The sequence below is a fragment of the Alosa sapidissima genome, chromosome 6 (assembly GCF_018492685.1).
Source record: "Alosa sapidissima isolate fAloSap1 chromosome 6, fAloSap1.pri, whole genome shotgun sequence".
Lineage (NCBI taxonomy): Eukaryota > Metazoa > Chordata > Actinopteri > Clupeiformes > Clupeidae > Alosa > Alosa sapidissima.
Window position 1 is genome coordinate 5,843,494 of NC_055962.1, and position 121,926 is coordinate 5,965,419.

A 121,926-nucleotide genomic window follows, 5' to 3' on the forward strand; every position below is an offset into this window, starting at 1 on the left:
TGAAAAATACGGTGCTCTTCCTTTCGCCGGTTTCACTCATGGTTTCGACTCTCAATAGATGATGCCTTTATAAGTTCGCCGTGAACGCGCACAACTCTAGGTTATCTAACACAGGGTTGATTTAACTAACTGGTAACCGGTGTTTTGGAACTGACAGCTCGGGTTTAGTCGCCACAGGTTCAGACAACCCAGAGGTTAAGTTTTATCTCAGTGTTTGTTAAACCTCCTTTCTGGAATACCCCTCTGATGTTACAGTTAAAAGAACAAAAGTTGAAATCCAAGAATTACACCAATATATTTCAAATTATAACTGAAACAAATGATTAAACAACAGATTTTCAATTTAATTGTTTTAAATGAATTTAGAAATATATCTAAAAACTTTTATATACACTTGCACCAAAAATATTATTGATTTTCAATGCTTTCTGAAAAATGCACTTCACATTGTTTCCTTCAGTAAACTTTGTACGAAACAGAAAATATTAAGAACAAGATCCATCAAATGTTTATCATCTTAACAGGTGTCTAGTATGCCTAAGACATGTAGGTATGACATATTATAGCAACTTAAAAGTTTCTGTTGTTTCCATTTCCCAAAACACATCCAGGACTATTTCTCACCTTTAAAGCCCTCCATGACCTTCCCCCATCCCTCTGTGACCTTCTGATTCCTTACACTCAATCCCGCTCGTCCAGTGTCATTCTCTCCCTCAACCCCTCTGTAATTGCCCCTCCTTCCCTTTCTTTAAAGCTCATCAAGACCTTTCAGTTTCATTAACACTTATCCTCCTCCACAACTGCAAAGACTTACCACATTTTATTACCCTCCACTCTTGTTTTGCTTTGACTCTGTAAAGCGACCTTGAGTTTGAGAAAGGCGCTATATAAAAATAAAACCTATTATTATTATTATTATTATTATTATTATTATTATGACACACTCAACTCCCAAAACCAAACTTTCCCCTCAAAACCATTCAACCTTGCTGAAAAAAAAGAATGTCTTCAGACACAACACACAAGCCCTCAGCCCTCAACAGACAACATAGTCACTGGTGAGATGAATCTAAAACACTACTGCAAAAACCTGTGACAGCAATGTTACTTATGTTTTTCCCCACAACAACCTCTTTACCTCATGAACACAATATAAAGGACATGACAAATGTAAACATTTTTATATTTCATAATTCCTCACTTCAGTGTAAAAACTGAAATTTAATAAAAATGCACCTCAGTACTGTAAATGTACTGTAAAAATATGTAACTGATACTTAAAGAATGTGCAAAATTTAGTAGAACAAAATTCGCGAGGTGTTTTGTTGTGTGGAAACCTTCCGTAAGACTGACACAAGGATATGTTTAGTCAAAACCACGAGAAAGGAAGTCTTCAGACTCTCCGTTGTCGTAGAACAGGTACTTGATGAGTCGTCCAGGCAGAGGAAGGCTGGTCATTCTCCTCAGTCTCTGCCATCCCACCAGCTGGCGGGTCCTCAGTCGGCACAGATGCATCAGGCAAAAGGATGGCTCTGAATGTTTCAAGGACATTTGTGAGCTCATTGGATATTTAAGTATTTGTGAAGATTGAGCTTAGGCTGTACATATCAAATATGGAGTAACACCTGGCCCTGTATCACGTTATTATACTTTGAATACATCAAACCATTAAGTAAATACCTGATTACATAAAAAGCAAGTATATTTATGTGGTTCAAAGTTAAGCATAAATTAATCTACAATGGATAAACAGTCAAATAAAAGCTATTTGAAAAGTAAACAGTGAAATTGTTCTCACTTGATTTTTCTATGATGTATACCCAGTCCTGGTTGTGCTCAAGAAGTTCTGTGATTCTAGAACACAGTTTCACAGGACCAGTGTAATCAAGGAGACGGTCAAGTATAGGTCCTGCCCAATAGGTGTAAAGGGGATCCACTATAATCTCACAGAACTGTACAGAAAGGATAAAAGATAAGTTAGGAAGAACAAATATCTACTTATTCGCAAATACAATAAACTGTGAGCGTTATAATGAGCTGTAGCCAGTGCAATACATTTTATCATAACCTGTGTTGCTTCGCTATGAGGATCCAAGTCCAGTTCATCCGTAGCCTGCCTTCTTTTGACTGGAGGATGTGTGTTGTTTCCATAAATACATGAGAAACAGGCGTTGGCATCACATCCATTCTCCAGCAGGAACTTGAACATCAGCGTGTGCTTCATACAAAAGAGCAAAGCCCCAGGAAAGGTAGTGGGGTGTGTTGGCACGCAGGCATTCACATTGGCACCATACTCCACCAGCAAAGACACCATCTCTGTATTTCCCTGTCTCACGGCTACCAAAAGAGGGTTGAAAACATCCAGATTGGGGTCAGCGCCTGCCTCCAGCAGCATGGAGGCTGTGTCTATGTTGCTGTTGCGTATAGTGAAGTGGAGGGCTGAGCAGCACCGATCGTCATAAATCTGGGAGTGGTCAGTCTTCAGCACAGTGTTGACATCAAAGCCCGCATCGATGAGAATCTCCAAGATATCCTCTCGGTCATGTTCTGCTGCAAGGTGGAGCGGGCTGATGGCACTCTGTTTCAACATCCTTCTGTCCGTGTGTGGAATCAGTAAAGACACAACTCTGCCCAAAGACAAATATGAAAGTTAAACACATGCAAAACTATACTGTATTGCATCAAATCATTAACCGTTAAGATTTGATTGCACTGAAATATGAACTGCATTGGTGCTGGATTCCGGAAAGTTTTGATTGTCTGAGGATTAAATTTGAGAAAGTCATATTGACTTCAAAACTACTAACCTAGCATGTCCATTCTTTGAAGCAATGTGAAGAGCGGTCAGTCCTGCTTTAGTTCTTGTGTTCACATCTACTCCTTTAGACAGAAGCAGCTTCACCACCTCCTCATGGCCATTCTTGGATGCTTCATACAAAGGTGTTGCTCCATCTTTAGCTTCACAGTTAATATAGGCTCCTTAGAAATGTTAATTAGAGAAGTTGTCAGTACAGTATTTGACTTGGCTATGTAAGTAATAGCTCAACCAATTCAGCATTAACAGCATGTGTTCCTGTTTGACCAGTGCAATCAAAAATACTGATGAAACTAACCATATGTAGCGAGGAGCGTTATTACTTCTGTGCTTCCTACTTGGGCAGCCATGAATAGTGGTTCAACGCCATAAGTGCTCCTGGCTCTTATGTTTGCTCTAGCTCTCACTAGAAGGTTGCATATGTCAAGATTTTTGTTTCGCACTGCTTCATGTAATGGTGTCACTCCCTCAATGCTGGCTTGTGAGACCTTGGCTCCAAACATCAGGAGAAGCTCCACTATTTCCTCAGTTGGTTTTTCACAAGCTGGAAAGGATAGATTTGTTGAGATAGATACATACAAATCTATTAAATTAAATTAGATTTATTATTAAATCTGTATTAGGGATACCTCTGTACAAAGGTGTTTCTCCTAAATCGTTGGCTATATTGGGATCTGCTCCTGCCTCAAGAAGACACTGGACACATAACAGATGTTTATTTACCACAGCCAGATGCAGAGGGGTGTGGCGGTTGTTGGTATACTTGTTGATTAGTTCAGGAAAGGCTTTAGTTGGTATGGATATAATAAAAATAGAGTTAGGATAAAATATTGCATTACAGACATTACAAGATAACATATTTAGACATTGTATGTTATGCTCTCATTCACACAAACAGTATTCCAGAAACTGAAAATTGGTTGCATGTGGTCTCAAGTCTCACTTTTGTACCGTTTATTAGCACTCTTAAACATTCCATAGAACCACATTGTGCAGCCTCATGTATATGTAGCCAGCCATCCTTGCTTGGTGCACTCGTAATGTGAGAAGGCTGTTTCCGCAATATTTCAAGAAGTACTGGGGCATCATTCCTGTTGATGGCTGCGTTTACGGTAGGTATGTCCCTGGAAGACCAAACGTAAAAACCAGTAAATTTAACTAAATAAAATCTTGGAAATAAGATGTATGGAGAGATAGTGGGGTCAACATGACAATTGTCTGTCCGAGGACTTTGTTTACATTTTTTATGTGTATAATTTGGATATACCATTTCCTCATTGTGTAAATCAAGACTTAGTTTCTCGGAGCATGTACTGTAGCTTCAATCACAGTTATGTCGCTGTATACCATAGTCAGATGATCCGACCTTATCTCACACAATATTCTACAGAACTACTTCTGCAGGCCATGGTTCTAGGTTATTTTTATGCAATGTTAGCTGACCTACCTGCATGTGTAGTGAGATCATGCCAGATGACTGAAAATGCAATGATGTGTTTGGTCTTTAATCAGCCAAAGAGAACATATGTAAATACTATTACTCTTCATTGACTTCCTATAGCAGCCAGAATTCAACTCAAATCCCTCACTTTGGTTTATAGAACACTAAGTGGATCTGCACATTCTTATATTAAAGGAGAATTCCGGTGTGATATTGACCTAAAGTGTATTGAAACATGATACCGAGTGTGAACGTATGTCTCATAGCCCATCTCGGCTTGTCCCCTGCACTCCAAAATCTGGCGCTAGTTAGCCGATGCTACCAACAGCTTTTTCAATAGTGTAAGATGGCTGCAAACGCTAAACTTCATGAAGATACTGTCTGTATAAATCGTCTTGTAAGTAAACTACCAGTGCTTTTTCAAAGTTCTCAATGTCTCGTTTTAAATGTCAGGGCCCTCGGAAGTCTACCAATGAAGTGTGGAGATACATTGAGGCTCGTAAATGGGTGTAAAACAGTGATTTATTTGCATGGCTAGCCCAATGCCGAAGCACCACTATTGAAAAAGCTGTTGGTAGCATCGGCTAACTAGCGCCAGATTTTGGAGTGCAGGGGACAAGCCGAGATGGGCTATGAGACATACGTTCACACTCGGTATCATGTTTCAATACACTTTAGGTCAATATCACACCGGAATTCTCCTTTAATATATGGTCCAGCCTAATTGCCCTCACAACCACTGCAATCCTCTGATGTTGCATTATTGACCTTCCATCAACACTATAATCACAGTCAAGACTCTACATTCGTGCTTCCTCGTTGGTTTATGAATGTTCTGGCCATAGTTTTGGAATTTTCAGGAAACATTTAAAGGCTCATCTGTTTACTTTGTATCTAATTCATCAGTTCTCCTAACAAAGTCATGGTGAATATATGAAGAGTTCAGATGCAAAAGCCTCTAAAACCACCTCCATCAAAAATGAGATAACAATGGTGAGTGAATGCTCTCCACACATACGTTAATCTAATAGTTTTGCTTCAAAACCCGCTAAATACCACTCTCTTTCTGGTCTGAAATATTGCCTTGATTTCTTTTTTGATTTTGAGAGTCAGACAGATTTAGAAGGTCTTGTATCTGAACTCTTCATATGTTTATGTTCTTTATGAAGACTTCTTATTATCAGCATCATCATAATCATTTTAAACATAGGCTATTTTACTGTAATTTTAACTACTGCTGTACAAATGTGTCAACTAAGAAACAACCATAAACATAAATATGCAATTTTATTTAAATAATGGAAATTGTGCATGTGACCTTACTCTATACGTGTCACTGTTACTTCCAGTCCTGAACCAATTCCTTTTGTCCAAGAGAGCGCTCTCATTTCATCCTCTTCATTGCAGACAAGGAAACTTCTCTCATTTCGGCCTTCACTATTAAAAACAACAAAAGCAACAGAAATAGCAGAGGTGCTAAGAACATGAATGAATTCAGCTGTTCAATTATCTGTAGTGAGCATGTTACAAAGATTATGAGGAAATATATTTCATTTTCTCTGCTTATTAACAAAGTATCTTCATACAGTGAAGCCACAATGCTATAATTTCTTATGGCTATTGTAAATTCTTTATTGGTGAATCCATGGAAGAAAAGTTAGTTTTGCATATGGAACTGGTGTGAATCTGAATGTTACCTGGGGAGACTGACAGCCTGCAATGAGTTGGCAAAGGGAGGGATGTTTTGAGCAGGCAAAGCTGCTTGTGTCCGAAGCCTGTAACTGTCTTGCAACTGTCGAAACGCTGGCACGACTTCCTCAGAGGACACCGATTGACTTGCTGCAGGATGTGAATAGGATGACCTCTGTGTTGCAAGTTGTGAAAAGGCTGAGGAAGCACTGCAGATATCACTCAGGCTGCGTTCAATGGCCAGCTGGACCAGGTCATCATCAGACATGTTATTGTAGATGCTGTAGTCCTCCATGGCCTGGTAATCTCTAGTGCACACTGCCATGGAGCCACTAGTAGCAGCCATGATGAACATGATGAAAAAAAGGACTGTTATATTCAATTGTCTGTCCAATATTGAATATATTGTATTCAATACACACATGTATTGTTATTTATTCTCAGTAAGTCCCCTTCGGCAGGGGACTTTTGAACATTCTAACAGAAGATTTCATTCCACAACAATAGTCTTTTTTCCATCAAACAGATAATTGGCTTAAAAAACAATGCACATCAAAAAGTTAGTGCGACACGTGACGGAAAAGGACTTATATTGCTGTAATGTCGGTTTTGTCATGCTAAGTTAATTCGCTCGCCAGAGGTGGATTAACGATTTTTAATTCAACATTAATGTGATGAAAAGGATTGGAGCAATATGAGTTACTGTGACGTCTGCTCAGAGTGTTAATAAAGTTAGCGTGAAAATCTGAATTTTTTGTCGCGCATACCAAGACGTTCACCTACCATTCGCTACCTTTGATACATTTGCTAGAAGTGTTCCATTCAATATGATGATGGAAAACGCAGTCAAAAAATGCACATTAACAGGGGCATTTTGACATAATTTTAATACGCTAGAATCAGTCTGTTGAATGGAAAACCATTTTGGGGCTTCTAATATCGTTCAAAATGACATTAAATTATCAATTAATTTTGTGTATGTAAATGAGTGTGTGTTTGTTTATATATGTGTGTGTGTGTGTGTGTATGTGTGTGTGTGTTTGCTTGTGAGTGTGTATGTGCGGGTAATAGGGTACAAATGGAAAGCAGCATAAGTCCCGAAAGGGCGAACAGGACTGCCAGTTTATGTGTGTGCGTACCTGTTTGTGTGTGTGTGTTTATGTGCATGTGTGTGCATGTATCTTTATGTGTGTGTTTGCATGTGTTTATGAGTGTGTGTCTGTGCGTGTGTAGTGTACAGTCACTAAATGTATACAGTATATTCATTTATTGTATGGCCCCCCATGAGCAGAATTCCACAAAACTTGGTGGTACTATACCTCAAATGAGCAGATATGGGATGGGTTGACATGGCCCCTTGCATGACATATGAAACCTACCGGTATAGATTAAAAAATATAGTTTGTTGACTCCTAATACACACTCTGAATATGTGACTTATAGTGACAGACTAGTTACATTTTAAGACAATGTATTGGAAGGCTATAGTTTCTATTTTGATCTATACTATATGTCATTATCCTTAAAGGAAAACTCTTTATTATCCTTATATATTAGTTATGTATTATTGTCTAACAAGGGTTCCCTAAAGTGTAACTGCAAACACTATTCTGGACCAAGGTCAACATTTCTCATGGTTAAAGAAACTTGACCTAGCTAAGGTGAAGTCTGTGATATTTATAGGAGACAACTGTCCTTATGCTTGCGTCAGCAATAATATTTCACTTGTAGGAATGTAATACCACCACCATTGAGCAGATAGCCTGATTGGTGTCAAATATGTAATTTTGAGCACTTCACAAAATATAATATCAAGGATACAGTATATCAACAAATATGGTAAGGAGGGTTACACATAAAATTACTTTTTCTTTTGAGAACAGTGATATATTGGCAGAAAAAGTGATAAAAAAGAATAAAAAAGTGATAGCCACAAGAAGCACATCATCCCCTTAGTATTCCGTTTGGATTGGATAGATTTTGTTGTTAATTTGTTGCAATATGTTTGTATTTCAGTTACTCCAACTAATCAGAAAGAGTAAATCTAGGTGCAGATTTTAAAACATATTATTAAATTAAATTAAATTAAATTAAATAAAAAAAAGGATTTAAAGTTTTTAGTGCTACTGCAGTTCAAATGTATTTTCAGTATGATGGGCTAGTTGCAAATAAGCTCAAATATTAAATTAAATATGGTCTTGATTAAAATATGCACTATAGCTCACACACAACACCACCACCACCAACAACAACAATGTTGTTGTTTTGCTATGCATTAAAAGATGAGAAGAAATTTAAAATCTTGCCCCAATCATGTAACACCTTCTGTTTGGGGTGCAGTGAAGGGGACATTTCACCTGTTTGATGTTGTGGGTCTGAGGGCTTTGTCTGAATGATCTGAGACATAGAAAAAAGTTAAATAAAAATGAGTTCTAACAGAGAAGGTTGGTTTCCTTTAATAAATGGACTGACACTGAATATCAGATTATCAAAGCAGAATTCAGTTCATAGAAACATACAGTTAAATACATTAAGGATATAGTGAGCAATAATTCAGTATTCATAGAGAAATATAAGACTTCAATAAGGGTTATCATAATTCATATCCATTTTCAATGGTGTTCATTTCACTGCAGTTATTCCACAAAGCTCTGAATTTGTCCTGTTCAACTTTGATAAAGTTGTTTCAAGTATTACAGTCATGCAGGACAATTCAGTGGTAAAGCAATAACATTGTGCAAAGCTTAACTTCAATCACTTCCAAAAAGTATATGAAAGTGAACAGCTAAAATGTTAACTTACATAAGATGAAACTTTCTCCCTTTGTAATAGTTGTTTTCTGTGTTAAGTCTGGCTGTCTAATGACTCTGTGTCCCTCAAACCTATAAGGATGCCCACGCTCATTTGTTGTTATGCTGACAGTTGAGGGCATTTGGCCTATATTCAAGGAGACTAACTTGGCATCAAGATTGGAATTCTTACAGCAGAAAGCATTGCTAGGCAGATATAAGGCAATTGATAACTGCAGTGATTGGGGAAATTTTTACATCAAAAAAAGGACAAAAAGTAGGAAGGGAGTATACATTAATGTTAAATTAACATGTGGTGGTGTTGTGTTAACCCAAGTAAGAGATGTATCAACTACACCTGGGTTTATTTTTATCCAAGGAAGAATTGAGTCCATTAAAAGATCCACCCTCACCCAGTAAAGATAATGGGGGAAAAACACTCATGTTAGCTCAAGGCAAGAGATGTGGATCCTTATATCTCCCATGTTCTATTTGACTAGGTAAACAGTTGCATGTTGAAAAGTGGTAGCTACTGTATGACTAAACATCCGTATCACTAAAGCCACAAAACAGTAAGCCAAGAAGGAAACAATCTATATACTCACAAACATACTGTAGATTCATACAAGATGAGGATCAAGTAATCTTTGAGGGGCACAGGATGGTGAATACTGCCTCTAGGGGGAACCAGCCTCCACACATTGAGCACTTATCCTCTGCTGGAGATAAGCAAAGAGGGTGGTGATATAATTAGTAACACAACCAAACAAACAAACAAATAGACAAGGCATACAAATGTGCATTGCTTACCCACATCAGATGAAAAGAACTGTCCCACTGATGATAAAGCAGACCCTGAAAGACTATTTCAGTTACACCTAGGAAAATAATGTCACGTTGCTTGTGCTACTGGTTGGGGACGTTCCACAGTGGTCAACTGACCACCAAGCCAAATAAATATAATACAAAATTACACAGGATACAACAATGCACCGTTGGCTGCAGACAAAGGGCCAAGCCAAAGTCTGGCCAAGTGTGCCAAGAACTTGAAGCAAGAGGCTCATTCAAAGCGATTATTATCCCAGCTGTTGTGACTGATCAACAGCTCATCTCTTAAAGTTGCAGTCAGTGTAGATAGATAGATAGATAGATAGATAGATAGATAGATAGATACTTTATTGATTCCCAGGGGAAATTCAATTTATGTATGATTCTTACTGTACACATGCTATTTGTGTGCAGCTGTGTGTTTGTGTGGCTGTGCAGTCCAAAAAAATAAACACCTATGGTGGTCATACACACTTCTAGCTGGGACTGAACCATACCCTATTCCAGCCTCAGAGAATTACTGAGGTATTCACAAACATTCTATCACCAAAGTGTATGTAGCCAACTTGTTTACTTACAGGTATACAGTATTTCTGGGCAGTATTTATAATAATAAAAATAATAATAATACATTTTATTTAAAACGCCTTTCAGGACATCCAAGGTCGCTTCACAGATAAAACAAATAGAAGGAAAAAATTATCAAAAAAGTAGAAAAAATATTTTAAAAAAAATATATATAGCCCATTTAGCCATATCATAGTCCATAGGCTAGTAATGTAATTGTAAATTGACGCCTAGAAGCATGGTTTAAAAGGCCAGACTAGATCTTCCCAGTGTTGCATGCTATCCCACAGTAAAAATTCTTGTCTTGAAAATGTCAACATAACAGTAATACCCAATTGGCGTAAAGCAACACCATGCAAGTTTTTTACCTTAATATATCCTAATATAATAAAATAGTAGCCTTGCAATTTGGCTGTTGGCAGCCTGGTGATATCTTGTGGGAATTGTGAAACATTACCTGGTCAGTAGATATGGCTCTTTGGAGATTGTCTTCGCCTGTTGCTAATAATTCCGCTTCAAAATGCACATGTACCATGTCCAGGGGGGAACGGCTCAAGCCGTGTAAAGTGTTTACAAGGGCAAGGCAAAAGATAAGTACTCTGCGACTCACTCTGCGACAACATTGGATGCCTTTAAGACAGTGTTATGTCTGTCTGACAGTTTTACGACAGCCAGCTTTCGGACTGTCGAATGACGTACATCCAGTTTTGTATTTGTTTTACGTTAGTGAAATAAATGAATGGTTATGGTGGACATGTGTCTCTCTGATGCTGTCTGAAAACACACATAACATTGGCGACGAGGATGGAGCTTTCAATCCCACCACCTACACAGTTCCTCGCACTACCGGGCAAGCCTTCAGTATCGTGGGTTCATTGGCTGGAGTCATTTGAGACGTACCTCGCAGCTCTCGGACTAGAGGAAGCTAACGATGGGCGACGGAGATCGCTCCTCATCCACTGCCTAGGCACCAAGGGACAACACATATTCAGGACATTGGGTCAAGCGAAGTAGTACAAGGACGCTACTACATTGCTTAAGGCACACTTCGCAGGATTGTTTTCCGACAGCGCAAACAAACCGCAGGTGAGTCGATCCAGCACTATGTAGCCGACCTCCGTGGCTTAGCCTCCTCTGTAAATTCGGGACAATGGCCACTGAGTTATCCACAAAACTATCTTCCCGCGCTTCCACACAGCCCGTCTTAACTCAACAGGTCGAGGAGCCTGAGCGCCCACCTAGCCCAACATCGTCTGAGGGAGACGCAGGGATACTCTACGCAGACCGCACACGTGGCGAGCGGCGCCGCGGCTGTGGTGATTGTGGTTCTTCCTCGCACTCCACCAAAGGCCACAAGTGCCCCGCCAGAGGACAGGTGAGTCAACGCTGTGGGAGGAGCAACCATTTTGCCAGGGTTTGCCGCTCTGCACCAGCCACAGCGGGACCGCGGGCTGGTCCACGACACGGGAAAGGTACCACTACAAGCCCCACTCATCTGCCCATGTACCGTTCAAGACGTGCACTGTGGAGTTGGATGGAGTCTGTGTACCGCTGCTGTTGGATACTGGGGCAACATATATCACTTCTCAACTGGCCCACAGTCAAGCGTTTCCTGCCTCACATAACTTTACAGACGCCATCTGCAGTGCTACACGGGTACGGTAATGCAAAAATCTCCCTATTGGCTCCCTGAACTGTGCAGTGCGTCATGGGAGCAAATGCGTCCCGACCTTCACCTTCCAGGTGGCGCAGCACGGTGCTAAACTCATGGGGCTGGACCTCATCACCAGCCTGGGTTTCACATTCCTGGACAGCGGCGGGGCGCCAGTCCTGCAGGTCAGCTCAGCGTGGGAACAGCGATGGCCACAGCTCTTTTCAGGCCTGGGCTGCCTCTCAGCCTTCACGCATCAACCCCTCCTGCACATGGACACGCACCCAGTCATACAGCCCCTTCGACGCATTCCCCTGGCATTGCGCGACCATGTCAAAGCGGAGCTGACAAAGTTGTTAGAAGCAGGCATCATCGAACCAGTCGACGCCTCACCATGGATCTCGAATCTGGTGATTGCCAAAAAGAAAACAGGCGGCTTGCGAGTGTGTATGGACCTGAGGGCGGTAAACAAGGCTGTGGTACCAGATAAATACCCGCTGCCCACTGCAGAAAAACTGACCTCACAGTTTTATGGCTCCAAGACATTTTCTAAGCTTGATCTCCGCCAGGGCTACCTGCAGGTTCCCCTGCACCCAGATCATCGTAATCTCACTGCATTTGTCACGCATGCAGGTGTCTTCCGCTACACCAGGATGCCTTTTGGCCTTTGCTCCACCACTAGCTGTTTTCAAAAGCTAATGTCTACTATCTTTGCTGGCATTCCTGGAGTGGTCGTTTTTCTCGATGACATAGTAGTGCATGGACCAACACCTGCTATCCACGACCAATGCCTGACACAGGTACTGGACACTTTGGCCTCTCATAACCTCACACTGAATGGGGAGAAATGCATCTTCTCTGCATCTGAGGTGGAGTTTGTGGGGTTTCGCCTGACCCCAGAAGCCATCCAACGGCTGCCCATGCCATCCAGTCCTGCCCACCTCGCCTCCTTTCTGGCCATGACTGCGTATTATCTGCGCTTCCTACCCCAGTATTCTGCCACTAAGCCTCTGACACATGTCTGCTGTGTGTACTTCCAAGCCTCGTTCCCTTGCTTCCACCACCAGCTCAGCATACTGTACTTTAACTTCTTCCTTTCAATTGACTGAGTTTCTGTAGACTGGGAAAAACCTCATAAATGGCTCCAACAATTAATTTAATTCAGCTAGTATCCGTGACCCTCAGCTGTCTCCAGCTGATTTTCCTCTTCTCAACATCACACCTGTTCATCCATTGCCCTTGTTTTACTGGAGACACCTCCAGTCATCATCTGGCTTTTTCTTCTTGCTCACAGACAAAGCAGGTTCACATCTCCCCCCTCTCCTGTGCTGTAGCATTACCCCTGTACTGTATGTATGTGAAACAAGAATTACACTCCTTCCCTGTTTTCACCATTGGAGCAGTGTTTTTGACGACTGGATCCTTAGACTGCGATAGTCATTTCCAGACTGGTCTTAGCAAATTTGAAGTCCTCCAACAAGCTGGTCATTGGTTACCACAACATCATGGCACCCCAAACCATTTTCTAACTGCTTTATTGGCAATTCTATCAAATTTCTCCATCTCTGAGATTGCAATTTCATATACAAAGGCCACCTACATGTAGTGTGTGGCAAAAGCCCAAACTGTAAGCACCACATGCTCAACTTCAGTTTACCAGGCAAGAAGGTTCTTTCAATGGTAATGCTAGCCTCGACAAGTCCTTGGTCACTCAAAGTGGAATTGTACCACTTGCGTAAGCTCACTACTGTCTTTTCCACAATTTATTTTACAGCAGTTTTCCCTTTCTAACAGATGCACTTCTGCATTATCTAGGTTTCACCTTCATCCTTGCCCATTCAGCTTGGTTAATGAGTACACGGTATAAATGCTGTCAGCGTTGCCATGTCTTCCATGTAGGCTTGATTGGGAGGTAACCGGGTTCCTTCCTGCAGTATCTTGCCTCCAACTAGTAGTGGTAATTGGGAGGGTTGGAAAAATTCCAGGCAGGCTGGAGGTGTTTTGTGGCCGGGATGATTATTGTGAGTTTATTGTTTTCTTTGCTGTGCCCTCCAGCAGCCTGGACTACTGTGCGGCTTCAGCCACTGTAACTCCTCACAGCCCTGGAAATTACTATAATGACCTGACATGTAGGCTACAGAGCTGGATTGCCCTATTCCTCCATAGGGGTGTAGCACAAGATCCTGGGCCCTATGCATAATGTAACGTAACTAATCTCAATTGTAGTTTAAATTGACAGATTGAATTGTCTCTGGGGTGCCAGGCAGTATTTGCTGCCAATTCAAGGTTAGCCACATTTACAGTGAAACTATCACATAAATAAAAAAACAAAGAAGTTTTATACATTTCAAATCATATATTGTGATATTTTAAATCAAACAAAAATATTCATACACAACTTAAAACGTAACTCTAGCCAAAATTCAACCTAGTGAATCTCAAACGCTCAAAAGTTTCAAGCTTACGGTCAAATGTGACTGATTGACTAGTGGTTAGGGCCCGTATTCACAAAGCATTTAATCTTACCACCAGGAGTACTCCTAAATCACCCTAAAAGATTTTAGGTAAGGGGTTTTCTCTTAAATATTATTCACAAAGCCTTTCAGACCTTTCCCCGGTTGAAACCAGACCCTTCTCAGTCGTAACTGAAAGTGGGTCTGGGGAATGTTCGTTCACAGCCCATTTCCAAAGGGCGTTCCCAAACGGACGCCGATCAAAATGCCTCGGACGCAATAGGAGAGGCCAAAAACCAATCAAGAGCAACGAAAGAGATTGAGTGACGTAAACACACAATTTACAACACTGTCTGGTTGTAGGGAGAAGCAGGAAGAATTAACCACTTTTTAATTAAAAGTAGGCTAATTTACAAGACATCGTGTCACACTGAAAGCTAATATTTTGTCACAAGCAATTTACATCTACCCTCTGTCAAACACAATTGCATTTTCAGCTCTGAACAAAACCGTTCACGTTCAAACGAGCATTTTGTTTAATTTGTCCTTTCTGGCTGACCGGAATATAATAAAGCAGGAAGGGGGGACGAGAGACTGAAACGTTCAAAGCCGGAATTGTTTCAAGGCGAACACTGAAGTGTAGCATTCGAGTACACCAATTCAAAAGTAGCCTATGTGTTTTCTGTCGGCTACGTGTCCAGCTACTGTAGGCCTATAAATGAACAGAAAATCAAATCGTTTTCAGTAACCACTGTTGCAGATATCACATAGGTATCCCTTACATGTTTGTACAATGTTGCATATTCCAACATAAGGAAGCAGTTGCGAAATGTCTAACTCCCTGTCTTAAACCAACGTGATAGCCGCTTCAAACAAGCGGCAGCAGCCATCGTTGATGTTTTTTTTTTTTTAACTCCGGCTTCTTCAACAGGGTGCTCTATCGTCATAGTGTAAAATCCACCTCAAGGGTTCTGATCGGTGCCTAGATCTAGGAAAATTGGAAATGGGCTAGAATGGGTTCTTGGCCAGACGGACTTTCAGAGCGAATCTAAACTAAGAGTGAGTCTTCGTTGCTATGATTGACGTCACTCATGCACAAGCTTCATTGAAGTGACCAAGTAAATAGCCTAGTATTAATCTGTATGCAGACACGTAGCCTACATTCACAAAGAGAAGAAACAAAAATATAATTTATGCTACAATAAGGCGTTACATCTAGTTTACATGCAATTATGGTTTTGGTTGTTGGTGGCGTTATTGCATCTCTTAGTTACAATGCACAATTATTCCCAGATCTCTGCTCAGTTGAGTGCTCCTGTAACTGCATATTTCAAAACATTGTGACGTGAAAAGTGGCTTAGGATTGTGAATTTATGAATAGGTCTTAGTGAGTTAGGGGTCCTCTCAAGTTATTTTAAGCTGTCCCAGACTTAGCTGCTACTTTTAGGGTTAAAATGCTTTGTGAATTACTCTTAGTCAAAAACTTAGCAGTCCTAAAGTTACGAGTGACATGCCCATTATTATGACCGCCGCTATAGCGAAGCGGTCATATAATGATTGTCAAAGTTTTTTTTTTTTTCCCCTCATCTACTTCCTGAATTTTTGGTCAACGATACCCGGGACACCGAAACACCGGGGCACATGAAATTTGGTGAGTATGTAGCCCCACTAGACTTTTACATTTTTATGGTATGTTGGTCTCAAGGGCCCACATCAACCTAGCCCATAATCACTCATTTGTGATACAAGGAAGTTTATTGTCACATGCATATAGTTATTGGAAGTGGGGGGGGGGGGGGGGTAAAAAGTGCAGTAGAAGAGGGGTTTAGTAGATTAAGTGGCAAGGGCTGCATAAAAAAAAAGGTGAGGGAGGATTGGGATTGGGTGGGGGGCACCAACAAGGAGCACCCAAGAGCATCAGGGGCAAGGAAAAACTCCCTTACCAAGGAAGAAACCTTGGGCAGATCCACGGCTCAAGGGGCTAACCCAACTGCCAGGGGTCTTGGTGTGTGTGTTGGGGGGATGACAGGGGAGATGGGATAGTGTGCTGTGTATGTGGGGAGAGGGCAGTGTGCAATATGTGTGTTGGAGAAGCTTCCTCATGAGACAATGTGCTGTGTATTGGGGGGGGGGGGGGGGGGGGCAGTGTGCTGTAAGTATGTTGGGGATGTGTGTTGGAGAAGCTTCCTGATGAAATAATGTGCTGTGTATGTAGGGGGGGGGGGGGCAGGGACTTACTATTGCAAGCAGAGTACTGTATGTAATGTATGTGAGTGATGACAGTGAAGATGTGTGTGTGGGCGGGAGGGGAGTGGAGCAGTGACTGTGTGTGTGTGTGTGTGTGTGTGTGTAGTGTGTAGGTGGGTAGGTGGGGGCAGTGTGCTGTAAGTATGTAGAGGATGTGTGTTGGAGAAGATCCTGAAGACAATGTGCTGTGTATGTGGGGGGGGGGGGGGGGCAGTGTGCAGCAAGTACGTAGAGGAGGCTTACTGTAGCAAGCAGTGTGCTGTATGTATGTGAAGTGATGACAGTGATGATGTAAGTGTGTGTGTTGGGGGGGGGGGGGGGGTCAGGGACTTACTATTGCAAGCAGAGTACTGTATGTAATGTATGTGAGTGATGACAGTGAAGATGTGTGTGTGGGCGGGAGTGGAGCAGTGACTGTGTGTGTGTGTGTGTGTAGTGTGTGTGTGTGTGGGTAGGTGGGGGCAGTGTGCTGTAAGTATGTAGAGGATGTGTGTTGGAGAAGATCCTGAAGACAATGTGCTGTGTATGTGGGGGGTGGGGGGGGCAGTGTGCAGCAAGTATGTAGAGGAGTGCTGTATGTATGTGAAGTGATGACAGTGATGATGTAAGTGTGTGTGTTGGGGATGGGGGTGGGGTGGGGGGTGGGGGGGCAGAAAGGCTAGGCAATCAAGGACATGGGTAGATGGAGGAGAAATCAAAAATAATAAATAAAAAGTGTGCAAAAGTTGGAGAAAGTCAGATATGTGTGTGTGTGTGTGTGTGTGTGTGTATGTGTGTGTTTTGACGTGTGATGAAATAAGAAAATAAATAAAAGGTCTGTAGCATAGGGAGAGGGATGTAAAAGTGCTAAACGTCTTGTAGGTGTGTGTGGGTGTGTGTGTGTGTGTGTGGGGGGGGGGGGGGGTCATGAGTGCTGAGGAGTGAATGAGTGCAAAGTCAGTATAGTGTGAGTTCAGAGTTGGGAAATGTTTGAGAGTGCTGAGGAGTGAATGTGTGCAAAGTCAGTATAGTGTGAGTTCAGAGTTCGGATGGCCTGGGGATAAAAACTTCTCCTGAGTCTCTCAGTTCTGGCTTTGTGACTACATAGGCGTCTTCTTGATTTCAGCGGTAGGAATAATCCATTGTTAGGATGAGAAGAGTCCTTCAGAATCTTTTGGGCTCTTAGGAGTACTCTTCTGGAATAGATATCTTGTAGAGCAGGGAGTTGAGTTCTTATAATACGTTCAGCTGAGCGCACTACTCTCTGCAGAGTACTACAATCTCTAACTGTGGAGTTCCCATACCAGGTGATGATGCTACCAGTTAGAACACTCTCAACCGCTGAAGTGTAGAAGGCCTTCATGATGGATGTAGAAACTTTGAATTTCCTTAGCTGACGAAGGAAGTAGAGTCGTTGTCTGGACTTCTTCAGAACATATTGAGTGTTAACAGTCCATGTTAAGTCTTCAGTAATGTGGACACCAAGGTATTTAAAACTTGTGACTCTCTCTACAGGTTGCCCGCTGATCATTAGTGGGGTGTAACTGTAGTTCTGCTGCTGCCTTCTGTAATCCACTACCATTTCCTTGGTTTTATTGATATTCAGTGTCAAGCTGTTAGATTGACACCACTGTGCCACCTCATCAACCTGATCCAAGTAGAACTGTTCATTGTTGTTACTAATCAGGCCCAAGATCACTGTGTCATCTGCAAACTTGATGATGGAGGTATGACTACTGTTGGCTTTGCAGTCATGTGTGTAGATGTTGTACAGCAGTGGACTCAAAACACAGCCTTGGGGAGCACCAGTGCTGATGGTTAATGAGTCAGATGTCAGACCCCCCACTCTAACCACTTGTGAACGGTTGGTGAGGAAGTCAAATATCCAGTGACACAGGGTGGTGTTCAGTCCTAAGGCCTTCATCTTTGTGACCAAGGTGAGAGGTACTATCGTGTTGAATGCTGAACTAAAGTCAATGAACAGCATCCTCACATAATTCCCATTCCCCTCCTCCAGGTGAGTTAAGGTGGTGTGCATGAGGTTTGAGATGGCATCCTCTGTAGACCTGTTGGCTCTGTAAGCAAATTGGAGGGGGTCGAAGGAGGCAGGGAGGGATGAGCAGATAATGTTTTTCACAAGCTTCTCAAAACACTTCATCACTGTAGACGTCAGGGCTACTGGGCGGTAGTCATTCAGACATGATGGACTTTTGTTTTTCGGTACTGGAACAATAACAGACTGCTTGAGGCAAGTAGGAACTGTCTCTTGAGCCAATGATGTGTTAAAGATATAAGTGAACACAGGAGCTAACTGAGCAGCGCAGGATTTCAAAACCCTGTTAGAAATTCCATCCGGTCCAGTAGCTTTTCTACAATTTACCCTCCTAAAGGCATTGCTCACATCGACCTCAGAGACACAGAAAGGTGCATCCTCATTTGCTTCACATGCTGCAGCTAGTCCAATATAGTCTGTGTTTTTCATGTCAAAGCGAGCATAAAAAGCATTAAGTTCATCAGGGAGGGCTTGCACCTGATTTGCACCTCCCCGGTAAAAAATGAAAATGCAATATCATTCTGCTTTATTCGCCCCTCTCTTCAGTTAAGATGTTCAGAACTGCACCAAATTTTATGTGTATGATTAACCTGGCATTCTCTGGGGGTATGCCAAGTTTCCTAGAATTTCATCCATGAGGGGGTCTAAAAAAATGTAAGTTATGTGTACATTTAGTGACTGTACACTCATTGGCCTGTAGTTGGTGGTGCACACATATACACACGCACACACACACACAGCCACGCACATACTATCGGTATCGGCAATTAGAACGGCCGATACATAATTACAAATTCAGTAGGATTAAAGGAAAACCAAATATTCATCTTCATCATCATGGCTGCATTTCCAGTATTGGCGATGCGTAGTCGTTTGTCCACCAGATGGCGCATTGTTGCAGTTAGATGTAATTTTGTTGGAAGTTAATCTAAAGTGGGTTGGAAAAACAATGGACGCTTCCTACAAGGACTGTAGTTTACCGCAGAGAACGTATAATAAGGATAGGACGATTTTCACATAAAATGTAATTCCCATTTCTTCTTGAAGCCGAAATAAATCTGAGAATGTTTATCGGACATGCTTGGTTTTTACTGCAGGTATGTTAATCTTATAATATCAATAGCTATAGGACCTAGGTAGCATACAATAATGTTACCGTTAGCATTGGTTGAGTGATGGAGGCCAATTTGATTGCATTTGTAGTAAACTATGCGGTTATACCAAGCAAATTGATAGCAGCACTAATTGTATCTTTCGACTGTCATCTCATTTGCTTATGACCATAACCTACTAACAGGCCCAGCCGGCACACGACCAACCTTCAACGTTGAAATATAGGGGAAATAACGTCAGTTTTTGCGTCAATGTTGAAACAATGTTGAAGCAATGTTTAATGCTAAATGATTGTAAAAGGGTATGTAGACAAACATTGAAACAACGTTGGTTGTAAAAAGGTTAAGAAAATCAATGTTGAATTATAGGTGAAATAATGTCAGTTGTTGTGTCAATGTTGAAACACTGTTTTAATGCTAATTGTAAAATGTTGACAAATGGTTGTAAAATAAGAAATCAAGGAAATCAGCACCAATGTTGAAATAATGTTGCGATATCAACGTTGATTCAATTTGCAAATCCAACACATAATTCAACGTTGATTCACCCGTTATAATGTTTTTTTTTAAAACGTTTATCACGTTTATTTACCGTTGAATCAATGTTGAAATGCCAGCAGGGGGAGCTAAGTGATTAGCCACAACACGTTCGCTACGTGATGTTTTTTTAATGGAAAATATATAGGCTACCTGAAAGATAACCTGTCTATGATGCATCCTAAACACCGGGCTGGGACATTTCTGCTCAAAGTCTCAAAAAGCATCTGAGTCAACGTTCATTCCCAAACACCCATATAGGCTACTTCAATCCACTATTTTCAAAGGTGATTCAAGTAAGGAAGAGCATGGCCCAAAGTAAAGTAGGCCTAACTAGGACTGAAACTACATAAATTTGTCAAAGTGAATAATTTGTGTCAACTCGCCGCAATGTAGATTTATTAACGCACCCGTGATGATCTACATCTCCATTTAAACCAAATGTTTTAGAGCGCACGTTGAGAGATGTATCCAAGGCAGGGCTGTACCTACACATATTTGTTGCACGTGCTACAAAAATCATTCTTTGCGATGGATGATTTAGTACCAACGTTACACCGGTCCGATACAGTTTTGCCTATGGCTACTGTGAGACTGAGATGCTTTTTGTTTGTTCGAAGTGCGTGTTTAGGGTGTGAGAGGGGAGTCGATGTGCTTTGATTCCAGCTTGGTAGTTGTAGTCTATGCGATTAAAAAACATGTGTGTGTGAAGTATCCAAACAATGATAACGCTTTCATTATGGCTGCTTTAGCCACAGACCTTGAGCTACTGTATAGTGGGTTGGGTTCCATTTAGAAGTGTCCACTTCCAACCATGTTGGGCTACAGACAGGAGCAGGTAAGGCTTGTCCTAGAGCTGAGGGAATCATCAGACCCATCTGTTCAGAACACTGTGGTAGAGAATACAGTCCACTTCCTATCCGACACTTGGTCACACCCGACGTGAAGTAAAAAGAAAAAGACAAACAAAAAAATTAACAGATAAGAATATTTAAAGGTCTCTTATGGCTAGGCTACATGCCACTATATAAAGAAGACCTGACCGCCGGACTGAGACCAGCCCCTTACCGTGTGTTACAAAACATCAAACTCCTGCATAGAGAAAAGCCGGCATTTAAATGACCAATTGACTAATTACTTCCGCCGACACCGGCAATGTCTAAACACCCAAAACGGGCACACCGCCCCAACCTGGCGGACATCTAAAGCAAACATCATAACATCAAAAAGACCATAGCACACCCCCAAAAACACATGATCAAATATTAAGCATTAAACATTCCTCGCGCGCAAAGGAATGTACCCAACACATTGAACACGCCCAAATCATAATTCATGAAATTAACATAACATACATCATTAATTAAATAATAATCAAAGAATCATAGTGTGATGTGCTGCTGTTTCCCCAGTCGGAACAGGTCGCAAGTGGAGGGCAGAACTAGCAGTCGACCAGGCTATCAGCAGGCTGAAACACCAAGAGATTGTTGGCAGGACACAGTCAGGGAGAACTGGCCTGGGGTGGGGAACTGCTCCAAAGATGTGGTCCAAAGTCACAAGGAAGGAGAGGAAAGCGCTAATGATTTCCGAGGTGGTCAGGATAGAGGAGGAGAACTATTACACACCAAGATGGCGGTGCGTGCACACGCAGCGACCTCTCTCTGTCCCAACCGTACGGTGTTTTGTTCGTTTAAAAAGTGTTTGTCCGAAAGTTTTACGTGTTCGTCTCGTCATACTACGTTATACTACAAGTACAGCAGGCAGTTTCTACTTGACATCTGCAAAAGCAAGTTTTGCAGCGTTCTGGACTTTGCAACAGAGAGACGCTAAAGGAACTCGGACTACTCCGGCCTGCAACAACACCGGACTCGCCTGCTACTCCTCCCCCGGAAAGAAAGCGTTGGAAGCGGTGTGCGCTGAAGCAGAAGAGGGGCAAGCCCAACCAGCCCAACTCGCCCAGCCATACCATCTGTAGGAGCCATAAATGTTTTCTTTATATTTTGCTTTATGGGTATTGGTTTACTTTGATTTGTGTTTTTGTTTATTGGTTATTATGGGACATGGGTGTGGTGCTGAAGTCTTAATTAGTCCTACCTGACACCTGCGCTGGAGTTCAGTTTGGCGTGGGGTGAGCACAGGGGAAGGCTATTCTTTTGTGTACCGCACTTCGCACATCGCATGGACTCATTGAAAGGCCTTGTATCTGAACGTTTTGCTCTGCCTTGCATACGAAAGACTATTGGAGTCTAAAAGGACTATTGGAGTCTGGATTGAGATGGAGAGCAATAAACTGAAGAAACGGGAGCAAGTGTGTGGACATTGGATTAATTAGTGCGTGTAAGACAAGTTGATTTCCCCCTGCTTAGCCCACCGCGGCTTCTGAACAAGTTAGTTAGTTGGATCTGGTAGCCGCAATACCATCCATTCTCCTGGCAAATGTACGATCACTGGACAACAAAATGGATTACATATGACTGCTGAGATCAACGAACCAGACAGTGAGTAACTGCTGTGTGCTCGTCTTCACTGAGACTTGGTTAAATGAGAACATTCCGGACTCTGCTGTACAACTGGAGCAGCTAGCATGCTGTCGAGCAGACAGGGCCATTGTAAAGGGAGGAAAATCACGAGGAGGAGGAATCTGTGTGTACATCCGTGACGAATGGTGCCGGGACACTGTAGTAGTATGCAAATACTGCTCATCACTGGCGGAGTTTATGATCATAAAGTGCCGTCCTTTTTACCTGCCAAGGGAAATTACTGTGATTCTGCTAGTCGCAGTATACATCCCGCCTACCAACAATAACAGCGATAGGAACGCGGCTCTTAGTGAACTGTACCAGGCTGTCAGTGAACAACAGATGGCACACCCAGACGGTTTCACCATCTTCGCTGGAGATTTTAACCATGCTGATCTTAAAACTGTACTTCCAAAGCTACACCAGCATGTTGATTTTCCAACAAGAGGAGATAACATCCTGGACCTGGTCTACACTACACACAAAGGAGCATACAAAGCCACCCCCCTCCCCCACATTGGACTTTCTGACCATATCACTGTTATGCTAATGCCCGCATACAGACAGTAAAAGCAAACAAACCGGTTCGTAAGCAGGTAAAAGTGTGGCCTGAGGGAGCCTCCGATGCTCTTCAAGACTGCTTTGACACAACAGACTGGGAAAAGCAGGCAGCCACTTACAACAACCAGACAGACATAGAGGAGTATACAGACACTGTAACCTCTTACATCACCAAGTGCATCGATGATGTGACCCACACAAAAGACATCATCACTCGGGCTAACTGGAAGCCATGGCTGACAGGGGATGTCCTCAGGCTGCTGAGGGCCAGAGACAAAGCCTACAGAGCTGGGGATGAAGCTGGTATGAGAACAGCGAGAGCCAACCTGTCCCATGGCATCAAGGAAGCAAAAAAGGAATACACTCACAAGATAACCACCCACTTAAAAGACAGCAGGAATGCATAAAGCCTATGGCAGGGCATTCAGGCCCTCACGGACTACAAGCCCGCACCACAGAGCTGTGAGAGCAACATCCCTCTGCTCAACAATCTGAACCGCTTCTTTGCTCGCTTTGAAGCACAAAACAGCACTTGCCCACAGAAGACCCCTCCCCCTCTACACGAGCAGCCCCTGTGCCTCTCTGCCGACAGCGTGAAGAGGACACTTGCTGCTATCAACACCCGTAAGGCAGCAGGCCCAGACAACGGCTTGAGCGGCTTGTCATGTCACACATCAAATCCATTCTCCCCCCCACCCTGGACCCCTTCCAGTTTGCATACCGAGCCAAATGGTCCACAGAGGATGCAATCTGCTCTGCCCTCCACCCAGCCCTCATCCACCTGGAAAAAAGAGATTGCTGTTTATAGACTTCAGTTCTGCATTCAACACCATAATACCACAACAACTCATCGGCAAACTTGACAAACTGGGACTCAGTACCTACCTCTGCAACTGGCTACTGGACTTCCTCTGTCAGAGGCCTCAAGTAGTATGTGTTGGCAACAACATCTCAAGCAGCATCACACTGAGCACGGGGGCCCCCCAAGGCTGCGTGCTCAGTCCGCTGCTCTTCACCCTGCTGACGCATGACTGCACTGCAACCTACAGCAACAATCACATAGTGAAATTTGCTGATGACACAACTCTGGTGGGTCTCATCATCAAGGGTGACGAGACTCAATACAGGTTGGAGGTCGACCTTCTGACCACGTGGTGCAGGGACAACAACCTCCTGCTGAATGTCAGCAAGACCAAGGAGATTGTTGTTGACTTCCGGAGAGGTCACACCCAACACCTGCCACTGACCATCGACGGTGCTGTGGTGGAGAGAGTGAGCAGCACCAAATTCCTGGGGGTGCACATCAGTGAAGACCTCTCCTGGACCACCAACACTGCATCACTGGCGAAGAAAGTTCCGCGCCGCCTCTACTTCCTGCGGAAACTCAGGCGAGCAAGTGCTCCACCAGCCATCGTGACCACATTCTACCGAGGCACCATTGAGAGCATCCTCTCCAGCTGTATCACTGTGTGGGGCGGAAGCTGCACTGAATACAACAGGAAAGCCCTGCAGCGCATAGTGAACACAGTTGGAAGGATTATTGGTGCTTTACTCCCCTCCCTGAAGGACATTTACACCACCCACCTCACCTGCAAGGCGACCAAAATTGTGAGTGATGCAAGTCACCCTGCTCACAATTTGTTTGATCTACTGCCCTCTGGGAAGAGGTACAGAAGCCTGCACTCCCGCACCACCAGACTCACCAACAGCTTCATACACCAGGCTGTTAGGATGCTGAACTCTCTCCCCCCTCCACCCTCAGCTACATAACATCCTGGACTTTGGACCCACAATGGCTGCCTTGCACTACTTGCACTACTCCACTTGTACACTTGCACACTTTGCAACTTGTTGTTGTTGTCCTGTTGTCCTGAAAACACAACACTTCTGCTGCTCTTACATAACTTGCACCACTATGCCACTTGCTTACTTAGGTCAAACAGAACTACCTCAGCCATTTATTGGCCTGACTTTTGCACTATTATATTGACTGTCTATGCACAATTTCAACCCAATTTTGCTGCTCTTATTTCTTCATCGTATGTGCCTTCTTATTTACTCATTTATTGTTTACTTGAATGTTATGTTTGTCTGTGGACTTAATTGGTAAAATATGTCTTGTCTTCACCGTGGGATAGTGAGAAACGTAATTTCGATCTCTTTGTATGTCTGGGCATGTGAAGAAATTGACAATAAAGCAGACTTTGACTTTGACTTTTTGACTTATTAGATCAAAGCCCTTAGCCAGTGCCAGCAAGGATGCTAGACAACCTGGGAAGGAGTAATAAGCAGGACCATAAGTTGGGCCGACATGTGGAAGATCCCCCTCATAAGATTCACCTACAACACCCTCATCCTCATAAGGTTCACCTACAACACCCTTCCAAGCCCCAGCAACCTCTGTCTGTGGTATGGCTCAGAGGAGAGTTGCCAACTCTGCAATGCCCCAAATCCGAGCCTGCAGCACATCCTGTCAAGCTGCAAAACAGCACTGACCCAGGGTCGGTACAGGCGGAGATCTTGGTGGTAGACAGGGCGGAAATAGCCAGGGAGTGCCTGTCACAGACATCAAGGTGGCCGATCCATTTTGCCAGAGAGGGAGGATGAGGAGGGGCCCCTAACATCATGCAGCCACAGAGATCAGCCCTGTCAGGCAGTTGTGAGTGGAACCTGAGAGTGGACCTCGATCGGCAGCTCAGGTTTCCAGAGATCACCACAGCCAACCTTTGCCTGGACATCATTCTCTGGTCTGCCACAGCCCGAGCAGTAATCTTGGCAGAGCTCCCTGTACCATGGGAGGGAGGAACGGAGGCGGCCTTTGAGAGGAAAAAAGATCGGTACCTTGACCTCACAGCTGAATGCAGAAAGGCTGGGTGGTCAGCTGTCAGCTGCTGTACCTAGGAGTCGGCTGTAGGGGGTTTGTGGGAACATCCACCCAGTGCTTCCTGAAGAACATGGGAGTCACAGGCCCCAAACTCAGAAAAGCTCTGAAAGACCTGGCCGAGGAGGCTGAGCATGGAAGCTTCTGGCTTTGGTTAAGAAGGATGGACCAGCCGTGGGGAAAGCAAGGGCCCTAGGGTCAGCGGCAGGAGGCTCCGTTGCTCCACCACTGTAAGATGGTCTGAGATTAATGGAGCGAAACGTCAATGAAGAGTGGCTCCCGGCTGATGACCCTGCAGCTACCCGCACTGTCGGAGGTGCGGCAAGCAGAAATGCTCAGCAGGCAGTCATTTGCCTGACAATGCCTGTGCTACCACCTTGTGTTGAAGCACAACTGAATGTCCTCAAAATATGCCCAGACTAATGCCAAAGTCCTCTCAGAGACCTGAAAGTGCATGCCTTCCACAACGAGGCACAGACCCAAAAGTGTATTCACATTAGATCTCAGCGCAAATTTTGCTCTCCTTTCCATGACGATTGATTCATAGTTCTGTACATGCAGTTGTACATCTGTTTGCTGTGGTCTGTTTTTGTCTGTATTTTTGTGAAGACACAAAACCCACTCATTGTTTTATTTCTTTATTTTTCCACAATTTCTAGCTCAAATTTCCATACATCCAAGGTGGCTATATAACAGGATACAACTGAAATGTATCTCCATGTATTCTCCTTCAGAATGCCTAGTAGATTTAGCATCTTGTTTTTTGACTTTGAGTACTGTATCAACCAGCTGGAATGCATCAAACAGTTGCATGAAAAACTAAAATACAATGTCTTTAATCTATGGATAACTTTTTTAAAGTGATAAAAACTGGACTGAAACTCAATATTTGCATATCTGCAGATATCCAAGAATTTGCCTTGCCCCATGTACACATTATTCTAACAAGCATTATACGATACCTGACAACTGATAATACAAAACATATATCTAATATTTTCAATAAAGAATAGTTCACATAGCTCCCTTTAATTAACTTCTCACACAGAAGAAAAGGAACAATAAGGTGTATCAAATGCAAAAAAAGCACAAAAAAACATAATCTCAACAGGTGTCTAAAATGCTTAAAACATGTAGGTATGGCATCACATAAGCTTTAACACATGTTTCTGTTGATTCTATTCCTAATATCAACATGTATTGTTATTAAAGAATTGCTGTATAAGTATTTAAACAAGAACACATTTAGTCATAACTATAATAAAGGAAGTCTCCAGACTCTCCTCTGTCGTATAACAGGTACTTGATGAGCCGTCCAGGCAGAGGAAGGCTGCTCATTCTCCTCAGTCTCTGACGTCCCACCAACTGATGGATCCTTAGCCGGGACAGATGCATCAGGGAGAAAGGTGGCCCTTAAAGTTTCAAGGACATTTCAAGGTTAGGGTATTGTCCAAAATCCAACAGATTACAGGAGAAATTCAGTATTTGATAAGACAGTGGTTTAGTAGTTAGCTATTGTCGATTGGAACACAGAAGTCAGATCAGTATAGTAAGTAAACAATAGACTAACTAGTTTTCTCCTTAATGTACGCCCACTCCTTGTTGCTGTCCAGAAGTTCAGTGAGTTTAGAGCACAGTTTCACTTGACCCACATAATCGAGGAGGAGGTCAATTATACGCCCTGCCCAGGGAGAGTAAAAGGGATCGGCCAGAGTTTCACAGAACTGTAAAATACAACAGAAAAATCTAGTTGTTTATTAATGTATACATATAGAAAAGGCCACACACAGACTCTACTCACTTACTCACTCACTCACTCACTCACAGACACACACACACACACACAGACACACACACACACACACACACACACACACACACACAGTAACTCCCCACCTGTGCTGCTCTGGGATGTGGAGTCTCATCATCATGCATGTACAGGTTATGTCCTGTTGTGCGTCTACTCTTGAATTGAGGATGTGGGTTGTCTCCATAGATGCAGAAAAAACAGGCCTCAGCATCACAACCATTGTCTAGCAGGAGCTTGAGCATGGATATGTTGTTTATGCAGAAAAGGAGTGCCCCTGGGAAGGTGGTGGGGTGAGTCGGTATGCAGGCGTTCACGTTGGCACCAAACCCTAGCAGCAAACTGACCATACCTCTGTCTCCCCGCCTCACAGCCACCAGAAGAGGATTGAACATATCGAGATTGGGATTGGCGCCAGCTGCCAGCAGCATGGAGGCAGTGTCGTAGTTGTTCTGGCTCACAGTAAAATAGAGTGCCGTGCTTCGGCGGTCCTCATACGATGTTGATTTTTCAGGGGAGAGCAGGGCGTTCACGTCTAATTCAGTGTGGATGAGCATCTCCAATATCTCCTCCTCGTCAAACTCGGCTGCAAGATGGAGCGGACTGATGCCACACCGATAGATACTAGTCAGGTTGGTGTGTGGAATCAGTAAGGACACAACTCTGAACAGAGAGGAAAAAAAACATGTTTACTGAAATCCTGTGATAACTTTTCTAGGTTTAATTATCCTGTCCTGTTAATTAAGTATACCTGCTACTCTTCAAACTTTCCTTCAAATGATGTTGATGTATATTTTTAGATGTGTGTTAATTTAGTAAAAATGAAAGTGTCAAACCTGATGAATTAACAAAAACTTGAAACTACCAACCCAGCATGTCCATTCTTTGCTGCAATGTGAAGGGGGGTCAGTCCTGCTATAGTTCTTTCGTCTGCGTCGGCTTTTTTGGACAGAAGCAGCTTTACCACCTCCTCGTGGCCATTCTTGGACGCTTCATACAATGGTGTTGCTCCATCATTAGCATAACCATTAACACTTGCCCCTTCAGAATACGTAAATAATTTAGTTAATGTGAGAACCAAATTCACATAAGTTTGTAGAAAGTCATGTATTTTATTAAGAAGGGCACTCGGAGAGTGCGGCAACGTGTTTGCGAAAGTGAAACTAAATCTGCCTTGTGACTGATCCACTCCAAATTTAAATGCCTGGACCCATGCTAAACTTTTCCTCGGAAGAAGTACAGACAGGCATCATTCTTTCATCAATAGAACATTACTGATCCTAACTAAGCTCACCATGTCTAATGAGGTATTTCACTACTTCAGGGCACCCTCCTTGGGCAGCTGTAAACAATGGCTCAACACCATAGGAACTTTTAGCATATATCTTTCCCCCAGCGACCTTTAGTAGCCTGCACATGGCCAGGTTTCTGTTTCGTGCAGCCTCATGTAGTGGAGTCAACCCCTTATTAGTGGTCCTACGGGCGTTGGCTCCAGATTGCAGGAGAAGCTCCACCAGCGTGTCATTGTTCAATTCACAAGCTGTAAACACAACATAACAATGGGACGACGATTACATGGAGGAAATAAAAGCGTAATGTCATTATTTTTTCATGTAGAATTGACAACTCATTCTTTAATATCCCTTAAAATGTCATACCTTTGTAGAGAGGTGATTCTCCTGATATGTCAGGTATGTTAGGATCTGCCCCATTTTTAAGAAGCAACTCTACACATTCCACATTTGACTGAGCTACAGCCAGAAACAGAGGTGTTTGGCAGAGTTTGGTTCGCCTGTTGATATTGTCGGAAAAGACTGCAGTTGGGTTGTGGAATTAAAAGCAATATTGTTAGAGATATAATGACTGAAACATATATTGTCCTGAAATCTATATTGTCCAGAATGTGACAACATAATTGTTTAAACTGGGAGAAAGACTATTGTGGGATAAAACATAGTTATTCAGACATACCGTATACGAGCACCCTCAAACATTCGAAAAATCCATAGTATGCAGCCTGATGCAAATGTATGCAGCCTTCTGCGTTTGGTTTAGACAGATCTTCATAGGACACCTTCTTCAATATATATCGCAGCATATGGACGTCATTTTGCCAGATGACTGTGTTTATATCAGGGAAGGCCCTGTAAGACGAAGCAAGAAAATTATTCAAAGATTATTAAAAACACCTTTCAGGCCCTCAACAAATTTGATTACAATAGCTTAGTTATGCAAGAGGATTCTTACTCCTCAGGTTTTTTTGTAATCTCCAAAGCTGTGCTTCTTTTAGTCATCCAGGCCCGCATCCTCTCTTTGTCTCTAGGAATGGAATGGTGACTCTTGTTTCTTGCTTTGGCATTCACTATGTAAAAAAAGGGAGCAAATATTCTATAAATCGAAAGTAAAGATCATCACTGCACACTAGTGTAATATTATGAATAATTTATTTAGTGCGAATGACGCTTTTCGCTGTTAGCTTCAGATTTATTCTCAAAATTCTATGACATTCTATACATGTTTATTGTGCCATAACATTTCTAAATTCAGTTAACCATAATGTTATTCTAATCAGGTCAAAACTTTCTCAAGGTTCTTTTGCAAATATGTCAATCACTCAATAAAAACTTCAGGGCAAATAGACACATTTTTACAGTTGAATGGGTCTTCATGACATTTTGTGCTTTTTGATGTGAAATAATAAATATCAAATTAAATTCAGAACTATCCAGATATTGCCATTAATTCTAGGTAGACTATCATAATGAGCTGCACTATTTCATTGACTTTATTATCTATACAAACAGGTTTTTTGAATGGTCAGTAATTTGTTTTGTTGTTGAAAACTACATTGAATTCAAGATTTGCCAAAAATTAATGTTAAAATAACTTCTATATAGTATCGCAAAAGCATAAATCGCAAAAGGGTGTGTGTCACAGCTTAAGTACTGGTTCAAAATTCCATGTTTAATGTCATTACTGCGCAGGCTCAATCAAGGGCTAATTTGGCCTTCGCAAAGGAGGACGATGATGTTAAAAACAACCTCTAACTATTAACCAGCTCCATTCCACATCTGTTGGCATACTCAGAGGTCTAGAAGATAGGGATTAGTTCGAGTATGTTCTCCTGAGTTCCGATTGCTAGTTAAGCCAAAGTGCTTATAGCTGATTGCTTTCAAAATGTGTCCTCTACAGTGACAGATCTAAACAGAGAGATCTAAAGACAAAAAGAGTTTATGCTTACCAAAGATGGAAGATTCCTTGTGAGGAAATGGCTTATTTCCAAGGAATACAGCTTGAAGCCTTTGCTCTAACACCTAACTCCTTGCTGCAGCTATCTCTCTCATTCAAGCCTGTGAAGACATTCCAGGTTAGCAGACTCATGACTGTATTAATTTTTGCTTTGCTGACTGCCATCTGGCCATCTGTCCTAACCTTCTGAAATGACACACTCGACATGAATATCTCCTCTCACAGCAGGAGACATTTAGGGGATGTTAGTATTTTTTTATTTTAATTTAGAAAGAAAGCTGATCAACAGACAATAATACAATTATAATAAAATAAAATTAAATAATGTTATGTAATAATAAGAATAATGTAATATAATAAAACATATATTTAATAAAATAAAAACTTAGTATCATACCCTGAACATCCGGGCATATTATGTTGAAGTTCTAAAATGTGTTTTACTATACAGTATATATATATGTATATATACATATATATATATATACTGTATAGTAAAAAAAAAAAAAAAATATATATATATATATATATATATATGTAGCGCTCTCTCTCTCTCTCTCTCTATCTCTCTCTCTATCTCACTAGTCACTATAGTGTGTGTGAGAGAAAGACAGGGGGGGGGGGGGGGGTATTCTGAACAGCTGTCCACACACTGTCTCAAGTGCCTGGTAACAGCTCCTGACAACATGGAGACACTAAAAGGCTCTCCAAACTATAAACTTTTCGAAATAGATCCACAGTATGGCTAGATTATGGAGTTGTTCAATGTGTTCTTTATAATGAAGAATTGGTGAAGACCAATGCATGGATGCACTGAAGGAGGCATACTCTTCACATGGGTTTGTGGCCATGGGTTATATACTGTCAAGGTTACAACGTGACTCAGTAAACAAAATGCCTAACACTGTATCAGTTACAGCCGGGCTACACCGGGGGCACAACTAAAGTGCTCCGTTTGCAGAGTGTAAAAATAGTTTTAGAAGACTGGTCAGGTTTTTTTCCTCATGTCTGGTGTAGCTCCGCTAACAGAATGCTTCAGCTGCTTGTGCCCGGCGTAGCCCCGATATTAGTGAGGTGCTTTGAGAGCACAGACAGAACCACGTTCGGGCAAAATGTTTTTTGCCATGGCGGCCATGATAAAATTGGTAGTTTGATCACATCTGGAGCAGTTCTTTTATAGTTGTAAATTACTGAAACAAACAGATTTAAGGGGCCTTCACACCAGGAATGATGACTACAAAAACTGTTGTTTTTGCAATTGGTTTATGATGTGAAAGTCCTTTTAGACACACCCAAGTACGACCAATACAAATCTGAAAATAAAGTTTAAAAATCTTTAAAGAAGCATAATGAAAGAATTTCCCTTTTTGTAAAATTTCAATGTACTGGGCACCAACTCAGTTCTAAGGTTTGGTACCAAATTCGTCTGAAACTGATGAAAAAAGTTAATGCTCCTACACACAACTTTACATAGTACAAAACTACTCCCACAGCCAAAGTGCTTGGGGCACCACAATTTTTCCTTCCTAGGCTGCTAAGTTTTGATGACAATTATTGTAAATTGTAGGTTACACCTTAGTGTATATTAGAGTTTGATTGCAAGAGACTGGACAAGATTCACATTTACGATTTTACTGTTTGTACTGTCATTTGTTGACAGACCATGTTATTGCGATACAGAAAGGAAAAGACAGCACTGCATAGCACACAAAAAAACAGAAAACAAGTAGAAATGTGAACATAGGACAATCTCCTTAAAGAAAACTGTACATGCAGTGCTGTAGGAATTACAGTGCAGTCTTCCTACACCTCCTGACATTATATACTGCTCAAAAAAAATGAAGGGGAACACCTCAATCATACACTGGATCGGTATTCTGACACTGTTTCATCAAAAGAATGAGAAGAAATAAGGGCGATGATGTCATAAAAAAATGACAAGGTATAGTGCTGCAGAGATATCAACCTGAATTAGCAAGCTAAATTACTAGCCACAGCCCAACAGGTGTCATAATACCAGTTTCGGCCATTGGAGGCAGTATGCAGGCAACATAACCGCCAGCCAAACTGCAATACACGTGTCTCGGTTGTTACTCTAGGGTAGACCAACTCACTTTCTGGAGGTATACATGTACTGCCCCCATCTTTTATGGAATGCGGAGTATGAATTGATTTATTGGCAGACATTACACATGGCACCTTTAAAGCGTGAGAATAGCATTAAAGATTGCAAGGTTGCACCAGTAACTAGTTTCTTTCAGACATAGGTGTCTGCATGTTCTGCGGATATCAAGTAGTTGGGCCCCCCTCCCCTATATGCACAACACATTATTTCATCAGGAAGCTTTTCCACACATCCCCAACATACTTGCACACTGCCCACCCCACCCCCCATACACAGCACATTGTCTCATGAGGAAGCTTCTCCAACACGCATATTGCACACTGCCCTCTCCCCACATACACAGCACACTATCCCATCTCCCCTGTCATCCCCCCAACACACACACCAAGACCCCTGGCAGTTGGGTTAGCCCCTTGAGCTGTGGATCTGCCCAAGGTTTCTTCCTTGGTAAGGGAGTTTTTCCTTGCCCCTGTTGCTCTTGGGTGCTCCTTGTTGGTGCCCCCCCCCCCCAATCCCAATCCTCCCCCACCTTTCTTATGCAGCCCTTGCAACTTAATCTACTAAACCCCTCTTCTACTGCACCCCCCCCCATAAATGCACAAATAGGCTGACACCAGACATAATTTCACTGCATTTCTTACATCCAGTAACTATATGCCTTTGACAATAAACTTCCTTGTATCCTTGTATCCTTGTATATCTGAACAACATTTGGAACTCCAAACTTATCCGGATCTTACACTACTCTCCTCCTAGTATCTCATTATGTAAATGAGCTTGTGTCTAAACGAGGCGATGAACATGCGGTGATTCTGTTCATGTGCGTGTTCAACCACGTTCAACCTGTTCAACCATGCGGAGATTCTGTTCATGTGCGTCTGTGTCTTTCACACACAATGTCCGCATGTAAGCATCAAATCTGATTCACGGGGTCGGACATCCGTTTGACAAAGACAATGTCTTCAAACAGCTACTGTGTTGTGTGAATGGATATTGGCCCTTGGGGAACTGCCATGAACCAATGACTGCCTGAGACGTGGACCATTTCTATTGCAACCTTTCCACCTTTATGCCATTGTGCTTTAGTTTAACATGACAATGCCACATTCTATTTGTCAGTGCTCCTGCTATAGGACAATATAGACAGTGATTAGCTGTCCTTTATATTAGTTACTGATTGAGAATGCAATCTCTACTTCAACAACACCATGCATTCTTGATAAAAGCAGTAGTAAGTTACTGTATGCACTTTAGAGTCATGACCACTTTAGTGTCATATAGACGGTTACAACCAGATACTCCCTAACCAGATACTCCCTATGTCAACAGAATTTAAATAATTAAACACTATCAATACTGTCAATGAAGCAGTGCCATATTAACATCAACAATGTAATGTTTTCTGAATGCAATACATAATAAATGAGATTTTGATAGGCTACTTGGGACTGTTTGATTAATTGAACAGCCACAAAAAATGTTTTATTTACATTTAGTTGAGATTTGATGTGGTATCTTTCATTTTTTTTAAAACTATTTAGAACTAACTCTAACTCTTTCTAACTATGTTAGTTTGTGTGTGTTATTTATTACAATGTAATTATACAAGACTATGTGGGTTTGAATGAATAGATTTGTTTGAATTGTTTACCTTCAAGTGGCACTTGAAAGATAAAACATATTATGGCAATGCCAGTGTAGTAGTGACTGCCATGCCCAGTGCATGCACCTCTGTCAACAGACATGTCAGTGGTGGCTTCCGCATGCCCCCCTGAAGTGTAGAAATGACATATCTTCACCCTTTTCTGACATCTGATTAGTGAAGTAACTGACTATACTTAATGAAGATACTGAAAATATTGCATGACTCTATAAAATAATCTAGAATAATCTTACTAAAGATTAACATTTGTTGTTAACAATTTCGATGTATCTGTAGGCATGCAGACAAGCCTAACACAGCCATTATAGTTTTGGGACTTTCACGAAATGTTTAAAGACTCATCTGTTCACCTTGCACTTCATTCTCCTATAGTTATGGTTTGTGTTTTTATGTTTTTTGTTAATTAAACAACACATTATTCCATTGTTTCTGTGTTTAATGCTTAATGAAAGCTTTTCAATTTTATTTGAAACTATTATTTTTAACTAATGTACTTTAAGTAGTTTTGGAGAAAATATCTATCAAATATAAAAATATTAGAGTGTGTTGACCTAGTCAAATGATCTTGCTACTTTGACTTGGTTAGGTTATGTCAACATGCATGTGTAATAACCTTGACACTACACAATGCATAACTTACTGTAACTCAGTCAAAGCCAAATATGACTTGATTAGGTTAAGTTGATTCAGCAAATGTTTTTTACAGCACTGTTAAACTCTTATTGAGGATACCCACTGTGCAAGACGTAAACATAGAATTGCCCATTAACTCTCCAGTCAATTTCTCTGATTAGCTTATGACATCTCATTGGCGCCTTTGCTTTGCTGTCAGAATCTATGGTTACAAAACTATGTATAATTTGCATGCATAGTCAATGGCAGGCATCCTGTCTTGCTCAGATTCTCCAGATACATCAGTAATGGAATTATTCTCACTGATGGATTTAGTATATCAGATAAGGTTTGTGTGATACAGTTGTTGATGACCATGCTAAAACTAATTCAGACTGTAGCTCTGTAGCACTCCATGTGACTGAATTAAAATATTGTACAACAAAGTTAGACTTTGATGATTTGTAGCTTTGGAGAGTTACGTTAACAATCATCTCTGCACTATGAGGGAAACATGAATTTGGATTTAAAGGAAGTTAACGTCTGGATGCATTTCAAATGCCACAAACAAGCTGAGGAGTCCCTCATAAACACGGTTAATGTCAGGATGAACAGCTGAGTCGCCCCTACCCCACCCCAACCTCCACACAAACTCATCCACACCCTCCACACACACACACACACACACACAAACAAACACACACACACACAAACACCAGAGAGCGTGATTCCAGACAGTAACTGATATTTGTCCTGGTTAATCTGCCAACTCAAGTCAAGTAAATAAACTAGGGCAAAGGCTATTCTGGTTATCATTAAAAACTCACGTGGCTCAGTGAGAAAACAGATGTCACCCTCCATGATGCTCATTGAAGTCAATATTGTTATGAAAATAAAAATGATTTGGGGGTTTACTATGAATATTTCTTTCCAGACTTATATGCAGATTTTGCAGTAAAACATTTTGAAATGTGTTTTTATGTAGCTGACATATGGAACATCTTTTTGGACAGATTGGACTACCCATACCATTTTACATTAACGTTTAAAGATTAACATAAAAGGATAAGGGTTCAAACCTGGTAATTTGCTGTTAGTTGCAACTTCCGTTGTCAAGCCATAACAAAATTGAATACTGAAATATTGTATGTAATACATTTGTTTTCAAAAGAAGTAAGTGTGTTTATCAATAAGCATTTGTCTAAATTGCAAAAATCTTGGCTGTGCCTTTTATGTCAGTTTTATGATTGTTGGTGAACTATATGGCATGAAACTGTTGATGTGAAATATTGGAGTAGCAAGCATGACCAATATTACAACTGCAACCTATATAACTACAGACCTCACTTTTTTAATTAAACAAATATAATTGGTGCATTGAAAGTATAGCGAACACTGTATACAAGGTATATGTTACATACTGTATACTAGAAAGCTTTTAGAAAGAAAAATATTCTCCATTGACTTACCTGGCATGTTTTGTATTAATTGAAAAACAGTTGAACAGTTGAAGTAAGTCTGCTCTAGCAACCCCTGACACGACTATGGTGACATGTTTTTGTGAGTAAATTTAATGTGAAGAGTAATGTGTTGCCATTGGCTGAGGGGAAGCTTGAAGGGGTGTGATCCGAGGGAGAAATTAACTGGCACTGTATAACTTTCAGAGACCTCCCAATGCCCATACTGGCATCTCTGAAATTTGGCAACAGTAACGTCTACTAAAGAACGACACCACCCCCCCAAACCCAACCCAGACTGCTCAGGTCATCATCTAAGTGGACTGTGAGCTCCTTCTGGTGGCTCATGACAGATGACAGGCATTTGTTGTTTTGGCAATAGTAAACAAAACTAATTATTAATGTTTATGTTATTTCAAATATGTGGTTTAGTGTCAAACTTGGGTAAGTCTACACACAGAGACACTGTTAAACCTTCTGAAAGAAGTCTATTGGCTTTGTTTTGTTAAGTAAATGAAACTATATAATAGGGCTCTTTTATTGTAGGCTACCACATTTAATGCAGGTTTGTCACTGAAGAATACTTGTTTGACAGCTTTTGCTTTGTGCTGTCTTTCACTAATAAGTTGTTGATAAGGTTACATCAAATTCCAGATGAATTCTTATATGCTATAAATCACAGTTGATGGTGGCCCGATCGAGCAAGCTTGGTGATGAAATCCTGTGTAAAAAGAGCATTGTTGACTCTAAAGACCAGCAGAGGGCAGTCTAGCCTTAACCAGTGCAGAGCCATTACATAAAATATCTATGGCTCTGTCTGTCACTGCCTCAGGAGCAAAACAATGACCATACCATCAAGAGTCTCTGATGATAGCCTGAAAAGGTGGACAAGAGCTTTGGCTTTGATCCTCAAAAAACTGTCAAAATAAACATATTAATGGAATAAATCAGTGGGTGAAAAAAAAAAAACTTCAAGGTAAATGCAGGTAATATTGTGTAAATGTTGTGTACATAATGTCGCCAGAATTGTTTTTGTTGTTGACATCTAGACCTCTGGATTTGTATTATGTTTGCTATTGTCAGCCTACAAATCACAAAACCAGTAGGCCTACTACTGAGCATTTCTTTGTATAAGGTGCGTGTCATGCACTCATCTAATATTCTCATTTTAGAATGCAGAAAGCTGCACTCACAATAATTCCACTCATAAATTCAAGAATTGAGAGCAAATATGTAGATGACTAAATCACTGGTGTGCAGTGCTTAGGGTAGGCTATACCTTAAACTAACTGGATTTAAAAAATAAAATACAAGCAGAAAATGAAGGGGTGAAAATGGTAGGACCTTTAATACAGTACATAAAAGGCCAGCGCCTACAGGTGCACTGCACTCAATTTTAGCGTCAACCACAAATCCCTCTAAAATGCCCAAGGCCTCTGCAATGACAGTTACCAAGGAAACAATCTTATTCTAACTTGAGCCTTTTTGCTGAGTAAATGAGAGAAGAAGCAAAACTACTGCTTATGTCTGTAGCTGAGATCCTATGAATAGTGGAAGAGCAGGCCTACTACATAGCAAGTATACAGTGCACTCTATGTTATGTCAGCCATACGCCTATATTTTAGACAGTTATGGAAAAATCTTTGAACAGGTCTTGTATGAAGGCTTGCGTTTCATAGAAAAAAAGCCTACCCCACATAGGCTATGCTGCATTAAGTTGTAGGCCTATGTTTTCGATGCGTACTTAACAAAAAAGTAACTTCAATGTTTGACGAATTAATTGCTATAGCTATTTGCATGGGTGCAGTATTTTGGACATAAAAAAGCAATAGGCTAGCACTTCACTGAAATACTTAGGCCATGAAACAATGAAGTTGGACTTGAAACAGCATTGTAGCATAGGCTGCTTCAGAAACTGCAGTTACTTTTTTGTAAGAGGTAGACTACAATCAAGGGTAAAAACAGAACGCATAGGCCTAATGTAGCTGACTACACCTTATGATTATCAATGGACCGTATCAGATGGCTCTGGACCGTATGTGCGAGTATATTTTCTGTAGGCCGTACCAAAATGGATAGTAGTCTATTAAAGAGTGCCATCTGCCATGGTATTGAACAATCACTAAAATCATCACTGCAAATAATCAGATTTCCTTCTCAAACAAAACAAATTAGCCTAGGCGACACGAGCGTAATTCCTAGTTTATTTCTGATGACGAACTTGGGGGCGGCATTTCTACTGTAGCATGTCGTCTCCATAGCAACCAGAGGAGTTGCTGCAGTGCGTTTGCGTGGTCTCTTAGTGTGCGTGGATTATATTATTAGAAAAGAGTAGCCTACTTCACGTCGCAGTGGTATTTAAAAAGTCTAGCTGAATATCACGGGATGAAAATATGTTTTGCATCCCTTGTCCATTGTAGACAATCAGTTGATTCCATTCGATAAAGGATGTTATTTCGAGGCACGCAGAGCCCATACCAGGCTAACTCTATCGTTAGTAGCGATAACGACATAACGTTAAACCTACGTGCCAGCTAGTCAAAGCTTATCGTTACAAGTCGCTAACCAGCACTGATGAAAACCTGCAAGGCGGAATTGGCCCAGAGGCGACCAGATAACGTTAGTTTGCTTACTCTTCGGATAACCTTGTAACGCAATAATTTGTTTGCATTTTTGGTTGGATCTCGTCTCTGCTGTGGACTAACGTTACCGCTCCAGCTGAAGATATCATGCTAAATAGTTTCAGGAGACTGTAAAATAACGAATGCATCAGCTTTGAGGAGCTATAAAACTCATTCTGTCGGAACTATTTTTTTTTTTATCTGCGCCGAATTAACCCAAGAAAGTAAGATTAAATTGGTTGGCTCGCTCCAGCCAACTAGTCAAGATCTCAAAGGAGTTTTATCTTTACCATCCAAGATAAGTATTCAAGACGAAGACGAAGAAAGTAATTTGGGGGGTCGGGGATTCCGAGTGTTCTGTGTCGTATCAAGTCACAACCAATCCCTCTTCATTGGAAATACACGACCAGGTTTTGGGAATGTTTGGAGGCGTAGGGAACTCTCTCCATCAGTGCTGCCCGATGAGTTCTGAAGCATCATCGTAGGCTAACCTTCAAGAGACATCTCGTGGGTGGAACAGCATTCTCCCAAATCAAAGGCATCACATCCCTCATTCACAAGTTGGAGTCATGATCACGACAGAGCTTTAACATTTACGAATAGGCTACCATCACTTAAGGGAAAATAACCTAACACAGATGTTCGTCAGCAAAATGACTTTGAATCAGTCCGGTCTGTTTGGACAAATAGATGATCTGCAAGACCTCACATTCATCGAAAGACCAATACGGAGGAGTTTAAAGGTATTTATGAACCAGTGCTTCATGTAGTCTCTGGTGATGCTTTTTTACCAGCTGTTGGTTTAAAGCACAATTGTGTTGATAATTTGACAATTCATCATAACATGTTTAACTGTTCAGACTAACTGAATGGCAAGTCTTAGATTCTGTGTAGGCCTACTGTAATACACTGCTGACGTTATGGTAGGTAGGCAGGATATCCTACTACCTTTACCTTAATTTGATGCGTTGATGTGCATGTGCAATCAGAAGTAAATTGCAGTCTACAGGTTACCAACAGACTCTAACCAATTTTGTAGTGTATTTGTTGGTGATGAAAAATATTGCATCTATGGATTATTTTGTGTTTCTGACGGGATGCGCCATAACGTTACTTTAGGTGCACGAGGTGAGTTGCACCGTGATTTCGCCTATAACCTGTATAGGAGTATGCGCCGGGGGTTGCCCACTTTTCCTGCGTGACGCAGTTTCTGTCAGCTGCAAGCATCACCGGTTCTCCCCCACCCGCTCTCACGCCCCTTCACTGCGGAATGAGGAGGATTTCCACAGAATGTCCAGACCCCCCCCCCCAACACACACACACACACACACAAAAGCACACACACCCTGTCTACCCTCCGTTTTGCGCGTGCACACACACGCACACAGCTACCACTAATCCCACTATCAGTTTTCATTCATACAGTCCACCGGTTCCCTTGCAGCTGTTAACTAAGTGTAACGGATGCCAGCTAGCTTAGCTGTGCTTGTGGAACGTTGGTAAACCTCACTCCCCGACGCTGCATGCGAGCCAGTAGCCTGGGCTATTGGCTCAATTGTTAGCTCGCCTCCCGATCCGAGGTGCTGCTGTTCGCGGGTTCGAGTCCGGGCGTGTGCAGGGCTGAATCGCGCAGGTTCAACACAACGCAGGTTACATAAGCACTGACTTTCTACTGTTAGCCTATGCAAATGTGGTTAGCTCTCATATGTGGTGTCTTCTGCATGCTTTGCATTTCTCCACCAAAGCTTGGCGATCTCCCTGTATAGGTGAGGAAGGGGTTACTCTTAACTTGCTTTGGAGAGGTCCTGATGTATATGCGGGGGATATAGAGCCCACGCAAGAGGAGGTGTTCTGCTCTGCTTCTGTGTTTTTTTCATCCCTCCTCCTCTTATTTTTTCCTTTCATGTGGGGAGGATCCACAGTGAGAAGGTGAGGTGGTGAATAGAGAAGCCCTCAAGTAATAGATAGTGCATGCACCCACCCACACACACCCCCCCCCCTCACACACACACACCCACAGCCCCCAGTCCCCCACGCACACTCCTCCTACGCGAATGGTTTGTCGTGCAGTGCTGCAACCTCCTCTCGTTTGGCTGAGTCATCGCCAAGCCGTGATGGAAGCTTGGCCAATTTACTGACCGCCACACCGGCCCTTAGCCAAGCCCAGCCTCCAGCTAACTGCATGGAGTTGCCTCCCTTTGAGTGTATTGTAGAGCTGTTCACATAACCAAGTCACTGAAAAGATGCTGTGTGAATGAAGCTGTATCAAGTGTGCACACATGTCTCTCTCTCTCTCTCTCTCTCTCTGTGTGTGAGTCTCTGTGTATGTTTGAGAGTGTGTGTGCATTGAATTGATTGGTGCTCTTGAAATGGTTTTTCAAGTTGTCTTCAAAATGAATCTCTCTTTTTATAGACTGCTGAGGAGATTGACAAGCTGACTGTGGATGAAGACTTAAATGACATTGAGCGAGCAGTTTACCTGCTCAGGTAAGCACATGTGGTGATTCAGGGCTGTATTAACTCTTTTTTTCTTTCCACTGGTGCTATAGAAGTAGCACAATCCACAAAATCTCTAGCATCTGTATGTAGTTACAAGCACCTCATCTGTAGGCTACACTCTAGAAAACATTTTAAATTAGGTGTCACTGGTGCTAAGCTCGTAATTCATCCATAGTAGACTGATTGTTTTGTTTTGTAGCATACCCAAGTAAGCAGCAACTACAACATCAACAGAAGAGCAACACTTCTGTTTGAAGATGATTTTCCTTTTTTCTCACTTGCACTCACAGAGAAACGTTTATTCAGCTGAAACCTATTTGTTCCAATGTGTCTTGATGCGCACATGCTGCTGTTGTAGGCTCATTTACTGTGGATGAATGTCCATGATCTTACCTGTCAGAGGATTGTGATTGAATGTGATGGACTATGGAGTTACGTGTCTAAATACGTGTCTAAAATAGATGCCAGCACTGCAAGACTGGCAGGCTGGTTGTCAGTCATATGCTTTAAATGAAGAAACCATCCAGGGCTGTGTATTAACATGTGTTGTTCATAGCACTGGTGCTACAGAAGTTGATTGTTTTGTAACACAATCCACAAAATATCTAGCATCGGTATGTAGTTGCAAACACAGAATCTGTAGGCTACACTTTAGAAAACATTTTAAATTAGGTGTCACCGGTGCTAAACTGGTAAATCATCCATGGCACAGATTGATTTTTTTGTAGCATGTGCTACATATAGGCCTGTGTAGCACTACAGCCCTACCATCCCTGAGCACCTGGACTGTGTGCAATCTTAACCAGGGTGTCCTGTCCTCTTTGCTATGATCTCCCCATAGTCTCAGAGGTCTGGTCATAACACACATTTTGGATTTGATTATGGGGCATGTTTTAACTTATACAGAGGAAAAAATGTCTGCACACAATTGGATAGACCTACAACCAATCAGAGCGACAAAATATCTAAATCCCCTAGGGACTTATTAGTGTTACCGTTACCTTAACTAACAACAATCTAACGTGCTGCAGTAGGCCTACAGTACAGCGGTGGCTGAAATATTCCCAAAACACAAATACAACAAAACAACGGCTGTTATTAAAGGGACACCAGGCAACGTTTTCGTGTTAATTACTCTTCTTCGTAAATCGGTATATGGTTAAATGACTCATTACAGGGCGAATGAAGACTCTCTCGCCCGCCCCTACTGCCTGTAGGAAGAATATCCCGCTTACAAGTTCAGTGTATGCTACCCGCCGACCGAAGCAGGATCAGTTTACATTAGTGGTCCCCAAACTACGGCCCGCCACCTCATTTTGGGTGGCCCCCCAAAACATGTCCGTGGTATATAGCATCTGGCCCGCACGGGAGTACGACATCGTCAAACTATAACCTCCGTAATTTCCCCCATTCATTCTCTATGGCGAGTCTTACTGTAACAGTACACATGTAATACTCTTTTTTGTCCACTGGTGGTTGTTTTGGCGCTGTTTTGCGTTTGCCATCAAAAACGGAATGAAATGTAGGCCTACCTGCAAACAATGTAAGATGCCTATGCTGACTGCATCAGTGCTCAAAGTATTCTAAAAGTAACTTCTATTTAAGTCATATTTTTGGGACTTTTTGGGATAATTATTTCTATTTTTTATTCACTTGTTCAAATGTTCATACAAATTCACAATTCACAAAGTTCTCATCGGGTGAGTGAAAGTGGTCATTTCAGATGTTTTTGCCAGCACTTCATAAAACTCTCATAGTTTGAGAACTTTAAATTATTTGTAGGATATTGCTTGTTCACAACTTGAGCTGTGTAGGCAAAGACACAGAGTTCAGAGTTCACACATTTGGAATAAAATATACTTTTGGGACTCCCTGCTAATACTTTTAGGAGTGCTTAAGTCTTTTTATTAGTATTGTTTCATTTGAGCTACATTTTACACTGATATGGCATGATGGCAATATAAACACAGCTAACAAGGGAATTAGATTGCAGTAGCCTATGATTAAATGTAATGAAATATTCAACTAGGTAGACTGCTGTTATTCACAGTTCTAAGCTATTTATGGTTACTGATATACTCCGAGTCTCTGGCCCTCTCTTAGAGCCAGGCATAGTGAGCTGGCCCTCAGAAGAAAAAGTTTGGGGACCACTGAATTACATCCTCAGAGGCAGGCTACTAAACGCTAGCGATTGTTGCAAACGTGTGTATAATGGCAGAGCCGGCGAAAAAGCAGCGAAAACCCTTGATGGAAGATGCAAAGAAAAGGAAAAGAACTTCAGACCGAGCAAAGGGGGAGTTTCGTAGAGAAAAAGCATCAGGCTTGCCTGGTGTCCCTTTAAAAATAAAAAGTTAGTTTATTCCATACAACAAAGTAGTTGCGGAGGATGTCAATTTGAAAGGCGGTTTCTTCAGCACACACTACCAACATGTGAAGTGCTGTGCCATTATCTTTATATATAAAGCCCGCCCAAATGATTGGCCCAAACACATCTTACCCAGGCACACAGTATAGACTTCTCAATGGAGCAACACCAGACCAAATTTCCTGCAGTCAAATTTTGTGGGCAGGGTAAACTCTGGCTGGCTTCCAGGCTAGGAACAATCAAAAGGATGCTTGGGTCTAAACATGGGTCATGAGAAGGCTTTGTGAAAGCTGAGTAGAAAGTGGCTGATCTGATATAAGAAGAAATCATCAGTGGTGAATGGTGCTTGAAGCAATTTGCCGGTAGAGCTTACGGTGATGATACATAGGACAACTTTTTAAACAATGTTGCCAGGCAATAACATGACTTGTTCCAAATGTTCTTGGACGATAAGTTGTCTGCTGATGATTTAAGTCTGCCTGGCAAGAATTAGTTTGGTAACATGAGTGTGAAACCGCCCAAACAACATAGGTCAATAACACGGCCCATTTCTCAAAAAGTTGCCTGGCTATCATCTTTTTCAGGAGGAGAGTGAGTGAGCATTTAGCCTACTGCAATCCAATACCACAATTTCAGCACATTTTCCTCAGATATGAAACAGTTGTCAGCAAATGCTGATACATTACATTAGTGCATTTGGCCCTGTATGAACCTTATTATCTACCCTAACCCCAAAACAGAAAAAGTTGGGACGTTGTGTAAAATGTGAATAAAAAAAGAATGTAATAATCTGCAAATATCTTAAACTCATATTTAATTGAAAAAAGGACACAGACAACATATCAAATGTTGAAAATGACAAATTTGACTATTTCATGGAAAATATATGTTAATTTTTGAATTTGATACCAGCAACATGTTTCAAAAAAAGCTGGGACGGGGGTAACAAAATGCTGGATAAATGTGTAATGATAAAGAAATTAAAAGGAGGAGTATTTCACAACTAATTGGGGTAACTGGCAACACGATTGGGTATGAAAAAGTGCACCCCAGAGAGACAGGGTCTCTTAGAAGTAAAGATGTAGGGGTATTCATCACTCTATATAAACCTGTGTGCACAAATAATGAAACAATGTAATTTTAATGCTTCTTAACATGAAATTGTGAAGTATTTGGGGAGTTCATTATCAACAGGACATATTTTATTAAAACATTCAGAGAATCCAGAGTAATCTTTGCAAACAAGGAAAAGAGCTGAAAAACAAATTGGATGACCGTGGTCTTTTGGACCCCAGATGGCACTGCATCAACACCAAACCTCTGATGACCATTCTCTATGTGCACAGTTTGATTCTCAATTCAAAAACTGCAGCAAAAATTGTAACAGCCAAAACAGCCAACATTTTATTGAGACATGATACAGAAAATACCACTGTCTTATCTGGGCCTGAGCTTGTTTAAAATGGACTGAGGTAGCAAGGAAAAAGGTCCTGTGGTTACAGTAGACCAATCAAAATTTGCCATTCTTTTTGGAAATCATGGACTCATCTATGCTAAAGAGGAGAGGGTCTATCCAAGTATCCAACCTATCCAACTTGTTTTAGTGCTCAGTTCGAAACCCAATATCTAGCATCTAGTGGAGGAGCATTAGTGCCTACAGCATGGGCATCTTGCACATTTGGCAAAACACAATCAATTCCTGAATGATGTGTATACAGGTTTTGAGCATCATACTGCCACCCAGGCAATGGCATTTCCTGGGAAGACCAGGATTATTTCAGGAAAACAATGCCAAAATTAATTCTGCACATATTTAAACAGTATTTGGGGCAGCCGTGGCCCACTGGTTAGCACTCTGGACTTTGTAACCGGAGGGTTGCCGGCTCGAGCCCCGACCAGTGGGCCGCGGCTGAAGTGCCCTTGAGCAAGGCACCTAACCCCTCACTGCTCCCCGAGCGCCGCCGTTGAAGCAGGCAGCTCACTGCGCCGGGATTAGTGTGTGCTTCACCTCACTGTGTGTTCACTGTGTGCTGTTTGTGTTTCACTAATTCACCGATTGGGTTAAATGCAGAGACCAAATTTCCCTCACGGGATCAAAAAAGTATATATACATACATACATACATACATATATGTATTTCTCCATAGAGGAAGAGTCCAGGTGCTAAAATAGCCTGTCTGTAGTCAAATTAGGTGCATAATGGAATGAAAAACATGACTGAGAATACCCAACTGTTGAGCAACTGAAATCCTATATCAGGGAGTAATGGGACAACATTTCATTCTCAAAACTTTAGCAACGGGTCTCCTCAGTTCCTAAACATTTAATTGCGTTAAATGAAGAGGTGAAGCAGCACAGTGGTAAACATTCCCTGTCCCAACTTTTTTTAAAACATGTTGCTGGCATCAAATTTAAAATCAACATATATTTTCTGTGAAATAGTCCAATTTTCATTTTCAACATTTTATATGTCAATGTCCTTTTTGCTGCTAAATATGGGTTTTCGAGACTTGTATATTATCACATTCTGTTTTTATTTGCATTTTACACAACGTCCCATCTGATTTGGGGTTTGGGGTTGTACCTGATTGCAGATAGTAGTCATATCATACCACTTTTGAAATACGCCTGATCTAGGGATCATATATAGTGTCATCATTTGCTCAGTGGAATAGATCGAGGTTGTAGGCACAGTAAATACCGCAAGACAAGACAGCTGAGGGTAGATCACAGTGCCACAGTGCATTCTCCTCCCTGTTATACCCCAGTCCCACATTTGCCACAAAGCAGAGATCATGTTTTAGTTTGTTTTGATATCCATTGCACATTCGACACTTTGTAGGAAAATTTCCACTCCGGTGCTGGACTGCGAGGTGAATTAGCGTCTCGCTTACTGAAGCGTATCGAGGTCGTGCCACCAGAGCTGTCCGTCCCGTAACAGCTTCTTCCCTTGTCCCGTCATCCGGCAAACCGTTGTATGGCGCCGTGGCCGGGTACCAGCGCTGCGGGTGTCATCGCGACTGTACGCGCCCTCATGCATAATAAAAGGCCAAAGGGTGGCGTTTGATGGATCTGTCCATGCCTGTCCTGCTAAAGTCAGTGGCATCGTGCGGCACCCGGTGAGTGACCCTTTCTTTATCCTGTACTGCGTGGGTACAGGTGGAATGTCAACACAGGCAGAGAGCGAGCGTACAATGGAGGATTTGGCCGGCCATTGAACTTGCATAGGTTAGCTCTGATTACAGTAGGGCAAAGTGGGTTCTCGGGAGGGGTCCGATGAGTTTGATCGGGTATCCAGGGAATCTTTAGTGCTAATGGGCATTTTGTCAAACGTCCAAAATATCACTTGAAAAGTAAAGTTGGACGGGCAATTTTACCGGGCTGGTTTTAGTTTGCAGAGCTAAAGAAAGTAAATAAGAAGTGGACAAGTCATTTATGTTCAAGCAGCCATACCCAGCTTGGGGCTGATGGCTAATAAAACCAGCTCAAAAGCTATACTCAACCCTTGTGTTTACATACAGTCAAGGGCTTGTTCTGCATGATTAAGAGCTTGTAGTAGAGCCCCATATTTCATGGACGGTTAAGTGTATTGACTCAAGTCCTCCTTGGCTGCACAGAGCAGAGGTCTAATGGCACTCGGTGACCACTTTTCCTGTCACTGTCAGATGAAAGATAACCTCTGTAACGGCAATGCAGGTGACCTTTGGTCCAGAAGAAAATGGTTTCATCAGAAGCCTAAAAGAAAAAATGGACAAGTGGATGTTGCTGATCGATCTAGGGGTTTCAGATCTGAATCGGTCCTCTCCTTCCAGGCTGTTAACCCATAAAAGCTGCTCTCCTTCTCTGCGCTAATTATGGGCCAGATTCATTCTGTTCCCCGACTCCCATGGGTAGAAAACTAGTTCCCGAGAACAATGTAATTGCCTCTGTTGGCGATTCACTTCAAATGGTGGGAAGTGAGCTGCCAGGCACTCTGTGAAAGGTTGAGACAAGAGAGGGGGAGTAGAGTAGGCCTGTTATAACACTGAAATCTTTGGGGGGGGGGGGGGACGGGACTCTTTTTGATTCAGCTCCCCACCACACAACAAGGCAGCAATTTGTGATGCGTCCTATTTTAGTGTGCGCTAACACTGGTGCTAGACATCCTACAGAGATTTCAATCAAATGTTCTTTCTGGAATGGAGTTTTGGAAGAATGCATGTTGAACTGAATTTGGTCACTGGAGAAAATAATCTTCATGTCCATTTACCTGAATATGTAGGCTAAGCTCTTGTCTTCATAAATGGGCGTTAGCATATTTGTTGTGTCTGTATATTTGATATAACCAAGGCCTGTTAATTTAGCCTAATCAACAGGTTAATGAAAGACATTATTTTGAGTAGGCTTGTGCAAGATAGTAAGTAGGCTAAAATAATAGCTAGGCTACTTTGTTACCAATGAATATTCCAAGTTATGCTCATTTTCTTGTAACTTAATCTATATGCTGTTTCAGTAGGTTGTTCCAGATCAGTGGCCATCTTATCAGTGGTTTCTCTCTGACCCCATAGAACAGTATCATACAGCAAGCGGGCATGTTTCAGGTGGCTTGGACATGTTTACTCACTCTGCCCGGTTGGACAGAGCATTCATCATGATACCTGTCATGATATGTGTTGGAGTTCAGAGCCATATCAGTCACATAATCTGAGCACAATCTTTACTACACACTTGGGGCAGTGATGTTCAGGCAAGTGTTATGGCTGTTTTTGTCTGGCCATGCAAGTCATGAAGGCTGTTAAGACTATTACTGTTTGTCTACACGGAATAGCCTAGTAAACGCCTCTCAGGAATTCTCACACTTAAGGTGGTAAGAGCTACTAAGTTATCAGGCTTTTCATGATATGGAATAGGTTACTATTCTGACCACGCCCTGTCTTCTCTCTTCAGGGCTTAGTCACATATCCAGAGTCTTGCTCCATACTGTAGCTCATAGAGTTTAGGAGAACAGTAAAGAGTTCAGGAATACAGGCTGTAGTTAGTTAACCTATTGTGTAGGCCTATTGCTAGGTATTATGAATTTTAATGCTTTTTAATGAAACTGATTCTAATCTAATCATTGAACGTCTGCTAAATAGAAACTTGAGAGTTTGTTTGCTGTAGTCTTGTTGTTGTTTTGGTGAATACTCAGAATTGTAAATGCTAAGATGAGTGTGTTGACTCCAACTGATACATGAATAAAATATTAAAGTAGGCTTATCCTAACTTTTTGCATAATGCACAGTACAAGTTGTGTCAGCAGCATCAGAGAGCACAGTGGTTTAAAATACCTTTAATATTTGATTGGATATGGAAACAGTGTAGCCACCACGTCCACTGGCTTAAATGGCCTGTTCATCTCTCCTCACATTCGATAGAAGACTGATATGAAAGCAGAATAGAGCAGTCGGCCATCTGAAGTGTTAGTCGATGTCCAGAGGCAGGTGGTGGTCAGTGGCGCCCACCCAACCTCAGTCATACTGCAGTGCTGTGTCCCACAGACCCTACTCTTCTAGTCTCAGCAGATTAAAAACTTTCTTATCTCATCCCTCCCTCCCCCCCCTCTCTCCCCTCTCTCTTCTTCTTCTCTCTCTCTCTCTCTCTCTCTCTCTCTCTCTCCTAACTCTCCTCACCTGCCCCCTCTCTCTCTGTCCTCTCTCTCTCCTCCTTCTCTCATAACTCTAGTCCCTCTTTCTCTCTCCCCTCTCTCTCTTCTCCTTCTCTCTCCTAACTCTCCTCCCCCCCCTCTCTCTCCTCCTTCTCTCATAACTCTCCTCCCTTCCTCCCTCTCTCTCTCTCTCTCTCTCTCTCCTCCTTCTCTCCTAACTCTCTTCCCTCCCCCTCTCTCTCTCTTTCTCTTTCTCTCTCTCCTAATTATCCTCCCTCTCATCTCTTCTCTCTCCTCTCTCTCCGCTCCTCTCTCTTCTTCTCCACTTCAGGACCCAGTGCTGGCTTAAGAATTAGACTGGAGCTGGCTCAAAAGGAAGCGGTCAAGGTTTTGACTGCCGCCTGTTGTACTGGCAACAGAGAAGTGAGAGAATAGAGTGTGCTGCCGTCTCCCTGAGCGCACGTCAGAACGGGAGCTCAGCGAGTGCGTCACGGTGACAGTGAGTCACACTGGTGACGCAGCGCTCCGCACACCACACACATATTTGTATCGGGGTGTTGTGAACGAGAGACCCAAGGCCCAGGTATGCAAATTCTGTGTCTGAAGGTTTGAGAGAGAGACAGAGTGTATAAGCTGAGACAGAGAGTGAAAAAAGACAGAGATAGTGAGGAGAGACGGTGTGTGTGTGTGTGTGTGTGTGTGTGTGTGTGTGTGTGTGTGTGTGTGTGTGTGTGTGTGTGTGTGTGTGTGGAGAAAGAGAGCTGACGGCTCCACAGTCAAGCCGATGCTGACCCAGACGTGATGGATCTGGCAGGGGGAGTCGAAGACAGAGAGCCAGGAGGGAAGGTAGGCTGAGCTAGAACCAGTTCACCCTGCCAAGGCTGCCGCTGCCAGGGGCTTTGCATCTCAAGTGGCGCAGTGACAAGAGAGAGAGGGAGAGAGCGAGTGAGCAAGAGAGAGAGGGAGAACGAGAGAAGAGAGAGAGAGAGGCCCCTCGCCTGGCGTCATCGCTAACCGCTGGCGTGGCGTTTTGCTTGTTTTGTAACCCCCCGCGTCACTTGCTAAATCACAAAAGCCATCAGGTTTCATCTCGGAGCTGCGTGGAAATGAGGCACAATCAGTCGAGCCAGCCTCAGCTATTCCCCAGCCGGAGTGCACCAGCATGCATCAGCTTGATAGCGTCGCTGCTGACTCAGTCTACTCTGGATGCGTGCCCCGCGAATTTCATTGCCCCCACGCATCATCAGTCTACATGCCCAAAGCTCTCCCTGGCCGTGCGAGAGATTTTGGTGAATGATGATGATGTGACATTATTGTCACACTATTCAAATGATGCTGTCATTTCAGTGTAGCATGGTGTTATTAAGTTAGCCTGTTTTGTTTGACTCCACATTTGTGTTTTGACATCATATTGAGGTTGTGTGAAGCAGATTTAATGTGCCAGTGGTGCATCCATATTATTGTTGCTGATAGTTAGCCTAACCATTTTTTTAATGAGGCAATATATGGAAAGCTCTCAGTCCACTGGAACTGTTTGGATTCAGTTGTAAATGGTTGGTCGATGCTGGAGTTTGTAAGAGGCTTGTTAAACAGGGACAGATTATTTATCATTTATCAACTGAGTGTAGAAACCTGTGTAGATCTGAGCGCAGAAATCACCTTACGACGGGGCTCACATGTGATTCATGAAACTTTCGTATCACTGCAGTTCCAGCATAAGAATAAACTTTTGCTGATAAATGTGGCGGCTGGAAACAAGCGTCATTTAAATATCATGCCCCTATATATGCTCGTTTTAAAGGCCTCAACCCTAGAATTTACGACATGGAGGTGCATTATACTAACCTGACTCTCGCCAGATGAATTTCGTTTCGCCTAGCTCCACTCATCCATCTGGGATCGATCCATTGGAGTGGTGTTTCAGAGGGCTGGGCCTTATCAAAAATCCTTGCATATGATCGGATAAGCCACTTGACGTGCTACTTTAACCACTCACATCGAAGCCAACCCGTGACGCTGAGAACAGTCTCACAATCGCTTCTACGCTACGTCACATCTATGAAACTCCCGCCCTGCATCCTGATTGGCTCTACCATAAAATCTGGTGCCGAAATCACTTTCAACGGAAGCGATCCCAGATGGATGTGAGGGGAGGCGGAGCTAGGCTGAACGAAAATCATCTGGCGAGAGTCAGGTTAGCATTATACGTCCAAAATGTAACATCATACTGTAACATCAACATAAGCTTACATGTCAACATACATTAAGGCAAGTAGGCTAAAATGTGCAGGAAACATCTTAGGTCCAAGATATTCCATGAATTCAACTCTTCAACTTTCCAATCCTCCGCCGATTTACTGCTGCACCGTGCTATGCCGCCTCAAAAACTTGCGTACATGAGTTGAGACTTGACGTGAGATTCGAACGTTGCCACCGCTCCCGTTCAAATTGATAAATGCCATGCTTTGCTTACACCTGTCCCACACCTGTTTTATGTTGTACGCACGTTTCATAAATGAGCGCAATTGTGCCTATACCTGGTTGGAAGGATCCGATCCCAGTCATTTCATTCTTGTAATGCCATGTGTCTATGCACTCAATGAATCTGCATGCAAGACCACCTTTGATGTATCAATTGGGTAACAATTGTAGCAATGGTAACAATTAACAATAGACTAAGTTTACATGAAGCGAACCATAAGTGGCATATTGCCAGTTGGGTTTTATGACTCCAACCTTAGGTTGTCTACCATGTCCTTTGAGTTACCACTCTATTTCTTTAAAGTTTTGGGGGGAGCAAGTTGGCTACAAGAGCAGTACTTTCTTCTTGGAAATCAGAGCTTCACAGGGCGTGCCAAATGATAACTAATTGCAGTGTGGGCTTGGTGAAGGTCCCATTACCAAACTCTCCTGCTGGCACAACAACTCATGTGCCAAGTTCCACTCCCCTGTGCGAGCACCAACCAAACACTCAGCCTTCTCTCCCTCTTCCTTTTCATTTCTCTTCCCCCCCCCACACACACACACTCCACACTGTTCCTCTGGCTCCCCTGGTCTGATATCTCGTGGGAGCTAAAGGCACACCTCAAGGAGGCTGAAGCAGTCTGACAGGAGGATTTCATGCACTAGCATTAGTATAGTAGTAGTAGTACTGTAGTAGTACCGTATTTTCCGGACTATAAGTCGCACTGGAGTATAAGTCGCACCAGTCAAAAAATGTATCATGAAGAGGAAAAAAACATATATATAAATATATGTTGCACCTGAGGACCAGCCAAACCATGAAAAAAAGTGTGACTTATAGTCCGGAAAATATGGTAGTATAGTATACAGTAGTATAGTATATATACACTTTTGATCCCGTGAGGGAAATTTGGTCTCTGCATTTAACCCAAGCCGTGAATTAGTGAAACGCACACAGCACACAGTGAACACACAGTGAGGTGAAGCACACACTAATCCCGCCGCAGTGAGCTGCCTGCTACAACAGCGGCGCTCGGGGAGCAGTGGGGGGTTAGGTGCCTTGCTCAAGGGCACTTCAGCTGTGGCCCACTGGTCGGGGCTGGCAACCCTCCGGTTACAAGTCCAGAGTGCTAACACGGCTGCCCCACGGCAGCATTAGCTTGCACGGCAGCTGTGATAGCAGCTCGAAATAGGCCGAGAGGTCTGAAAGGCTTTGTTTCCTGTTTTAGGAGTGTAGAGTGGCAGCACTATAAAGGAAGCAAAATGGAAGGGATGAGAAAGGAAAGATAGGTAGTTCAAAAGCACCTGGAGACTTGGCATGTAACCCAAGTTGCCTCGTGGATCTGTCATTTGTCAGACAGAACTAATTACCAATTCGCTTGTGAAGTGAGTCTTTTTACTTTCCGGCATCCCTCCAGGAAACGCGGATCCCATCGAGCATTCAGAGGCGGATCAAAGCGTCACCCCCCTCAGGAGTCCGGTTTCGTTATGGCGTCAATCAGCACCTGGTCTTTAATTGATTAAGTCAGCCTCGCCCGTGCAGGTAGCAGCTGCCTAGCGCACACAGGGCCCTCTCACTGAAGCGTTTCGTCAACAGAGCCGTGGCGAAGGTGTGTCTGGCATTATTGTCCATATTCAGCAGGAGCAACTGCCATGACCGCATTACCATCTTTCAGAACTCGCTTGGCAAGCACTGAAGCCTCCTGGTTATTAAATAACTGTCTTCCGACAAAGGCCACGCAAGGACGACCCATCCCTGAAAAAGTAATGAATACCTGTTTAGAGTTCATTATTTAGAGTGACACTGCGGAAGAAAACTGATAGACACAGAGCCACTTCTGGAACAACAGGACGTTTCCCTGAGGTGAAAGGCAGGAAAGAAGTAGTGAAAGTAAAAATATTACCGCAGCTCATATCAGGTTCAGTTGTTTTTGAAGCTGAATATCTGAAGCTCTACTTGCAGTATTTTTTGTGCCGTGTCAGGTTACCTCAAAGTACCCTGTGGTAAGATGATAAGATGATGGCACGATAACCTGATAAGAAAAATGCTCTTTGTGACAACCACTGTATCCTCTTCATGAAACTGACCCATGTCAATTCAAATAAATGCCCTGGGCCTCCAATGGTCTGTAAAATAAGTCCTGCCAAAGTATCTGCTTTTTTGATGTGCTTTTACCTTAGTGATGAATTAACATTTAGCATTAAGTCGATTAACTTTGCCTGACTAATATAGAGTAATGATCCAGGCATTTAGTTGGCTAATACTGTAAACATACGCCTTACTTGGCATTCATTCTTACCCATTTACATGGTTTATCATAGACTGCAAGTAAAGTGTTATGGACAAGCTGCCGCTGGGACAAGTGATTTTTGCATGGTAGTGATGAGATACAGACAAGAAACTGGAGAAAGAGAATCGGAATATTGCACCTGAGGCAGAAATGTAGCCTGTCTCTCAGCAACGCCCGATGGTCAGATTCAGTCTCTACTTCAGGCCATGCATGCAAAGGGAAAAAAAGTAATTCACTTAGCTTGCAATCTGCTGTCCTCTCTCTCTCCATTTTAAGTGCCCTGAGAGCATACGCTCCAGGAGAAGAACTGGCTGTGCCACTAGCAACAGAATAATGTGCTCTCACTTTTACTCTCAATGAGGGGATGTTCTTTCAGAATAGGATGAGGTCCCCGCTTGATGCCAGCAGATTATTTCATAAAGTACCCAACATACCTGCAGCTATTTATTAGGAACAAAATAGTCAATTCTTAGCCAAGACAGACAACAACTCTGCTCCATTCTCTAATGCTATTGATTTGATTTGTTCTAATTAATTTTTTTTTCATCATCATGCATGATGGTGCTGTTTCCCCCCTCTCTTTGTTGGTTCGTCCGGCTCTCATCCTCAGCTCGGGCCAGGACGTCCAGCGGGCGAGTGTGATCGTGAACCTGCCAACGCTGGTGCGGCAGAACCCAGCCGAAACCTTCCGGAGGGTGGTGCCAAAAGTCAGGGTGAGCCAAAAAAACGCCCTCCTACCGTGTCGGCCCTATTCTTCTCTCTCTCTCTCATGCCTCTTATGGAAATGACCGAATCGACTCTACGTGGAAAACCATTGAGGTCATTCTCTACCCATTTCCTATAACCCCAACAGGAAGTGCTCCATGTTGCTGGGGTGGAGATGCAGCTAGCTGCGGCGAGTTCCTTCCTGACTATCCTCCAGGATGACATCGTCCTCATTCAGACTCACACCCACTCAATCTTGCAGATAGTCCTCCTCAACTTGGACCATCGGGAGACAGGTGAGCTCAGGTCAATCTCTCTCATGCATCAGTCCTGGTTTTCTAAAAGCCTTGTGTCCTTTGTAGGTTGGCAACCTTGTAAGACCCTAGAGGCTCCAGGTTGGCTCTGGTAACTGTCCAGCACCTTTCTCCACACTGGTCTCGAGTAATTTCTTTTCTTTTCAGGGAGCTCCTGAGTTAAGACACTGTCTCCACTTGTTCTGTCTCTCCTTTTGTAACAGACATGGCATGTGTTCAGCCATTGGAACTCAGAACCTTCTACTGTTGCTGTTCCAGCTCAGTGCCACACGAAGTGGTTGTCTGGCACTGTGTTGTATTGTCCAGGCATTATTAGCATAGTGCATTACAAGGGCACATGACATTATTCTGCCTTCTCATTTCCATCTGCAGTGGTCAGCAATGCTTGGTTGGAGACTTTGCTCGCATCTATCGACGCTTTACCAAAGGAGACCATTAGGCAAGAGGTGATGGCATCTCTGCTTTTTTGAATTGTGCCAGAACAAGGCAACAACGTTTTTTAAAATATTAACAAAAAATTCTCAGAGTAAAAATGAAATTAAACATTCTGTATTACATCTATTTTTTTCGTTTCGTTGAAAATGGATAACGTTTCACTGCTGGCTGAATGCACAACTTCATTTCACTGTCTGCCGTTTGATTGGACAGATCCTGAGTCCATTGGTGTCGAAAGCTCAGCTGTCCCAATCTGTTCAGGCCCGCCTTGCCAGCTGTCGGATTCTGGGGAAGGTAGCGGGAAAGTTTGACTCCTCCGTGTGAGTTCTCTGGAGCAATCCCTCAACATCACACATCTGAACCAACAATAAATTAGATAGATTGCACTGAAATTAAGCCGTTCAGATGAAAGAATTTATTAAGCTTTTTTACAAAGCCTGCCTGAAGGCATGCAATACATATGCCACAGCTTATTAACATATAGAAATAAACATTACAGAAGGTACGTCCGCCCATATGAACACACACATACTATGTAGTCATCTAAAGCACAACTCACAAGTGTAATGCAATGTGTTTCCTCTTGTGTTTGAGTTTGTAAGATAATGTTGTGTGTTTGCAGAGTGAAGAAGGACCTGCTGCCCCTGGTCCGGTCGCTGTGCCAGGATGTGGAGTATGAGGTGCGCTCCTGCATGTGCCGGCAGCTGGAGGACATCGCCAGGGGAATTGGGTAAACTTTAAAAAAAGATCAGGAAAAGATGCAAAAGAAAAGACCCAGTACAAAATACTTCTGTGAGTGAACTGCCAAACAAAGTTAGGCAGACCAAGAAGACAGGTATAGTTGCTGTTTTGAAGGTGTTGTTTATTAAATAGGATCAGTGCACTGTGGCCAGCAAGTCTTAATTATATTTCATCCCCAGGGAAGTGCTACCTGTTAGTCTTTTAACCAGAATGCTATAGAGAGATTTGTGTACCTACCAGCAGAGATTTGTGTACCATACCAGCAGATGCTCTTTAGTGAGTTATGCCCCAGGTGTGAGTGACTAGCACAGCAGTCTACATCAACCCGCAAACATGCACACACCTCATGAATCACCACTAGCATAGGACAGAGACATTACCACATATGTATACTCTCTCTCTCTCTCTCTCTCTCACACACACACACACACACTCCTATAAACACACAGACTCTCTCTCTCTCTCTCTCTCTCTCTCTCTCTCTCACACACACACACACACACACCAACACACACACACACACACTCCTATAAACACACAGACTCTCTCTCTCTCTCTCTCTCTCTCTCTCTCTGTCTATACCCCACTCCCACCCACACACAGTGTGCTTTCTGATTACTCTATTCTCCCACCTTCACCTGACAGAAATGCCAATAGGAGTGATGGCACCACACTGCGCGCGGCGCATGCTAATACATTCTCCTCAGGTAATGGTGAGGGGAGGAGATGGGAGGCTTGGCAGACTCCATCAGACAGGCTTCTGAAGCTCCAGTCAAAACGGCCTCTGCCTCGCTCGCTCACCAACGGGGGGGAAAAAAACAGAGAAGCCCTTCAGCTTGATGGTCTGCGATTCCCCCTGAGGCCAATGTGTCCGAGCAAAGAGAAAGAGATATTTGTCAGGCTGCACAATTCCCCAGCGGGGGAGATCCAGGCCTGACAAACAAAGTCGTGAAAAGGCCACAGTTACATCTTTCATGGTCAGGTCCAATGGACGGTCACCTCAGCAATAGTTAAGCCTTGTGGCGTCCTAAATAGAAAAAATCTCTGCTTACACTGTTATACTGAAAAAATATTTGCTTACGCTGTTATACTAGGGTTGTGCCGATGGTTGACAGTCCCCCACATGCCAGTCACTAATTCCTGCTGTAACAGGCTAAAACATAAAAAAACCTTTCCCTGAAAATGAAATTTAGCCTACTTTAAAGGCTGTCAACCAAACAGTTATCACGTATTAGTCTACCATCTTGTAAAATAAAAGACTTATTAGTCTACCCTCTTATTTAAATAATTCCTGACTGTGACGTGAATGTGTAGCCTAATTATCTTTTTGTAGCCTACATGTCTCGCAGGCCTATAGCCTACATTGGACGTAATAGGTAGCCTAATGTTTTAGCAGAAAATATAGATTTATTATTGTTAGGCTATGACTAGGACATTCTAGCGCTCAAATATTTTTGCAAGGCTACAGCGAGCGCCAAATGCGTCCTCCTCTGTGTTAAAATAAACCATTTCTTTCGTTAATTATAGGATCAGAAGGTAGCCTATTCGTCTTTCACTGTATGGCTTGTATTTCATGCATTTAGCAAAAGTCCCAGGCAGCAGCTGAGTGGTAATCGGAATTCGTTATTTGTAAAAGTGTTTTTACTTCACCCTCCTATATATAGCCTGGACTGCGCGATCGCAGCCCTTTACTTTCACTTCCCGCCGCCCTCATAGTCAGCATAGACGGTAGCCTGATAATGTGGAATGCTGCATAGTACTAAGATTTTAAATGAGTGACGACGATAGTAGTCTTAAGTAGCTCAGGTTGCACACGCAAGTGTGCAGTTGCACACGCAAGTGTTCAGATTGACTGTCTATCCGTCTTTCACAACAATTTTCTTGGAGCAGATCTTCCACACAACTTCGGTAGCCTGGTCAGTATGTCTCTCTTAGCTGTCCACTTTCATCAGGCCGTATAGCCTATATAATATATTTTTTATTTTTTTATGTAGAACATTATAAATGTATTTCTGTACAGACATAGGCTATAGGCTAATTAATTAGTGTTTACTACACTAAATCCCCCCCCCCCCCCATATCATCGTCCATCACAATGTTTTATTGTACACATCGTCAAATGCCAATTTAGGCGACATCGCCCAACCCTATGTTGTACTCTGAGAAACAGGAGGCCCATGCCGTGCCATTGTCCTTGCTGAATTATTCAAGGCTTCAATCTTGAATCACTTCACATTTCACTTCTCGTGCTTGGGATGTGTGTGTGTGTGTGTGTGTGACAAATAATAACAGCCTCCATGCCTGGGCTCTGGTCGGCAAAGTTGCCACTGCGACTGGCATATTTAACTTGTCCACTACAGATGGAACAAACCTCCCGCTGAGTGAACCATAGTGATCTCAGGAGAGCCGACTGACTTGACTAATGTGCTTCAAGACCACGCAGTTATTTAACAAAAGCCTATGTGTGCAAGAGAGACATACTGTAATGTGTAGGTATGCTTCATTGAGTGTTTGTGCTCTCTGTGCAGATTGATAAGGAACGAAAGATCTTCCATCAACGGCGTATGGATATGATGAATTGGAGGGTATTATGAGTTGTTTGAGAGAGTCAGCAAAGCCATGTCAATGACAGCATATTTGTCCATATGGGTGGGAAAAACATGCCCAGAGTGTGACAGTTGTGTGTCAAGTCTTTCCTCGACATGAGCACAGATCCGAAAGCGAGATCAGAGAGACATGCGAAAAAGAAAATGTTTCTCAGTAAAATAAACCATGGTGTGATGATGTGAGTGCAGTTGAGAAATCATCCACAGTTACACAGAAGTATGGATGGCTTGTCCCGTTCTTTATTTACATACATATGGGATACATCAGTTGGTCCTTCTGAATGTCTTTTCATGAGAAACATTTTTGCAGGTCTTCTGACCCTGGCACAAGCATTCAGCAAGCTATCATCTCTACTGGCATTATTACGAATCCCAAATGAGGAAAGAAATGTAGATGGGCTTTTCGTAGTCTCAAACGTAAATAAATAAGCATATAAAACAAAACACGAAACATACAAAATAAAACACAAGTACAAAATAAAACACAAGTAACAAGTAAGGAAGATGCAAAAGGAATCAAAGTAAATGGGAGTAGGGTGGACGTCTAAAAAAGCATTATACAGTCCATGGTAAAGCGCTCAAGAATCTCCATGGAAAATTGAATCTGGTCATGGTTTGATATCAATATGTGAACACTGCATTGAGAATTTGCAGGACCCTCAAGTGTTTGTTTAGGGTAATTAGTCTGTGGGAAGTCTAATTAAACAATCACTTTGGCTCTCAGAGAATGGAGCCAAACATAGGCATTACCGCATGGAGAAGTGTGTGGGCATGGCTCAGGCTGTGATTCCTAACCTCCATCTTCTCCCACAGGCTGGATCACACGAAAGCCGTGGTTCTACCTGAACTGGTGGAGCTTGCTCGGGACGAGGGCAGCACGGTTCGTCTGGCCGCCTTCGACACCATTATCAACCTCCTGGAGATGTTTGACAGTGGTGAGTGGCCTTTTTTTGTCTTAGCATAAAACAGAATGGCAGGGGATGCACTTCAGTTGTAACCCGCATGAATAACACAAGAGGTCAGAGAATGAGCGAGAACTGTTGACTGTCCGTATCTCTATCTCCATTTCCCCCTCCATGTTAATCACCATTCTGCCTGTGAACATTACTATTTATAAGCCGTCTCACAGAGCACTGCAGCAGCAGCAGCCAGCAGGTTTAATGTTCAGTTCACCTCTGAAAAGCCTTTGATCCTTATACTCTGCTAGCAGCTAGCATTGTCTGGCTTTAGCTTTCTTGTTTCGGGGCTGGTCCGACCTCAGCTCAGTAGGGGGGGTCTAAAGTGTCCTGTGAATGTTTAGTGACTGTGCTGTGAGTGTCTGAAAGCCTGGTGATTTTCTCTGTGTTGTCTGGTCGCTCGTCTCTCACAGCCCTCTCCCCCTCGCCTGTAGATGACCGGACACGCGTCATCTTCCCGCTGGTCAAGACCTTTTGCGAGAAGTGCTTCAAGGCCGACGAAGCCGTCCTGGCCTCACTCTCCTTCCAGTATGGGAAGCTGTGCCATGGGCTCTCAGGTGAGAGGCCAGGGCAGTTCTGCTCCCTTCTGCTATAGACCCTTTCTGTTCCTAGAGAGTTTCCGTTTGAAACGTTCAAAACCAACGCAGATACTTGAAATGAAAGGAAATGAAAATGAATCAGACTTAAGCCTAATGTTCTACAAATGTCGACTCTCAACTTTTCATTGTCCTCAAGTTACCATTAGCTCAGTGTTGCCTGGAATGCACCTGTTTGTTTTTGCAGTTGAAAGGGTCTATATATAATGGCCAAAGTCATCTCCCAGATTGAATGCTTTGGTAATGTGTATGATAGAGTAAAACATTTCCAATATTGCTCCATTGCTACCTATTTAAACATGGGTTCAAGCTCATAGACAGTTTATAGATAGTTCCCAAACGACTTGAGTGTGGCTCCATTAGTAAATTGAAATCCTCATGTACTTTCTACTGTGAAATATCTGTCAATGAGTAACTCTGTTTCAACATTTCTCTGTACTCAGCTTGTTTCACTGAGGAGCAGCACCTATGGTTCCTGGAGTTCTATAAGAAGCTCTGCTTCCTCGGGCTGCAGCATGAGAACGGCCACTGTGAGAGCCAGGCGTACCAGCTAGAGCTGGAGAATAAGTACGCCATGGTGCGTCGAAACTGCGCCTACAACTTTCCAGTGAGTGAAACTAAGACGTCTGTCAATCAATAATCAAGTTGTCAACCACTCTATCTATCTATCTATCTATCTATTTGTCTATCTACTTCTATCACTACTATGAGGACATATACTCAGATATGATACATTCATATATTTTCTTCAGGTGAATTGACCTTAAGTGAAGTATTATGGGGACTATACACTGTACCAGGAATATAAGTATAAGACTGAATCATACTGAGACATTTATTTTCACCTTATGTTCACATGATTGTGGGTCACGCCGTAATTTGTTTTCATTGCAAATATCACACTTGAAATGTGAGCTGTCAGAAAACACGACTGAATGGATGCAAACTGTGATGGAGCGTTGCAGGTTCTGTGACAAAGAGGAAGCACAGAGAAGGAGAGTCTGTCCAACTCAATCTTGATTGTCTGTGGTGAAGTGCTGCTGAACAAACATTCACAGGACAGTGTGAGCATCAGTAGTGCAAGAGTCAGCCAGCAGAGAGCTGTACTGTATGCTGGAGCAACGAATGGGGAGTGCTTGCAAATACTTAATTAATTTAATTTCATTACGTTCTATTTGGTTCCCAATCTACTTCCTCTGCATTAAGATAACATATGGAATGTTAAAACGGAAGCCTTGCGGGGCCAACTATGATGCTGTGATGCTGCGGGGCCAACTATGATGCTCTTGAAAGGGTCTATAGAGCACCAAAACATTCAGAGCAGATCCACGACTCAAGGGCCTGACCCATCTGCCTAGGGTCAGTTACAGAACAGTTAGAGTAGGTCTGTGCATAAGTCAGATGTAGAGAATAGAACATGGTGTTTAAGGCCACCTGATGGGCACACTTTGCACTTCTGCTCTTTTGTATTTATTCATCTTATTGTTATTTATTAGTGGATTTTTAAATAAGTGAATGAATAATGAGTTTTTTTAATAATAATGAATGTTTCTTTTATTGACTGAGTGATCCGCACAAGCATTCCAATGCGCCTGTACACTGTACTTGAGCAAATGGCAAAAAATAAACACTTGACTTGCAAATACTTGCTAATGATAGCTAGCGTGAACGTCTACAAACGCCATGCTTCAGTGCAGCCACCCAACACACTACACCTCTGAACTCCTGGACTGACAATTGCTTTCCTGAATGAATGGTTGATTTGAAGTGAGTTTAGAGGAAGTTCTGCTCCTGCTTTAAGAAGCAGAGCATTAACTGTGTTTGCCTGTGAAGGAGTTAGCTAGTTTTATCTGGCAGCATGAACAAGAGAGTAAGACCTGCATCTACTGTATCTCCTCTCTAGAGCTCCTGTATCTTTGTGTGTCTCTGTGTGTGTGTGTATGTGTGTAAGGGAGGTAGAGAAACAGAAGGTGTATGTGTGTGTGTGTGTGTGTGTGTGTGTGTGTGTGTGTGTTGTCATTGTTATAAATAGAGCAGGGCTCTCAGCACATGCTAATGGATGGAGGGAACACTTTGAGACGAAGGCGGCATACAGCTCCTGCTAATGAGTCTCTCGCCCATGCCAGTACAATGAATTTATCACTTTAAAGAGTGACTGTGCATCTGAGGAATGACATACCTGTTGCTTGACAGACCTCCAGCTTTAGGTTCAACACATCTTATGATGGAACAGTGTATTTAAATCTTAGTTTTATTATTGTTAATTATTACCATTCAAGTCTGCATGCATAGCTTATTTTGGTGTCAATTCAGAAGAGCAAGAATTACAGTCCAGTGATTTGATTGATATGTTAAAATACCTCAGCAGTAGGGATAGTCATTACCATAAAGCATGAAATAAGTTAGCGGAAACCGATCCACTCAAAAGATTATGGAATGCAACTTGAAGAAATATAGGGCCCTATACGATGTTGACCATGTTAGGTGCTACTTCTGTTGCAGGGGTAAGCAATGACTTTTAATGTAGAGACCAATTAATAGCCTATCCTGTGATTGCCCCACAGTAACATCCAGTCACTATGGCAACCACAAGCCAAGCCATGGTTCATTCAGAGTTCTAGGACCAGTTACTGACCAAACATAGGAGTCTATAAAATGTTGCAGGAAGTCAAATAAGTGCTGAAGGAAAAAGGTTTGTCAGCAAGGGGAGACATGCCTTTTTATTTGACATTTTTCAGCACTTAATGTCAAGGAGGCTTCCTGCACTCAGCCACTCTCCTTCTTCATACAAGCCAAAATGCCAGAATTATTTTACACAAGTACAGAAAAGCACAGTTCAAAGTGTAATTAACTCTTTAACTCAAAGCGTAAAAAACTTGAGAAAGTTTCAGTATCTGATTTCCAAACACATTTACCTCACTGCATTACTCATTTTATCATTCTACGTCTGCGTCTCCAACACCTCTCCTTTGTGCTCTCTCTCTCTTTCTCTTCCCAGGCCATGATGCTGTTTGCAGACCCAAACCACTTTCTGTCTGAGCTGTACCGGACCTTCTCCAGCCTGTGTCACGACCCCGAGATCTCAGTGCGGCGGACTGCGGCAGAGGGGTTCCATGAGGTCAGGCCATCTTCGCTTTCTGTGGCAGCGTCCAGTTCGTGCCAGTTTTTGCCTTTATGTTGATAGGATAGTGGAGAGACAGGAAGTGAGTGGGAGACAGAGAGATGGGGTGGGACCAGAAATTGCTCCCCCATATTTCCAACCTGGGGCCACAGTACAGAAACCTCCTAAATTGTAGTTGTCATCTTAATTGTTTGGTAACCATGGTAACTAGGGTCCTAGCTCAATGTTCCTAGGTCTAGTTGGAAAAGTAGAGGAGAAATATATTACCGAAGTATCCAATCCTCCCAAAGTCTTGAAGCGATTCTCATCATTTTTGTTCTTACTGAAAGTTTGGATCTTAAAATTGGGTCAGCTTGAAATATACCTGAGTTTCCTTTTTGCCTACTCACTGTGTTCAGCTCTGTTGAAACAGGATATGAAGGAGTCCTGCCTAGCTTTGAGCAAGACAGTTTTGTATGAGACTGAAAGAACTGTGTTTCTCTTTCTGACTCCTGCCAGGTGGTTAAACTGCTGGGTCCTAATGTCCACTACGTTCACAAGGAGCTGGTGACGTTACTGCAGGATGATTCGTTAGAGGTAAGCCCTTTGTCTTGGGTGAAAGTGGGTTGATGATTATGCCGCTGACTCAAGTTTGTCAGTGAGTTAGTGAGACGGACCAAAGAGAAGCTGCGTGAAAAACACTTGTGTTGATAGGGACTGATATGTTTCTTATATGTGGCCTCTATTCATTCATGTCTGGTATTAAGTATAAGCATAAGTATATATACTCTTTTGACCCCGTGAGGGAAATTTGGTCTCTGCATTTATCCAAATCCGTGAATTAGTGAAACACACTCAGCACACAGTGAAGTGAAGCACACACTAATCCCGACGCAGTGAGCTGTCTGCGACATCAGCAGCGGTGCTCGGGGAGCAGTGAGGGGTTAGGTGCCTTGCTCAAGGGCACTTCAGCCGTGCCTGCTGGTCGGGGTTCGACTTGGAACCCTCCAGTTACAAGTCCGAAGCGCTAACCAGTAGGCCACTGGTTATTATTTTGTGTGTGTGCGTGTGTGTGTGTGTGTGTGTGTGTGTGTGTGTGTGTGTGTCTGTCTGCTGGCCCCGGCAGCTATTTAGTGTCCGTGGTGACACTGATGACACATGAGGAGGGTGAGGGATGTGTTGGCTCGGGCTCTTGCCTGAGATGACTCCCATCTCCCTGCACTCCTAGTCCTTTTCCAAAGGCCTCACTGAGGGGCTAAAGAGATTGCTATTTGTTAGATCAGGGGTGTCAAACTCATTTTGGTTCAGGGGCCACATACAGCCCATCTGATCTCAAGTGGGCCGGTCCATTAAAATAATTACAGTGCATGAAAATTGTAACGTAGGTCTTGAAAAGGACACTTGAGGAATGTATTTTTCACTTTAAACTTTTAAACTAAACTTTATACTTTTAAACTAAACTTTATACTTTTTGAGATATTACCAAAAAACAAGCTTATTTTTCCCCATAGACTTTACATTAGCACTATGACATCACAATGGACTAATTAACTTGATTTGCACCTGTATCAACTTCCAGCTGCTCAACTAGGACCCATCAAAGGGCCAGTTAAACTGATTGCACCTGTATCAACTACTTTCTGCCTAACTAGGCCAACTCTCTGTCTCTCCATTCTCTTCAAACCATTCTCTTCAAACCATTCACTCATCCACCCATTAAACTATCCATCAACATCCATTAAACAATCTGCCTATCAACATCCATTCAACTTTCTGTCTATCAACATCCATTACACTATCTACATTCAACTTTTAAACTATATACTCTGTCTCAGGCTTTAAGCATACAATCTGGCTCTCTTAAGACTACTATTTCCTCTGCCCACAACTGTTTCAAAATAAATGTCCTCACTACAATAATTCACTATTAAATAATTTAACTATTTAAACTACTCAACTATTTAAATGTTCAGCCATTTCAACTGTCAGTTGTTATCAACTATGACTCCTGCCAACTGTTTCCAAATAAAAGTTTGTTTGGCATTTTATGTTAATATACAGTATGTTTATATTTTCATGCACTGGTAATTTCCTCGAAATTACATTTTCTAGTTGCAAAATAACCTTTGTCAACTCCAAATCTTTAGATTTGTTTTTTCAGTAGGCTATGCTTTATCCTTCAGCCTACATTTGTAGCCTACATAATCACTGCTCACAAGGGATCTATATTAGATTATTACACATATTTTTTACAGAGTCATTCAAGTGTATGCCTACGTTTGATAACCTTGTTTGTAGCTTTGTTAGTTTGGCTAGGTTTGCCCAGGTTGTTTTTGTTGCCGTTTTTGGAGCCTGGGCTGTCCACAGAGATTGCGTTTTTTTCAGGACACAGACAGCTATAGTGGTTGGTTAGGTTGGTGATGTTTGCAGTGAGTGACATTAAATGTTTTAGCCTAAAAAAACGTGGCATCACTTAGAGCACCTTTAATTTGGAGTACCCTGGCAAGAGATATTGATAAAACGTGTCTAAGGCCACCGACGCAAATTCTGCTTGTATCGGAATCACATTGCAAGTCAATTATCTCAAGTTGGATGTTAGTGGGCATATCAGAAGCCTTCACTGTAAATGGCGAGTGAAAAAAGGCAAATTCGTTCTCAAGTTCACTGAAAACCTGAAATCTTCGCTCGACCTCCTGCAGCAATTCTGTTATCCTGTCTTTGTATTGATCCAAATCAGCATTATGTCCGGTCGCACGCATAGCTGTGAGACATGGGAAGTGAGAGGTGTCACCGATAGCTGAAAATTCACAACTCCTCACTGGAATGGGTTAGAGATTTACTGTTTTTTTTGACATCCTCATAAATCTATTCTCTACAAAATTGGGGCCGGATTAAACCATCTAACGGGCCGCATCCGGCCTGCGGGCCGTATGTTTGACACCCCTGCCCTGTGTTATAGATGTTATAGATAGATGCCAACCTTGTCTATTAAGTGTGTGTGTGTGTGTGTGTGTGTGTGTGTGTGTGTGTGTGTGTGTGTGTGTGTGTGTGTGCGTGCGTGTGTGTGTGTGTGTGTGTGACAGATCCACCTCTGTGCTTTTCCACAAAGAATGCAAACCATCGATTAAGCCTTTCAGATTGACCTCCGGGGTCTCTGTGTTTAGAGAAAACAACTATCATCATCATCATCATCATCAGAGAGGAATATTAGGTTGTGTGTGTGTGTGTGTGTCTAAAACAGACAATTTCAGAGTCTGTCATTAAACTAGTCGTTGACCAAAGTGGCATGTAGACACTGGAGGAGATGCCATATTCAGACAAATGTGTTCAGTGTGTAGGGTAGAGTATTAATATGTCCAGTAATATTTTTGTGTAATGTATGAACCTTTCTCCCTGGTCTAGGATTACAGTACACCTTAAGATACATTGTAATCTTCGAAAGGATGTGGCATTGCAATCAGTTGTGTGTGTGTGTTTGTGTGCATTAATAAAATCATGCATGTAATCATAGGTCAGAGTGTCATCTCGTAAAGGAGGTGGCATTGCAATCAGTTGGGTGTATGTGTGTGTGTGTGTGTGTGTGTGTGTGTGTGTGTGTGTGTGTGTGTGTGTGTGTGTGTGTGTGTGTGTGTGTGTGTGTGTGTGTTTGTATAGATGTCCCTCTCTGGTCATTAGTGGCAATTACAGCCGAAAATACCACACAGAATCACAAGAGGGGAGGGAAGTGGGGTGGGGGGCTTATGCATTCAAAAATGAGCTTTTTTGGGAGATGTCTTCAGGATTGATTAGAGATTATTGTGTAGGTCTGTACTGTACAGTATGTGTGTGTGTGTGTCTGTGTGTCTGTGTACATGTGTGTGTTGGGAGGTGTGTGGGTGTGTCTGTGTCCATATCCCTCTTTTTTCAAAATGACGTTTTTATGAGTGTGAAGTATTACCAAAAAGGTGCCTCTGTGTTTGTAGTGTATTTGTATAAATGAAGTGTTTGTAGGTGAGGTACCACTTGGGCAGTGTCATTTTTGTTTATGTTAATGTGATTATTCAGTGGTTTTGCAAGTTTCTGTGTATGTGTGTGTGTGTGTGTGTGAGGAAGAGTCTTATGTGTTTGCTAGTTATTATGTGTGTGTGTTGGGTGTGCACATATGTGTGAAAACATAATATTTGTATTATGTGTGTGTGTGTATGGGGGGGGGGGGGGGGTTGTTAAGCTGTGTGGGATGAATGAATACGTTACTGCTGACTCGGTGGTGCTCTCGGTCTCCTTCTCTCTGCGCCTCCCTGGAGATGTGTTAGTCACACTGTGCATGGGCACCGCCATGATAAACCCCCAGCCTGCCTCTTCTCCTCGCCTTGTCTGCAGGGGCTTGGCACACATCCACCTCCGTGCCTCCACAAAGAATGCAAGCCATTGATTTTGCCTTTCAGATTGACCTCCCGAGGTCTCTGTGCTCAGAGGAAGAGCAACTTTACATCATCCTCAGTGGGCGATGTGTGTGTGTGTGTGTGTGTGTATATGTGTCTGTATGTGCCTATATGACATCATATTACCCAACTAATCCAAAAGTGTGTACCAGTACCCGGTGGGTTTAACTAAATACTACTGAGAACATTGTTTGTTTTTACTAAGTGGTTCTGTTGTTTGGCCACTGTTATTTACTTTGTTTAGGATGTAAAATGCATGCCTAGTGTTTATTGTCTCAGTGTCGGTTTGAAGAGAGTAATACTGGTCTTCTACATTGGAAGTTTATGGCAGTTAGTTCAAGTGGCATGCTTGTCTGTGTGTGTGTCCGGCAGGTTCTGGACGCTCTGCTGAACCACCTGCAGGAGACCCTGGAGCTGGCGACGTCGAGAGGAGAGGGAGCGGGGCCCGAGAGCAAGGTAGCTTTGAGGTTAGCTTTTAGCCTAGCGCGGCGCGTGAGTCAGGAGTCAGGCTCCTTTCGGCTCCCTCCTGGGCCTGTAGGATTGGGTCAGGTGTCAGGGTAGCTTCTCAACCTTTAAGATTGATGGTCTGACACGTCCTCAAGCACACCCACTCAGCCACGTTCCCTCAGGTGCAAATGACTCGGGTAACTGTGCAAGGTGTTAGATGAAGTGCAGAATCAGGTATCACAGCTTTTTTCGCTTCACTGATCTACTGAATAACAACCGCAGTTGGGGTTGTTATTCCACTTCGATCATCAAGGTAGACCCTTTTTTCTGGTTGTAGGAAGATCTGTTATGAAACAGAGAAGGAAGTAGCTTTTACGTGGGATCTTTCGCCCTCTGCTGGCAAGGAACATGTATTACCACATCATCTGGTTGTGGGTCTTGTTCCTTCTCTCACTTTCTCTCTATACTTTTTTTAACTCGGTTTGTCCTCGGTTCTAGTGGTGAAGTGACTCAGTGTTTGTGCTAGACTGTCTCTGTCTGATTTGACAGAAATACTCCTAGGCAGACATGAGGGGATGCCAAAGGAGCCAGATGATTACTAGCACTTAGCAGCGTCTCTGTTCTCTCGCTCCACTGTTCCTTTGTCTCTCTTTATGCCAATTTCGTCATGTCTCCTGCTCTGTCTCTCACCTTCTCTCTTTTCTCCCAGTGCATCTCTCCTCCTCCACTCTCTCTTTTGCTCTGTCTCTTTCATTTTCCCTCCCGTCACTCTCTCCTCCTTTGATCTTCATTTTCTGCCTTCTCCCCCCCCCCCCCCTCCTCTCTCTCTCTCTCTTCATCTCTCACTCTCTTATCTTCCTCTTCTCTTTCCTCATTTTACCTTCCCTCCCCACTTCCATCCACCATCTCCTCTCTCTCACTCTATCTCTCTCACTCTTTCACTCTCTCTTCTCTTTCCTCATTTTTCCTCCACTTCCCTCTCCCATCCACCATCCCTTTTCTCTCCCTTTCCCTCGTTCACTGCCCCACTCCTTCACCTGGTCTCATCTGTCATGTCTCTCCCGTCTCAGCTGGTGAACGTGCCTGACCTGGTGCCGGCGCTGGTGGCGGCGGAGCAGAAGGCCGCGTCCTCCCTGCGGTGGCGCGTCCACGAAAGGCTACTGCACTGCTACGCCTGCCTGCCCCGCGTCGTCCCCGCTGACCAGATCTACTTCCGCTTCCTGCAGAGAATGTTTAGCATCATCACCACCAACGTGAGACAGACATTAATAAGATGCGCGCGCGCACACACACACACACACACACACACACACACACACACACACACAAACGGCATACATGTTCATTTACTTCAAACTGTCATACATATAAGCAGTTATATACAACCCTTTCCACATATGGATAGACTACTTGTTTGAGACACATTAACACATTATTACTTGACTATGAGTAAGGTCATATATGTGGGCCAGCATTGCTACAATATCCTGACAATATCTCTTGTATGTCTAGAATGTTCTGCCGGTCCAGAGAGAGGCTGCAAGGACACTGTGTGTGTTTCTTCGCTATAATCGCAAGCAGGAGCAACGGCAAGAGATCCTCACCAAGATCATGCAGGGTACTTTTGAAAGTTTAAGCACTTTTGATGTAACCCCTTAAGCACACACTTTTGAATACTGGTGCATTATTATTTTATGGTCACATGACTCTTCTTTATTCTCTAGAACTTGGCCAGGGTAGAAGCTACTGGAACCGGCTCCGGTATCTCGACCTGTGTGAGATCACTATGGAACTCTTTTCAAAGTCCTACTTCTGCAAGCACTTCCTGATCCAGGCCCTAGAGCTGGTCAGCGACCCTGTGGCCAACGTCAGGTGGGAAAGAGCAAATTTCAACTCCCTGTTGGGGGAAAAAAAGCACCTTTTGTGCAGTAATAGCACTAGAGATGCCCATCTCTATAAAAATATGAATCTCTAGCACTGAGGGCCAGATGTACTAACGCTTTTGCGCCCATTTCAGGCGTATTTGTTTCGCAATGTGCGTGTAAAATCATTGCGAGGTATGTACAAACAGGCTGCAATGATGTAAAAGCGCAAACTGCCTGTCGCGGGAGCTGAAAATGGCTAATTGCGTTATTCGTGTCATGCATATGCATTCATGGGAGGATCCAGGGAAAAGTGGGAGTTTAGCATAAAGAGATGGGAGGGGAAGCGTAAAGAGCGCCTAATTATGTATTCTGCGGTATGTACAAAGACTGCTCCTGAAAGCGCACGACTATTCTTTTTTTTTTAAAGTATATTTTTTGGGCTTTTTATGCCTTTAATCAGATATGACAGTGGAGATTGACAGGAAGTGAGTGGGAGAGAGAGTCGGGGTGGGATCCGGAAAGGACCACAGGGCGGGAATCGAACCCGGATTGCAGGCGTACGGTGCAGGTGCTCCAGCCAGCCACGCCACTGCTGGGGCCGCGCACGCCTATTCTGCGCCTAAATAGTTCAATGTGTCAATAAGACAACTTTTCCTAGACAACAGAATCGCTATTTAGAGCACTAGTTTTGTAAATATTTGTACTATCAAAATCAACCTTAACTTTCGTTGGCCTTTCGAATGTCTTACTTTCACTTTCACGTCATTCACTTAAACTTTCCTACTTGCTAGATTTGACCAATTTTCCTGTAGCTGAGTGTGGCTCTGCTCTGCCCTGCAGGTATAAGCTGTGCCACATGCTGCCCAGGCTGCGCTCCACCATCCGGCTGCCCGCAGACAAGCACCTGCTCCAGCAGCTGGAGTTCTGCGTGCGGAAACTGTTGTGCCGCGAGAAGGACAAGGACGTGGTGGCCACCATACGCAAGGTACGCCACAGTGCGCTTGACAACACAGTCAGCGCTTATTTGTCTAACATGGCGCAAAACTGTGTAAAGTTAGACAGAGTACTACGCACTGCTAGAATGTAGTGTTTAATGTGGGAGGCTAATTTAGTAACATACCGGGAGTTACTCCTCTGCAACCTCCACTGGAAAAACCTCACGCCTGCACATTCCTCAATGATCGAGTGCACTGTGTGTACAGGACCTGTATCCTAAGGTCTGAGGCGGTACCTTGATATACTAAACAAGGTGTATCAATTTATTATAGGGTATTTTGGTGTACTAAACACACTAAAAACATTATTGCCGTAAAAGTAATGAGTCTGGCCTGTACTTTAAAACTTAAGTGAGGTATGGAGTTATTCAGTACAAAGATTATAAGGCGATGAGGTTATGATATGAAAGATGTGGATGGTTTAAGGTTTAATAGGCATTCAGACACCACCCAGGACAGAATTACTTATTTATTGGTGTAAAACATGGCACGGTGTCTTTGTGGTTCATGATGGAGAGACCCTATCTACTCAGAGTAAAAAGCTTTTTTCTTGCTTTTAGATAGTGCTAGAGTTGGACAAGATGGAAATCACTGAACCGGTTAGTATTCTGTATTACATGTGTTTGAGATCCACATGTTGTCTGCGCCCTCCAGCCTTTATACATCTGTAAAGGGATATTATTTATTTAAAAAGCCCACCATATTCTTTTCTAGTATCACAAACGGCACGAAAGAGATCTGCTGGACCAGAAGAAAGAAAAGGAGGAGGCGCTGTTGCTGGAGATGGTATGACAGGCACTTTTTGGATGTTGTCAACAGCAACTGGTTTGGAGAACTGTGGTATAAAGAATAGCATTTTACAATGGTAACATCATGGGGGAGGCTGTGGCGCAAGTGGATTTGGATCCATGAACTCACGGGGACCCGGGCTCAATTACGATTCACAGTCACTTCCTGATCCCAATCCGGTTGTTATGTCGTGATGCAGTAATGTGCCGATAATTGTTTTTCTGAGTCTAACTGGTCCCAGAGACGCTTGTTATATTCCATAGCCAGTAGAAGAAACAGGTTTTTTTTTTTTCGCTATTCAGAGTAGCCTTTAAGAAAAAACTCCTAAAGACCGAGCTCTTCAGTCTTGCAGATCCACCTGACTAGAACTCTTTAAAAACAGCACTCACTGATGTACTTATTCTTATTGTACTCTACCTTTTTTAAATTGTACTAAAATTGTTGAGAGAATTGCTTTAAAAAGCTTAAACTGTTTACCATGTTGTTAGTCGCTTTGGCTAAAAATGCGTCAGCCAAATGTAATGTAATGTAATGTAAGAAAATTGTCATTCTACTACTCAGTTGTTGCCTCAACCTAATCAAATCCCATTTTTTGTGGAAGCCATGACGTCACCCTTGATTATATCATCTGGCTGCACAGCTACACTAATTACTCTGTTAGTTTTTTCAGTTTTTTTTAAAGATGGAGGTGACGGTGAAGGTTTACAGGTTGTGAAAACCGGCTGGCTGCGCTAGTAAATGTTTTTGGACAAAAGAGCTGTTGGGCCTGTGACGTCGGAATTAACAATCAAATCACTTCCTGCCACTCTTTGCTGGGATAATATAGTGTAGTTTTGGCAGCATATTATCAGGCTGAGAGCAGATGCAGGCTAAATAAATTAGTTTGGAACATTGAGAGGCAGTGTGTCCATTCAAATATGTGTGTGCTTTATATGCCCATATTTGACAAATGTTCCATATATTTCCAATTTGCAACATACATCTTGCATGTCTGTATCACCTCTACACAAACAACTCAAAAAGAAAATATAATGACTTGATAGATGCAAGTTGACCTATTATGTTGAGAACACTATGCCTGTATTCAGTGTGTTACGCAACATCTGCTGTGATGAGCTATTCAGAAAAGCTCCTTTTTAAGCATATCTTTCCACTGAATGTCTCACAGACCACACACACACACACATACACACACGGTCGCTGCCGAAGAAACAGATGGTGTGCCTTGTGCAACCTCTTTGGTCTGCTCACATTTTGAATTTTCTCAAGTGTTATTTTTGGAACGGATCCTCTTTTTTTCCCTCCTCACAGGAAATGCTGGAGCGACAGCAGAGTGAAGCCAAGCTGGTGGGCGAGAAGCACATCGAAAAGAAACGTGAGTCCCACCACCACCACCACCTCAGAGCATAGACAAGAGGAGAAGTACTGTAGCTCTCATCTGGCTACTGCATGAAAATGAAATGTCTATTTAACTGTGTTTGACATCATGTCAAGTCCCATTATGTGAGTTGAGCAAGAGTCGTCCCTTTATAACCCAGCCTGTTACTGGATTAAATTGATATGTCCCTTTCAATTCTGCACAACACTATTTCATGTCTTTTAGAGTCCAGTGTAACCGGGTCCAGTGTTCAGTTAGTCCAGTGTAACCGGGTCCAGTGTTCAGTTAGTCCAGTGTAACCGGGTCCAGTGTTCAGTTAGTCCAGTGTAACCGGGTCCAGTGTTCAGTTAGTCCAGTGTAACCGGGTCCAGTGTTCAGTTAGTCCAGTGTAACCGGGTCCAGTGTTCAGTTAGTCCAGTGTAACCAGATTCTGTATTTTATTATACGCTTTGAGGGCAACTGTGAGGGTTTGGTCTAAATCGGTGTGGAAGGAGTTTGCATGCATAGTGGAACACCCTCAACCAATCCAGTGCCTAACGAAGGCGAAGCTTTAACGAGCAGCTCTGGATCAAACTTAAATGGACAGAAGTGAGAGGTGCTTTTGTGAAATAGTGGTGTGGTGTGCGTGAAGAGCTCTAGCTCTGTTACCGTCGACTCTGGCCACTCACAATACAACATCTTCAATGACTCATCTTCAAACATACAGCATACTCTCTTCACAAACTCACACCTGCTCTCCTGAGGCTAGTGGTATGGTAGTTTACAGGTGAGCTGTCGGAGTTGTATATTTATTTGGAGTGCTCTGTTGTTCTGAACCATGTGCCTGATGCCATCTGCAGGAAGAGACAGTAAGACAGGGCTGTCGGGGAGTAAAGGAATGTCAGGGTCCACGTCAGGAGCAACGCTATCCACGTCAGCCGGTGAGGAGTGCTTTCCCATCCCATATTCTTAAACGAATCCTATAGTATTTTAAGCCAAAATCCTGAATATTTATGGGAAACATACTTGCTGTTCCAATACAGACTAGCTTGAGGGTATGACGAGGAAGATTGCAATGATGATTGTGTCTATGGGATTGAATGATTGTGTTCATGATGAAGATGCAGAATGCTGTTGGTAATGATGGTTGTATGTTTCAAGGTAAAGAGATGAGGAAGGCCAAACTAGCCCGGAGTCGTTCCCTCAGTAGTCATCCCACCACCCCCAAGATGTCCAACTCTTCAGACAAAACTCTGTAAGCAATGTGTACTGTAGCCTCTCCATGCATACAGTATGTAGTACAGCTTAAGAACATCCTGCCAAGTCAAATGTGTTTTTTTCAACTGTATGAGTCACATAGTGCACTCTAAGGGTAATTATTCAGCAAATACTTCATGACACACTAAATTGATATAGGCATATATTTAACTAAAGAATTCTTACCAAATCAGCTGAATAGTAATGCTGGGTAATGATGGATATATTGTGCACTCGAATAGCTATTTTTTTGTAATGTACACTGCTGCAATGTGAAATAGCCACATAAAATGTCATCTAGCTCAGTTTATGAGCTCGCTGTGTGTTTTGCATGCCAATGTGTTTTATTTTTTCTCTCAAGCAAAAGCTTTTGGAACCCATGAGAGGGCTCTGGTGTGAAGCGCCAATACACTGAGCCTCCAGAACAGAGATGCATTCAGCTGCTGTTTCACATGCATAACAGGAAAGCAAAGGCTTTCCCATTAGTTAGTTAGTTGGTGAGAGAGAGAGAGCTCATTGTTGTCCTATTTCTCTTCAGAAAAGTGAAAGAGTCTGGAAGTTGTCCTGGCTCTGGGAAGAGCTCCATGCTAGCAGTGAATGGTAAATGTTTTTTTTTCTTTTAATGAAATGTCTGGTGACCTCTGTGCAATGTATGGAATTAAGAATAGATGACTGTCACCCCAGGCAGGATTAGACTTGTTTAGAATATCACTCCTCTTGCAATTGCAAAACCCAATTTCATACAGTTTTCAGGTTAGATTAGTCCTGCTTCTGCAAAAAACATTCCTCTCCTGGCGTGATTTCGGAGTGCACATCTTCAGATGTTAGACTAGATGTCTGAACTAAGCAAATGAAGACCAACGAGATTACTGTAATGACTAGGCTACCAGGTAAATGCCAGGTGACAACAGAGCAAGCCTGCATAGAGGCCTCCGCCGGTCACTCCACCCCATCTCTCTCTCTCTCTCTCTCTCTCTCTCTCTCTCTCTCTCTCTCTCTCTCTCTCTCTCTCTCATTGCCCACAGATGACACGATGCGGCCCCACCACTACAGTGTGGCGTCCTCGTCGTCCTCACTGTCCCCGACCCCATCCACCTCCTCCATGCCCGTCCTCATCCGCAGCAACACGTCCAGCTCTGTGGATCACCGTGGAAACGGGGGCAAGGACACGCAGTCCAGGAAGCTCTCCATGTGCGTAATGTATAGCAGGTTTGATAAGGTTCATATGGAGATCTGCATTTCTTAAAGGTGCCCTGCCACACAAAACCGTTTTTACTTTGTATTTTTGTATGTTAGGTCCATATGTGTTTGTACTATGTTGTGAATGTGAAAATGAACTGCTACCTCCTCTGTCAGCTCTAGCCACTGAAAAGAAATAAGCGGAGAAATCAGGCCAATTGCAAAAGCAAAAGTTTGACGTGGAATTGATTGAGCTCTTTACTATTCATGAGCTCGCCCAGTTGAGACCGTGCCCACAGAATTCGTCTAGCTCTGTGACAGTTTTCGTATGCAAGGATGGCTGAATAACGGGCTTGTGCGCTATGCACGAATAGAACTTCAACAATGCATTTTGCCCAAGAACCCAGAGTTGAGGATCAAATGGCTTCAGTTTATTTTTTGGAACAATACCACAGGCTTTGCAAAAAGGTTGCTGTTGAAACCTGGAGCAGTAGGCTACCATCGCAGCAGTCTACGACCAGTGCCCAATCCGTAAGTAAATTGTTATGGTCAACTCAAGGAAGTATTATACAGGTTTAATGCACTCGCTAGCCTAGCTAGCTAAAATTAGTTGATAACAGCTGTCATGTTATGTACAAAACCGACTAGCTGTTAGCCAATCAGAGACAAGCAGCTTAGCTCATTGAATATTAATAAGAACTGGAGCAAATCGAGCTGAGTCTTCCTGCAGGCTTTCTATACCACGCTAGAATGGCTTGAAACAAGGTAACGAAGGCATTTTTTCCACAGTAAAATGTTACAGAGTCCATGGTACAGTAGAACTTCAGACATTACCAAAGATAATTAATGTGTAGCAAGATGGGTCGTCCTAGTTCATGTCTATGAGGGCAAAGTGGAGTTCAGTCAGAGCTCTGGTTCAGTCCCCGCCTGCACAGGGGCGTGTCACTGACGTATGTCAGACGTTTGAACGCCTCGGTTCCACGCCAGACAGAAGCCGGAGTACAAAACAAACTTGGTGTACACCTTCATTAGTGTTGATTTTCTCCCGACTGGAGGGTCATACTTTCACAACATTCTCCTGAAATGGGGAGGAGGGTTTGGAGATCATGATACCGTGTCCGAAATGTGCATCTATTGTTCAGAAAAATAAGGCTTTGACAAATTCTGGTAAATTCTTGGATTCTGCCATCGACCTCAATGTTAAAAAGGCAGCCCAATCACTACATAAATGGGGGATAGTGCCCCCCCCCCCCCCTCCCTCTCGGGCGGGGCGTGTACTACTGCTACCCTATTTGCATACATTGCCGGGGACAGGAAATGGCCTTTTAGGAAGTATCTTCGAAATCAACCATCTTTGACATTACCACAAAGTAATGAAATACGTGTGGCAGGGCACCTTTAAACAACTTAACACTTTGAATGCCACGCTGTTTTTTGGAAGCTTTGGCCCAAAGTGCCAACAATCTAAATCATTTGAAAGGTGAGACTTTAAGCTAAACAGTGGCTAGTTTTAATCAAAATATTTTTCTAGAAATTGAGATATAGCGTATTTTATGAAATATGAAGTGTTGCCAGTAAAGTTTCCGGGAAGTGACCTAGCGAGACCTGGGGAGACTGCCACCTAGTGATAAACCCACGAAAATAAATGGCCTTGTTTTGACCTGACATGCATGCGTCACTAATTCGACCCAAAGCGGCAACCATGAAAAGCCGAGTTATGATAAAATGTCCAGATAAAATGTCCAGGTCGTGCGTTTTCATGAGTTTTCGATCGTCCTCTATTTCAGTTCTATTCATCATAGAGTTCCCAAAATCGCACATAAGGTGTGTTAGTGTCTATTTTTGTAATAAAAAAAAAAAAAAAAAACTAAACAAGCAATATTGCGTTTCCACGCATGGGACGGCACTCCACGCATGGGAACAAAAACACAATGGCACTCAAAGTGTTAAGTAAAATTGACCGGTGGTGGTCAGATTTACATGCCGTCTGATCGCAGCCCTGCTCAAGGGCACAACAATGGAACCTGGGAATTGAACCCACAACTTTTCAGGCTACTACATGCTAGCCCAGCTCCTTAGCCAGTACACTACCACAATGGTAGTAATACAATGAAATTGCAGTGGCTTTTATGTCGCTATACTAGCCTGAGTATTGTTTATGAGGGGAGTGGAGAGTGGGTATAAAATGCAGCTATCCATTTTATACGATGTGAGATATTGGTGTAAACGGATGTCATTGAGCTACTTGGTAGAGTATTTAGAATGACTTTTGAATGAGAAAAAAGTAGTAGTAGCTACTAAAGTATTAGTTACTAATACTTCCATCTCTGTTTTCTCACAGTCAAAGAAAGTCCAACTCGTTCGGAATGCAGTCCGGGAGGGAATGATCGGGACAGCCGCTGAAGGTGCTGGAAAGATTTCTGCCTCCCCCAACCGTCACGTCATGAGACGGGAACCTAGTGGCCAATATATCCCCTGGTTGGAGCTTCATGTCATCTTGCGTCACATCCATGTCCCCCCCCTCACCCCCACCCTCCACTCTAAAGGGATGCTGGAGAAAATGGACTGAGGACACAGACCCAGCTGTGTTAAACAAAGAGAGAGTGAGAGTGAGAAAGAGAGGAAGAGAGTGTGAGGGGGACGGGGAACATCAGAGGTGTTTTAAAGTTTTATTTTTCAGCGCGCCAAACAAAACAGTTTGACATTGATCCATCTCTGCCTTACTCAACAAATATTTGTAACATTTGTTTGACAAGGAAATTGAAAAAAAGTGGAAAGAAATGTCACAAAGCGTCGTGTATGGAGGAGCAAATGGATGTATTTTATTTATTGGCTCATTTGATTTTTTTTTCTTGTATTATAGCATGCTTTGCAAAGTCTTTTTCTTCTTTGTTTTATATTTCCTAGTCGGGCAAGAAGAACAAAACAATAGAAAAAGAAAAAAAAAACCCAGCTCCATGTAATTTTTATGAGTCGTATTGCCTTGCTGACACCACAGCACTCCTATGAGCTCAAGAACTTTTCCCTTCTCGACCAATGAGATTGTGCCTGGTGTTCCACAGCATCAGAGTGATTCGTGCCCACACCACCCAATCAATAAACAGAAGACCCTCGCTGAGTACTGTATGTGTCACCTTCCTAATGAGCCGTCCTCACACTCACACAAACACGGGCAAGACACAGTTATCTTTAGAACGGTGAAGGTACCGAGAAGCATGACCTCACCATAATGTTCATTCCACTAAATCTTTTATTTTTTATTCTGAATGTGGAAATTCCACACACATTTCACATCCACATTTAAATAGCACAACAGTCCTCAATATCCAATCTGTTTGTCCCAAAGCTTCACATGAACTGAGCAGGAGTTTGAATAGTGAACAATACAAAGCTATTAAAACATACATGATGTACAGTATGGGATATGCAGGAATAATAACACTACTATTTATAGTGTCCATTTTTGTTACATGTATATATCAATCAGCCTGCTAACACTGGAAGTAGACAAATGTCAATACTGAATATGCATACATCATGAAAGTTACTTAAGTAATATTATACAGCCCGGGTGTACAGTGTGTGCACTTGTTATCACTATAGTTTAACAGTGTGTAGTGAGCAGGCATCTCACGCATTCAGTTCTTGGTGGGGTCGACCACTCTTCCTACAAGGAGCAGGTTCTTGGTGGGCTCGTGGTAGATGAGGAAGAGGAAGGGCCTGTTGATGGTGAGTCGCGGTGGCAAGCTGCCGGTGTCTGCAGGGGCTGAGTCTGGCTGTGACCCGGTCTCATCCACCTCGATGGCAGTCTTCTGCACAACCTAGGGGTGTAGAGGATGGTGGTTAGTGAATGTCCTGTCAGCTATGGATTACGTATGTGTATGGTCACGTCATTGCAGGATAACGACAGCATGACATCAGTCACTCACTTCTCAACTGGTCACTTTTCCCCCTACATTTTCTTTTCTGATAAACCTTTTCATACACTTTTAAGTCACTTTCCCCCATTATGTGTTTCCAAAACACACTAAAAATACAAATATAATATTTGATGCACATTTAATTCAAATGTGCTAGTATATATTTTTCTTCAATTTCTTTATGTAAATTTGTATTCTTTCTGCTTTAATCATAACCCATTTTATTGATAAATAAAATGATTTCTTTTTTATTATTCCTTCCACCTCTCTTTAGTTCCTCCTTTCAGCTGGCATGTGGCCAGGGCAGATATACCTTTAGGCAGGGATCACATTGACCAGCTGCAAGCGGCGGATGTCCTATTGTTTGCTATGGTTAGGCAGCGTAATAGTTTGAGTGGCAGCTTAGCGCTAGTGTAGAACAAGCTGAGCGTTGAACTTGGTTCAACTTTCAAAGGTGTAATGCGAGCGTATTCAATTGTCAGTTTAGGCAATAGAACGTAGACCATTTGTGTAACTTAGGAACGAGATAGAACTTATTATGGTCTGAGCGTTGTGTTTACGCTTACCGCTGGCGCTTCATTATTTCTAGTGTGATCACCGCCTTAAACTCAAAGGTAGAGAAACACACCGTACGTTTACGTGACATTTTAAAACAATTATTGTGTAGTGTTACACTGGTACCTCATCCAGCTTCAGGCCCTGGCTCTTGCTGAGGATGGACAGGTCAGCGTTGCCCTGGAACACATCTGGCATGCCCATGTTGGCCAGGCCCGCCTTCAGGGAGTAGGACTGCAGGAGAGAGAAGCGTGGCAGCTGGACCTCCAATCTCCTGTGTGGGTAAATACACAGAGGCCTCTTCAGAATAAGCAAAAGTGGGCCAAATAAAGGCCTGTGGATAGACTCTGATGACTAAAGCCTGTGACTCGACCAATCCATCTACCCACAATATTTATGTCAATAACCCCATAGGAACATCTACGCCACCAAATCGTACACAGACGCAAAATGCACTCACGTCCTCTTTAGCTTCTTCAACCAGTCCAGGTATGTTTTGGCATACAGTTCGTCATCGATGGAGGTGATGTCAACACCTTCATCAGGGTAAACGACAAGCATGGCTGCCCCTCCTGAGCTGGGCAGTTTAAGAATGCCCACTTTGAGCTCGGGGTCATACGCCAGGTGGTATTTATCGGAGCGGAACATCATGGGCACCTGGACGATGTGGTACTTGTCGACGTAGAAGCGCTCATCCTGGGTAAAGCTGGCGTTGAAAGGGAGAACCCACTGGCCTACCATAAGCAAGAGATGAGGAGAAGATGCTCCTGTTATTATGTTATTTGTCATAAAAAAACAAACAAACAAACATGTAACACTGTTATGCTGAGAAATCCTCGACAGCCATACCAGAAAGCCTGGCTCTCTTGTGTAGAGTAACCTTTTAGATTTAGGATAAAGTTAGAGGGTGGATGTATTCTCCTGCGCTGGCCTAGTATGTAACCAATTGCTTCATACTGTATTGTGTCTGAGGTGGCATGGCTTGCCGTAAGGCCATCAAAGGCATGTGTATGAGGGATGAGATGTATGAAGGACAAGTATGAGGGAGGCCTGTGTGTGTGTGTGTACATGTGTTTGTGTGTGTGTGTGTGTGTGTGTGAACACTCAAGTCTGGTTGACTGCTCTTTGGTAGTGCAGATTTTTTATATTTAGTTGATCCAGGGTATACCAATCCTCCCTCTCTTTGCTAAAAAGACTGTATCTAAAATTACCACAAGGTTTTTCAACTGTATTTAAGTGTAACTGTACACAAGCACACCATATTCTTTACATACATCTTACCAACATACTGTATTTTACTGAAATTCTGTATATCACTGAGGATAAGAAACCATACAAAGATACTTTACTCAAATCTAGTGTTAACAGTGACCGTATAAACAGTCATGACTGTCCATGCTAACCCATTATCAGTATATGACCTTTGACCCACTCACCTTTGAAGAAGGCAGCATTGACCAGCATCAGCTGTGTGTTGGCGTCCATGGTTGGAGACACCACCTCTCGGATCTTCTCCCCAGTCTTGGTACGGAAGTAGTCATTTATCGTGGTCATGGCAGCCTCTGTTTTACTGAAGTCGACATTCTGTGTTTCTGTCTGGAAGAACTGCTTCACCCGATCTTTGAACGCGGTCTCCACTTGGACCTGCTGCGTGGCAAACAGAGCGGAGCCCTGGTCGTATCTGATGGCGGCATCCTTTTCCAAGTCCGCCTGGAGGGTCTGCAGGAGCTGGGGGAGACTGTCGGGAGCATCGGCCTTCTGCAGTGGGCCCAGCTGCAGGGTGTTGATGAGCTGCTCGCGCGTCTGGGCCCCGGCGCCCTCGACCAAGGCGGCCAGACCCAGGGTCAGGCTCAAGGGCGACACCACCACGTTCCCATCGGTGGTGCCAGCAACTCTGCGGTACAGACTGGTACCAAATTCGGCATTCTTTAGGCTGAGTTGTTCAGCGTCATCTCCGGGGGTCTGGGCAACTGAGTTCACAGCCAGGAGTACAGTGCCCAGCAGCAAGTGGATGGCAGCCATATTAACCCACATCCGCTTGGCAATTAGGCTGATGGAGGTGGGAGAGAGAGACTTCTGGGAAACAGCAAAGAGAACATAAAGGCTAATGGAATAAAGCTGCCCCTGCTGTAAGAGGTAATGTTTCATTTATGAGAACATGAGCATCCACAATAGAGCATTCACTGTTTAAGTCCATTTTGTTGGCATGTGGTAATGCAACAGAAAGCAATCATTGATTCAAACTCTGTCAAATAATACTTTCTTTAAAAGAAAATGTTTATATGACAGATATATGCTAGATATATACTATTCAGTAAATTACAAATATATTCCTGACATTCACGATTCCACCCCTAGTCTTGCAATTTTGAGCCCTGACTCTTAAGTTATATCAGCTGAGGGATGACCAGTATACCGACATGGTATGGACTGAACACTTAGGGCCTACATGTAAGTGTCCAGAAGGTGTATAGCTCAAAGTTACAGGCCCTGTTCTGGACCCTGTTCTGTCTGTGGGAGGGCTTTTACACAAATGTAGGCCCACCTCAATTCAGGGGCTAGAGTCAACCCCTCTGCTCCAAAGCCAGCTGTAGTGTTCAGAAGAAGGACTTTGCTCACTCCGCGTTGTTTAATGAACCAAAGTGCAAGTGTATTTGTGTTGGTTACCAACGCTGAAGCAGTTTTGTAGGTTAACCCTCAGACTGAAGATTGATTATCTTTAGGGGGCCCTGGGCTTCATGTAATCAACTGCAGACTTAATGGACTAGAGACATAAGAATATGGTAACATTGTGAAAAGAAAAACAGAAATAATGTCAATATTAAAGAAAGTGGGGTGTGGGAGGCAAAGACTAATTTACAAAAAGAGAGAAAAGAATAATAAATAATAATACATTTTTACACATTGTAGTCATGCTACCCAAAACAGTAAAATGTCAACACCTTAGTCTAATAAACTCGCTGTCAAATGGAGAATGGATGCCAAATAATGACTTGCTACTTTCACAGTAACTCCATCACAACAGCAGCCTACTCTTTGAGCTGATCACGGATCAGTGAGCCAAATAAAGGCCTATAGGCTATAGTAGGCCTATGTGGATAGACTCTGATGACCAAAAGCCCGGTACGCGACCAATCCAACACTGTAAAGATCTAATGTCATCGCACTTGCTAGAAACGACTTTTTCATGACTACCGTTATGTAATAAGCGGCGACAGCCTGTCCTTTTTTCACCAACCTAATGACAATTCGGCGAAGATAGGATATGACATTAGGCTATGATGATAGCCTACATCTTGAAACAATATTTTTAACCGTCGACTTAGGCCTATCTATATATGAAAGACGCAATTTCATCTGAGGTTCAATACGGTTTCACAACCGCACCTAGTGGCTAATGAATCGTTATCACTACTTCTGAAAAACACAACACATAGGGTAGCCTAGTCTTAATAATATTAAGAAAATGCCTACCTTGATCAAGTTAATAGGTTCCAGGCGCGGTCCGCTCCCATGTAAAACTATGGTCTACTACAATATACGCAGCAACATCCTTTGCATCTCGCGCATCTGACCATTGATGAGCGAGAGTCTAAACAACCTACGCAAACACCGTTAGGTACGTGCAGTTCGTGATGTATCCGTATTCGCGAAGGTTCCATACGTCATATCACGCATGGGCTATAAGGGGTAATATACTGATCATATTTTGTCTGCAAGGGATTTCTATTTTATTTTCTGAACCTAAACAAACTACAGCCTACAGTCTAGCCTACATTATAGGCTAATAAATACACCAGCATATCAAATGTGCAAAGAATCTAGCCATATGAAAAGGCTTTACCTGGAAAACTACATTAAATAGCTGCATGCATGCCTAGGTCCCTATCTAATAGCTTGCATATGATGTGACAATGGCAAAATACTACTTTCATTAACTCATATAGTTGCCTTCTCCATATGATGGAAAACTAGTGTGGGTGGAATATAGCAGCCACTAGGTGGCAATAAATGCTAGTCCTACAAAAATAGGCCTAATTATTAAACACGATGAATATGGTCAGTAGAGTTAGGTTGTGTGTTCAACGAGTCAACGGGCCTACAATTTAAGATGGGATCCTAAAACATATGCTGTTTTATGCTTTTACGAGGTCAACCACATTGGCAGAGGTAGCCAATGTGTCATCTCTGGTCTCAGGATGTGTAATTGGATGTATGGCTCTTGGATGGATTGAGACCTAAGTGCAGGGAATCTCCTTAACCCAAGGATTACGCTGTTGATGTAGGAGACTATGTGGACATGGTAACCTTTTCAATCAATCAAGACGAGAAAAAGCAAGTACACCTAACTGAGACAAATGTATTTTAAAAAAGGGAGGGTTGTATTTCTAGTTTGACACTTATGGTTTAGTTGGAGTTATGCCATATATAGACTAAATGAAAAGAAACCATACTCATCACTCATCATAAATGTACTACAGTGTGAATATTATTGAATATATTTATGTCTTGATGTTACGATTTCAGTTCTTTATTTATGCATATCTAGTATAGTTATTTAAGGGATCTCATAAAAAAGAATGTACAAGACAATTGCAAGACATGTTTTTGATACAGATAATACAAAAGAAGCATATAAGATATCAGTTTCAGTTTGAATTAAGACTTTTCTTGACCCAGGGAACATACAATGTTTGGTATAATCTACACCAATAACTTAGGTAAACACAGTCCAAGTCATTGTGACTTTATTAATGCTGATGTGATGTTCAATTGTAATAACACTAAGTTGCACCTCTTAGTGAACCGTAGCTAGGGTAAGTTTAATTATGTTGAATACTTAATTAAACTTACCCTAGCCTTCATAGTCGTGATTTCACAAAAATATAGCATAAAATTATCTTCTTACTTTCTTTCCAAGTAGGCTACCCTTGATAATAAGCGGCAAAGTCAAAACATAACAGAAGCAAGGCTTTAAAATATCCAAATTTAAAAACAACTCAGTATTTTGTGTATTTGATGATCTTTTATTCAGAAAAAAATATAACCTGTTGTACTTTATAATTACAGAGCAAATCTGTATGAATGGTTAATACAGTAAAAGATGAATTGTGTTGATAGTGAACAATATATTCTATGATATAATATTATGGTAGTATCTCTTTGTACTCAAAGGCACAGAGAAAGAAAGCCGATTTTTAAGAAAAGTTACATTGAGTATGTTCTGAGGAAGAGTACTCTCTTATGATTGTCTTTAAGGATGCCCTGTGAATCTTTCAGGAGCGGAGGCACGAGTGAAAGTAACGTGACTTACTTCTACAGTACCTTGCCAAGTGTTCCTTTTAGACGCACTTGTTTGTGATCAATTCAATTACAGGCAAAACGATAAAGTTCAGGCAAGTGATTGAGTCGAATGTACAGAATATGAAATGCTTTCGCTTCTAACAGACCATACAACTCTTTCTCTCTCCCTTGTCAAGATAAAGTAGACACCAATGTAATGTAATATAAAAGGCAGCTGCAATTCTTCAATGCTGTGACTCCTCCCTGCGTTAGCTGCAGAAATGAAAAGGAAATGTTCATGATGGTTGCAGTGACGACTCCATTTTTCTCCATGGTCTTACTGCCAAATGACAGGTCCACATACTTTAATCTTTTACCCAAATGGCTCATTTTGGGAGGGGTATCTGCCTTGAGGGCCCTGTCTCCTGAATATTCTGTCCAGGGTCAGTGCTGGGCACGTCAATATTTGGGTCGTCCCCAACGTGGCAGCATTTGCCTAGATTCTTGATTATGTTGAAGTTATAGCGAGCTGTTTCTGACAGACTGTTTTCCAGGATCCAACCGTCAGATTCAGAGTCGGGGTCCCCAAGCTGCACAACGTTCTCCATTGCCGTCTGGAGGTAGCGGACCCCCGTGAGAACAAAAAGCTGGGAGGTATGAAGAACACAGATGACTTGGTTAAGACCCAAGAAACATTCACTTCCCAGTATTAGTTTCAAAACAGAACATGCAGGTGTTTATTGCGTTCACTTTGACAGTTTATAATGCCATAAGAGATTATAATCTTAAAGTATTATGTAGGATTTTTATATGTAAAATACAAACCATATAGGCTATAATAATGGGTAACTTTAAACATAGTATTCAGTAATCTACAATAATGATCTAAAACATAAACTACAGACACCCTTACACAATTTACTCATTCAGTTTTCAATAAAACCCTAGAAGTTAAATGAATTAAGACATCTATCTTCAGTAGCTTCCTACAGGAGAGTTGACAAGCACCTCGAAGAGCCAGATGGTGATGACGATGATGGCGATGGACTGCATAATGTTGGTGTAGTACTCCAGCAGGGCCTGACGGCAGCCCCTCTGCCACAGGTTGAGTTCCTCCGTCTGGTAGTCGTAGTTGTGGTGGGCCGAGTTGTTGGTGACGTGGTGTTGGATGCAGGGCCGCGGCGAGAACGTGTTACAGCAGCTGAAGGGGACGCTGTCCATCAGGTACTTCCCCTGGATGTTGTTCCTCAGGCGGCTAGAGGATGGAGGGGCAACAGTGCACAGTGTGCATGGCACAGGTAAGGAGAAAGAGAGACAGAGAGGAGACTGAATGAAAAGGAGAATGAAAAGAGCTTCAAAGGTGAATTGCTAAAAGGCCAGGCTGTCGGTTTTGTTTGAGACAGTCAGTCATTTTTAAAACTAGAGCATGATTTAATTATAAATAACACTCAATGAATAACAAATTTAGGTGAAATAACTGATTTGCTCATTCTCCATGAAGAACCTTTTGTATCGTTATGTTTTTCATATTCTATAAAATATCTTCATGCAATCCACTAAGTTACACAACAAAGCTTGAGACCAATTTAAAATGTTTCTGCTTGAATTTATAGTAAATGGAACAGACACTGTAGGTCTAAATATATCCCTTATACAAGGACTGTCATAATTCATAAGATTGTTATCACAGGTACCAACAGAAGTGATTGTAGATTATGAAGTAGTCCTTCAGTAAATGTTTTCAGACATCCAGCCAAAATAGCCATCTGTCCTCATGACCTAAGACTTTTGCCCAAAGGATTATGGGTGTTGTTGTTTTCGTCAACTTACTCAACCACCTCACTCTTGCTCATGTCCAGGTAGCGGTTGCTGATCCACTGTACATTGAACCAGTCACGGTAGCCCCCATTTCCGCAGCACTGAAACTGGAGCTGCAGCATGTCAACGGTGCGCTTCAGGTAGCACCTCCCGGGTATGTCCGTGTCCTTGTAGTAGCGCATAGCGTTATGCAACCCCAGGTAGAGGGATCTCTCCAACTCATGATGCATGAAGCAACACATGAGCGCCCCTACCAGGATGCAGAACGTGAAGAAGAACGTGCAGATGATGTAGGGGAGCATGATGAGCTTCCAGCGCAGGAACTTGGTCGTGTCCACGCAGTCGTAGCAGATTTTGCCGCCCAGGAAGTTGATGCCGCACGCGGCCAGGCCCACGCCTATCAGCATGTTGGGGACGGGGTGGATGTCGTCGGACATCACCTCCTGCCGTTTGAGGATCTCCACCTTCAGGAAGAGTCCCAGGCTGAACAGGGTGACACCTGTGATCACCGACACCCAGTTCAGCACCCAGAGCACCTGTGCCAGCTTGTCACGCTTGGTCTTGGTGAATGTGACCTTGAGGACAGCCATCTTGTTTAGGAAGGAGAGGGGGGGAAAGATCACAAAAAAACTACTCTTGTCCCCTGAAGCACCCAGGGATGGGGAGAGAGGTCAAAGTTGAAGGAAGGAGATGGTTCAGGGATTTTGATCAGTTAGGGACAGGAAAGGGGATGGGGGAAGGGGAGAGATGTTTTTTAGAGAACCTCATAAGAGGCTTAGTCCTGGGGTATTTTTACACAGGCAAGATGTTGGCCGTAGCAGCAAAACGACAACAAGTCCTGAAATCAAGATGGAGAAAAACATTTACTGAGACATTCAGGGGTGTGTTCAATAACAAATAATAAGACTATTTGTACTGGAGCCCCTGGTCATGAACTTATGACCTTGGAGTAACAACCTAGTAGTTTAACTGTTGTAACACTAGAAAGATCCAGGATTACTACACCACATATGTTGCTAAATTCAATTGCATGGACCAACAACGCTTATTTTCAAATAACATAAAGCAACATTTACTGACAACTAAATAAATACTGAGGTGAGGTTTATACATAATCTAATGTTCATATTATTAAAATCATAATCCCATGTGGGATTTTAGTGGTTATACCTGGTGCATGGTTCAATGTTTCCATAACGTTAGATAATAAGATAGAGAGAGGATAGAAATAAGATAATAAGTTAGCCATACCACAGAAATCTTACTGCTTACTCAATACCGCTAGTCAAGCTTGTCTAGTCAAGTTGCGACCAACCAGGCCCTTACCTGTTCTTGTATTGTGGTCACATGGTCCGATACAGGAGGGATTTAAGTCCAGTTATCTGTATTTGTGAGACATCTCTGAAATATTTCCGCAAACGCCATTTTTCAATGAAAAGAATGGATGATGATGCCAGAGAGGGCTCCTCGTCCTGCTATCACTCTCTAACACTCTATCTAATCTCTTTATCTCACAGAATTAGTAAAACACGCCCTCTGTCACTGGACCAATCACAACTGGGGATTCAGGCACCCCTTTTCTCTCTTCCTTAGTAGTTTCCCCTCCAAAACAAGGAAATGAGTGACACCAAACTTTTGAATGGCAGTGTAGGCCTATATGTTTTTAGTAAATTCAGAATATGTATTACCATCAGTGCACAAAGTCAATCTATCATGTGATTTCAGTTGGTGCAATGTTATATTTATGTGTCTTCATGTGGCCTTTTATTTTATTTTCAAATAGTATAATAGTTTTATGTTGCCTATTGTAAGTGTTTCCTTTACCTCACATGTTATGTGCATGCAAAAGATACATCTTTGTGATTATTATAAATAGCTTCTGCAACACTCCAAATTCCATTTTAGGATCAATAAAGTATATCTATCTATGATCTATCTATATATAGTCTGTGGATTTTTACAGTCATTAATCTACCAGGTTTGCCCAGCACCGTTTCCATGGTAGATCTCGTGCGATAGGTCTACTACAGGTACAGTATTAGACGGGGATGCAGGAGACAAGGTCAACTGGCATTGTGCCCAGCTGTGTTGCCATTGTCTGGCCAAAGAGATGCGTGTGTACGGATTAGACAAGACAGGGCACATATGGTCATTCCTAATGTGCACACTCTGTGGACAGGGCATGCAACGATTTTGGTTTAATTTGCAGTAGCATACAGGGATAACTAAAAACTGTTTCTGAAATTGTTCTTCATGTTGAGAATCACTTCATAGAAATTCCATTCACCGTGTATCTAAAGAAACATTAAAGCACTGTGTTATGCTTTAGTAAATCATATTCTTGGACATACCTGTCTGCTATGTGGATAGAAATGACCTAATATCTTTATCAGGGCTTTAACCAGAATAGAGAGTGGAGTGCACAACTGAACAAGAGGACAAATATATTAGAGTGTCCAGTTTGAGAAACAGATGCCTCAGAGGTCCTAAACTGGCAGCTTCAGTCAATAGTAGGCTACCTGCACAACGGCAATGTCAACATTAACAGAAGAGGTGACCTCAGGATGTATGGCTTCTTGACAGAGTTGTAAAGAAAAAGCAAAATCTCAGACGGGCAAAAGGTGGGCAACAGCAGATAGCTGACAGAGGGAGAGTGGAAAAAAGTGTTATGGACAAACAAACCAAAGGTGTTCAGAATCTTAAAGAAGAATATTCCAAATGGCCAGACCAGACCAAATGCTGGAGGAATGTTTGACTCCATCTCTCAAACATGGAGGAAGTGTATGAGTCAGGGGGTGCTTTGGTGGTAATAAGGTGGGATATTTAAGCAGGATAAAGGGAATCTTGAAGACAGACTATCACACAGTTTGTGATGCCTTGCCATAACCTGTGTTTGGAGAGTTCACTCTTTGAACGGCAGTGTATAACAGTAAACTAGATTTCATCCCTTGTCATGTGTAATAGCAATGCCTCACAGCCAGGGGTGGAAAGTGAAGTTTTAGAAATGTGTGACTTTTACTCCACTAGATTTGAGTGGCCTTCTTAGTATTTTTAAAAGCAAGTACTCCTGTATTTTAGGTCAAGTAAAAAAAAAAACTGACAACAGATTTTGATGCAGGCGTCTGGGGTCGACAGCAGGGGGCACGATAGGCAAACACAAACAAACACGTTTCAGTTTAGTTCACATTTGATGCATGATGGAACTAATTTAAATAAAAAGATAAGATATAGAATAAGACATTTTAAAAACGAAAGTGGACAGTTGTGTAGGCTATATGAAACATGTACATTTTGATTGGAAACCTACCTTTAAATGTAGGCCAATCGCTCAGCCTCTCAGACTGAATGTTTAGGTCAAAACCACAGATGTCCTCATTAAATAAACTTTAAATGAAGAAATCAAGGAATAATTTAGATTGGTTTGGCTACGGGGGTATGTTTAATAGGCCTAGTTTAAGGAGATCGACATACAGCCATTAAATTAGTCAACCTAGGCTAGCCTACTGTAGCCTACAGATGCAAAATAATTACGGTAGAACATCAAATGAAAATTATAGCCTACTTTTATTTTTAGAAATTAGAAGAATGTTTTTTATTATTATTTATTTATTTGCGAAATCGGGTGCTTACAGTAATACAGTCGCTTGTGGATGTAGAGGGATGTTGGTGCTGTTTCCAGCTTTTTTATATCGCGCATGCGCTCTTGTGTTTGGCAATAAATGGAGGAGAGATGGCCCTTGACAATTTTCTCTTTGGCCAGTGCATCCTCTATTTTTTGGCATTCCTTTTTGGCTTCATTGCCGTTGTGCCTCTCTCGGAAAACGGCGATGACTTTCATGGAAAATGCCTGCTGTTCACTCAGGGAATGTGGCAGAACGAGAATATGACGGTGGGAAAGCAGCGGTTCATGGTGGAGGAATGGGGTCCGGAGACATCCTGCCGTTTCATCACATTCGTCGGCATCGTTTCGCTCATTCTATCTGCGGTGCAGGCATGGCGAACCCTGTTCTTCCTCTGCAAAGGCCAGGATGAGTGAGTGACTTGACATGAAATACGAAATGTCGTTAAAGTTAGGCTATTGATGAGGCTATTTATAGGGAGCAGATTGGGATGTCCATGTTGAGCAGATGCTGTAGCCAACACGATTTACATATCCTGCCATGTCCTACGTTCCCTTCCAGGATGTTATTTTCACGTGAAAAAACGATATGTCACATAACAGTAATGAAATGTATCCAATCAACCTATTTTCATCTTTGGGTTCCCAATGGTTTGACCTATTGCCTATTTTAAGGCTGAGAATCGATAGATAGATAGATAGATAGATACTTTATTGATCCCCATGGGGGAATTCAAGAGGATATGAGCAGAACTAGCTAATGTAACCCTAAGGGTGATGATGATCATGCCAGTAGCCTAAGTAATTAAACCTAACTAATTGTAGCCTGTTTTTCTTCCTCAGTTCTTTCTTTCATGCTTTCCTCAACCTGCTGCTCAGCTCACTGGTGGTGTTTGTAGTGTTTGTGGCCAGCACCATTTCAAGTGTGGGCTTCAGCTCCTGGTGTGATGCTATCACTGAGAATGGAGCTATGCCAAGCAGGTGGGTTGTGTTCTCAATACAACCCCTTACAGCACTGTACAACCTCAATGCAGGCACAAGACAGAAACACAGTAGGCATACAGCAGTAGGCCACAGTATACAGTAATCATATATTTCCAGCTGATGCTTTGTGTGTTTACACAAAATATTTTGCAGTACTATATTTGTACTGTGATATAGGTTGTTTATAAATAAACACAGACTGTAAATGAATGCGTTGAACACTGAATGTCATCTACATCTGTTGACTGGACGTGGTCTTGGTACTTTTTCTGTTGTTCAGAGCTTATTCCACTCTTCGTCTCTTTTTGCCTTGTAAAACATCTCTGAGCATGACCCAGAGCCTCATTTCAGAAGGAATCCTTATGAGATCCTTCAACATGCTTAATAGCTGACCATGTCGGATTATGTGACAATATGTAATGCATGTCTTATTGGAAGAAAGCAGGACAGCACATTCTTATATTGCTCCAATATTAATTATAAATGCACACTATATGCATGCATATTCTAATGAATTAATTCGGCTTCATTGGTCTGTAATTGACTGTAATGTAATGTAACCTGAACACTGTAGAGTTACTTTGTATTTCACTTCTGTGCAGCTGTGAGGATCTGCAGGACACTGATCTGGAACTGGGTTTGGACAACTCCTCCTTCTACGACCAGTTTGCCATCGCACAAGTAAGCCGCTATACAGCACAAGATGTGATTGAGTTCTCCATTTAAGTGTTACATTGGAATGCTGATACTGCTCATCCCGGCACAGACAGTATTGTACAGTTCTTTGGAGAGTTATCAGATATGAAATCCATCCCGAACCACAAGAAGAAGGAATGAATTAAATTTGATCTAACGCACAAAGAGTATTGTTTAAAGTAACAGGAAGGTATAATTCACAAGTCCAAGCCAAGGAAGTCAGATCCAAGTGTCAACATCAATCTCCAGGAAGCAAACTCTTAGGAAAGCGAAAGGGTCACTAAGCTGTTTTCTACAAAGGACACATCAGTTACCTTATCTCCAAAAAAACATCTCACACAGTGGGGTGATTGTGGATTAGGAACAGGTGAGTGTTCAGTTAGCCAGCATACACTTACAGCTGGTAACTACGAAGGCCTAGAGTAGAGCCCCTCGCCCTCTGGTGGTCTCTGAAACAATCTACAGGTTGTGGATGTACAAACTGTACAAATACTGATATACCCAGAGTGACAGAGGTAAACAATGGTTGGCATTTTATTTTCATTTAAATTCAAAGGACAGCATAGTCAATCGTCTTTTGGCATTGGCATTTTGGCACAAGGGTTTTTCTCCAGCACATATAAAGCCTGTAGTAGAGATTTAAATGAGATGTGCAGTAGTGTACAATCCTTCATATCCATTACAATATGATGATAAATAGTCTGAAGAATATTCTGCACAAATGAGTAGGCCCATAATTTGCAATGTTTTATGTGTATAATATCTCATTTTGTTTATATCTTTGAGTGCATCCATTTATTTTCTCTGTTTTGTAGTTCGGCTTGTGGTCAGCCTGGCTGACATGGCTGGGCATCACCGTGCTGGCCTTCCTGAAGGTCTACCACAACCACCGCCAACAGGACCTCCTCGACAGCCTGGTCCAGGAGAAAGAGCTGCTGCTGGGTCGCTCGTTTCGCCGCGGCTCCGACATGGAGGAGAAGAACGCCCTGATCTGAGCGCGTGCGGCCCAGCCCCAAAGATATTCCCCTTCTTCCATCGAGATTTCTTCCCACAACGCAATCCTTCTCCCCCCTCCTCCTCCCCGTGGCCAGTGAAGGCCGTGATCAGTAATCAGAGGCCCATTGAAAGAGCGCCCCATAGCCCTCTACAGCCTCGTCTTTAATTAACCACAACCACATTGATTATAGAATGAGTTAAAGACACTAATGCATTTCCAATGGGATCACTTGTTATTTGTAGTAGTTTGCATGATTTCTAGTCTGTTGATAGGCACTAAGAGAGGGGGCACTAAGCAGTGGTAAAATCAACCTGGAGAAAACATAATGTCTTTCTTTTCCCTAAATTCTAGTCATATTGTCTAATCTGCACATAGTGATAGAAAGCCAATTGGCATACAAAGCAAATTTTATTATGGTGCAGGCGTCAAGGGTGCCAGTCTTCCATATTTTTCTCCCAAATATCATTACTCGTTATTCATACCATCCCAAACTCCCATCTTACATCTAATATATCCGCATCTTATATACCACGATTAGTTTGGCATATGTAGGCCTATGAGAACCTGCCATATGTATGCCAACAAGCTGTAAGGATCTCTTTGTTCCAATTGTCGCTCCAATGTAATGGGAACATTTAGATACTTAATCTACAGTATTGCATGACTACAGTGGGTTTGTTCATTCAGCCGCGACATCTGTATTCAAAATAAGCGCAGGGTTTACAAGAATGGTGGAATTGGCATGGATGCACTGTGAGGGAACTAGGCTGGTCACAATGAGGAACACTGTTGTCTTATCAATCACAATGAAATGCTTACGTGCGGCCACTTGTCTGTGTGTATGTCACAAGACTGTGTTCCAGAAAGAAACTGCCAAGTGTAATAATGGATCATTAAAGACTTTTGAAGAAAGAGTTACATGTCTCTAGATGTTTAATTTTCTTGCTTTGATTTAATTTAGATCGAAATAAATCGTGAATTTAGTCATTCAAAGATGAAGGCTTTGAAGTTATACTTTGAAGAATGGGTGCATCATCTGAGACATATTACATTTATATTACCTTTGGGATATCTGTATGCTAAACATTTTGGTCGTGATGATCAATTGAAAAATGAGGCATCAACCATGAGGTTAACACCTTGGTCAATAATCATGACCTTTTGGCCCACACTCACAAATCATACAAACCACCTAAATGTGGAGTCCCATGTCTGTATTTCAGACCATTTAATCAATCTGATGAACATGCTGAAATCATTTTCAGTTACGCAGTAATTTAATTTATCTGAAGTCAAATGAGTCTAGTTTTAGAACTGGGCTCTGAATCTTACCGGCATGCAGTTTGGTGCCAACTACTGTGTTATAATGCCATCTTGTGGTCAGAAATAATACCGGGATACGACACAAAAACAAATGAAGCCTCCGCTGTTGTTCAATGGTTGTTTTCTTTTGAGCTGGTATTGTAAGACAATGTATGCTCAAATTTACACTTAGTACTCAGAAGTAAAATCATGAATTATGTTGTGTCCGTAAAAATACCAAGAAAAAAAACGAACAATAAATTACCCTGGCTCAGGTTGACCTTTTAGAGTGTGCAAGCAGACCTTGTGCATGTGATATCAAGGACGTATTTTATGGGGAATCAACAGAGATAATGGGAACCTATAGGTTGGAGGAAGAGATTTCCAGAAACCCCCCACCCCCTGCGCACCCCCCCAACCAGAATCCTCATATTTATACAGGTTCCTCTCCACTGAGAGGGAAACTGGGGGATAGTAAAAGATTCTTAGTGGTTCATAACCTCTATCTGAGGAACAGGACCAGTGGGCTGTTAAATTTTACCAGGCAGAAAATGAATTCTGTTTTCTAACACCTTGCTTGCCACTTAACAACCCCTGAGGATCCCCCACCATTTTACATGTAAGTAGTTTAAGAGCTGCAAAATGGCCCCTGTCCACATAAACATGACGGTGTGTCGACACGGAAGGAGTCAGCCGAGTTGAAGTCAGCTGAAACCTCCATCGCTAGTGGTTGTGAAAATTAATTGAATAAATAAATAAAACACAAGTGAGAAATAGGGTATGTCAGTAATACCATGGAAGTAATGTCACAGAAAATAAGTGCATGTGGAATAAGAATTATGTAGAGATTTCCATTCCATTCTAGTGGTAACCCAACTGCCTGTGAGAAGGAAGAAAATGAAGACAATAATACCTGTCTTTCAGGTAGTCGTGCCTTTGACCTGCCTGTCTACATAGCTGAGGAGGCTCTTTCTTTCCTGTTCGATGCCCTCTTTTCTCCATGTCTACTTTTCTCCTCAGAAGGAAATCTAAAATTCTAAAACAAATGGGTTACACTTTATTTGAAGGTATCTACATAAGAGTGACATGACACTGTCATGAACGTGTCATAAACAATTATAAACCAGTCTATAAACCATGTCACCCCCCCCCCCCCCCCCCCGAAAGAAAGCCACTCAACTCTTTCACCAGCCACTATAAATACAACCCCAAAACAGAAAAAGTTGGGACGTTGTGCAAAATGCAAATAAAAACGAAATGTCTCGTAAACCCATATTTAGCAGCAAAAAGGACACAGACAATATATCTAATGTTGAAAATGAAAATTTGGACTATTTAATGGAAAATATATGTTCATTTTGAATTTGATGCCAGCAACATGTTTCAAAAAAAGTTGGGACGGGAGCATGTTTACCACTGTACTGCTTCACCTCTTCATTTTTCACTTCTTCATTCTTCGTGTTTTTCATTCCATTATGCACCTAATTTGACAAATCTGGACTGCAGACAGGCCATTTTAGCACATGGACTCTTCCTCTGGATAAATACTATTTAAATATGTGCAGAATTCATTTTGCCATTGTTTTCCTGAAATATTCAAGGTCTTCCCTGGAATAGATATTGCCTGGATAGCAGTATATGTTGCTCGAAACCAGTATACATCTTTCAGAATTGATTGTGCTTTGCCAAATGTGCAAGATGCCAATGCTGTAGGCACTAATGCTCCTCCACACCGTCATAGATGTTGGGTTTTGAACTGAGCACTAAAACAAGTTGGATAGGTTGGATACATGGATAGGCCCTCTCCTCTTTAGCCCAGATGAGTCCATGATTTCCAAAAATAATGGCAAGTTTTGATTGGTCTACCCACAGGACCCACATCCTTTTGTCCATGTTACCTCAGTCCATTTTAAACAAGCTCAGGCCCAGATAAGACGGTGGTATTTTCTGTATCGTGTCTCAATACAATTTTGGTTGTTAAAATTTTGGCTGCAGTTTTTGAATTGAGTATCAAACTGTGCACATAAACAATGGTTAATCAAGGTTGTCCTGAGCCCATACAGTGACAGGTGTGGAAACAGGTCTGGTGTTGATGCAGTGCCATCTGAGGTCCAAAAGACCACGACCATCCAATGTGTTTTTCAGCTCCTTCCCTTGTTTGCAAAGATTTCTCTGGATTCTATGAATGTTTTAATAATATTATGTCCTGTAGATGATGAACCCCCCAAATACTTCACAATTTCACCTTAAGAAGCATTAAAATGACATTGTTCATCATTTGTGTACACAGGTTTACACAGAGTGATGAGTACCCCTACATCTTTACTTCTAAGAGACCCTGCTTCTCTGGGATGTTCTTTTTCATACCTAATCATGTTGCCAGTTACACTAATTAGTTGTGATACATTCCTCCTTTTGTTTTCTTTATCATTACACACCTTTTCCAGCATTTTGTTATCCCTGTCCCAACTTTTTTTGAAACATGTTGCTGGTATCAAATTCAAAATGAACATATATTTTCCATGAAATAGTCAAATTTGTCATTTTCAACATTTTCAACGATATGCTGTCTGTGTCCTTTTTGCAAGTAAATATGAGTTTAAGAGATTTGCAGATTATTACATTCTGTTTTTATTCACATTTTACACAACGTCCCAACTTTTTCTGTTTTGGGGTTGTATATAAAATGATTAAAATGTGCTTTTCTCAGTATTTCTCTCGCAAACTGTTTATCACAGCAAATAGTGGCTAGCTAGCACCGTTTAAAAGCTGAGAAAAGGCTCTTTCATGTGACACATGTGTGATGAGTAGCCTACTTCTCGAGGAGTTCAACAGAGACGAATGGGTGAATTTGGACGCACTTCATATGCCTTGTAGTGAAGTGAAGCTGAAGCGCTGCGCCATGCTGCGCAGGAGACTGCGGCTCACTGGTAGTTATTATAGGTACGCAGCACTGAAGTGAGAAATTATTTAACTCTTTATGTGGTTGGGTTGGTGTAGCGCATGTGAACGTTTTTTTCCCCATTTCAACCTGAATATTGGTGGGGACATTTCAGTTGTAATTCGACATTGGTGTGGGCACGTCCTTAGGTCCCCACGCAAATCTACGCCCCTGCTCTGGATTCATTTTAGAAGGAACAGTTTAATTATTATGACCGCCGCGCAGTGAAGCGGCGGTCATATAGGTTTAGTCAGATTTTTTCTTTTTTTTTTTTCTTTTTCGCATGCCCAAATTTCCGTCAATGATTCCCGACTGAAAAGACCGGGGTACACGAAACTTGGTGGGCATGTAACCCTACATGGATAGCATGGAACCATCGTTTTTCGCTTTGATCTGTAGCCCCCCCGCTGGACTGGACCCCCCGAAAGGAGGGTAGGGCAGACACAGTTTTCTGTGAATATCTCGAAAACCGTAGGGTTTAGGAGGACCATTTTTTTTTGTATGTTGATCTCAAGGGGCCATGTCAACCCATTCCATAACCACTCATTTCATGTATAGTGCCACCCAGTTAAACACAAAAAAGTAAAAATGAGGTGTTGTAATTGAAGGTATCTGTGACCTAACATAGTCAAAACTGCACGAAATTGGAAGTGTAGGATCATTATGACACCCTCTGTATGCACGCCAAGTTTTGTGGAATTCCGTTCATGGGGGGCCACACAATAAATTAATTTATGTTACTATACACCAACTGGCCTGTAGGTGGCCGGAGACAGTTTTCTGTGAATATCTCGAGAACCGTAGGGCCTAGGAGGTCCACCTTTTTTATGTATGTTGGTCTTAAGGGGGCATGTCGACCCATCCCATTACCACTTATTTCATGTATAGCGCCACCTAGTTAAAAATTAAAAAGCAAAAAATTAGGTGTTTTCATCACAATATCTCTGGCTGACAAGGTCAAAACTGCACAAAATTAAAAGTGTAGGATCATTATGACACCCTCCGAATGCATGCGAAGTTTTGTGTACTTTCGTTCATGGGGGGCCTTACAATAAAATAATTTATGTGTACATTTAGTGACGTACACCAACAAGGATTCCCGGGACACTGAAAGACCGGGGTACACAAAACTTGGTGGGCATGTACCCCCACATGGATAGCATGAAACCGTCATTTTTCGTTTTGATCTGTACTGGACCCCCCGAAAGGAGGGTAGGGCAGACACAGTTCTCTGTGAATATCTTGAGAACTGTAGGGCCTAGGATGACCATTTTTTTCCGTATGTTTGCCTCCAGGGGTCATGTTAACCCATTTCATGTGCACACATGTGCACAAACACACACACACACACATACATTCACAGTAATCATGCGTATGACACATACTCACACAGTAGACATATGTACGCTTGCATGCACAGACACATACGCAGGCACACACACAAGCACGCACACACGCACACACGCACACACACACACACACACTCACACACACACACACCCACACACATAACATAACACAAACAATCAAGAATTTCTCAGAATTATGAACAGGCAAGATGGAGGTGGGGTTGTATAAAATGAATTTTACATGTGAAATCTATGAACTAATCATGTTTTGGTACTTGTTGTCTAGCAGATACCAGTGAGAATTGAGTGTGGATAATGCAATTTAGTGAGACAGTTAGAATCATATAGGCCTTTCGGCATGATTTCTTTTTGTGGAAAAAATGTGCTGGACTGGGCGGCGGTCATATTTTGTACCGCTCTGCGGTACATCTAGTTCATTTATAGACAGATTCCAGTACATAGATTTTGTTACATCATCGGCCATAAAGACTCAGAGTGTCTGAGTACTGAGCATACTAACAACTTGTTAGCTAAAGCCTGACTTTTCTTTCACCTTGAGAAGGAGAGACAGATCCAATGAATATGCAGATTGTAAATAAACCCAAAAGCACATTCAAAGTGCTCTCCAGGCACAGTCCCCTGCTGAACCACATCCGGTCCCTATCCCCTGGATCATGATGGGATCTCATTATTTGTGATGCTGGAGACATGAATGTGATGCCTGCTCAATTAAAACTCAGCATCTCCACTGAGTTTCAAGGAGGTCTTTTTTTTGATGAAAGATGAAATATGCAAGGTTTTCAAAAACCACAGCAAAAGCACTAAAATACCCCCCTCCCTCAAGCAAAAGGATCTATTTAAGAAAGTAGATCATTTTTAAAGTTCATATAAGTCTTTGACTCTGCCTTTTAGTTTCTCTGCTGTACATAAATAAATACATTCAAGAGAAATGCTGCAAAAGTAATAATGTTTTGGGAACCCTGGGGAAACCTCAACAGGCTTTGATTCACCAAAAGCTCAGTTTAGTTAGCGTGGTCTGAGATCTAATCCAGCAACTCAAGAATTTTTCAAGTTGTTCTCCCCAAACACTTTTACTCTATTACATTTGCTGTATATATTTGTGATAAGTCGATATTAAACATCTGTGGCTTCCTCTGACACCCTTGGGTTGGACATCTGATGAATATCCAAAGTAAAACTAACTTTACAGCAGTGTGACAGCCACCAGTTTTGATGGCAGATTGGACCTTCAATTTAATACTTTCCATTTGAAAAGCACCAGCTCCTCTCCGAAGGATATACTGTAGGATCTTGATTAGACCTGGGCTGGTCTTACTTTGCTGAAATGTGCTGGCTGGCGTAGACATATTTCTTCGGAGAGGAATCGCATTACTTGTCAGATTTGATAGATATTTTTCCCGGGTGTGGACTCAGTTTACTTCCTCCCCTGATAGCCTCACTTATGGAGCCCTCCGCCTAAGCTACATCAAACCCTCCCTAGATCTTCTGTGAAACACACAATATTCATCAAACTGGAAGAATGGAAGAACTATAACTACCAGTGAATAGCTATAACCTAAGTGCTTTTCTCGGACTCCAGTGTGTCACTGTAAACAGCTCTCTGTTTCTGCCTGAACCTGATTTAATTATCTATACACAGGCCACCATAATGCCAGCTAATGAGCCCATTGTATGTCAATTCATTTTGTTTAATGGAAAACATGCCATGTACATTCTTCCGTCGATCATTTGTATATACTGTACATATGTGAGCGTATTTATTTTATTCCCTTGAAACATTGGCCTACTTCAGGCGGCACACAAAGTTTCCATACATCTTTGGGACATTCGTAATAAAACAGTAGGCCTACTATCCTCTGTTATCTCGCATAGTGTCTATCCAAGAGCTGCTGGTGGCAAACATTCATACGCAGCTGAATAAAGTCAGCATAAACTGAAATGCATCCATATCATTTACAACACGGAATTCATATGCAACTGGTAGAATATGTTTTTGTTTATCATAAATTGCATGCATCTGTGATGATGACCAAATAAAAACCTGGCAAAATGGCCTCCCCCTCCCCCAGTCCTTTGGGCAGAGAGGTAATAGAAGGGTCATATTTATGGTGTCATTCCTTATCATCGCTATTTACCCCATGGCATTTCTTTCCTGTTTTAATGTGCTGGCCTCTTGCTAGCCACAGTTATGGCTCCATATCGGTGGTAAAGCAGGAGGCTAAAGAGGATCTGAATGGCCGCGCCACTGGCCCAATAGCCCTGGGTAATGAGCTATGGGCTTTCTTGCTCCTTCTCCCTCCCACTCAATAGCACTCTGGAGGGAAGTCACGGTCAGATGCACAGCCGCGGTGCCAGGGCATGTCGTGCCCGCCTCCCACGACCACGGACGCGCCGGGGGGTGCGGTGGTGGTGGTGGTGGTGATGGGGGTTTTGAAAAAGAAAAGCAAGGATGGGGGCCGGTTACTCTACACCAGGGGCTGGCCCCGAAATGAACCTCACCTTCCCTTTGGAAGCACTATATACGTTAATGGCCACAGAGGAGAGAGTGATGAGCATGAGGAAGAAAGAGAGGGAGAGAAAGAGAGAGTGAGACGGGAACGAGAGAAAAAGGGGAGGGAGGGTGAAGGGAGAAAAATCTCTTAAAAGGCCGGCTATGTGGGTGGATGCTCAGAGGGAGATTAGAGCAGTAGGGAGAGGCGGCCAGGCCGTTTCTAGAGCTCTAATAGGCAACAGTGTTCATGGAACAAAGTCCGAATTTCCCATCGGCACCACCAGTGCTGATGGCATTTTGGCTACAGTGCAGTGAACTGCTATGGATGAAAGTGTGGAAGACCATTTGGCTGTTGGTTTAGCAGGACTAAGGGCAAAGCGTATCTTTCTGAAATGTGTTCTCATGATGTTTTCATTCATGTTGAAACCACTGTTGTCAACATCATTTTCTACCTCATCTCTTTGGAGCTATGTACTTGTCTTCCTTCAACAGCATTATGACTCAGAATTGACTCAGATCCTCAGATATTGCATGTTCTATACTGTTACTTTTGCAGAACAAGCACCTGCTAACCAGAAGGCTGTAATATGACAAGCCAATGTTGTGGTTTGATTCATGTAATGAACAAGAAATACAGTATTGTTGAAATTATGGGAAAAGATGTGACTGTAAAGATGTAACTTGAACTTCTTATTTTCATTTTTTTTCTGAAAGTGGGAAGCTTGAGAAGGTCTCCTGAGGCTGGCTTTGAGAGACAACTAACCCAAAATTAACTCAGAGAGAAGAAAATAGTCCATAACTATCAAAACCAATCCATAAACAAAGTCAGCTGTCATTTCATGACAAGTCTGCAGGTTTCTGAAAACTAATGTTCTAAAAAATGTATAAACAACTCAGGCCTAGAAATTAGTTTAGTGCTGGAGTTGCAGATTTAAATATTGATACATTTATTAACACACTCCATAATTAATATGGACATTTGTTAGCCTCTGATCACTGCTGAGATCACACAGTGGAAAAAACAGTTATAAGTAGAATGTCAATGACATCATGTTAGGTTAGACCAGGAACAGGAAACTGTCAGAATGCATATTGCTCTGTTTCTAATCACCCCTGTCTTTATTGATGGTAAATAAGATTTCCCCTTGTCCTCACTGTTAGCTAATGATGTGTCATAGCTGTAATGGTTTGCTGTGTTGCTTGCTGTGGCATGAAGGGACCAAGCATGATGAGTTGACTCCGGCCCTGGTGAGTACAATTACATTAGGACTGCAAACCACCTTCTATAATTTTGGGCTTGGGCATCCAGGAATCCTTGATTAAAAAATGTCACCACTCTACTTTTGAGAGGATTATATCAGCTGAGCAAACATTTTTACTCATAAATAGTTGGTGCCAGGCAGCAAACAAACCAAACCAACAACCACAAGAAAGAAAAAATCAATAAATGAAAAGACTAACAACAACAAACTAACAAACAAAAAATATGGCCAGCTGTATTTATTTTCTATGCATGTTGAAGCAAATCATGGTGTGTGTAATTGCATCGGAACATGCATCTATTTATGAATCTCTTTTATAAACTCATATGTTTTTTTCTAAATTGCTAAATAATCTCTATTGATGATACAAGAACAGTGAAAAAACTCACCAAAAAACCAACCAACCTTCAGAGATGTACAGTATCTCCAACACCAAATATCAACATACAGTACACGCCTGTATACATACAGTACAGCCTTCTGTCTTTTAGGTTTCTCCCTTTGGGCCTGTTATTTCTTTAGACACAGGTCTCCTCAGTGGACCACTAGTTGTAAGTTGTCAATTGCACACAGCATCCTCATAAGCAGCAGTTCATAAACAGAACTGCTGATAACCCAACTCAAACTGTGGTTGCTGACCCCTCATTAATCCAATTGAGTGTGAGTTGTAGACCCGGAAATACTCGATTGTGACTTCACCCACAGTTCACCGAGAGGCCAGCGCTCTTGGGGTCCATCATACTAAGGAAGGCATTAATTCCATAATGGTCCATAATTTAGCCCAGAGAACATGTAGAGCATGCCCCCCCCATAATGATCCTTATTAACCAAATCCCCCATATTTCCATCGAGACTGAAGGAGATTGTGCAGCCTGAAAATCAGAGATTATTAGTTGAAAAACAACATGAAGAGAGAGGTGATGGGGAGAGAGAAAGACTGAGGCAGAAGAGTGGGAGGAAAAAGGAGAGAACTGGAGAGAGAGAAAGAGAGAGAGAACCGTGAAGGACTGGCCTCTAGGGCAGGGCCCGGTTACAGGAGGTCTAATTGCATTCATTAGTAGAATTAGTGGAACGCGATGCTGATCGCCATAGCAGCATATTAGAATGGCAGATGGACTCTTAAAGAAGGACACGCCAAACATTTGGCTCCTTTCTTCTTGAGATTATTTTTATTTTTCACATTTTGTCACATTCAGAATCCTAACATGTCAGCAGCGGTGTTGTGTGCCATCACAATCTTCAGTGGGAATGGTATACTGATATTTTTCCATAATGCTACACACATGATGATGACATGATTTAATGAGTCTAACAGCAACATAACCACACATGGAAATGAAAAACATTTAGTGGCTGAGAATTAATTTGCAAACAGAAACCCATGCACAAACAAGCAATCATTCACTCACACAAACCCATATACACACACACACACACACACACACACACACACACACACACACACACACACACACCCCATACACAGACACATACACATACACACACACCCCATACACAGACACAGACACACACACAACACACATACACACACACAACACATAAACACGCCCCAAACTGCAATCTGAAAATGCCTCCATCCATGACTGTGTTGAATTTATGCTCAGGGACTCTGGTGACCGTGATTACAAACTAATTATTTTTATGCAAGTGTAGGTCTGCAGGTAAATAAAGCTGAGAAATCAACTAGGGCGATCAATACAATCGAAGACCGCGGCCCTAAATCAAAGGACGCTGCCCGCATTCTTGGGTAAACCTGTCGGTGATTTACATGGCAAGCACAGGTTTATGGTCAGTGTTTCCCTGGCGGGGCTGTGTACCTCTCGACAGTTAATGACTCTCCAACACGGATTTGTGATCTGTGATTACCTTGTCTCTGTGAATTATGGGATCTTCTTTACCACCTACCTCCCCCTTTGACAGAGATGTGAGGACACACACACACACAAACACACACACACAAGCCCCCACACACACACACACACACACACACACGGTGAAAGAACCCCCACACATGCCAGAAGGCGATAAGGACATATCTTAATACACTGAGAGGCTGAATGCCATAAAACTAGAAAATTACTGGTATAGAGTCTGACAGTTGTTTCTGTGTATCTGATTTTTTTGCATCTTACTCAGTGAATCAGGTAAGTCTCCTTAAGCACGACCTAACAGACTACATTCCTCCACTGACGTCCTGACGTCTTGTGATGTTGTCAGGCATTCCTCTAAGAAGTAAGGACACACACTCACACACACACACACACACACACACACACACACACACACACACAGACAAAAGAGTCTGCCATCGATAACTAGCCTTCAAGATTTTAAGTATCGAAAGCCATCTTGGATTAAGAATTTGAGCTTGAAGCTAACCAAAAGGTACTGTAAAGCACAATTTAAGGTAACTATAACCTGGCCATTCATCTGTCCATGGCTGTCCACACACACACACACACACACACACACACACACACACACACACACACACACACAAACACACAAACACATGTGAATGAATAATGTATCGTAATGTATCGTATTTTAATGAAGAACATTTATTTATTTATGATACATTATTCATTCACAAAGCTAGGATTTTCCCTCATTTTTTAATTAAGGCATTAAGATCCATTTCCAAAAGATGCTTTTTTTTATTCCTCTTTTTAGTCAACTTTAGCATGGGGGTGAAGACTTTTTATAGGCACTGTAACACCAGTTTTGTTAGGGAACACCTAAAGACCATCTGTACAGGATTTGTTAGAGATAAGAAAAATAAAACGAATGCTGTAGGCTTATTGAAAAGACAATTAGAGTGACATGCCGTGACTCTGTGTACCGCTTACAGGAATGGCGAGGTAGCTGTGCTCCAGTTCCTGTTGAGGCAGTTTGGACACACATGTTTCTGTCTCTGCTTGGTTACAGGACGTCTATGCTCACTGGCCTCTCAGTGAAACTGTGATGTCACTGTGCTGGTATTGAAGTGGTCGGGAAGATAGGCCACATTATGATTAACCTTTTCAACACCTGTCTTTATGTCTTTATGTAATACGCATTTATTTTAACAAAAGAATATAATTAGTCTAGCTACTAGATGTGTGTAATACAATGCAATCTTGACCTTTTAAATGAAGGGTGATATGAATTTAAGGTGATATGTATTTCACATGCATAGCGTCTGAGTCTAGAGTGACATAATATAATAATAATCTTTATTTATAGAGCGCTTTTTGGCAAAAAAAAAAAAAAGGCAAAACAAAAACCAAACAAAACAAAACAAGACAGGATGGATAGATCGATAGATCGATAGATAGATATGTTATTCATCCCAAAGGAAATTTTAGATAAAAAAGATGAAACAAAAATTAAACTTAAATAAACTCTTTAAAGGGTTTGCGGTACAAGTGAGTTTTAAGAAGAGATTTAAAAGATCAGCTAACCTAATTTGCTCAGGCAGTGCATTCCAGAGCTTTGGGGCTAACACAGAAAAAGTTCTGTCCCCTTTAGTGGCAAGCCGGGACTCAGGCCTGAAGACCTTAATGTGCGTGTAGGACTATTAGGGCACTATCATATCAGAATATGTACTGGCCAGGAATAATTCATTGCTGTTTTCACTTCAGAATACATTGCTCACCATGTTTCAAACAAACCTCAATGTATTAATCTAGCTAACCAAGCTCTGGTGGCTACAGCACCAACAAAACATATTATCCCAGTTTGGTCCAACAGTCTTTACGATTTTTACATTACGATTCTCAAAAGAGTTTCTCTCTCATATCAGAGCAAAACATGCACGCCTCGAGTATTTTTTCCCTTTCAGAAACGAAAACGTCTCTTGCTGGATTTGACTTCTTCCAGCAAATGCTGTTAAAAGATGCAAGAAATGGTGGTAGGAGAGACAGATGGAGCTCTAAGAGCCCCCCAAGTACAGATATAAAACCGCAATAAAGGCCATGCTTCAAATGCCGGCCAAGGTTTACTTATCTTCATTGCCAATTCGTTTCTCAAATCCGCCACTGGTGCTCTGGCGACTATAGGGACACTAAGAACAGGGCAGGTGGCATTCATAAGCAAGAGGCATGCTGAGGACTATTGTCAAGATCAGTCCTGACAACATTCCTAGCCCTCCCCTCCCTCCCAAATCTCACTCTATATTGCTTCCTCTAACTCGCTGTCTCTCTCTCTCTCTCTCTCTCTCCCCCCCAGTGAAATGCTAATGCCGTGAAGATATGGATCATTTCATAGAGAATCTACTGGAACCTGTTTGTTCAAACTATGCATCCGTTGTCCCTAAAGCAACCCATGCACCTGGGTGGAATCAGCTTCCGAAAGTCATGAGCTGCACAACACAGGCATCTATCTGCATCTGCATAGCTGTCGGCGACCCTTGACAGTGTACAGTATCGCTCGGGTTGCGTGTCTCACAAGAGTGTGGTGATGAGAATCGGAATGGCTACCTGATGAATGTTGAAAAATGGCGTCTGAGTCCACAGGAGGAGGTCACGCCAGTGGCGGGGGAAACACAATCTGATGAACCACATTAGCTAATCCTTGTATTTTCTTTCGCTGGTGTTATTCTCAAACACAATTTCCTGTAAATGGAAGCAAAACTTTTCCATGCTGTTACAGAAGCCTTTTAACACTGAAACCTTCTGTTCCAACAAACCTGACCTTGCTAAGACATTTGCTGCTTTATTTATGAGGACTGTTGAGGGAAATGGGCCCCCCCTTTTTACCATGACATTGTGTAGGTGATCAACTCATAACAACACGGTTAAATATATCTACTCACTGCACCTTCACTCCCACCCGTTTCAAGCCTCAGCAGAAATGACTGGGTTCAGTATGGATAGGCCCTTAGCTGCAGTAGAGAGCCTGTGCCATGTCATTACCTCAAAGGCTTGGAAAAAAACACACAAGTAATATAGTATGCAAATGAAATTACTCAGGGGAGTCATTAGGAATGTGTTTACCCTGCTTATGTGTCTATGTGTCTCCTGCTCTAGTTCCATGAAGGATTTAAAACCCGGCTTTGGGTACTTTTATCAACGTGACTTGAACTTGTTTTGGCATTCAGACATTTGGCAGGCTTGTCCAAAAAGATTATTGTGTGTTTTTGTCTGTTCATGGCTATGCCCCCTTCATTTGCTAATCAAGCTCCCGTGCTTTCTAGCGTGTTCTAGACACTTCCGAGACGCCGTTCGAAACAGTCACCTCAATCAGCATGCTAAAGAACCCCCAACCCCCTCGCTCTTTTTTTACGACTTCTGCACATCCTCATAAAATACAAGCCACTTAATTTCCAGATGCTGCTGGAGTCTCTAAGCGTTGTTTGCACCGTTACACCGGTGAATTAGCCACAATCCCAGCAGGTAGCATATGGGCTGACGGTGGGGGGTGGGCGTTTGGAAACTACTCTTACTCTCAAAGGGCAAATAAGCTGAAGCTCATGAGAGCACAGTGGTAAAGTGATGTGTAGGCTGTAGAGAGACAAAGTACACCCTGCTTAAATACATGACATGCGGATCGAGGCAAGTTTAAAGGAACAATTACAGCTTTTTCCATACAAAATCAGAACGTATATGACTTATAGATGTATGAGAGCTCACATGTGACTAGATGTCTAAAGACGTTAGTTATGTGATGTATTGATGTCAAAGGTATGGAGCCCAAGAGGTACAATCGGGCCAAGGGCTCACATATAATCTAACCAATATATTGTATAAACACCCAGCCGATTCTACTAGTCATGACACTGTTTGACGGTCTTTTGGGCCCCCACCGACGACTTCAAGGCAGCGCTGCCACCGTTGACTTCAAGGCACCTAACCCCAACCCTAACCCAAACCCTTGCCTAACCCTGTGCCTTCCAGGCAGGGCTGCCTTGAAGTCAACGCTGAGGGCCCAAAAGACCATATAACCATAACACAGGTGCATTACATAGGCTCATAAACAGTGTTTTCCGTGAATTGTCTTATAATGCTAATGAGAAAACACAGAGATGGATTAGAATGTAGCTGCCTTCATGATTGATGTGAAATTTAATTTCCCAGCCATATAGGCAGAGTCGAATAGAGCTGGAGATTTTTTACTTGCTAGTTGGGAGATAATAGTTATTCAGAGTAATGAAATTACACATTAATGGGCTTATTGTAGTTTAGAATACATATGAGAGCTATATCAAATCAGAATAATCTTCCCATCTAAGTTTTTTATACAAATACGAATGCTGTACCTGTTCTTGAACAGGAACATTAACTTTGTTTCATAATGCAGATCTCATAGCTCAGAGGTCATCAATCCCTGAAGGAGGTCTGAGCCTCTTGAACCGGCCTAACTGCCTCGGCTGGTTGGGCTCGTTGTAGGAGTCGTGTGGTCTCTGTGGCTCCCCTCATGGTTTCACATGCACTACGATCCTCGTCCTGATACACACATGCACACACACAGAGACACACACATGCACACACACACACACACACACACACACACACACGCACATGCACACACTTATACTGTACCATACAAACTGTACAAACAAACTAACACATGAACTTAAACACAGACGCACACTGGAACACACAAAAAAGTGCAGTTTTGTATTTTGGTTTGCTCTATTCATGGAGTGAATGAAACCCAGATGTGAGAAATAACAAATACTTCATTACTGTACTTAGGTAGCATTTTCAGGTATCTGTTATTTACTGAAACAGAAACAGTGGCACGACATGCAGCGGCCATAGTTACACAACGATGGAAACATTGCTTTCATTCATTTATATTTTACTGCTTATTCAAAAATTGTCACACTATTACAACACCTTACCCAATAAACAAGAATGTGTAGGCTATAGTAGCCTACTTACCTACAGATATAGGCCTATATTGGGCATGGTTGCACTTCATGCTCAAGTCTTGCAATGCTGAGAAATTACTGATGTGTGTCATTGTAAAAAGAATGTTTAACTCAAGATAGTAGAGAGGTTCACATTCGGAAAGACTGCAAGACAAAGTCTTAACAAAAAGGACCAATTTTATCTTATAATACAAAACCATGAGCAAGAGAAAGAGCTTGGTCTTGCAGCATTTCAGAGTGTGAACCTCTCCACTGTCATCATATACCACGCCAGCATTTCTACAGCCATAACAGTATGTGTGGGTTTTTTACTTGTAAGTGCAGCGTGAGTTTCCTTCAAAATTAAATATGTATTAACCTTGTAAATATGTATTTAACTGAATACTAACATTGTTGTCTGTACATCAATAGGCCTATGCCAAAAGATGATTTACTAATCTACCTACTCTACATAGATACTTTTCCACTTCCGAGTGACACTAACCGAACCAGTATTAAACTGAAACTAGCTTTTTCAACTCTTCTGACTCTTAACATTGGTGTTGTATTCTGTCTTAGGCTAACTTAACTTGAAATGTGTGTGTGTGTGTGTGTGTGTGTGTGTGTGTGTGTGTGTGTGTGTGTGTGCCTGTGTGTGTGTGTGTGAGTGTGTGTCACACACGTAGAGAAACATGTTGGGGCTGTGGCTGCCAGGCTGGTTTTCCCCATTCAGGTAGGCCCTGGGTGAGTCTGTGGTGTGGGGCGTCGCAGGTCTTTAAGTCTGCCGTGCACAATCACAGGAATGTCTGCTTCTTAAACGATGCAGCAAATTGTATTAGCAATAATAGTATATATGTGTGTGTGTGTGTGTGTGTGTGTGTGTGTGCACTGCCGTTTTGGGTGTTTATAAATGTATGTGTGTGTGTGTGTGTGTGTGTGTGTGTGTGTGTGTGTGCCAGAGAGAGAGAAAGAGAGAGAGAGAGAGAGAGAGAGAGAAAGATAAATATTGACCCAAATTGTTTGAATCAATCCACTGTTATGGGAGGCTAACTTATACAATATTTACAATGTAGACACATATGGACCAAGCAAAGCACTGATTATCTTCACAACACTCCACTAGCAGTAATCTAAGGCTTCACTAAAGAACAAGCTAGATAAAATATTCAACATTTTGTTAAAACATGATCATTGTGAGGGCTTTCTTTTGAACACTTACAAGTTAATCAGATTCCATTCATACTTACTAATTTTCCTTTCTGCACTCATGGCATGTCCGGCATACACCTATAAACCTACATCTCAGCAAATAAGGCTTAATTTAACTGAGGTTTTAATCACTGTTCTAAAAACATTTACATTCATATTCTGATCACAATGTATGAAACTATGTTGCGCAACATGCTTTATATGTAGTTGTAAAACTTAATTTTCACATTTCACATCTGTTACAAATATCATGGGTATATTAACATCTGATATCTAATGATTTGATATGACATTGAATGGTCTCTTACTGCTTAGAGCTTACCTTACCTGTAAGAGTATGACTGGCATCAGGTGCATTGACACCTGTACATGTCAACTTTCAATATGTTATGTCCATTAGCAGATACTGAAATATACAATATAAAATGCATGTGTTTAACATGATGGTTTTCTAAAATATTGCATTTCATGTGCATAGTCTTAGCCTATGTAATGTCAGATGTATCTTAACTTGAAATGTGTGTGTGTGTGTGTGTAGCTAGGCTGATTAATACCAGAAATATCACACTGAGAATGCCTTAATTCTTATTTCACTTAATCTTAATGAGACATCATGTCTGCTAATTCGTCAAAAATGGAGTGATAGGCCATAGGCGCACCTTTTCGCCTTAAGCCAGTCCATCTGGTTAGGGAAGAACCGAACCACTTCCATACGCCTCCGCGTTCCGTAAAACATAACCCAGTTTGTCCGGTCCGACCGGAATTAACATTCTTGAACTCTCTGCTTTCGGCTGCACATAGGTTACCACCCAAAACGTTTCGTATATAAAGACGTGTGTAGGTGTAGGAAGGACACAGTCGAGCTTTGGGCTCTAAATCTCAGACATCTTCACCTGAGACATGGAGGGATCCTTTCAGCGCCAAGTGTTCACCCGGATATCAGAACTTTGAAGAATAGTTTCAGTCCACGAAGAGTTCGATCGTTGGAGACACCTGAAATGCTTATTTGGTCGAGTGGTTCTAAACAGTTCAACAGTGCTTTGCCAAAATTGTGAAATGTTTAGGACCACTTGATCAGGTGGAGATGACTTCGACAAGACTCAACTTGTCAGCGGGAACTCGGAGGCGATTCATACAGATAAGTAGGGCACAGGTGTACAAGCGCACATGGATTTTTAATGTTTCTTTTAAATTCAACGTTTCAATAACACCTACAGTAATTGTATTTCGGAATTTCGAGGCCTACGATTTGAGAAGTAGGCTACCTTAATTTACCGACTATTGCTCTCTTGAATGAAGATGTTTTTGTCTATGAATTAATGCACTGTATTGTGACATTTTCGAAAAAGAAAATAAACAAACCATTTTACACCAGCATAATGATTCCCTCAAAAGTTCATTTAACCTACAATATTTTCTGGTCAATGAAGGACTATTCTATTACTATAGGACACAAAGGATGGTAATGCTTGCCCAATGGACGGTATCTTGGCCAAGTCCAAAGGATCATTTTGAAAGTGATGGCTGAACTGCAATCCCCAATGCAGTAATCAACGCACGTGGCATCGCTGTTGTTTAATCTTATGCATGTTAATGTTAATGTCTTTCTGTTTAGCCTACTGTGTGACTGCATCTAGTCTACCTTTGAGACAAAGCTAGGTTACTTTTACCAAAGTTAATGCATGCCATGAACACAAACAATTTTACATATTTTATATGTGGCGCACGGTAATCTGCAGGTTGCGCATGGGGCCTTCAAGAACATTCCAGTAACAGCCTGTATTCTTACAAATTGAAGGAGGCCTGGGCATATAGTTCTGAACAGAGGTCATCAGATGCAATGTAAACTGAACCCAGATCATGTCCTGCGAAGTTGGCCCTTGAATTGTATGTTGTAGGCCTATCTCTCTGCACATTCATTTAGGTTGACAAGAGACTGCTGTTTATTACTTAGGAAAATGAAAATTATAAGAGGTTCTATTATGAATTATTTATATCTGTTATATAATTATGACCGCTGCGCAGCAAAGTGGCGGTCATATAGGTTTAGTCAGGTTTAGTTTTTTTCTTTTTCGCATGGTCAATTTTCTGTCAAGGATTCCCAGGACACTGAAAGACCGGGGTGCATGAAACTTGGTGGGCATGTAACCCCATATGGATAGCATGGAACCATTGTTTTTCGTTTTGATCTGTAGCCCCCCCGCTGGACTGGACCCCCGAAAAGAGGGTAGGGCAGACACAGTTTTCTGTGAATATCTCGAGAACCGTAGGGTTTAGGAGGACCACCTTCTTTTGTATGTTGATCTTAAGGGAACATGTCAACCCATTCCATAACCACTCATTTCATGTATAGCGCCACCTATTAAAAACAAAAAAGTAAAAATGAGGTGTTGTAATCGCAGGTATCTGTGACCTAACATGGTCAAAACTGCACGAAATTGGAAATGTAGGATCATTATGACACCCCCTGAATGCACGCCAAGTTTTGTGGAATTCCGTTCATGGGGGGGCATACAATAAATTAATTTATCTTACTGTACACCAACTGGCCTGTAGGTGGCCGGACACAGTTTTCTGTGAATATCTTGAGAACCGTAGGGCCTAGGAGGACCACCTTTTTGTCCATGTCAACCCATCCCATTACCACTCAATTCATGTATAGCGCCACCTAGTTAAAAATTAAAAAGCACAAAATTAGGTGTTGTAATCACAATATCTCTGGCTGACATGCATGGTCAAAACTGCACGAAATTGAAAGTGTAGGATCTTTATGACACTCTCTGAATGCATGCCAAGTTTCGTGGACTTTCGTTCATGGGGGGCCATACAATAAACTAATTTATGTGTACATTTAGTGACCGTACACCAACAGAGGTTTCTGTGAATATCTTGAGAACCGTAGGGCCTAGGATGACCAATTGTTTGCATATGTTTGCCTCCAGGGGTCATGTTAACCAATTCCATATGCACACATGTCGTCCCCTTAGAATTATAGGGTTCTATCTACGTTCTGAGTAGTTCTGAGATATTGAGCTTCAAAGTCTTAGAATTCCATAGACTTATACCAGGGGTGGGCAACTAATTTCCCCAAGGGGCCACATGACAAACTGGGACTGTTGAGGAGGGCCGGACCCAAAATACCGAACTCAAGTCTGAACTCAATTCTGTTCAATTCTATTCTGTTCTTGTATAACATTAAGTAAATCATATGGTTTTGTTTACTAGTCGTAAGAACAGATGAAAATGTGAGGGAGACAAAGGAAAAACAGCAATATTTAATCTATGTCCAGTATTTAATCCTCATTCTCGAAAATGATTTTTTGACATTTTTTTGTCAGTTTTCAGAAACTGATAAAAAAAAGTACTACAATATCTATATAATTAGGCTAGGTCATGAAAATGTGAAGGAGCCAGTACAACCGATAGGCCTGTGCCACCATTTCATCAACACTCAGGAATATTTCATCATTAAATCATTACCATCATTAAATTAACTCTATGCAGAATTAGACTACGAAAATGTGGAGCAGACAATAGTCGGCTGTCATTAGTTAATCAACATGCACAAAGAAAACTATTTTAAAAATGTAGGCTATGTTTTTGCTTTAACTTTATGCACATAACTGTGATTGGTCAACTCGCTCTGTGTGTTGAGCCGGCTGCTTCAAGCAATGTGGGTAGTAGCATCATACTAGTTCGCTAACATAAGCTTTGCAAATAAACTCAGACATATTTTGGTTACAATTACGGGGTTATCCGATTGTAAACTGTCTATCTGCCAGTAACGTTTTGAAATGAACAGCTGCAGTAGGAGTTTGTTCTAACAACCTTTGCGGTGGTGAGCGACGCAGACATAAGAGACACAAAACTTTGAAAGGTTTACGCCGATGTAAAGGCAACTGCATTGTGTCGACGCAGAAGCATAAATTCTATTCACCAGCACATCAGTGAGGGTGTTTACATCGTATGCATCCACGCACAAATGTATGGGCGTACAAATAGCAGTCGCTTTCAAAATAAAAACAACGATATTGATTTGCATGCATTATCTCTATGCTAGGCTCTTGACTATTGTTCTTTCACGGACCTTATGCGGGCCGGTCAGGGAAAGCCCACGGGCCGTATGTTGCCCATGTATGACTTATACTGATAAGTGGAACAAACCTCTTCAGATATAATGTCCAAAAATGCATACAACTACAAGAAACACTTACCTCATCTTCTTAAGGTGTCACAGAATAAGAATATGTAAATAACTCAATTTTGACAAAAATGTCAGATAGAACCTTATAATTCTAAGGGGATGATGTGCATAAACAGATATTCACACACACATACATTCACAGTAATCATCATATGTATGACACACACAGTAGATATATGTACGCATGCATGCACATGCACACACACAGGCACACCCACAAGCACATGCACGCACGGGCACACACACGTACACGCACACATGCACACAATTCAACAATTTCTCAGAATAGGCAAGATGGTGGTGGGGTTGTATAATGTATTTTACATGTGAAATCTATGAACTAATCATGTTTTGGTACTTGTTGTCTAGCAGATACCAGTGAGAATTGAGTCTGCATAATGCAATTCAGTGAGACAGTTAGAATCATATATGCCTTTCACCTTTTGTTTTTAGCCAGCAGCCAGACCAGCAGATACCCTGACTTTGCTGAATTACTGAAGCTAAGCAGGAACAAAGTAGGAAATGAACACAATTTGATAAACGTGACTTATTTTTGTGGAAAAAATGTGCCGGACTGGGCGGCGGTCATATTTTGTACTGCTCTGCGGTACATCTAGGTATTTATTTATTTCAGCCAATATATATTCCCTGGACTTCTACAGCTTTTCATAATGTATGGTAGGTTAATTTTCACCATCTTTAATCCAAAAAAACTGTGTGAATAACGATAAACAATATGTACATGCCATACAAAAAACACAACACGAATGTTAACCATGTGCAAAAATGAACAAATGTATGTAAAATGACCAACCACTGTGGTGGCCATGAGAAAGCACTCTTGCCCTCTCTGTCCATGTCTCATTTAAGGTCCTTGTCATGTCCAATCCAGTGGGCCTTCTTCAGTTAGCTAAAATGTCCAACAGGAAAATGCATTAAAGTTGTGTAGACCCATACGAACTAAAGGACACCACCAAGCCAGACCACCCTTCTCTTCGCTAATGGAAAACCTGCCCACCGCGATTACACGGACCAGAAAACAGCTGAGGAGTCCCTAGGGACGCGCTCCACGGGATTAGGGGGCAGATCTAGTTTACAACAGAGGGGCACTGGACGTGGTAAATCCATTTTTTACAACGTGAAATGATGATTGCTTCAGGACCCCTGGCAGTCCCTCCATGTAAATGACTACTAATCGACCAGCGCTCCTTGAAGAGAAGGTCCTATATATCGAGGCAGGTTGTCCGCACCTGTGTTGTCCTGAAATAAAACTGCCCTGCTGTACATTTTACCTTCACCAAAACAAGACATTTCTTATAGAGCATGTTTCAACAAGCAACAGTGACCCATGCCCGTTTAATTTTGATTGATGTTTCGGACGTTATATTTTGCTCTTTTATTACACCCCACGGATTCCATCATGTTGCCAAACGCCGATTTCCCATGGGACGCTCCCCCCATCGCTGACAGCATAGCTACCATCATGGCAATCCTATTTCCTGATATAATTGTTTTCTTCCCTGCGTGTAAGATCATGACACATTCAACCTCCGAACAGAATTATTTGATCGTACCAGGTTAATTAGAACATCAAACAGAAAAGTTTAAAGTAGTTGGAAAGTGATAGCCAGCTTTTTTTAAATATATAACATATCACTATTTTCTAGTTAATTTCTCTCGACTTTTTCTAGTATCTGGTGTTTGATAGGACACATGTCAGCAAGCCATTGGAGGAATACTGTTTAGTGCCACCAACAACTACACCAGTCGCTTAAAATCGAGTTAGACACAGCCATATAACAACTGGACATTAATGGCTATATTTTGTTCGCAATTGCTGTCTGGTTATCTGAAACGACACCCCCTGTGTTCAAGTGATAAGATTATTATTGCAACTTCCGAGGTTAATGTCCACATTTCTGCGCTATGGCGCACATAAAGAAAAATAGACCATCACCTCAATTAACTATTGTGTTCAAGTGACTCCCTGATAGACTCCTCGTCTCGAGAACAAAACCCACAGTGATCATGCTAGATTGCAGGTTTTCCTTTTATCTCAGGCGAGTGAAGCACGCATTAAAAGGAAGAAAACTGAAATAGTGTGGTCAGACCCTACATGATGGAGTTCACACAAAGGATACGTAAAGGTCGATTACCGAAGGCATGCTTTGATATTTCCAAAGAAAGAGAAAAAGGAGAGAAAGAAAGAGAGAGGAAAGTATAGACCTCATATCAAGAAGAAGAGGCGATGGCATAGAGACAGATGAGTTTAGATGGCATATAGGACGACTATTAGTCATTATCGACAGTTGATGAATAATTGATAAAATAATTTCACAGTCTTAGGGAGAGAATAGCAGAGAGACGGTGGAAAGCAAAGGGAGAGCTCTCGCCAAATCATTAAATGAGAGCTCGATTGAGCGTCACCGTACTTGTTGCTTTGTCTTTCAAAGGCAGAAGCTGACCGTCAGAGGTTTGTTTAAATTCATTCTTCAGGAGGCGTGCTTCCGAGTAATCACGTCCGCAACTGGGTCTTTCTGCGTTGTCCATTTTACACATGGTTGCTGTATCAGCTCGACTGTGTTGGACGGGCAGACTAGTGCATAATTGAAAAGGCGTCGCGAACGCGCAGTTCACGGCAACGAGACGGATAAATGGAAAGCGGTAGAGGGAGGGCTCAGGAGTTGATGAGGTTCCTTTGCCGGGGTCTTGGAATGGTATCATATTTGAAAGTGACTCAGGAAATCACAGAAGGGTTCCGAATTACGCTTGGCTCCAAAATAGCCGGATGGAATTTAAGGCTTACTGTCAGGACCACACCACTGCAGAAGTTCTTGGGAGGCATATGTCGTCTTTGAGGATAACTGAGTTAGGATATGAGAAGATAATCTGACAGTATACCACGGATTACATACTCATATGGCTGCACCAGGGGCTAAAGGGGATGAGACCACAGACCTCATATCTGTGGAACTGAGCCTGAGCGCTCTTCATTTGGACACAGATGCAATATTTGGACATACGAGCCATTTACAGAGACGAAAAGCTAAGGTATATCGCTTTTTCATGATCTTATAAACAGACACTTTTTAGTAGTCTACTATTGTGTTTGCCATGCGAATGCGTAAGCCACTTTCAGCACCTGGAACAGCGCATACGTCTCAGCACAGGACGACGTGATACGGCACGAGAAATCAGTTTAGAGGCTACTTTATGAGAAGAATATGCTCCAGAAATGTTCTAGTAGCGTTCTGGTCATGGCCAGCAGTCTATTCCAAGGGGTTAGTTGAGACCTCTGAACTCCGAAAGTTGCATGGCCGGTGCCGTATAACGGTGCCGTGTTTGTTGCTTTGTAAAAGCGCATCGTTTACGTTACTCTTCGCGGCAAAAATAGTTTTTTTACCCTAGTTAAAAGACTGCGCAATGATAACGTGCCGACCATAACCATTTGCAGCAACAGTTGTTGCTCGTCCTGTTGCTCTAACAGCCTTAGTCTATTACTTGCACAGTTGTCATTCTATTTCATTCACAACTCGGATTTACTGTATTTATGATATTACTTGGTTTCTCTATCCAGCATGGAAAGTTTTCTGAACCTCCTCAAATTGTAACTCAAATTGTGTTCTTCATAACGGCCGTGTGGCGGCGCCAATGTAGCGGGAAGAATAAAGAGCTCGAAAGAAATGTCTGGTCTTACTATAACAGGTGTCACTGACGACGGCTTACAATGACCAGGTGAATGCATCTCAGCACCCTACAGAAATATATATGGGATAGGCTATCTATCTTTGCTTAGGTTTAATGCTTAGCCATGTTTAGTGTTTATTTGTGGAAACCTTATTAGATGGCATTGACACCTACTTGTCTTTTTTATATTATGGATTCTGACTAAATGAATCAGTGCTCATTCAGACGTAGGCCAACATGGTGGCAATAATCATTTTTAACACATTTATTGAAATGAAACGCAACGTAGCTTCTCGGTCATGCCTGTCCAGCACGGTCATGCCTGTCACATTATTTACATGCTACATTTAGAATACAATGCTAAGCATTCAAAATGATCTAAAGTTGGTGTAAGGAGATCCATTTACACCAATGACTTCAGAGTGGCATTACTTAACAAAACAGATGGACGCGTAATAGAGGTTAACGCTGCCAACTGCTTTGTTGAGGAATGCCGTTCTGATATTTAAGTTCACAACCACAGCAAAAAGAGATCTGAAATATTTTGGTATTATTTTTAGCTAACGTTTTAGCTCCAGTCAGATAAAATAAGCTGCGCTTGGCTTGGCTGTATTCTATGAAGTGGACATAAACGACTAAATCAGAGACGGAGCGCACAGCTGAGCTCCACCCCTCTATGACTGAACGGGACAGCCGACAAAGTTGGACGCTATAACTTAAATCCCCACGGTGTCAATGTCAGTGTGAGAGAGCAAGCATTAGCACCACAATGAGGATTACCTTGCCTTGTCTCAGCTGAGAGGACTACGTGAGAAAAATAAATCTGGAGTGTTTACCTGGCAGCGACTAATTAATTAGACTATAAATGAGGCGTCCATACTTCGAGACACAAGTTAGATTTAGCTGACAGTGTGGATTTACCAGACGCATCAAGCATGTACTCGTATCACTGGAACGCAAACCAAGCTCGCAATCCTGATTTCAGGAGGTTTACGGTGAGCATTGCATTATATGATTTCTTAATGCATGGAATCATGACGTTACAGGTGGAAAGAAACCAAACAAACTCCATACAGATGTTCCGCCTTCATTGAGGACCTAGAGAAACGTGTCAGTGGTGTTTCCATGCATTTGCCGAAATGTTATTAGATTGAACAAATACACATGAAGTCATGAGCACTGGCTATTTAACTCACAGAATGCCAAATAATCACTAAAGTGCACGTAGAACTAATATCTACTCTGCGCTATGCTATTTGTTTTCTTGTCTTACATAAGGTTGTTGAGGGCTATTCAAGCAGAGAGGTCCCATTCTCCTCGGGTCTCAACCCTAGGAAGAGGCTTCACTCAGCGGAGGAAGTCAAATGCGGCAGCCGGCCAAACCCAGAGGGCGCGGGCTCCGTGTCCGTAACAGAGATAAGTCAGTCGGAGAGAAAAGACGACGGAGACACCCTTTGCCAGCGATGTCAGATCATCGCGTCCGAACTGAACAGGCAGGCGTTCACTTTGGCGGACCCTGGATCACTGAAGGTTGGCACCCGTCTTCACAACACCTTTGTAAACGACTTATACCCTAACCTCTCCAGTAGTAACAAGATTACACTCTTACTGTCTCTTTCCTTACTTTCTCCTTGATACACCTTGTGTTAGTCGGTTTACCACTCCCCCATAAAAGTTACTTCCCTCTATAAACAGTCCAAAACATCATTGCATCATTATATTACGGATAGTCCATGGATAGTAACAGTGCATCCTTATTGTAAGTGCACCAGGGTACTTTGGAGAATGGTATTCACTTTGCCATTGCTACAGCAAAGCCATAAAACTGTGGAGCCAGAGTCAGTGCTTGATGCTGACACAGTTGGACAGGTTTTTTATAACTGAGTTTAATGCTCAAAGAGCACTAATGTACCCATTGCTGGAAGATTTCTTGCCCACAGTGACAGCACTCTGCCCCTATCTTCTCATCCACAGAAGCAGAGCTTGTCTCCTCTGCTCATGTCTACAGTCCCCCTTGCGCTGTTGTGCATAGATGGGCCAGAATCTCTCAACTTAAAGTAACCTACCTTATT

The 121,926-nt window shown here is 42.3% G+C and overlaps 7 protein-coding genes across 12 annotated transcripts in view; 3 read left to right on the plus strand and 4 right to left on the minus strand.

Annotated features, from left to right (window-relative positions):
- Nucleotides 1-399: 399 nt before the first annotated feature.
- On the minus strand, nucleotides 400-10,254 carry LOC121711132 (ankyrin repeat and SOCS box protein 2-like). Of its 2 annotated transcripts, XM_042094469.1 has the most exons (11): nucleotides 9,340-10,252; nucleotides 8,303-8,342; nucleotides 5,954-6,277; nucleotides 5,580-5,693; nucleotides 3,767-3,939; nucleotides 3,445-3,600; nucleotides 3,114-3,359; nucleotides 2,808-2,979; nucleotides 2,069-2,627; nucleotides 1,799-1,952; nucleotides 400-1,532 (listed from the first exon to the last, which is right to left on the minus strand). In XM_042094469.1, exons 1-11 carry the CDS (start codon nucleotides 9,356-9,358, stop codon nucleotides 1,366-1,368), a joined length of 2,124 nt encoding a protein of 707 aa, XP_041950403.1. In that variant the 5' UTR covers nucleotides 9,359-10,252; the 3' UTR covers nucleotides 400-1,365. The 2 variants fall into 2 exon arrangements, with proteins under 2 accessions (XP_041950403.1, XP_041950404.1); XM_042094470.1 differs by lacking the exon at nucleotides 400-1,532 and having other exon boundaries at nucleotides 1,809-1,952; nucleotides 2,056-2,627; nucleotides 9,340-10,254.
- Nucleotides 10,255-26,744: 16,490 nt separating this feature from the next.
- On the minus strand, nucleotides 26,745-37,184 carry LOC121711138 (ankyrin repeat and SOCS box protein 2-like). 2 transcript variants are annotated; one of them, XM_042094480.1, is made up of 10 exons: nucleotides 37,048-37,184; nucleotides 31,171-31,279; nucleotides 30,177-30,291; nucleotides 29,901-30,073; nucleotides 29,588-29,743; nucleotides 29,224-29,469; nucleotides 28,799-28,970; nucleotides 28,019-28,592; nucleotides 27,693-27,846; nucleotides 26,745-27,534 (listed from the first exon to the last, which is right to left on the minus strand). In XM_042094480.1, exons 3-10 carry the CDS (start codon nucleotides 30,233-30,235, stop codon nucleotides 27,368-27,370), a joined length of 1,701 nt encoding a protein of 566 aa, XP_041950414.1. In that variant the 5' UTR covers nucleotides 30,236-30,291; nucleotides 31,171-31,279; nucleotides 37,048-37,184; the 3' UTR covers nucleotides 26,745-27,367. The 2 variants fall into 2 exon arrangements, with proteins under 2 accessions (XP_041950414.1, XP_041950415.1); XM_042094481.1 differs by lacking the exons at nucleotides 30,177-30,291; nucleotides 31,171-31,279; nucleotides 37,048-37,184 and having other exon boundaries at nucleotides 29,588-29,721; nucleotides 29,901-30,067.
- A 2,115-nt stretch (nucleotides 37,185-39,299) lies between these two features.
- Nucleotides 39,300-79,778, plus strand: ppp4r4 (protein phosphatase 4, regulatory subunit 4). 2 transcript variants are annotated; one of them, XM_042094446.1, is made up of 25 exons: nucleotides 39,300-40,399; nucleotides 42,070-42,143; nucleotides 55,508-55,610; nucleotides 55,751-55,898; nucleotides 56,289-56,362; nucleotides 56,565-56,671; nucleotides 56,974-57,081; nucleotides 60,512-60,633; nucleotides 61,068-61,211; nucleotides 61,694-61,857; nucleotides 64,249-64,368; nucleotides 64,870-64,947; nucleotides 69,144-69,227; nucleotides 70,289-70,471; nucleotides 70,731-70,836; nucleotides 70,943-71,090; nucleotides 71,924-72,068; nucleotides 72,639-72,677; nucleotides 72,793-72,864; nucleotides 74,179-74,242; nucleotides 75,085-75,165; nucleotides 75,386-75,479; nucleotides 76,020-76,081; nucleotides 76,507-76,672; nucleotides 79,002-79,778. In XM_042094446.1, the coding sequence occupies exons 1-25, from the start codon at nucleotides 40,295-40,297 to the stop codon at nucleotides 79,045-79,047; spliced, it is 2,637 nt and encodes an 878-aa protein (XP_041950380.1). In that variant the 5' UTR covers nucleotides 39,300-40,294; the 3' UTR covers nucleotides 79,048-79,778. The 2 variants fall into 2 exon arrangements, with proteins under 2 accessions (XP_041950380.1, XP_041950381.1); XM_042094447.1 differs by having other exon boundaries at nucleotides 61,089-61,211.
- A 114-nt stretch (nucleotides 79,779-79,892) lies between these two features.
- Nucleotides 79,893-84,763, minus strand: serpina10a (serpin peptidase inhibitor, clade A (alpha-1 antiproteinase, antitrypsin), member 10a). 2 transcript variants are annotated; one of them, XM_042094490.1, is made up of 5 exons: nucleotides 84,610-84,763; nucleotides 82,572-83,211; nucleotides 81,596-81,869; nucleotides 81,262-81,409; nucleotides 79,893-80,481 (listed from the first exon to the last, which is right to left on the minus strand). In XM_042094490.1, the coding sequence occupies exons 2-5, from the start codon at nucleotides 83,167-83,169 to the stop codon at nucleotides 80,299-80,301; spliced, it is 1,203 nt and encodes a 400-aa protein (XP_041950424.1). In that variant the 5' UTR covers nucleotides 83,170-83,211; nucleotides 84,610-84,763; the 3' UTR covers nucleotides 79,893-80,298. The 2 variants fall into 2 exon arrangements, with proteins under 2 accessions (XP_041950424.1, XP_041950425.1); XM_042094491.1 differs by having other exon boundaries at nucleotides 82,572-83,208; nucleotides 84,610-84,752.
- A 1,702-nt stretch (nucleotides 84,764-86,465) lies between these two features.
- On the minus strand, nucleotides 86,466-89,782 carry prph2lb (peripherin 2-like b). The gene is made up of 4 exons (XM_042094495.1): nucleotides 89,563-89,782; nucleotides 88,249-89,074; nucleotides 87,427-87,673; nucleotides 86,466-87,065 (listed from the first exon to the last, which is right to left on the minus strand). Exons 2-4 carry the CDS (start codon nucleotides 88,824-88,826, stop codon nucleotides 86,805-86,807), a joined length of 1,086 nt encoding a protein of 361 aa, XP_041950429.1. The 5' UTR covers nucleotides 88,827-89,074; nucleotides 89,563-89,782; the 3' UTR covers nucleotides 86,466-86,804.
- Nucleotides 89,783-91,939: 2,157 nt separating this feature from the next.
- Nucleotides 91,940-95,450, plus strand: tmem179aa (transmembrane protein 179a, genome duplicate A). Its single transcript, XM_042094498.1, has 4 exons — nucleotides 91,940-92,268; nucleotides 92,699-92,836; nucleotides 93,442-93,520; nucleotides 94,351-95,450. The coding sequence occupies exons 1-4, from the start codon at nucleotides 91,967-91,969 to the stop codon at nucleotides 94,528-94,530; spliced, it is 699 nt and encodes a 232-aa protein (XP_041950432.1). The 5' UTR covers nucleotides 91,940-91,966; the 3' UTR covers nucleotides 94,531-95,450.
- A 25,102-nt stretch (nucleotides 95,451-120,552) lies between these two features.
- kif26aa (kinesin family member 26Aa) overlaps nucleotides 120,553-121,926 on the plus strand; it is a 90,287-nt gene continuing 88,913 nt past the window's right edge. For both annotated transcript variants that reach the window (XM_042094438.1, XM_042094439.1), the window contains exons 1-2: nucleotides 120,553-120,849; nucleotides 121,133-121,384. In XM_042094438.1, coding sequence (XP_041950372.1) covers nucleotides 120,790-120,849; nucleotides 121,133-121,384 — 312 coding nt within the window. In that variant the 5' untranslated portion in view covers nucleotides 120,553-120,789. The remainder of the gene's footprint in view (nucleotides 120,850-121,132; nucleotides 121,385-121,926) is intronic.

Excerpts from the sequence above, each read along its gene's own strand:
- LOC121711132 (XM_042094469.1), bottom strand. Across the intron at positions 5,694-5,953 it reads CAGGCTGTCAGTCTCCCCAG|TGAAGGCCGAAATGAGAGAA; the intron begins GTAACATTCAGA and ends TGTTTTTAATAG. Across the intron at positions 3,360-3,444 it reads AGAAACACCTTTGTACAGAG|CTTGTGAAAAACCAACTGAG; the intron begins GTATCCCTAATA and ends TATCCTTTCCAG.
- LOC121711138 (XM_042094480.1), bottom strand. The coding sequence starts at position 30,235 with ATGCGGGCCTGGATGACTAAAAGAAGCACAGCTTTGGAGATTACAAAA. Across the intron at positions 29,744-29,900 it reads TTTGAGGGTGCTCGTATACG|TCTTTTCCGACAATATCAAC; the intron begins GTATGTCTGAAT and ends ACCCAACTGCAG. Across the intron at positions 27,535-27,692 it reads GTACATTAAGGAGAAAACTA|GGCCACCTTTCTCCCTGATG; the intron begins GTTAGTCTATTG and ends TGAAACTTTAAG.
- ppp4r4 (XM_042094446.1), top strand. The coding sequence starts at position 40,295 with ATGTTCGTCAGCAAAATGACTTTGAATCAGTCCGGTCTGTTTGGACAA. Across the intron at positions 40,400-42,069 it reads CAATACGGAGGAGTTTAAAG|ACTGCTGAGGAGATTGACAA; the intron begins GTATTTATGAAC and ends CTCTTTTTATAG. Across the intron at positions 72,865-74,178 it reads AGGCGCTGTTGCTGGAGATG|GAAATGCTGGAGCGACAGCA; the intron begins GTATGACAGGCA and ends CCCTCCTCACAG.
- serpina10a (XM_042094490.1), bottom strand. The coding sequence starts at position 83,169 with ATGTGGGTTAATATGGCTGCCATCCACTTGCTGCTGGGCACTGTACTC. Across the intron at positions 81,870-82,571 it reads CAATGCTGCCTTCTTCAAAG|GCCAGTGGGTTCTCCCTTTC; the intron begins GTGAGTGGGTCA and ends TGCTTATGGTAG. Across the intron at positions 81,410-81,595 it reads TTGAAGAAGCTAAAGAGGAC|GAGATTGGAGGTCCAGCTGC; the intron begins GTGAGTGCATTT and ends TTACCCACACAG.
- prph2lb (XM_042094495.1), bottom strand. The coding sequence starts at position 88,826 with ATGGCTGTCCTCAAGGTCACATTCACCAAGACCAAGCGTGACAAGCTG. Across the intron at positions 87,674-88,248 it reads AGCAAGAGTGAGGTGGTTGA|CCGCCTGAGGAACAACATCC; the intron begins GTAAGTTGACGA and ends TCCATCCTCTAG. Across the intron at positions 87,066-87,426 it reads TCACCATCTGGCTCTTCGAG|CTTTTTGTTCTCACGGGGGT; the intron begins GTGCTTGTCAAC and ends CATACCTCCCAG.
- tmem179aa (XM_042094498.1), top strand. The coding sequence starts at position 91,967 with ATGGCCCTTGACAATTTTCTCTTTGGCCAGTGCATCCTCTATTTTTTG. Across the intron at positions 92,269-92,698 it reads CTCTGCAAAGGCCAGGATGA|TTCTTTCTTTCATGCTTTCC; the intron begins GTGAGTGACTTG and ends TTTCTTCCTCAG. Across the intron at positions 93,521-94,350 it reads ACCAGTTTGCCATCGCACAA|TTCGGCTTGTGGTCAGCCTG; the intron begins GTAAGCCGCTAT and ends TCTGTTTTGTAG.